Genomic DNA, 144,179 nt, shown 5'->3' on the forward strand with positions numbered 1-144,179 from the left:
CCTCAACCCTAAACCCCAAACCCTAAACCCCAAAACCTAAGCCCTACGTGTTAAACCCCAAACCCTAAACCCTAAACCGTAAATTCTAAGCATTTTATAACATTTTAAAAAGCATTTTGTAAATTTTATTTAAATGTTTATTAAAAGCTTTTACGAAAGTGTTATAAAACCTAAATTCAAAACCCTAAACCCTAAACCCCAAACAATAAACATCAAACCCTTACTAAACCATAAACACTAAGCATTTTATAACATTTCAAAAATCATTTTGTAAATTCTATTTAGGTGTTTATTAAAAGCATTTACTCAAGTGTTATAAACCCTAAATCCTAAGCATTTTATAACATTTTAAATACCATTTTGTAACTTTTATTTAATTTTTTATTATAAACCCTCAAACCTTAATCCTGAACCTTAAACCTAAAACCCAAAATGAAAAACCAAAACCCTAAACCCTAAGCATTTTAGAGTAGTTTAAAAAGAGCTTCGGAAAATTTATTTAAGTCTTTATTAAAATCATTTACTAAGGTCTTATAAATCCTAAACCCTAAATCCCAAAGGCCAAACTGTAAACACTAAACACTAAGCATTTTATATCATTTTAAATAATTTTGTAACTTTTATTTAAGCCTTTATTAAAACCATTTACTAAAGTCTTATAAACCATAAACCTTAAATGCTAAACCATCCTAAACCCTAAACCCCAAACCCTAAACACTAAACCCTAAACCCTAATCATTTTATAACATTTTAAAAATCATTTTGTAACTTTTATTACAATGTTGATTAAAATAATTTACTTAATCGTTATAAACCCTAAACATTAAACCCCAAACCTGAAACCCTAAACCCTAAACCTTAAATCCTAAACTCTAAGCATTTTAAAAAGTTTTTTGTAACTTTTATTTAAGTGTTTATTAAAATCATTTACTGAACCCTTATAAACCTTAAACCTTAAACCCTAAACCCCAAACCCTAAACCATAAGCATTTTATAACATTTTAAGGAAGATATTTTTAACTTTTATTTAAGTGTTTATTAAAAGAATTTACTAAATCCTTATAAACCCTAATCCTAAAACATGAACCCTAAACCCGAAACCCGAAACCCGAAACCCCAAATCCTCAATACTAATCATTTTATAGCATTTTAAAAAGAGTTTTGTAACTTTCATCTAAGTGTTTATTAAAAGCATTTTCTAAAGTGTTATAAAACCTAAACCCAAAACCCTAAGTATTTTATAACATTTTGAAGAGTGTTTTGTAACTTTTATTTAACATTTTATTAAAATAATTTACTAAATTGTTATAAACCCTAAAACCTAAGCCCTGAACCATAAACCCCAAACCCTAAACCTTATATCCTAAACCTTAATAATTTTATAACATTTTAAAATTTATTTTGTAGCTTTTATTTAATTGTTTATTAAAATAAATTACTAAAGTGTTATAAAACGTAAACCATAAGCCCCAAACACTACACGTGAAACCCAAAAACCTAAACCGTATGTAATTTACAACATTTTAAAAAGAGTTTTCTAAATTTTATTTAGATGTCTATTAAAAGAATTTACTAAAGTGTTATAAACCCTAAACCTAAACCGTAAGCATTTTACAACATTTTAAAAAAGTGCTTTGTAACTTTTATTTAAGTGTTTATTAAAATAATTTACTAAAGTGTTATAAATCCTAAACCCTAAACCCTAAACTCTCATTTTTTTAATACTTTAAAAACCGTTTTGTAACTTTAGTGTTATAAATCCTAAACCATAAACCCTAAAACCTAAACCCTAAACCTGAAACCCTAAATCCCAAACCGTAAACTTCAAATGGTAAACCCTAAACACTAAGAATTTTATAACATTTTAGAATGTGTTTTGTAACTTTTACTTAAGTGTTTATTAAAAGAATTTACTAAAGTGTTATAAAACCTAAACCCAAAATCCCAAACCCAAAACCCTATATCCTAATTCTTAAAGTCTAAATGATAAACCCTAAAATCATTTACTAAGGTCTTATAAACCACAAAACCTAAACCCCAAACCCTAAAATCATTTACTAAGGTCTTATAAACTCTAAACCCTAAACTCCAAAACCTAAACCCTAAACCCTAAACCCTAAGCCCTAAACCCTAAACCCTAGGACCTAAACTCCAAACCCTAAAACCTAAGGATTTTATAACATTTTAAAAAGTGTTCTGTAACTTTTATTCAAGTGTTTACTAAAATCATTTACTAAACTGCTATAAACCATGAATCCCTAATCCCTAAACCCCAAACCCTAAACCGTAAAAAACCCCTAAACCCTAAAAAACCATAAACTATAAAAAACTCTAAAGCCTAAAAAATCGTAAACCCTAAAAACCCATAAACCCTAAACCCTAGATCCTAAACCTTAATCATTTTATAACATTTTAAAAATCATTTTGTAGCTTTTATTTAAGTGTTTGTTAAAATAATTTACTAAAGTGTTAGAAAACCTAAACCCTAAGCCCCAAACACTACACCTGAAACCCTAAAACCTAAACCCTATATATTTTATAACATTTTAAAAAGTGTTTTCAAAATTTTATTTAGGTCTTTATTAAAAGAATTTACTAATGCGTTATAAACCTTAAACCATAAACCCGAAACCGTAAACCCCAATAATATATATTATTTTGATTCAATTTTTGATATATATATATATATATATATATATATATATATATATATATATATATATATATATATATATATATATATATAATTCAAACTTGAATCAAAATAATACTATCACAAACACATTTATATTAATATAAATGTGGTTGATAAACCTTCATAAACTTATATAGTATTATATCAACCAATTACAATATTTAATATTATATATTAATAGTATTACATAATAATAAATATATATGAGCTAATTAATAATAATTTAAACTAATTTCATAAATAAATAATAACAAACATTATATAAAAATAAATAATAGTGAAAAAGATATTCATTAAGAGGAATGTGGAAGAAATTATGTAGGTAGGGAAAAAACTTATAATATTTTAAGGTGTGGACCCCTCACAATAAGAAACCTCAAAACTAAAACCATTGTTTTCATCATGCCTTCATTTTTTAGCTTCTTCCACAAACAAAAGACCAAATTTATTTATGGAATCCCAAGATTCAGAGGCAAGGCCTTGATTATAGCTCCTCATTCGAAAGAGGTTTTCACTCCTTGGCACATTCTCACGATGATAGGACAGACCCTGGATTGCAATGGTGGCACTAAATGGAATACAAGAACATGGATGAACCCTAGGTACCATCTTCCCCCTCCACATTATTTCATACATTGAATAATAAAACCAATGAATAAATAATTTTAGATCTAAAGGAAATTAACCTTCATAATATGGAATATAGTATTTTATTAGATGTTTTGTGACAATCTATTCTAGTAAAATATACATGACACTTTCCATATCAAAAGTTGAGGAAACCTATACTCTCTAAATGACCTCCCATTAAACATATTATGGAAACAACTAGATCGAAGGAAATCATGTCTTTTTCATCATTCACTAAATTATTTAGTGTTGTGAAAATGACTCACTTTTAAAAAGATAATTTTACGAATTAATGGTTATTGATAAAATAATCATGCATGTAAAGTAATAAAGGAATCCCCAAGCCAGTTTAGAGATGAGGAACATACTAATGTCTCTTGGAGAAATCATCAATATTTGAATAAAAGATTGCAATTCAAATCCAAAACTAGAACATAGACCAAAACTAGGATTAGGACTAGGAATGGAGATTGGAGAAAAATCATGAGTATTATGATCCTCCATTTGATATTGATGAAAGAAAATGTCCCCTATATATTATGAAAAATATGCATAAGTCTAAATTTATAGAATTTATGGGTACCATTTGACATACACCAAATGATACATCACTGAAATTTCTATTTGACATATAGGTTGTTAGTGATGTATCATTTGGTATTAGAGTACTTTGTTCTTGACTTTTGTAGTGATTCAAGGATATTTAGGGATACATTCCATTTATAATCTTTAGTAATCTCTCACAAATATGAATCCAATCCCTCTACAAGGTTCAATGGTCAATTTACTTCAATCCACTCACTTTGTAGGGTTTCATGGTGAAGCAACAAGGAACCCACTTCTTTCTCTGTCGGGTCCAATAATGTATTTCACAATGGTATTTAGTCCCCCAAATTAAACAAATTTTAAAAGGATAGCATTTTATAGTTAAACGGAATGCATTATACCTTATTAAATTAAACAATGCATCCTTCCATATTTTTCAAAGTATGATTGATTTCATAGTGGCATAACGGTCCTAAAATAGGATGAAATCATCATTATGGAATGCAGCATATTGCACAAAAAAGGACACTACAAATACTTTGATTGGAGCATTTTTTTTATGCCCATCTTGAAGAAATGGATTCCCAAGTTGAAGGAATTTAACTAAATATAATTCAAGGTGTTGCATTAAGTTGAAGGTACTAAAGTTTAGTTAGTTCAAGGACATAGAGTAAGGATTATCCATATATATATTGTTCTCATGTAAATTATTCATTGCCATCTCATGCTAGATCCTTTTGCATTATGATGATAATTAAGGCACCAACTTTGAATACATCATATGGAGAGACCTTGCCAAATATTCGTGTAACCCTCTTTTAAGGCCCAAAGTGCTTAAACATATCATCCACATTGTCTATTTCTATGCGTCCCTGGAAATATAAACATAAGAAATGACCCCAAAAACTAACCCCTAGGCACGCTTTTCATTAACTAACAAAACAACACTTGGGGTTTCCTTTAGTACTTTGGGGGCATGATTATTTTATCCATAATCATTAATTCCTAAAATTATCTCTTTAAAGGTGATCCATTATCACAACACTAGATAATTTATTGAATGACACAAAATATATGATCTCATTATTTCTTTCCTTCAATCTAGTTTTTTGTATAATATGTTTAATCCCAGGTAATTTAGAGAGTATAGGTTTCCTTAATTTTTGATATGGAAACTATCATAGATATTCTTCCAGTATAGATTGTTACAACAAATCTAATAAAATACTATATTCCTTATTATGAAGGTTAATTTCCTAAAATCTAGTGATTACCTAAAATATTATTTATTAAAATTTTTTACTCACTTTAAACTCTTGCATATTGCTTTAAATTGTTAAATTATATAATTGATTAAACATTTGTAAAATTTTATAAAAAAAAAAATGAAATTGAAATTGTAAATTTTATCCATAATAAAATGGAAATTGTAAAATTTATCACTTAAATAATTTTATTCACATTTTTTAATAATAAAAATAAATGCTAATTTTATTAAATGAGAAACAAAATTCTAATTACCAACTTTAAATTATGCTAAAGGAAAAAGAAAGTGGCCTATTGATATTTGGGATATATAATCATCGTTTTAGTCTATTTATCTAATTAGGTGAAGTAATAGTTAATAAATTATTAAGTCGGGTCACATATAAACCAGTTCACATAGAAATTCTAACGGTCAAGGTGGAAACAAAACATAATAATAGAACATTGCTATGCCAAAGAGTCCAGTAAAGAGTGTAGATGAAGGTGATTAACTAAGATTTTTCAAGAAGGAATAATGCTTTAGTAGTTTTATAATTAATTGAAAAAAAACATATGTCATCTAAAAATAAAGAATTATTTTTATAATCAATTCAAACTTAGATGAAAAATAAGCCAAAATCTAATCCATCCATAAATTTGTAAGAATTAATCTAATCCACAAAAAGAAGAATATTCCTAATAATCAGATAAATTATTTCGAACTGCCTCAAAGATTTTATTTAATATTCAGAAATATCCTAAACTTTTTTCCACTTGTGGTAAAAAAAAATGTTTGTACATAATTTATCCATGTACTTTTGATGTAATTTATCACTGAAAAGCTAATCACAACCTATCTTATACTAGCAATAACTTGAAAAGTATTATAACTTCAAATAACATTGTCATTGTCATTGATTTACAAATTACGCAAATAATATCTCACTCTTAATAATTTCAGGTCTTACTCTCAACTTTATCTATGAGAAAATCATATATTTTATATTAATTTAAAATTTACCTCACAATATAACCATGAATGAGTACACCATACCACTATGAATGATACTGTAAATTTTATAATTTTGTTTTGTCAATAAATATAATTTTTAATAAAATTTTAGATAAACTAATGTCTTTGATTTTGTTGTTAAAAACATTCCCTAAATAAAACCAATCCTGTTATTTCCATGGTTGTTGGAAATCACTTAAAAATGTTCATGTTTTAAAGTTTGTAGATGTGCATGGAAGCCGCTGAAGAAGAACGAACGCCTGCATTGGGACCCATTTGGTAATTCAATGTTTAGAAGAGAATTAGTGCATGGTCTATAAGAAGTGCCTTTTTACAGTGGGTTATGATGAAATTTACACCCAACGGGTAGGAGTGAGGACTAGTGGGTCGATTTACTTCAAACCCATGGGATTCCGGCGAATGACTACTTCAGTCAATTTAATAGGCTAGTGGGCAGTTGTACACATGCCAACGTGGCCAACACAGAAAAAGTTCCTAAAAAGATTGATAACCGAAGAAAGCGGCCATAGAATAGAAAATAGGACCGATGATTCTTTCTAAAAATAAAAAATATACTAATAAGGAGATCGGTAGCAAGTGAATCTTTCTAAAACTAAAAATTACATATAAGGATTTAACCACAATAAAGTCGAAAAGCTAAAAGCCTAACCGTTTGTGCGGATTTGAAAATTTTAAGAGATCATTTTTGTGATATGTAGCTACTTAGATGAGCGGCTGGGGGTTGAGTCCACTGGATATTTGATATTTGTGGCATTTGACAGGGGTTGAGTCCGTTGGATATTTGCTATTTGTGGCATTTGACAGTGGCTGAGTCCGCTGGATATTTGATATTTGTGCCAGAGCGGCTGGACATGTGGGGAATAGGAGTGGGTGTATCTATGATTAGATGAACAAACTCGGCATGTATGAAAATGAGCGGCAAGTAGAGTGGAGGAGATTTTTGGGTTTTCAGATTCGAGTGTGCCTTTGTTTTTGTTTTCTCTTTTCAAGAATGGCTATGCTTATGAGTTTTAATAACTGTTGTTTGGTGTGTGCTTTTTTTTTCTTCTTCATTTGTTTTATATTTTGATTTATTTTATTAGCTTCCAGTTTTGAGAGGGTTGGGTAGAAAGTGAAGATAAATATGAAGTAATAACGAATGAGTTTATCAGCATTTTGCAGTAAGAATTAAGAATTTGGCATGGTCATCCACGAGGTATTTGCTGCTATATTTGTTTGATAGTTAAATTTATGGATAGAAATATAAATTATAGATAATTGTATTGCATTTGATGTGTATTCTAGAATGATTAACTGTTTAATGAGAGCAAAAATGTAAAAAAATAAAAATAAATATTACATACTTATCAAAGAATTATTTCACATGTATGCCTTCCCGCGCTTGGGAAGAGAGAATCCTGATGTTGAATAAACCACCTTCCTATGATAAGCCTAATTTGTTTTAGTATAAAAATTTATATGATCATATTGAAATTTGTAAGGAAAACATTGTAAGCAATTATCACTCATGCATTGAATGTAATAGCTGCAGAGTGGTAGAGTAATGTTCAATGCATGTAATGCAGGGACTAGCTATAGAGTAACACTGAATGGATCGATGTAATGTTGCAGAAGTGGGAAGGCCAATGGTGGTGTTTAGGGATCTAAACTTGAATTGAATCAGTTCGTACAATCCATTTATATTTGAGGCATTTAATAGATAGATTTCACTTTAATATTAAAATCCCTGGCTCAAATAGTTTTTTCTACCAGTCATCAGAATAATTTTACACAGTCCTAAATACTTTTGCCATCATTTTAAAAATTCTCATCAGTTACATGTCTGTATTTTTGTTTCTATGCTCAATGTGCAAAGAATCTAATGGTGTTCAATGTTTGGTGAGAATCGTGGAGGGTTCCTTACAGAGGTTCACATGTTTGATTGTATGTTACAGGAGTCTCTCTTTGCCTTTGCTTGGTAGGTCGTAAGAAATGAAGTCGGAAGGGATTAGAATCTGCTATTTCAGAGGATAAATGTTAGGGTTCATTTGATTTTCTGTTCTTCTTTTTACAGTCATTTATAATATCAAGTATTTAGGTTTTTGATATGGGTAGTGTCTCCCGGAAATTTTTCTTCTTAATTTCAATTCTATCATATCTTTTTTTTATAACGTAATGTTTTTTTTATCTATTATCGTGCACGGTTAATAATATATTCAAGACTTTTCTAAATTCTTTGTTTACTCTGATTTGACGAGTGTCTTTTTCTCTTCAATTTCAATTCTATTATAGCCTCTTTTTTTTTTTTTAATATAATGTTTTCTATCTATTATAATCATGTACGATTAATAGTATAACTTTATTTTTTTAAATTTGTTTACGCTGACGTAGATGGAAAATGGAGTAGATACAACAAATAATTTTTTTATTTTATTTTTAATAATATTATTATTTGTAAATGCTCAAACATTACATCAATAAAGTTAGTATTTATTTTTAAAGAAGGGTTTTTCAAACCTTTTCTCAAGTCCTCAAAGTTATCTATGCGGAATGCCTATGATTATGGTTATTTGTGAGAAATACGTTTTTCTGAGTTTCTCTATTTTATTTTTTTAACAAATTTATATATTATAAAAATAATTTTAAATAATAATAATAATTTTTCAAATAAATTGATATTAGTTTTTAAGTTAATATGTATTTGAACAATCTAGATTTATAATTGATTTTAATAAAATTTTATGGTATGGAGTCGTTGAAGTTTATTATTTGTTAATTTTTTTTTAAGTAAAATTAAATTTTCATGAATATTTTTAATCATTATATTTTAAAACTATAAATTTGATGACATCATCACAAATAATTATGATTATGGATTTGTTTGTAAGCACCAACCTTCAATATGCAATTAAAAGAACACATTTTTTGTAGTTTCTTTTAATTAATATTTCAACAATACAAATAATTATAACATCACAAATGATTATGGCTATGATTTGTTTTAAGCACAATAATTCCATACACATTTACAAAATATATCATAAAGATCTTACAATAAAATACAATAGAAATAAATATACCATTTAAAAATTAATTTATAATTAGTTACAAGCAGAATTTTCAATGTTTGTATTTTTTATTTTATGTAATTTGTTCATTGTATTTCTCTTTGTGTGTATAGTGATTTTACACATACATAAAATCACAATTTAAATGAATTGAATGTCCTATATTATCCTGTTTATATTAAAACTATTGTTCAATTTAATGATGTTTTATTGCTTTTGTAAATATTATTAATTTGATAAATGCTTTTAAATTTATTGTTAATGCACTTTTATAATATTGAATTGTTGGATATTATAATTTGGTTAAAAGAATAATATAAATTCTTTTTAATAAATATTTTTAATCTATTATAACATCATAAATAACTATGATTTTTTTGTAAACATCATTATGGAATATATAAATGGAAGTGACAATTTTTCATAATTACGTTAAAGTTTCATATATATATATATATATATATATATATATATATATATATATATATAAACACTATGAGTTTCTTTGTAAGTACTAATGTGGAATGTATATTTTAATATTACAAATTTTCATAAACTATATTTCAACAATAAAAATAATTATAACATCACAACGTACTACCGTGACTTTTTGGCAAGAACAATTATTCAATATATTTAAAAAATATATTACAAACCTCTCATCATAAATCAAAAGAAATATATGTCATAGAAATTAAGTAGTCGACTTGATATTTTATGCCACACTTTTAAATATGTCTTTCAACTATTATTATGTGTTTTTATAAGGACATTACACAATATTCTCAAAAAATTACACAGAAAATAAGTTGGATGAGTAAGTTGTTGTATAATATTTAAATATTATATTACAAAGCTTTGTCATAAATTGAAAGAAATATATATATATATATTTTAGAAAATATTTTTTCCACTTGATTTTTTATGATAAAGTTTTAATTTCTTTTTCAATTATTACTATGTGTATTTATAATGATTTTATACAATATCATTTGCAAAAATTACACATCAAATAAATTGAATAACTAAGTTGTATGAGCTGAAATTTATTGTATATTAACTTTTTTATTCTAAAATTGATGTCAGTTTAGTAAAAATTAATCTCTTTGCAAATATTATTAATCTAATAATTTATTTGTCATATAAATGTGTTTGTAATTTTTAATATTTTCATGTATTTTTTCACGTGAATTTTATAAAATAACTTAATAATTTTTAATTATATTTTTCTTTAAAATATATTTATAATTTAGAGAGGGATGGGGAGTGGGGTGGAGAGGGAGGGGTTAAGAGGATAAGAGAAAGGGCTAGAGATTAAGCTGAAAGAAGATAATTGTAAAGAGGGAATGGCGGGGGATAGTGAGGAAGGGAAAGTCAGAAAACAAAAGAAGAGGGAGAGAAGAGGAGAGAGTGAGTAAGTGTGTACATGTGAGAGAGAGAGAGAGAGAGAGAGAGAGATAGAAGGATATGAGGAATAGGTTGGAAGGGGTAGAAAGAGATAGAAATATGGGGAGAAAGAGGTGAAAAGAGAGAGTGGTGGGGAGAGAAAGAGGGGCAAAGAAGAGAGGCGAAGATGGAGAGAAAGAGCCCAGAGCTACAAGGGGAAAGAGACTGGGGACAATGAAGAAGGGGTAAGGAGAGAAAAAGGGAGTGAGGGGTGAAAAGAGGAGGGGAGAGAGGGAAAGAGATACATTGCATGCGAGGGTTGTTTTGAAGGACAATTCAAGGTAGGCATGGATAGCAGGGGGGAGAGAGAAAGAGAGATTGGAGGCATATGAAGAGAGAGGGAGGGACGGAAAGAGGGAGAGTGAGTGGTAAAGAAGAGAGTGGGGGAAGGGGGGAGAGAGGCAAGGGTGAGAAAGTGGGAGAGTGAAAGATGAGGTAAAGAGAGAAATGAGGAGTGAGTGGGAGAGACAGAAGGGGAGGGACAGAAAGACATACCGAGCTCGAGCGGGTTGTTTTGAAGGACAAATTGGGAAAGATAATTAAGGATAGTAGGAGAGGGATAATGGTAGAGAGAGAGATTGAGTGATTGAGGGAGAGAGGGAGATGGGGGAATGATATAGGGGGAGAGAGAGAGTGGGAGGGAAGGAGAGGGAGAGGGAGTGAGAGACAGGTAGAGAGATAGAGAGAGCGAGGGGGGGATGGGGCGGGAGAGAGAGGGGGGACAACGTGGGAGAGAGAGGTGGGATGGGGCGGGGGGGACGGGACGGGAAGAGGTCGAGGGGTGGAGAGAGAGGAAACAATGAGGTGAAGGGGGAGAGAGAGAGAGAGAGAGAGAGAGGGAAGGAGAGATGGAGAGAGAGAAAGTAGATAGGAGTGAGAGAGAGGGAAGGAGAGATGAAGGGAATGATAGACAGGAGGGAGAGAGGGAAGACGACGAGGGGAGAGAGAGAGAGAGAGAGAGAGAGAGGAGAGGAGGAGGGAGAAAGACAAAGAGAGAGCAAGAGAGAGAGAGAGAGAGCGGGAGTGATACAAGGAGAGAGAGAGACAGTGGCAGAGAATGAAAGAGAGAAGGAGTGGGATGGAGGGAAGGGTAGATAGGTAGAGACAAAGAGAGGGAAGGGGGAGGTAGGGGAGTGAGAAAGAGAGAGTGGAAGGGTGTGAGACCAAGAGAGAGGAGAGAGAGAGGGAAGAGGGTGAGGGGGAGAGAGAGAGAGAGGAAAGGAGGAGGTGAAGGGAGGGAGAGAGAGAGGAAAGGAGGAGGCAAAGGGAGGGCAAGAAAGGCAGAGAGGAAAGGAGTCATCAGAGAGAGAGAGAGAGAGAGAGAGAGAGAGAGCGAGGGGGAGAAATAGAAAGAGATAGAGGGAGGGGGAGAAAGAGGGGTAGAGAGAGAGAGAGAGGGAGAGAGAAAAAGAGAGGGAGAGTGAGATAGAGAGAGATAGAGAGAGAGGGAGAGAGAGAGAGAGGGAGAGAGATAGTGAGGGTGGGAAAGAGGGATGAATAGAGGGAGTGAGGGAGAGAGAGAGAGGAAACGAGGAGGGAGGGAGGGACAGCGGGAGAGATGGAGGGAGGGAGGGTGGGAGATAGAGAGGGAGAAAGGGAGGGAGGGGGTAGGGGAGTGAGAGAGAGATAGTGGTAGGGTGTGAGGCAAAGAGAGAGGAGAGAGAAGGAAGAGGGTGAGGGAGAGAGAGAGAGGGAGAGGAAAGGAGGAGGCAAAGGGAGGGCGAGAGAGAGGGAGGAAAGGAGGAGGCAAAGGGAGGGTGAGAGAGGGAGAGAGGAAAGGAGGAGGAAAATGGAGGGAGGGAGAGGTAGAGGGAGAGGGATATATATATATATATATATATATATATATATAGAGAGAGAGAGAGAGAGAGAGAGAGAGAGAGAGGGAAGGAGAGACAAAGGGAGTAAGAGATAGGAGAGAGAGAGGGAAGAGGGTGATGGGGAGAGAGAGAGGAAAGGAGGAGGCAAAGATAGAGAGAGAGAGACAAAGAGAGAGGGAGGGAGAGACAAAGAGAGGGAGGAGAGACAAAGAAGGATAGATAATGGGGATAGAGAGATATGGAGGGATATAGACAAAGATAGAGAAGGAGAATGATAGAGAGATGAAATGATAGAGAGAGAGGGAAATTAAGAGGGAGGGAGGTGGTGGAGAGAGAGGGAGAGAGACAGAGACAAAGATAGAGAGGAGAGGGAGGAGAGGGTGAGAGATAGGTATGGTAGGAGTGCAATAAGGGGTGATGGAGAGAGGGAGAGAGATAATAGGAATGGGAGAGGGATAGAGGGAGTGAGAGTAGGATTGGGAGAGGAGATAGGGGGAGAGAGAGAGAGAAGGTTTGAAAAACAAATAAAAATTGATAGAGAGATAGAAAGAGAGTGTGAGAAATTGAAGGGAAAAAGTAGAGTGAGAAACTAAAAGAGAGGATAGGAAAGAATAAGGGGGAGAGAGAGAGAATGGCTAGAGGGAGAGGGATAGGGTATAGATAAAGGAAGAGGAGAATATGGAGAGAGGTACTGAAAGAGAGAGAGAGGGAGGAGAGGGAGCCATAGGTCGGGTGAGAGGGAGAGGGAAAGTGAAAAAGGTGAGAGGGAGAAAGATGGTAGATACAGAGAAAGGGAGTGGAATAATATAACATGAGAGATCAAGTGTCAAAGCGATTGAGAGAGAGAGAGGAAAATTTCAAGAGGTAGAAAAGGAGACATGGAAAGAGAGAAGAGAGGGGAGGGGGGAAGATAAAGAACATTGGTGAGGGGTAAAGTGAGGGCAAGAGAGGGAGAGAGAAGGAATTTTAAGAGATAGAGTGTTCTAAGGAGAGGGAGAGAGGGAGAGGTAGATGGGAAAGACATCGATTAGAGGGTGCCATAAGGAACAAGGAAGAGACAAAGAAATTGAATTGGTTTTAGAGATAGTGATATGTGTAGTGATAAAATGAAGTTGTTAGAGAGAGAGAGAGAGAGAAGTGAGTGGAAAATAATGAGTGAGAGGGTGAGGAAGAGGGTGAAGGAGAGGGAGAGGGAGGGAAGGCTTGAGGGAGAAATATAATCAAAGAGACAAAGATAGGGGGAGATGGAGCAAGAGGGAGAGGGAGAGGAAGTGAGCTAGAGGAAGACAGACGGGGACATAGTGAGGAAGTGGAGGAGAGATATAAGGTGGGGAGGGAAGAGAAATAGTGGGAGTAGGGAGAATTAAAGAGCGAGAGGAGAGAGATATGGAAGTGGGAGTGGGGGAGGAAGGGTACTAGGGGATCACCCTCCCTCATCCTCCACTTCCTCCTCCTCCTCCACCTCCAACACCACCTCCTTCGCCTCCACCTCTCCCACCTCCATCTCTGACACCTCCACCTCCTCGTCTTCCTCTTCTACCTCCACCTCCACATCCTCCACAACCTTCGCACCTCTGCCTCCTCCTCCTCCACCCCCTCTCCATCCACCTCAATCTCCACCACCTCCTCTTCCAGCACCATGACCTCCTCCTCCTCCTACACCTTCACCTCCACCTCTTCCTACCCCTCCTCCTATTCCTCCACTCACTCCTCCTCCTCCTCCTCCTCCAACTCCACCTACACCACCAACTCCTCCACCTCCACCTCCCCCACCTTCACCTTCACCTCCGCCTCTACCATTTCGATGTCCACCTCCACCTACTTCACCTCATCCACCTACTCCACCTCCTCTAACTCCACTTCCCCCACCATCTCCTCCACCATCTCCACCTCCACCTATACCTCCACCTCCTCCTCCTCCTCCTCCTCCTCCTCCTCCTCATGTGCACCTTTGCCACCTCCTCAACCTCCCCTTCCTCCTCCACCTCCAACTCCAGCTCCAACTCCTCTGCCATCGCCTGCTCCCACTTCCCCTCCTCCTCCAACAACACCTCATCCTCCTCCACCACCTCCTCAGCCTCCACACCCCCCACCTTTGCCTCTTCCACCTCCACCTCCTCCTCCTCCATCGCCACTTCCTCCCCCTCCTACTCCTCCAACTCCTCCATATTTTCCACCTCCACCTCCTCCTCCTCCTCCGCCATATTTTCTACCACCTCCTCCTCCTCCTCCTCCATCTCCATCTTTGCCTCCACCTCCTCCCCCTCTTCCTCCTCTTCCACCTCCACCTCCACCACCATGACCACCTCCTCCACCTATGCCTCCACCACCACCTCCTCTTCCACCTCCTCCATCTCCACCTCTACCCCGTCCTCCTCCACCTCCTTCATCACCTCCACCTCCTCGACCTCCACCTATACCTCCACCTCTTCAGCATCCTCCACCTCTCCTCCTCTTCCTCCTCCTCCTCCTCCTTTTCCACCTCCACCTCCACCTCTACCACCTCCTCCTCCACCTCCTCCCCTTCTCCCTCCTCCTCCACCTCGACCTCCACCTCTACCACTTCCTCCTCCACCTCCTCCCCTTCCCCCTCCTCCTCCACATCCACCTCCACCTCCTCTGCCATTGCTTGCACCTCCCCCCCTCCTCCTCCACCACCACCTCCTCCTACTCCACCTCTGCCTCCGCTTCCACCACCTCCTCAGCCTCCACCTTCCCGAAATTCGCCTCTGCCACCTCCAGCTCCACTTCCTACCCCTCCGCCTCCTCCTCCACCTCCTCTTCCTCCCCCATCTCTACCACCTCCTCCTCCTCCTCCTCCTCCTCCATCTCCTCTATCTCCTCATCCTCCCCCTCTTCCTCCTCTTCCACCTCCACCACCACCTCATCTTCCACCTCCTCCCCCACCTCCACCGGTACCCCCTCCTCCACCCCCACCTCCTCCGCCATCGCCTGAACCCTCTCCCCCTCCTCCTCCACCACCACCTCCTCCACTTCCACCTCCTCCGCCACCTCGACCTCCACCTCCACCTCTGCCCCCTCCTCCTCTACCTCCTCCCCCTTCACCTTTGTTTTCTCCCCCTCCTCCTCCTCTGCCTCCTCTTCCTCCACCATCTCTGCTAGCTGCGCCTCGTCCCCCTCTTCCTCCACCCCCTCTTCCACCTCCACAACCACCTCCTCTTCCACCTCCACCTCCACGCACTTCACCTCCACCTCCACCTCCACATCCTCTCCCTCAACCTACACCTCCACCACCACCTCCTCCTCCACCACCACCTCCTCTTCCACCTCCCCTTCCACCTTTACCTCCACCCGCTCCACCTCCACCTCCTCCCTATTGCCATCCTCCCCCTCCACCTCCACCTCCACCTCGTGCGTCATCACCTGTACCCCCACCTCCTCCTCCTCCACCTCTGCTTCCTCCTCCACAACCTCCTCCTACTCCACCTACCCCATCTTCTCCTCTGCCACCTCCTCCTTCTCCACCTCCGCTTCCTCCCTCTCCTCCTCCTTCAACTCCTCTTCCTCCCCCATCTCTGCCACCTCGTCATCGTTGTTGTCCTCCTCCTCCTCCATCTGCACCTCCACCTACTCCTCCGCTGCCTCCCCCTCTTCCTCCACCCCCTCTTCCTCTTGTTCCACCTCCACCTCCACCTCTTCTTCAACCACCATGACCAACTCCTCCGCCTACGCCTCCACTGCTATCGCCACTGCCACCTCCTCCTCCACTACCACTACCACCACCTCCTCCATTGCCACCTCCTCCTACACCTCCACCTCTCCTCCTCTTCCACCTCGACCTCGACCTCGACCTCCTCCTCCACCACCACCTCTTCCGCCTCCGCCTCCACCTCCACTGCCTTCTCCTCCTCCACCTACTCCACAAGTCCACCTCCACCTCCCACTCTTCCTCCCCATGCGCTTCTAACTAAACATAAAAAAAAATATCATTTCATTCTCTTTACTTATAATATCCATTGATTTTCACATTTCTTTGCAATAATAATTTTGATATCAATATATACATAATAATCTAAAAAATAATATATATATATATATATATATATATATATATATATATATAATTGTAGTATAAATAATTAATTATGAAAAAAACAATTTAATTAACACAATTTTATACTCAATATTTATTCTTAATGGACATAACTATTTTTAAAATCAACTTATAAAATGATATAAATCATTTAAAAAAGTAAAATAAGAAAAAAGCACAATTACCATTAACAAATTCTGCAAACCCCAAATCTAAGTAACCTACAAACACAATGAAACTTCATAATACATCCATTAGTCATAATCATAAGCATAATCATACATCCTTTAGTCATAAAGGATAAATGTAAGAATAATGGAATACCACCGAGCATGTTCTATAATAATAATAATATGATAATCACGATGGAATACCACCAGGCATATTCTATGGCTTGATGTGGTCTCAAATGGAACGACAAATATCTTCCTCATCATTGGACATTTAGGGTGGCCGAAACACAAGATTACCAAAACAACACTATGCCTTCAATACCTTCGCTACTAGGATGTATCTCTAATGTATTGATGCATTAAGACAATGTACCCATAAGACAATGTACCCACAGCGCTATGTAACCATTCAGGTTTTGCTATTATTTGTGTTTATATTTTAAAAGCAAATTTAATTGGCTGAGTGAACTAATTGTAATTGAGTGTGAGGACAGACGAATCTTGAGGATTAAATTATCCATAAACATAAACCCTATCCATAGTTGCAGAATCGGATCCATAAACGCTATCCATAAACGTGCAAACAAAATTATCCATAAATGATACTCTATACATAGTTGTGGGAAAAAATTATAAACAAGGCTCGAAGAAGAGGAATGGATAAACAACGTTAAGATAATTCGAAAAATTATCCATAAACGCTATACATAATTGCGGAAATTAATTATAAACAAGAATTTATTTAAAACAAGGCTCGAAGACGTAAGAGGCATGGCTAAAGAACGTTAAGATAATTTGAATGGACAGAAATGGATTCCTTACCTCGAAAATAAATGGCGTGGAACACATGACCTTCATGGCCTGGACCCGAGCATGGATCGAACACATGACCTATGTGGACCCGAGCATAGATGGAAAACATGACCTTTAGTCTGACGCTCAGCTTTCGCTTGCCGCTCTCCAAAAGTTGTCTTATGAAAAGATACATAGAGAACCAACAAGATTGGCGTTTCCAATGGAAACCTATTGCTTGCTAAATCCGCATTGAAAAGTGAAGGAAACTGTTATGAAAAAAAATCCCATCACACGAATCCATCTATTAACTAAATTTAACTAAAGAAAAAAAGAAAAAGCTCGAAAAAGCAAAAAGTTAACTAAAGCAAAAAAGCAACAGTTCAAAAAAAAACAAATGGTTAACTAAATTTTAAAAGCTGGATATTAATTCCATTTTTCAAAACTTCAGATACAAACAAAATAAAAGTTAACAATTAAATTTAAAATAACAAAGAAAATTTAACACTTGAATTTGAAAAATCAACGTAAAAAATTGAAAGTTAAATTTAGAAACAACCGTTAATTACTTTTGAAGTAGAAGATTGGCAATTTCAAAGGCCGAAAAGTTATCAGTAAAGTAAAAAACACCAAATAGAATTATTTGGTTTTTGTAAAAAAACCTGTTGGAGCATACAACTAAACCAAAGACAAACAATAGCAGATACACAACATAAAAGAGACACAAGGTTTAACGTGGTTCACCCAACCATTCTAGGCTACATCCACCAAACATAGGCATCGACAATCTTTTATTAATCAAACAGGAGATTACATAATTAATCAAATCCTCACAAACTCTCACACCACCAAACTATCCGTATGGATACCTATTTTATAGCAAGGAGAATCTAACTACCTCTCACATCAAATTTAGGATGCATTAATTCTCTCCCAACAACCTGGAGCTAATCTAGCAACAAATTTCTATTGTTGTCACACACTGGGATTTTTGCCTATTTTATTTAAAACAAAAAATCTCAACAATCTCCACCTTGACAACAATTAGCCTGATGCCCTGTTTGTTTATTATTTTATCTTTTCTGCAAGCCAAGAGAAGCCAAACACCAATGTAGCTTCTCTAACAAAACTGGTTTCATGAACATGTCTGCACAGTTTTCCTTTGTATGCATCTCTTCAAGAGAGACTCCCCTTTCAGTGATAACCTATCTTACAAAATGGTACTTAATTGGAATATGCTTTGATTTACTATGATAGGCCGTATTCTTAGCCAAATGTATTGCACTTTGACTATCACAAAGTAACCTCATGTTGTCCTGTAACCTACCAAACTCACCAAGCAACCCTTTCAACCAAACTACCTCTTTGCAAGCATGTGAAGCAGCAATGTATTTTGCTTCAGTAGTGGATAAAGCAACAATGTTTTGTAGCTTTGACATCCAGCTAATAGCTCCACCTGCAAGAGTAAAGACATACTCTGAAGTTGACCTTCTCTTATCCAAATCACCTGCAAAATTCGAATCAACATATCCGAAAACAGATTCACTACTCTTATTGTAAGTAATACAATAACTACTTGTGCCTCTTAAATACCGAAGCACCCATTTCACTACTAACCAGTGTTCTTTACCCGGATTTGCCATATACCTGCTGACAACCCCAACTGCATGTGAAATATCTGGTCGCGTACACACCATCGCATACATCAAACATCCTACTACATTGGCATATGGAAAATCCTTTTCTTCATCTGTATTAGGACATAAACTGGAAGAAAGCTTAAAATGGGATGCCAAAGGGACTGACACAGGGTTCACATTGTTCATACCAAACCTCACAAGTATTTTCTCAATATACTTTTGTTGTGATAGCCACAGCTTACCATTGCCCCTGTCTCTGAAAATCTCCATGCCCAAAATCTGTCTTGCTGCTCCTAGATCTTTCATATCAAACGTCCTTGCCATCTGAGTCTTCAACCTGTTGATTTCTTCAATGCTTTTGCTTCCTAAAAGCATATCGTCAACATACAACACTAAGATAATGAACATGCCATTACTTAACTTCTTAAAATAAACACAATGATTATATTCACTTCTTACATATTTTTGACTCAACATGAAAGAATCAAACTTCTTATACCACTGCTGAGGCGACTGCTTCAGGCCATATAATGACTTCTTGAGCCTGCAGACAAATTTCTCATTGCGATGCTGAACAAACCCTTCCGGTTGTTCCATATAAATTTCCTCATCTAAGTCTCCATGTAAAAATGCAGTCTTAACATCTAGTTGTTGTAATTCTAAATGAAGCAAAGCAACTAATGCTAACACAATTCTAATTGAAACAATTTTAACAACTAGTGAAAATATCTCATGAATGTCTATGCCAGCTTTCTGAGAAAACCCTTTGGCAACCAACCTTGCTTTATATCTGTCCTCTGAATCATTCACACCCCGTTCCACCTTGAACACCCACTTACATCCCACATTTTTCCGGCCTTTGGGAAGTTCAACTAGATCCCATGTGCCATTCTTACCTAAGGCCATCATTTCTTCCTTCATGGCTGCTTTCCATTTGTCACTCTTTGAACCTTCTACAACTTCGTGATAACAAAAAGGTTCATCATCGTTAGCGGTCAAAGCAACTGAAGTAACATAATCATCATACCTTCTCGGAGGACGTTTGATCCTTGTAGAACTCCTTAAGGATGTTTCTGGTGCTTCCACAATTGGCTGTCTATCATATGTAGGAACTTCTTCATGATCGCCATCTGCGACCTGTTCATGACCTCCATCTGAACCCAGTTCATAATCTGACTCTGAAACCTGTTCATGACTAGAATCTAAACTATGGTCATCATGACTATCATCAGAAGTGCTGTCAAACTGAATGTGCTGAAAATCAGATACATCATCCTGTTTCAATTTATTATCTACATCTAACTGTACAAGAGAGGATTCATCAAACTTTACATCTCTGTTGATGATGATTTTGCGGGTAGTAGGATCCCACAATCTAAATCCCTTTGTTCCATCACCATACCCAACAAAGACATACCTTTTCGATTTCAGATCTAATTTAGTTCGCTGATGTTTAGGCACTAGAGCATATGCATCACAACCAAACACTCTAAGTTTAGAATAGTCACAAGGGTGTCCTTTCCATACCTCTTGCGGAATCTTGCAGCCTATCGCCATTGATGGAGATCGGTTTATCACATAACAAGCTGTTGCCACTGCTTCCATCCAGAACTCCTTTTGCAACCCAACGTTACTCAGCATACTCCTTGCTCTCTCTAGAAGAGTCCTGTTCATGCGTTCAACAACTCCATTTTGCTGACGAGTATAAACCGTGGTCTTATGTCTCTCGATCCCTGCATCCTTGCAATAGCTGTCAAACCCCTTGGAAGTAAACTCACTACCATTGTCAGTTCTTAAACATTTTATTTTTCTACCAGTGGTGTTTTCTACCAATGCTCTAAACTGCTTGAAAACTGAAAACACATCAGACTTCCTTTTCAACATGTAGACCCATACTTTCCTAGAAAATTCATCAATAAATGACACAAAATAAGACGAGCCACCATACGAGGTTGTAGGTGCTGGACCCCAAACATCTGAATGGATATAATCAAGTATTCCTTTACTAGTATGTTTGCCTGTTTTAAACTTTTGTTTACTTTGTTTGCCAAACATACAATGTTTATAGAAATCTAACTTTCCAGATCTTAGATTAGGAAGTAACTTGCGATCAACCAAAATCTTTAACCCTCTTTCGCTCATATGGCCCAACCTCTTATGCCATAGGCGAATGGAACTACTGTCATGTTCAGACATGGTAGACACATGAACTGACCCTGTTCTTCCTTCTAACTGAAATAGGTTTCCTACTTTCTTAGCTTTCATTACTAGTAAAATACCTTTGTAAATTTTCATTACTCAACCTTGAATGACAGTTTTATATCCATTTGTATCAAGTGCCCCTAGTGAAATTAGATTTTTTCTTAAATCTGGTACATGTCTTACATCAGTTAACATTTTGGTTGTCCCATCAAACATTTGCAGCTGTATACTCCCTATTCCGACAATATTAGATGTGACATCATTACCCATGTACACGACTCCATCATTCACTAATCTATATGCCTTAAACCAGTCTCTATGAATACACATGTGGTTTGATGCACCGGAATCTAGTAACCAATGTTGATCATGATTTGACAAATTAACTGATAAGACTTCGTCGCTCATACCTGAACCAGATGTTGAACCTGTATCAGTCGTGTTCACTTCCTTCTTTTCTATCGATGAAGCTTCTTTAGAAGTTTGTTGTCGCTTCCAGCAATCCTTCTTCAAATGCCCTGATTTGCCGCAGAACCAGCACTTGACTTTACTCTTCTTCCCCTTGGACTTTGAACGCGAATCACTGCGCTTGCCAGAGCGTCTTTCTCTAGAACGACCTCTAGCCATCATTGCCTCTTATGTAGAGGTGTCAGCATTCGACGACATCATCAAATTCAATGGTTTCGGATGAACTAAGGCTTATAGACGTCACAAAATGATCCCGCTTTATCCTCGACTTCAATTTTTACTTCTATGCTTTCTAATTGCACCATTAAAGTATTAAAAACATTCAAATGATCAGTAATGGAAGTACCTTCCTTCATTCGCAGACTGTATAGCTGCCGCTTCAGGATAATCCGATTTGTCAAGGATTTCATCATATACAGCTTCTCCAACTTCGTCCACAAACCAGTTGCAGTCTTCTCTGACACGATGTTAAATAAAACATCATCAGCCAGACACAATCGAATTCCGATCAAGGCTCTTCCATCCAATTCATTCCATTCATCATCTGTCATGGGGTGAGGCAGTTTGGATCTGGCCAACAACACCTTTGCCACGCCCTGCTGTACCAAGAGATCATGCATCTTTACCTTCCAGATCTCAAAATTATTTTTGCCGTTAAATTTCTCGATTTCAAATCGGGCACTCTGAGTTTTCGCCATATCGTCTTACAACAAAGAATCTCCAAATTTAAAAAATTTAATAAATGAAACGCTGCCTATGCCTTATTGTACAATTGCCTTTGCTGTTTGAATCTCAGATTTCAATTAAAAAAAAATTGGCACTTGCTAATGACCACAAGAACCGCGCCATTTAAAAAACGCTTTAAGTGTTGACAAAATGGCACGTGTATACCTTGAAAATATGCGTTGATCAGCAAATTAGCGCATTGGCGCACTTAATTGAATAGGATCCGCGCCATTTCAGTTGGTTGGCGCGACTGTTATGGAATAATCCACGCCAAGCAGGAAACTAATAGCAAATGACAAAAAACGCACTCACCAATTTGTTTTACCTGCGTGTTCTGGCATTACACGTATCCGAAGTAGCAGACAAATGGTGCGCAGCAAACAAACGCGTCGTGGATTTGGTAAAGAGCTTGCATGTTGAAAGGTTAAACGATTTGAGTCCTCCCCGCATCCAGATGTTGACGCCAAATCCCAACCTGTTCACCAATCCAGAATATGCATGGAAGTTGTTTTTTTTTCAATCGACGCGCTAATTCTCCGACACAGTAGATGTATATATTTTTACAAAACGAGGACAAAAATGTATTCCCATCATATCCACGCAGTTTTATAACATATCCACATAGGTTTATAACATATCCACTCCACGCAGGTTTATAACATATCCATCTCCACACAGGTTTATTACATATCCATCTCCACGCATGTGTATTACATATCCATCTCCACACAGGTGTATTACATATCCATCTCCACGCAGCACCAGCAATCAATCAAATCAGTAATCAATTAATACTGAATGCACACAACAATATGGTTTTTGTGGGCGCACAATGTTCAACACCAAACCGCACCAAAAAACATACACAAAAAACCAATATACTGTCAGGCCAGGGTAACTCCAGAATGAGCGGGAGAGAAAGTTGATGTATATTATTCATTAGCTAACTCATATTTATATACATAAATACAACGGATCAGTTCATCTTCTTGATGACTGTCTAGTTCACCCATCCGTTTCGGATTAGGTGTCAACATTCCCCCCCTTAATCTGAAGGGATGTTGGTGAGTCCAAGCATCGTTCTGAATATTTCAAGCTTTTCTCTTCCAAGCGCTTTGGTGAAGATGTCTGCAATTTGCTCGTTTGTGGAACAATGACGGAGATGGATTGTTTTGGCCTCAACATGACGTCGGATCAGATGATATTTAGTATTGATGTGCTTAGTACGATCATGGAACTTTGGGTTCTTGGCCAACTTTATTACAGATGTGTTATCAATCATTAGTGGAGTTGATTGTATTTGTTTTACCTGCAAATCTTCAAGAATTTTCCTGAGCCACACAATTTCTTTCGTTGCTTTAGCTGCTGCCACATATTCTGCTTCTGTTGTGGAATCTGCTGGTACTGATTGTTTGCGTGATCTCCAGGAGATAGCTCCTGATCCAAGACTCATAGCATATCCTGAAGTAGATACCCCAGTTTCTTTGTCTCCATCGAAGTCTGAATCAGAGTATCCAATCAAGTTGAAGTCGTCCACCTGTGTATACTTGATTCCAAGGTCTTGAGTTCCCTTCAAGTACCTTAGAACTCTTTTTGCAGCAGACCAATGTCCCTCACAAGGCTTTTGCATAAACCTGGAGAGGATTCCAACAGCAAATGAAATGTCTGGTCTGGTAGTAGTGAGGTAGATGAGACTTCCTACAAGCTGTCTATACTTTGTTGCATCCTCAAATTCCTTTCCTTCAATAGATGTGAGCTTCAAGTTTTGTTCCATTGGAGTACAAAGGGGATTGCACTTTGTCATGCCAAATCTGTTTAACAAATCTCCAATGTATTTCTTTTGAGAAAGAAATATGGACTTTGGATGTTGGGTTACTTCAATGCCAAGATAGTAATGAACATAGCCCAAATCAGTCATTTCAAAAATTTTTCCTAATTCTTTCTTTATGGATGCAATATAGCTTTCATTTTTCCCTGTCATTAAAAGATCATCTACATATACCACAAGATATACAACTGTTTTGCCAACTTTCTTGACAAATAAAGTTGCATCATCAAGATCAAAATGATTGAAGTTGAGTTTCAGAAGATGCTCAGTTAGTTTTTCATACCAGGCTCGTGGTGCTTGTTTGAGGCCATACAAGGACTTCACAAGTTTGCATACTTTATGTTCATGTCCTTTCACATCAAATCCTTCAGGCTGGGACATAAAAACATTCTCTTTTAGATCTCCATTCAAGAATACAGTTTTTACATCCATTTGATGGACTTTCCAACCGTTCTGAGCAGCTAGTGCAAAGAGTGTCCGGATGGTGGCCCATTTTGTTGTGGGAGCAAAAGTTTCCTCATAATTGACCCCTTCCTTTTGTGCAAAACCTTTTGCCACAAGCCTAACTTTGTGGTTGTCAAGTGAGCCATCAGCTTTGTACTTGTTCTTGTAGACCCACTTGCAGCCAATTGGTTTGGTTCCAAATGGAGGATCAACCAGCTTCCAAGTGCCATTTTTTATGAGGGCATCATACTCCTTCTACATCGCTTCTTTCCATTCATCATGAGAAGCAGCTTCTTTGAAGGAAGTTGGTTCAAAATCTGTAGACAAGTTCAATTCACAATCATAAGTAACATCCATATCAACAGGTGAATTAGAGTTATCTACATCACCTCCATCTTGTCGCTTTGTATTTCTGGTTCCTGTTTTTCCAATTTCATCAGGATGAACACTTTCAAGTGTCTTTGTCAGCCACTTTGGGGGACCTTTCTGAGATGGTCCAGGCTGCTCTGTTGATTGAGTTGGGTTTGAATCAAGATTGAGTCTCCCAATTCTATCAATTACGTCACTTAAAGCATCATCCGTTGTTGGAGTGTCATGCAGGGGAGATTGTTCTTCAGAAGAAGATTCCACATGTTGATCTAGTATAGGAACCCCCCTTCAAGATGTGGAATCTGATTATCAAACTCTTGAAATGATTTCGGTTTTGTGAATCTATCCAAGTGATCAAGTTGCCGCTCAACAACACTGTCAGATTTGGATGATTCAAGAAAAATGACATCTCTAGATAAAACAAAATTTTTATTTACTTCATCATAGAGGCGGTATGCTTTAGATGTGTTTGAATACCCCAGGAAGATACACTTACGACTTCTAGCACCAAGTTTGTTTCTATGTACCTTTGGTATTAAAGCATAACAGGTGGAACCAAAGATCCTAAGATGTTTTACCGAAGGAACATGTCCATACCACAATTCATAAGGAGTCTTGTTTCTTATAGCACTAGATGGACATCTATTCTTTATATATGCAGCACATAGAACAGCATCAACCCAAAACATTGTCTTTACATTTTTGAAGAAAAGCATGGATTGTACCATATTCAAAATTGTTCTCTTCATTCTTTCAGCTACACCATTTTGTTGAGGATTATAAGGTACAGTTGTTTGATGTTTAATCCCATGTTGGCGAAGATAGTGTTCAAATTCATTTGATGTATATATTCTTTTCCATTATCAGTGCGAATAGACCCAATATGAGATTGTGCATCATTTTCAACCCACTTATGAAAAATCTTGAATGTTTGAAAAGCATCAGATTTGTTCTTTAATAAATAAACCCAACACATTCTGGTGTAATCATCAATAAATGTCATGATATATTTATTTCCATTTGCAGAAGAAACAGGCATTGGACCACATAAATCTGAATGAATGAGTTCAAGCTTCCTATGTGCTCTTGAATGTGAATCATGAAAAGACTGTTTGCTATGCTTTCCTAGAATGCAAGCATCACATTGCTTATGTTTTCTAGGAATCGTAGGCAAACCAGCAACACCATTTTTCTTCAACAAGAAGAGACTATCATAGTTTAAATGTCCAAATCTAGCATGCCATAAGAAACTTGATGGAAGTGTACCTTCTTCATGAGAAATATATGAAAAATGTTGTGCATGAGCAGAGGTTCCTTGCAGTTTAAGAAGTCTTTCTTCTTCTATACCCCTCATGACAAGTGAATGGTCAGATGCCTTTCCTAACTCAAGCTTTCCATCAAACATATGAATGGAGTGACCTTGCTGGCGGATGTGGACCAGGGACAGCAAGTTTCTCTTGAGCTGTGGGAGATATAGAACATGATCCAGAAGAAAGTCTGGAAGACCAGGCAGTTTAAGCCTGATTGTGCCAAGCCCTGATGGCTTGATTTTTGACTGATCTGCAAAGTATACTACTCCATCAACATTGTCAGTGAAATTTTCAAAAAAATCTTTCCTGTGAGTCATATGACAGGTTGCTCCTGAATCAAGCAACCAGTCATTTTTCGAAGAAGCAAGTGAAGCATTAAACAAATCTTCATTTACTCCAATGTTACATTGTGCCTCAATATAGTGAGCGGATTCAGGTGCTTTACCTTTGTCTGTGTCATCAGCTTTACCTTTCTGCTGATTTCTTCTCTGCTCAACTTTGTCCCATGGTAGCTTGCATGTAGAAGCATCATGTGATCCATTTCGTTTGCAGCGAATGCGATGCAGATCTGCCTTTTCTGCTTGAGGATGTCTGCCCCCCCTGCCTCTGAAGTATCTTCCTCTTCCTCTTCGTCCACCTCTTCCTCTTGTAGAATCTTGAGCAGGATGATTTTCTTTATGAGAAAGGCAAACAGTCCCTTCAGAAGATTTAGGGACTGTTTTCTTTCCAAAGGCTTTCTCTCTTTCAGCAAACTTTTTCACAAGAGAGTCAAAGGTTATATCTTTAAGATTTCCATTTGCTTGTAAAGACTCAAGATAATTGGAGTAGGTAGGATAGAGTGCTTTGAGAAAGGCAATAAGAGAGATATCCAGCTCAACCTTAGTGGATTTAATATCATGCATTATAGACTTTATTTCAGATGCAAGAGCAAGAGGATCATTATTTTTCAGTTCAAGAGTGAAGAGTTTAATCATGAGCTGAACAACTTCAAGTGCAGAATGTGTATCATAGAGTTCTTTCAGCTTTTGTAAAGCTTCAAAGGCAGTGGAATAGGATGAAATATGACGACTTACTTCTTCATTTACAGATGTTGTGATCAATGCATAAGCTTTGTTGTTCTTGTTTTCCCAAATGGCAAGTTCTTTATCTGATGTAGGCTGCACAGGGTCTTTGTCTTCTTCTCCGACACACACTCCTTTCCACAACTCATTGTAGATGAGGGTGTGTTTTACCATCCGAGACCATTCTGAATAGTTCTCCTTGCCAGTGAGAACTATTCCTACCATAGAAATGATTGAATGCATTCTGTAAAAAATATCTCTGCTAAAAAAAAACTTTTGTCGATAAAAGACTTCTAGGTTAGTGGAGGTAAAACCAAAATGTACAGTTATTATTTTTCGGTGAAATGATATCGTGATATGAATCACAAACCAGAAATATCATCATTCTGCCTTATAAAATCTCAAGCAATCCTCTTTCTTGTCCCTAAATATCATAATGTTGACTTATAAAAAAAATCGAACTTCATTTACTGCTGCAATAATATCACTTTGACTTCAAACATTAAAAATCTCGAACTTCATTCCCATTTGTTGTTGCAATAATATCACTTTATGCTTTAAGACAGCATTATAAAAACTGTGCAACTGCCTACAACATCAATGGCAGATCAAAGGTCGGCTGACTACAACATCAACATTGCAATGAACAGACCAGAGAACTGTGCAACAGAATCTACTGAAAAATTGAATGTCTTTAAAAGACTGAACAAAATCCCGACATTGAAGCTAATTTTAAGAAAATTCGCCAAGGAAATTCTGTGGAGGCCGCACCATTTAACTGATCAAAACAAATAAAACGCAGTCGCAGTCATTCTTACACCATTCTTACAATAAAAACGCAGTCAGCTTCAAGATCTCCCATTACTCGCCATGGTTCAGGTGTTTCTGCAATGCACCGTGTGGGCAGTACAGGGAATACTTCAAATTCGTCCCGTCCTCGAAGAGAAAAGCGGTTAACTTATGTGTTAAATGATGCAAATGATTCCAGACAGCAGAGACGGCAGAATCCGATTTTTATAGGAGAGCAGATGCGATTTGCTGAAGAGAAGTTGCCCTAGAAACAAAACGAATTTTGGAGAGAGGAGATAGTGCAAAGAAGTTTGAACATAGGCTACACAGCGCTTTTCAACACAATAATGATATTATTGTTGTGTGTGCTTTGCTACAACGGTTCACGCTTTGCAGTAGAAAGTCTTGAAAGGATTATTTGGAATACAAGCGCAGGAACCCACAGCAAATACATGAGCAGGAAATACATGAGCGGATTCAGGTGAACGTTCATAAAAAAACAATGCGCAGAATAAATGAGCGATTGTTGATGAGTAATAACCGATACATTCAGGTATTGATGCGCAGAGAGGGGCAGCGCAGAGAGGGGCAGCATTTTCAGGCAAGCGTTTATAAAAAACAATGCGCAGACTCCAGGACAGAGGCACGGATGCGCAGAGAAAATAGATGCGCAGTCTCTCAGGACAGAGGTTTCATGAGGCAGCAGAAACCTGGCAGAGGCAGGAGTTACAACTATTTCTGGGACCTGTGCTCTGATACCATGTCAGGCCAGGGTAACTCCAGAATGAGCGGGAGAGAAAACTGATGTATATTATTCATTAGCTAACTCATATTTATATACATAAATACAACAGATCAGTTCATCTTCCTGATGACTGTCCAGTTCACCCATCCGTTTCAGATTAGGTGTCAACATATACTACCGAGCATTAACACACAAGTTCACGAAGGTTTAAAAAATGACCTCCACGCAGGTTCTTCAGTCTGTTGGCCGCCGATTCACTTCCACACACCAGCGCAGTCATATACCGCCACACAAGATCCACAATCACCAGCAAATAGTCAATCTAACGACGCTGCTCCTCCAACTCACTCTGATACCAATTGTTGGAGCATAGAGCTAAACCAAAGACAAACAATAGCAGATACACATCATAAAAGAGACACAAGGTTTAACGTGGTTCACCCAACCATTCTAGGCTACGTCCACCAAACATAGGCATCGGCAATCTTTTATTAATCAAACAGGAGATTACATAATTAATCAAATCCTCACAAACTCTCACACCACCAAACTATCCGTATGGATACCTATTTTATATCAAGGAGAATCTAACTGCCTCTCACATGAAATTTAGGATCCATTAATTCACTCCCAACGACCTGCAGCTAATCTAGCAACAAATTTCTATTGTTGTCAGACACTGGGATTTTTTCCTATTTTATTTAAAATAGAAAATCTCAACAAAACCGAATTAAAAAACTAAAAAGGTAATCGTGACATTTAAAAACACAATTTGTAAATTACTTTAAATTGGCGGAAGAATAAACAAATTTAATAAATTCACAGAATTACCAAAAAAAAATTATTATAATTTTTTTGCGATACCTTCACTTCTGAGCTAAAATGTATTTCTAATGTATTGGTGCATTAAGACAACGTAACCGAACGGCTCTGTAGCCATTCAGGGTTTGCTATTATTTGTGTTTATATTTTAGAAGCAAATTTAATTGGCGGGGGTGGGTACTAATTGTAAGTGTGAGGACACAAGAATTTCGAGGACTGGGTACTCGCCGCTCATTTTCATACATGTCGAGTCTGTTCATCTAATCATAGATACACCCACTCCTATTCCACATATGTCCAGACTGGGTACTCGCCGCTCATTTTCATACATGTCGAGTCTATTCATCTAATCATAGATACACCCACTCCTATTCCACACATGTCCAGCCTCTCTGCCACAAATATCAAATATCCAGCGGACTCGGCCACTGTCAAATGCCACAAATATAAAAAATCCAGCGGACTCAGCCCCTGTCAAATTCCACAAATATCAAATATCCAGTGGACTCAAACACCAACCGCTCATCTAAGTAGCTGCATATCACAAAAATGATCTCTTAAAATTTTCAAATCCACGCAAACGGTTATGCGTTTAGCTTTTCGATTTTATTGTGGTTAAATCCTTATATGTAATTTTTAGTTTTAGAAAGATTCACTGGGTACCAATCTCCTTATTAGTATATTTTTTATTTTTAGAAAGTATCACCGGTCATGTTCTCTATTCTATGGCCACCTTTTTTGGTTATCGATCTTTTTCGGAGCTTTTTTCGTGGTGGCAACATCGGCATGTGTACAACTCCCCATTAGCCTATAATGATCGTGTAATTTGTTATTAGTTCCTGGTTTAATGACGCCTGACATCTTAAATGAGATGGATATCATGACTGACACGCATTCGCCGGAATCCAATGGGTTTGATGTAAATCGATCCACTAGTCCTCACTCCTGCCCGTTGGGTGTAAATTGCATCATAAGCCACTTTAAAAAGGCACTTCTTAGAGACCATGCACTAATTCTCTTCTAAACATTGAATTACCAAATGGGTCCCAATGCAGGCGTTCGTTCTTCTTCAGCGCTTGCATGCGCATCTACAAACTTTAAAACATGAACATTTTTAAGTGCGTACCAATAACCATGGAAATTTATTTAGGGGAATGTTTTTAACAACACAATAAAAGATATTAGTTTACCTAAAATTATATTTATTGACAAACGAAAATTATAAAATTTAAAGTATCATTCATGGTTGTTTGGTGTACTCATTCACGGTTATATGGTGAGGTAAATTTTAAATTAATATAAATTATATGATCTAATTTATAATAAACTTGACAGTCTATGGAAGCAAAGTTCGAGATAAAATTGGCGCTGCTTATCAAACAAGTTACCTCAATGGTCAAGAATCTTGGTTCGAGACATAATTAGCGCTGCTTATCAAACAAGTTATCTTTCCACATCCTGCAATCCCAACCCTCTTCTTTGAACCCTCTCCTTTGAATTAGTAGTTTGTGATAACAACATGTAAAAGACAACTCATAATGCTTATCAGAAAAGAAAACTGACAGGTTGTCCCAACAGTTTGCGGACTCTTTGATTATTTTAATCCGGTTCAATTATTTAATTCTTAAACTAAGATATGTAAATATCATTATAATGACATGAAAAAAGGCTTTGACCCTTCTTTTATATCTACATGTTTTTATTTTAAAATTTACTTTAAGTAACAAGGTAGTGGATTCTATTTTTAGTTTGCTATCTAACTATAGCTTTCTGTTTTTGATTACATCACATTGGATTGTGCTTTGGTTGTCTAGCTGTAAAAGCTGGAGCATCTTTCCACCTTGCGAGCTGGAGCATCTTTCCACATTTTGCAATGTGAGCCCTCCGTTGCAAGCAGCACTGCAATTCCAGCCCTCCGCTCTTAATAAACTTGACAGTATATGAAAGCAAAGTTCGAGATAAAATTCGCGCTGCTTATCAAACAAGTTACCTCAATGGTCAAGAATCTTGGTTCGAGAGATAATTAGCGCTGCTTATCAAACGAGTTATCTCAACGGTCAAGGTTCAACGAGTTATCTCAACGGTCAAGAACTTTGATTGCTTTAATTCGATTCAATCATTGAATTCATATTGGCATTGGCATTGTTGTGCCTCTCCTACTCCTCTCAGAGTTTCTTGCATTGTGTGGTCTAGTCTCGTGTGTCTGTATGTTTGGAGCTCCTTGTTGTGTGTGTATGAATGTGGTCTGGTCTATGTTGTTATGTCCGTGTTTCTATCATCTGTTTGGTGTGTCTGTCTGCCTGGTGTGCTTGCCTGGTGTGCTTGTATTCTCTGAGAGGTGGAGGCAGAGGCTTGTTTGTATTCTTTGAGAGGCAGAGGCAGGGGCAGGGGCAGGTATGGCATGAATTATTGAACCAGGAAAACTCTGCCCAGTTAAATGAGTCATCCGGCTCGATCACAGGTAAATGGGCATTCTAGTGAATTTGTTTTCAAACACTTTGTATGGATGACTCTAATTATGGGTTGCAAATAAGATTAGCTGAATGAGAGAGAGAGGAATCGATTTGATTTTAGAAATTTCATTAGCATAGCTCGATTCCTATAAATTAGATCCTGGAGCCTGCAGTTTCTTGGTTTCTTTAAATTACATCCTCTGCATCCATGGTTAGACGATTTCATGGTTTTTTAAATTAAATCCTCTGAATCCATGTCGAGGCGCTTTCTTGCGTTTTTTAATTAGATCCTCTGCATCCATGGTTAGACGATTTCTTGGTTTTTTAAATTAAATCCTCTGAATCCATGGTGAGACGCTTTCTTGGTTATTTTAATTAGATCCTCTGCAAGGTTAGACGATTTCTTGGTTTTTAAAATCAAATCCTTCTTGGTTTTTCTTAATGAATCCATGCTGAGGCGCTTTCTTGGTTTTTTTTAATTAGATCCTAGACGATTTCTTGGCTTTTTTTAATTAGACCCTCTCCATGGTTAGACGATTTCTTGGTTTTTTAAATTTAATACTCTGGATCCATGAGGAGGCGTTTCTTGGTTTTTTTAATTAGATCATCGCGGTTTCTTAGTTTTTTTAAATTAAATCCTATGAATCCAGGCTGAGGTGGTTTTTGATATCAGATCCTCTGCACCATAGATCCCTCGTTGCACAGAAAGCGAGAGAAACCGAACCTGCCAATAATATCACTGTTGAATATGGCCGGCGAGGAAGGCACTGGGAGCATTTTTGTGGAGGAGAAATTCCCTTAGCGATTTTGAAGGGCGTAATTACATCACCGTATACGGCCGGTGTTTGCTCCAAAATCAGTTGCACAATCGGTTCTGTCTCATTTCCTTGCCCTGATCCTTACAGAACATTTTCTTCAAACTCATTTCCTTGCCCTGATCCTCACAGAACATTTCCTTCAAACTCATTTCCTTTCCCTGATCCTTACAGATAGATATATGTGCATGCAAACTGTTGAGTGGACGTACGGGCAGCTTTTCCATTTTCCCGGCTTGAGATATTGTTTTTCATCATGCTCAATCGTGATATATTATAAAATACTCATAAAAAACATGCAAGAGAAATATATCTATATGTAATTCTGTACAGCGAGATAGGTAATTGTGATGCTGAGAGAGAAATATGAGTGAATTCTGTAAAGCAAGATAATTGTGATGCTGAGAGAGAAATATGAATGAATTCTATACAGCTAGCTAGATAGATAATTGAGACTATATACAGCTTATATTGTATAATGCCTGTGAGTATACACTATTCTGGTATACACTATTCAGCCCTAGCTTTTCATTCATTTTTGTTAATGCTTGCCTTTTCTTTACCAGTTTGGAAGGCGTAATTACACCTCCGTATAATGTTGTTGGGATGCATGACGGATAGCCTGGGGCTCGCTGGAGAAAAGGGCAACTGGTTTAATAGTAGATACATCCGTGAGAGGTAAGCATTGCTACTTGTTATAAAGTCATCCTCAACTGATTGCATTGCGGGAAATAAGGGTTTTTATCAGAATTACATATTTAATGGAAAAAACTTCAGATTCTTTGAATTCCTTTATTTTTTTGTACCACACTTTATTTATAATTTGTAGTGATAGTTGTGATTACTATGATAATAAACTTCCGTATTGCTGTATTTTCACTTTCTTTTATCAGTGAGAAAAAATAACTATTTTATTCCTCCAAACTTTCAAAATGGTCAAACTCCAGTTCACATTTAATTGATTATATATTATATTTTAATTGGATGAATATGTGCAATGGGTTCTAGGTTATATGGGACTATGATGACTTGTATTGCATGGGCATATCACTATTGCAGAAAAAGATCCAGACAACCTAGTGTAAATGGTGCAAAGGTAAATTCAAAGCTTCATATTTATTACCATGTTTTTTTTGGTTTTACTGAAAGTGTGGCTCCAACTTTGGCTTTAGCTCTCTCATTATGGAGTATATTACATCTTCCATAATCTTCCAATTATCAAATTAGGTTAGTTACTTTATTAAATTTAATTCAAAAAGTCTTTGCTACTTGTATAGATGACCACTAAATTTTAACAATTTTTGTTTTTTTTACAGATCATAAGAAGGACATGAAGAATATCCAAACATGCTCGGATAGATGAAATATCAATATCTACATGGCATGATGGAATATTTGAATTCATTATGTTATTATGACCCAAATTAAATTAACCTTCATTTATTTTTCTTATTATGTAATTACTTTAAAAACATCATAATAATAATTTTTTTTTTTTTGAAGGGGCTAAAAGCCCTTTCCCATTGCTCTTGAGGATGGACCATGGCTATCCTCAAGGGTATGTGTCCCTCTCTGCACCTTACTTTTTCATTTGCTTTTATTTATTTATTTTAGAATTAGATATCTTTAGTTTAAAAGTATGAAATAATACATCAATATAAATTAGAACATGTTAATTAAAATTTTAAAATATTGAATGAACTTGAAGTTATGTGAATGCATTTGATTTAATCAATATACTATTTTTCCAACCATGAGTTTTTGTGATAACTACACAATCTTTGTATGCTTGTTTAGTGGTTCAAGTTGTGTATGATCAAATCGTATGTCTTTATTGTATAAATTGATTGGTGTGTGGTAATTGCAAAATTATTGTATGCATATTGAGTGGTTGATTTTTCGTGTGATGTTTTTATTGTCTACATTGATTGATGCGTTTTTCTATTACTTTGTGATGTAATGATGAATTTAAATGCAGATTTTTGTGCAATGATTGTTGTTTGAGGTTCTTTTATATGATTGTGTTTACAATGCATGTGTGACATGTTCATCTATACTTGCAAATGTGTAAGAATTTTCTTTGTTAATGCTTGGTCTTTATATTATGTTTTTGTATTTATTGTATGCTTGTATTGTTTATGTATTTAGAATATTCTTTGTGATGTTTAAAACTTGAAATGTACTCTTGATTGTGTGTGTCCATGTATTCACAATATTGTTTGTAATGTTTAAAACTCGAAATGTACTCTTGATTGTGTGTGTCTATGTATTCACAATAATGTTTGTAATGTTTAAAACTTGAAACGTGCTCTTGACTGTGTGTCTATGCATTCACAATATTGTATGCAATGTTTAAAACTTGAAATGTACTCTTGATTGTGTGTGTCTATGTATTCACAATATTGTTTGTAATATTTAAAACTTGAAATGTACTCTTGATCGTGTGTGTCTATGTATTCACAATATTGTTTGTAATGTTTAAAACTTGCAATGCTCTCTTGATTGTGTGTGTCTATGTATTCACAATATTGTTTGTAATGTTTAAAACTTGAAATGTACTCTGGATTGTGTGTGTCTATGTATTCATAATATTGTTTGTAATGTTTAAAACTTGAAATGTACTCTTGATTGTGTGTGTATGTACTCTTAATTTTATGCATCTTTGATTGTGTTTGTATGCTTGATTGTATGCATTTTTTATTGTGTGTTTGTATTCTTGATTGTATGTGTTTTTCATTGTGTGTTTGTGTTCTTGATTGTATTCATTTCTAATTGTGTGTTTAATATATTCTTGATCATGTTGTGTGTGCATTTACAATCTTGTATTTATATGCTTGTGTACTTACAATGTTTTTTAATGTAATGGTGAATATATCATATAATGTTTGTGTACTTGTGTATCTATGTGTTTTCAAATGGAATAACGAAAATTTGATGTGATGCTTGTATATCTATAATTTTTTTAATGTAATGACGATTGTTGTTTGATTGGGTTTTTCATTTATTTGTTGTTTGTTGATCGTTGATTATGATTGTGTATATGCTTGGAATGTGAGAATGAGAAAATGTTGATTTGGAATCTTTTTGTATTTGCAATTATATTTTTTATAATGATCAAAATTTGATTTTATTTTCAATTTAAATTTATTTTGAATTAATTAAAGCTAGGGAATTTTTAATGTAATCATAATTCTTGTTTAATTGGGTTGTTGTTTATTTGTCATTCGTTGATTGTTGATTGTGATTCTGTATATTCTTGGAATGTGAGAATTTGTGTGAAAATGAACTAAATTTGACATGAGATCTTTTTGTATTTACAATAATGTATTTGTAATAATCAAAATTTTGATGTCTATTTTCAATTTAAATTTATTGCACTAGAAATTAAATGGGGGGATTGGGAGAGTGTTGAGTGAAATAATAATATTCTAGAATCTATAAGTGAGGGGTAGCTCAAATGAAATTTAATCTATTGAGTAGGGAAATCACATAGGAGGCGGGGTTGGGGGAGTGATGAGTGAAATAGTAGTATAACCATAAATTAGGAGTGAGGGGGAGGGGCCAGATGAGCTTCCACGTTCATGTGGTTGGCCTCGTCAGTAGAGAATTTATATCACAAAATTCTCGAAGCCAAGTGAAGTTCCTTTTAAATATAAAAACATTATTATTTTTATATTTTTATTTATATATTTTTAGATAATAATAAATCACCAATTTTAAATAATCAATATTATTTCCCTTAAATCTATAATTAACTTTGTCATTTATTTAAAAATAAGTAAAATAATTTTATTATCCTAACATACCAATAAATAAAATAAAATTTATTATATATTAAAATTAATTAAATATATATATATATATATATATATATATATATATATATATAATATTAACACTAAAAAAATATTATTATCAATATTTATTCTATTATTATTCTACTAAATTATAAAATATTATTATAAAAATATATGTAATTACAAATATTTATTTATATTTTAATCTAAAAATAGCATTATTATATATTATTATTATTTAAAGAATTAATTAATTTTTAATTTCATAAATATATAATACTACCATATCTGTGATATTATTATATTACTAATGTGGTAGTTGAAAATTTAATTTTAATTTAATATTTTTAAATAAATTTTTATATTATTAATGTGGTAGTTTCAAATTTTTATTTAAATTTAATATTTTTAAATAATTTTTCATAGTATATTATACTCATATTTAATATATTAAAAATGGTTTATAACTATTTTTACATATAAAATAATTTTTAGAATATTAAAAAAAATAATATAATAATTAAAAATAAAATAAAATAATATATATAAATAATTTCCCTATCACATTTTTATTAACTAAATAAATATATTCTTTTATATTGAATTAATATTTTTTCCCTTTTTTAATTTATTTAAAAAAATAACAATTTTAATTATATTAATAAATTTTAGTAATTTCAATTTAATTTTTATTTTATATAAATAATAAATATATAAATATTTATTTAAATAGTAATATTAGTATCATCTATTTAATCAATGCTAAAAATAATATTTTAAAAAATTCATAATTTTTTTATTTCATAGAAAATAATAATATTTTTTTTTACGTTATGTTTTAGAAAATTATGTATATTATTTATTATATATATTCATTACTTTTATGTGTATGATCGTTTGTTTTGATATCTCATTTAAATATAAATTTATGTATTAATTAATTTTAATGTTAATAATATATATATAAATATTTTTTTTATGATTTTTTATTTATAATTAAGGTATACATTTTATTTTAAACATTTTTTTATATTTCCATATTTTATTAATATATCGTTTTAATAATTATTATATTAAAATTTAAATTAATTAATTTTAATATCAATAATTTATATAAATATTTTATATTTTATATTATTTTTATTAAGTAAATAAATATATAATTTTTTTATTTTGAATTAATTAATTTTAATTTTATTATTTATTTATTATTAAAAAAGATAATTGATTTTATTTATAAGTTATTAACTATTAAAAAAATTAATAATTTTAATAATGTTTAAAAATATTAATTTCCTGAATCAGGATGGCCGCGTGATCATAGCTTCAGTCCAAGACGCTCAACGTGCAACTCTCACCTGGCTCACCCTCCACACCATGTGTCATGTACTTCAACTCACATAAACTAGGTGCCAAGTACGGGATCCCCTATCCTCATGCCCTGGCCTCATGCTCACCCCCCTAGCCAGTCTGCATTCTCCCTCCAACATTCTCTTTCAACGGATTTTTTGGCATCATGTCTTCAACCTTACTTTACATAACAATGAACCAGGAAAGGGTCAAGGAAGATATCCTCGCAGAGGGAGAGGTCATGGATGCCTTCCCACTAACTTCAATGATGCTACTATCACCACCCTGTTTGATAGTGGGATTCCTGACTCCATACACAGGGAAGTCCTAGCTATGGAGAAAGTTGAACTGCGTTGGGGTCACCCAATGCTTTAGGTACTCAAGAATCTCCTCTCGTGTCAGTTAAAGGAGTGTTCCCAAGAGAAAACGAAAGCGACTACCTGGATTGCTTAGCTCTCCGCTCACCAGAGTCGTGTTGTCTCCTCTCTCGGGTGTCTTACTAGATTTCTGTGGTTGGATTTTTCACCCAATATCCTCTCATATTCTTCCCCTGTGCTTGGATGTGGCTCATCCCCCTCCTTCCTAAGCTCTCATCCCTTCAGTGGCAAATGTGTCCTTATCTCCTCCTCGCCCTAGCCCTTGGACAACTACATCCTCGAGGCGAACCCGATGGATACAAGCAATATGTAGGCTCGTGGCACTGCCCAAGTGTAATGCGGTTCTAGCATGGTTATAAGGTAGTTTTAATGCAACAAAATTTAACTCTTAGTGACATGGCAACTCATAAGTTGACTCTCTCTCCTCTTTTTGATTTCTCTATAGGTCACTTCTATTCCACCACCTCAAAAGCAAACAACCCAAAGCCCGATGGCTCATCGACATACTATTTTGGCACACTACACATCAGATCCCTATGGCTCGACTATGCACCTTTTCTATGGCACAACATGTTTCATTTTGCACATTCATGCATATTCTAAATTAGCTCAATTCTCAAATGTGTGATTTTGATCAATATATGTTTTGTAATGCAAACAACGAAGCTGCAAGGTTCTTTTTTCTCCCAACTGGGGCAGATTCCTTTCGCTCTTTATCTTTAGTTTCCTCTTTCTCTCACATCTTAATATAATGTGAGCATATTTACTTACAAAACAAAAATTGTAGTTCTGAGGGATATTTTAGTTTGTTGAGTTCGTGTCATTGAAGAACCTCTACCATTCAGAGGTCGCGGGTTCGATTCTCTCAACACTCTTGGTGTTTGGATCCTTAGTTTAGTCAACAAGAGGTGATCCTTTTAGGTAGATCTGCCTAGTATAATATTTCATGGATGTAGCAATCATTGATATGTGGGTTTTGTGAATCAAATAACCAAAAAAAATCTAGTAATCTCAACTTAATATTTATTTCACATAAATGATAATTCGAACTAGAAAAAATATGATAATTTCAATTTAATATTTATTTGACATAAATGATAATATTGTTGATTGAAATTGAAATTTAATTTTTAATTTCATAATAAAATTTTTATTTGTTTTTTTTATTTCTTACAAATTTAATTTTTAAAATTTTTAAAATGTAAGTGGTGGCAAGAGGGGAGGGGTGCTTTATGGCCTCTAGTAAGTTAAAGTTGTGGAGCATTAATGGGCCTTAGGATGCATTACAAACAACCAAGCTGAAGCTTATTATCTTTATGAGTAGAGTTAGTTAGCCAAAGAAATTAGGTAGCTTCTCTCACTATTTTGAGAGAATCCCTCCTTATTTAGCATTTGGTGGAGGGCTCCTGTCTCAGGGAAAACCATTAGAAAGTATTATTAAAATAATTAGAAATGATTCTCTTCAATAACATATTTCCATATTCACTGTGATCTCAATAAAGATGTGGACTTATGTGCAAATGAAGAGTGTAAATTAAGAATGGAAGATTTAAAAATCAATGGCCAAATAAAACCCCCTCTTATTCCTTAGAGCTAAATGGATTGACATTGTACAATTATGAAGGATTGTATTATCAATCAGTGATAGTATGACATGAATTTTGTTTTTTGGTGGGTTAGTTTTGTAGGATATATATGCCTACAAAACACCATTTTTTATTTTTCATTTTGGGGCCCCTTTGAAAAAAATCATACTTCTGCTAGATAAGATGGCTCAAGCAAAAGTTTTGAAGATATAATTCTTTACTACCTAATGTATTTATCATGGTCTAAGTGAGATATAAGAGAAAATTGCATATAAATACAAAATTCTCATTTTGGTTTAAAAAAATATTGTATAATAATAATAATAATAATAATAATGTTCATGTAATTTATGTATGAGATCCCTCTTTAAAAAAACAAACCATTTTAATTATTTTAATAAATTTTAGTAATTTCAATATTATTTTATTTTATATGAATCATAAAATTATAAATATTTATTTAAATATTATTATTATTTATTTATTTAATCAATACTAAAAATAAGATTTTTAAAAAATAATATTTTTAAAAAATAATAATTTTTTTATTTCATAGAAAAATAATAATAATTTTTCTAACATTATGTTTTAGAAATTTATGTATATTATTTATTATATATATTCATTATTTTTGTGTATGATGATTTGTTTCGATATCTCATTTAAATTTAAATTTATTTATTCTTTTAATATATTAGATTGAAGATTAATATTTGAAAAATTAATATTAATATGATTAATTTTAATATTAATAATATATATAAATATTTCTTAGACAATTATATATACATATATAAATTAAAATTTTAATTGCATAATTTATTAAAAGAATAAATCATTTTTATTATATTTATTTTTATGACTTTGAATTTATTTTAAATAATTTTTAATATTTCCATATTTTATTAATATTTTGTATTAACAATCATTATATTAAATTTAAATTAATTAATTTTAATGGTTTAATGTGTTTATTATTAAAAATAATAATTAAATTTATTTATAAATTATGAACTACTAAAAAATTAATAATTTTAATAATATTTAACAATCTTGATTTCCTGAATTAGGGTGGCCCTGTGATCATAAGCTTTCATTCCAAGATGCCCAACACACAACTCCCACCTGACTCACCATCCACACTATGTGTCATGTACTCACACGAAGCAACTGCCCGATTATGGAATCCCTCTGCTCTTGTGCCCCACCCTCATGCTGCCCCACCCTCATGCTCAACCCCCTAGCTAATCTGTATTCTCCCTCCAACATTCTCTTTAGTGGATTTTCGGGCATCATGTATGCAACCTTACACTACACGACCATGAACCAGAAAAAGGGACAAGGAAGATGCTCCGACAGAGGGAGAGTTCATGGGATCCCCCCCATCGCCAACCTGTTTGACAATGGGGTTCTTGACTCCATGCATAGGGACATCCTACCTATGGAGTAATTTGAACTACATTGGGGCTGCCCAACACTTTAGGTACTCAAGAATCTCCTCATGTGCCAGGTAAAGGAGTGTGCCCAAAATAAAATGAAATTGACTACGTGGATTGCTTAGCTCTCCGCTCATCAAAGCCACAGTGTCTCACTAGAGTTCTGTGCTTCGATTTTCTGCCCAATATCCCCTCTTATTCTTCCCCTGCCCCTTCCCCGTCCGACTCGCCTTCGGTTAGGTCCTCCTCCCTGCCCTTTCCTTGTGCCCCTATGGCTCATCCCCCTCCTCCCTAGGCTCTCATCCCTTTGGTGGCTAATGTTCCCGTGTCTCCTCCTCACCCTAGCCCCTAGGCTTCTAAAACCTAGAGGAGAAACCGATGGATACAAGCAGTATGTGGGCTCATGGAACTATTGTAGTGCAATGCGGTTCCAATGTGGTTATAAGGTATTTTTAGTGCAGCAGAATTTAACTCTTAGTGACATGGAAACTCATAGGTTGCCTCTCTCTCCTCATTTTTATTTCTTTGCAAGTCACTTTCGCTCCAACACCTCGAAAGCAAACAACCCAGATCTGAGTGGCTCATTGGCACATTATTTTGGCACACTACGCATTAGAGCCCTATGGCTCGACTACGCACTGTTTCTATGACACAACATGTTTCATTTTGCATGCTCATGCATCAACTACTTTAGCTCAATTCCCAAATCTATGATTTTGATAAATATATGTTTTGTAATGCAAACAACGAAGTTGCAAGGCTCTGGTTTCTCCCAAATAGGGTGGAAACCTTCAACCCTTTATCTTTGGTTTCTTCTTTCTGCCATGTTAATATAATGTGATCATATTTGCTTACAAAAAAAATAAATCTTAATTGTAGTTTTGAGGATTAGTTTAGTTCGTTGGGTCCCTGTCATTTAAGCACCTATACCATTGAGAGGTTGCACATTCAATTCTCTCAACACTCTTGGAGTCTAGATCCTTGGTTGAGTCGATAAGAGGTGATCAGTTTAGGTAGATCTTCCGAGTATAATATTTCTTGGATGTAGCAATCATTGATCTTTGGGGGTCCTGATTAATATGTATTTCACTTAAATGATAATTGTGAACTAAAAAAAAATCTGATCATTTCAATTTAATATTTATTTGACATAAATGATAATATTGTTGATTGAAAATTTAAATTTAATTTTTAATTTTTGATTTCATAATAAAATATTTATTTGTTTTTTATTTATTATGAAATTAATTTTTAAAATTTAAAAATTGTAAGTGGTGGAAAGAGGGGATGGTCTCTAGGTAGTTAAGGTTGTGGAGTATTAATGGGGCTTATGATGCATTAAAAATAACCAAGCTTAAGCTTATGCTCTCTACGAGGAGATTTAGTTAGCCAAAGAAAATCACGTAGCTTCTCTCACTATTTTTAGAGAATGCCTCCTTATTTAGCATTTTGTGGAGGGATTTATCAACAAAAAACATTAGAAGGCATTATTAAAATAGTTAGAAAGGATACTCTTCAATAACGTATTTCCATATTCTTTGTTATCTCAATAAAGATGTAGACTTATGTGAAAATGAAGAGTGCAAATTGAGATTGGAAGATTTAAAATCAATGGCCAAATCAAACCCTCTCCTATTCCTTAGAGATAAATGGATTGACATTGTACAATTATGAAGGGTTGTATTATCAATCAGTTATAGTATGATATGAATTTTTCTTTTTGGTGCGTCAGTTTTGTAAGGTAGATATTCCTACAAAACCACATTTTTTTTATCCATTTTGGAGTCCCTTTGGAACTATTTGTACTTCTATTAGATAAGATGGCCGAAGAAAAAGTTTTGAAGATATAATTATGTACCACCTAATGTATTAATTTTGGTTTAAGTGAGACTTGCATATAAATACAAAATTCTCATTTAAATAGATTCATGAACATTTAAACACACAGATGCATACGCTCTAAGATTCATGAACATCTAAACCCACAGATGCATACGCGCTAAGGCCTTTAAGAATGCGTTGAACCCATACAAGCTATTGTAATGGCTCCGTGATAGTCTAATGTTTCAAAATCCTTCCTTCTTCTCTTTTCTTTTCTGTCAAGCTCATTAACTTAAATCCTTGCTTTTTCTGAGTTTTTTGCTTTCTTGATTTTGTGCTTACAATATTTTCTAGTGTTTTTGCTTTATTTCATCCGCTTTTTTGTGCTTTTCTTTTTTTCTTTTTGTGACTTTTTCTTTTTGCTTTCTTGATTTTGTGTTTAGAATCTTTCTCCAGGTTTTTATGGAGCTTTTTAGCTTTACTACAACTGCAGGCTTATCGACTTTTTTACGTTTTTTTCATTTTCTTCATTACTTTTTTTTGTTCTTTCTTGATTTTCCGTTTTTCCTTTGCTTTATGTTGGATTGTTGTTGTTTTGTTGTTCTATTTCTTTTATTTTTTATTTTTAACGTGTTTTTTGTTTTTATCTATTTATATAATAAATATAATTAATGTAATTTTTATTTATTTTTAATGTTATTTATTGATTAAACATTTCCTTTTCTTTTTAGGGTTTTTTAAAATTGATTTTAATTTCAATTTGTCAAATACAAAAAAAAATATAAATTATATTTTTCAAATATATAAAAAAAACTATAATTTAGCATAGAAATTATTATTTTTTAACTAACACACTAATCATTATTATTATTTGATTTATGTTATTCTATGTTAATATTTTTATTTTTTTGTATTGAAATTTCAAAATCTTAATTTTTATACCAATAGGCGTCCCCTTTGGAATTGGCCATGTAAATTATTTTTTTAATTAATCATTTTGATATTATGGTTTAAATTGAAAGATGCCAACATATTCTCATCATCCCCACTACATGAACGAATGAAATTGTAACAACTAACTATATCTAAATAAGGTGTATAAGGTGTTTAAACTTTGTTTAAAATTGTTTTTTACCAAATGATGATTAAAAATTAGCATGCCTATTACTTATCACCACATACAAGAATTAGAGAAAAATAAAAACCCATATCAAGATTAGAGAATAGTGAATTTCAAAATGAAGAAAAATATTAAAACTTGGCTACCCCATTACATTCTAATTCACTTGACTTTCTATTTAAATGCTATCAAACCTGGCTTCATTCTAAACCAAAAAATGATGAAACGTGGTTGCATTCCTTTTGAACTGTATAGTAGTGGCTTACATTATATTCTTTGAAATGTGTTAGACTTTCAATTGATGTGGTTGCATTATTTTTGAATCATATAGTAGTGGCTTACATTATATTTTTTGAAATGTGTTTTGCTTTCAATTTAAATGGTGAATTATTTTTCAACCATATAGTATTATGTTTTTGGAAATGTGTTTGAATTTCAATTTATATGGCTACATCTCTTTTTAACCATTTAGTAGTGGCTTATATTATATTTTTTGAAATGTGTTTGACTATCAATTTAAATGGTGCCAAACCTAACTTCATTCTAAACCAAAAAATGATGAAGCGTGACAACATTTTTTTAACCATATATATAGTAGTGGGTTACATTATATTTAAAAAAAAAATAAAATTAGAACTTCCAAATCAAATGGTTTCAAATGTGGCTTCATTTTCAACCAAAAAAAAAAATTAAAAAAGTGAAACGTGGTTACTTTCTTTATAAAACGAAACGAGTAGAAAATCTAGATATAATAAAATAGATGAAGTTAAACAAAACTAAACTTAATGAAACTAATAATAGAGAAACTATTTAATCTTATAAATATGTAGTCCATTTGTAAAAATGATTTAGCAAAGTTTAGGGAGGGTATTTGTAGTTTGGGCCATAGTGCGATCTCATTTGGCCTGGTTTGAGACTTGTCTACAATTTGAAATGAAAATTTCTCATCCCTAGGATTTCTTCAATGAGGAACGATGACATTTTCTTTGATTCTTGTTGTGATAATAAAGGGTGATATGAGCCCAAAATGAAATACTTCGTGAAAATGCTGAATAAATTAACAGTAATGAACGACATTGTAGAAATGAAAGAACTAGGGTTGTTTTGAAGGACAAATTGAGAAAGATAATTAAGGATAGTAGGAGAGGGATAATGGTAGAGAGAGAGACATAGAGAGAGATTGAGTGATGGAGGGAGAGAGGGAGACGGGGGAATGATATAGGGGGAGAGAGAGAGTGGGAGGGAAGGAGAGGGAGAGGGAGTGAGAGACAGGTAGAGAGATAGAGAGAGAGGGGGGGGGGGGGTGGGGAGGGAGAGAGAGGGGGGACAGCGTGGGAGAGAGAGGTGGGATGGGGTGGGAGGGGGGGGGGATGGGGCGGGAAGAGGGCGAGGGGTGGAGAGAGAGGAAAGGATGAGGTGAAGGGGGAGAGAGAGAGAGAGAGAGAGATGGAAGGAGAGATGGAGAGAGAGAAAGCAGAGAGGAGTGAGAGAGAGGGAAGGAGAGATGAAGGGAATGATAGACAGGAGGGAGAGAGGGAAGACGACGAGGGGGAGAGAGAGAGAGAGAGGAGAAGAGGAGGGAGAAAGACAAAGAGAGAGCAAGAGAGAGAGAGAGAGCGGGAGTGATACAAGGAGAGAGAGAGAGAGTGGGAGAGAAGGAGAGAGAGAAGGAGTGGGATGGAGGGAAGGGTAGATAGATAGAGACAAAGAGAGGGAGGGAGGAGGTAGGGGAGCGAGAAAGAGAGAGTGGAAGGGTGTGAGACCAAGAGAGAGGAGAGAGAGAGGGAAGAGGGTGAGGGGGAGAGATAGAGAGAGGAAAGGAGGAGGTGAAGGGAGGGAGAGAGAGAGAGGAAAGGAGGAGGAAAAGGGAGGGCGAGGAAGGCAGAGAGGAAAGGAGTCATCGAAGAGAGAGAGAGAGAGAGAGAGAGAGAGAGAGAGAGAGAGAGAGAGAGAGAGAGAGAGAGAGAGAGAGAGAGAGGGAAGAGGGCGAGGGGGAGAAATAGAAAGAGATAGAGGGAAGGGGAGAAGGAGGGGTAGAGAGAGAGAGAGGGAGAGAGAAAAAGAGAGGGAAGGAGAGTGAGATAGAGAGAGATAGAGAGAGAGAGACAGAGAGAGAGAGGGAGAGAGATAGTGAGGGTGGGAAAGAGGGATGAATAGAGGGAGTGAGAGAGAGAGAGACGAAAGGAGGAGGGGGGGAGGGACAGCGGGAGAGATGGAGGGAGGGAGGGTGGGAGATAGAGAGAGAGAAAGGGAGGGAGGGGGTAGGGGAGCGAGAGAGAGATAGTGGAAGAGTGTGAGGCAAAGAGAGAGGAGAGAGAAGGAAGAGGGTGAGGGAGAGAGAGAGAGAGGGAGAGGAAAGGAGGAGGCGAAGGGAGGGCGAGAGAGAGGGAGGAAAGGTGGAGGCAAAGGGAGGGTGAGAGAGGGAGAGAGGAAAGGAGGAGGAAAAGTGAGGGAGGGAGAGGCAGAGGGAGAGGTATAGAGAGAGAGAGGAGAGAGAGAGAGAGAGAGAGAGAGAGAGAGAGAGAGGGAGGGAAGGAGAGACAAAGGGAATGAGAGATGGGAGAGAGAGAGGGAAGAGGGTGAGGGGGAGAGAGAGAGGAAAGGAGGAGGCAAAGAGAGAGAGAGAGAGAGAGAGAGAGAGAGAGAGAGAGAGAGAGAGAGATAGAGAGAGAGGGACGGAGAGAGAGAGAGAAGGTTTGAAAAACAAATAAACATTGATAGAGAGATAGAAAGAGAGTGTGAGAAATTGAAGGGAAAAAGTAGAGTGAGAAACTGAAAGAGAGGATAGGAAAGAATAAGGGGGAGAAAGAGAGAATGGCTAGAGGGAGAGGGATAGGGTATAGATAAAGGAAGAGGAGAATATGGAGAGAGGTACTGAAAGAGAGAGAGAGGGAGGAGAGGGAGCCATAGGTCGGGTGAGAGGGAGAGGGAAAGTGAAAAGGGTGAGAGGGAGAAAGATGGTAGATACAGAGAAAGGGAGTGGAATAATATAACATGAGAGATCGAGTGTCAAAGGGATTGAGAGAGAGAGAGAGGAAAATTTCAAGAGGTAGAAAAGGAGACGTGGAAAGAGAGAAGAAAGGGGAGGGGGGAAGATAAAGAACATTGGTGAGGGGTAAAGTGAGAGCGAGAGAGGGAGAGAGAAGGAATTTTAAGAGATAGAGTGTTCGAAAGAGAGGGAGAGAGGGAGAGGTAGATGCGAAAGACATCGATTAGAGGGTGCCATAAGGAACAAGGAAGAGACAAAGAAATCGAATTGGTTTTAGAGATAGTGATATGTGTAGTGATAAAATGAAGTTGTCAGATAGAGAGAGAGAGAATTGGGTGAAAAATAATGAGTGAGAGGGTGAGGAAGAGGGTTAAGGAGAGGGAGAGGGAGGGAGGGCTCAAGGGAGAAATATAGACAAAGAGACAAAGATAGGGGGAGATGGAGCGAGAGGGAGAGGGAGAGGAAGGGAGCTAGAGGAAGAAAGACGGGGACATAGTGAGGAAGTGGAGGAGAGATATAAGGTGGGGAGGGAAGAGAAATAGAGGGATTAGGGAGAATTAAAGAGTGAGAGGAGAGAGATATGGAAGTGGGAGTGGGGGAGGAAGGGTACTAGGGTATCACCCTCCCTCATCCTCCACTTCCTCCTCCTCCTCCACCTCCAACACCACCTCCTTCGCCTCCACCTCTCCCACCTCCATCTCTGACACCTCCACCTCCTCGTCTTCCTCTTCTACCTCCGCCTCCACATCCTCCACCACCTTCGCACCTCTGCCTCCTCCTCCTCCACCCCCTCTCCATCCACCTCAATCTCCACCACCTCCTCTTCCAGCACCATGACCTCCTCCTCCTCCTACACCTTCACCTCCACCTCTTCCTACCCCTCCTCCTATTCCTCCACTCACTCCTCCTCCTCCTCCTCCTCCAACTCCACCTACACCACCAACTCCTCCAGCTCCACCTCCCCCACCTTCACCTTCACCTCCACCTCTATCATTTTGATGTCCACCTCCACCTACTTCACCTCATCCACCTACTCCACCTCCTCTAACTCCACTTCCCCCACCATCTCCTCCACCATCTCCACCTCCACCTCTACCTCCACCTCCTCCTCCTCCTCCTTCTCCTCATGTGCACCTTTGCCACCTCCTCACCCTCCCCTTCCTCCTCCACCTCAAACTCCAGCTCCAACTCCTCTGCCATCGCCTGCACCCACTTCCCCTCCTCCTCCAACAACACCTCATCCTCCTCCACCACCTCCTCAGCCTCCACATCCCCCACCTTTGCCTCTTCCACCTCCACCTCCTCCTCCTACATCGCCACTTCCTCCCCCTCCTACTCCTCCACCTACTCCATATTTTCCACCACCACCTCCTCCTCCTCCTCCGCCATATTTTCTACCACGTCCTCCTCCTCCTCCTCCATCTCCATCTCTGCCTCCACCTCCTCCCCCTCTTCCTCCTCTTCCACCTCCACCTCCACCACCATGACCACCTCCTCCACCTATGCCTCCACCACCACCTCCTCCTCCAACACCACCTCCTCTTCCACCTCCTCCATCTCCACCTCTGCCCCGTCCTCCTCCACCTCCTTCATCACCTCCGCCTCCTCGACCTCCACCTATACCTCCACCTCTTCAGCATCCTCCACCTCTCCTCCTCTTCCTCCTCCTCCTCCTCTTCCACCTCCACCTCTACCTCTACCACCTCCTCCTCCAACTCCTCCCCTTCTCCCTCCTCCTCCACCTCTCCTCCTCTTCCTCCTCCTCCTCCTCTTCCACCTCCACCTCCACCTCCACCACCTCCTCCTCCAACTCCTCCCCTTCTCCCTCCTCCTCCACCTCGACCTCCACCTCCACGACTTCCTCCTCCACCTCCTCCCCTTACCCCTCCTCCTCCACATCCACCTCCACCTCCTCTGCCATCGCTTGCACCTCCTCCCCCTCCTCCTCCACCACCACCTCCTCCTACTCCACCTCTGCCTCCGCTTCCACCACCTCCTCAGCCTCCACCTTCCCCACATTCGCCTCTGCCACCTCCAGCTCCACTTCCTACCCCTCTGCCTCCTCCTCCACCTCCTCTTCCTCCGCCATCTCTACCACCTCCTCCTCCTCCTCCTCCTCCATCTCCTCCTCCTCCCCCTCTTCCTCCTCTTCCACCTCCACCACCACCTCATCTTCCACCTCCTCCTCCACCTCCACCGCTACCCCCTCCTCCACCTCCACCTCCTCCGCCATCGCCTGAACCCTCTCCCCCTCCTCCTCCACCACCACGTCCTCCTCTTCCACCTCCTCCGCCACCTCCACCTCCACCTCCACCTCTTCCCCCTCCTCCCCCTCCACCTTTGTTTTCTCCCCCTCCTCCTCCTCTGCCTCCTCTTCCTCCACCATCTCTGCTAGCTCCTCCTCCTCCCCCTCTTCCTCCACCCCCTCTTCCACCTCCACAGCCACCTCCTCTTCCACCTCCACCTCCACGCACTTCACCTCCACCTCCTCTGGCATCGCCTACACCCCCTCCTCCTCCTTCACCACCACCTCCTCCTCCACCACCACCTCCTCCTCCACCACCACCTCCTCTTCCACCTCCCCTTCCACCTTTACCTCCACCCGCTCCACCTCCACCTCCTCCCCCTCGCCATCCTCCCCCTCCACCTCCACCTCCACCTCCTCCGTCATCGCCTGTACCCCCACCTCCTCCTCCTCCACCTCTGCTTCCTCCTCCACAACCTCCTCCAACTACACCTACCCCATTTTCTCCTCTGCCACCTCCTCCTTCTCCACCTCCGCTTCCTCCCTCTCCTCCTCCTTCACCTCCTCTTCCTCCCCCATCTCTGCCACCTCGTCATCGTCGTTGTCCTCCTACTCCTACATCTGCACCTCCACCTACTCCTCCTCTGCCTCCCCCTCTTCATCCACCCCCTCTTCCTCTTGTTCCACCTCCACCTCCACCTCTTCCTCCACCACCATGACCAACTCCTCCGCCTACGCCTCCACTGCTATCCCCACTTCCACCTCCTCCTCCACTACCACTACCACCTCCTCCTCCATTGCCACCCCCTCCTCCATTGCCACCTCCTCCTGCACCTCCACCTCTCCTCCTCTTCCTCTTGCTCCTCCTCTTCCACCTCAACCTCGACCTCGACCTCCTCCTCCACCACCACCTCTTCCGCCTCCTCCACCTCCACCGCCTTCTCCTCCTCCACCTACTCCACAAGTCCACCTCCACCTCCCACTCTTCCACCCCATGCCCTCCTAAATAAACATAAAAAAAAAATATCATTTCATTCTCTTTACTTATAATATCCATTGATTTTCACATTTATTTGCAATAATAATTTCGATATCAATATATATATATATATATAATTGTAGTATAAATAATTAATTATGAAAAAAACAATTTAATTAACACAATTTTATACTCAATATTTATTCCTAATGGACATAACTATTTTTAAAATCAACTTATAAAATTATATAAATCATTTAAAAAAATAAAATAAGAAAAAAGCACAATTACCATTAACAAATTCTGCAAACCCCAAATGTAAGTAACCTACAAACACAACGAAACGTCATAATACATCCATTAGTCATAAGAATAAGCATAATCATACATCCTTTAGTCATAAAGGATAAATGTAAGAACAATGGAATACCACCAAGCATGTTCTATAATAATAATAATATGATAATCATGATGGAATACCACCAGGCATATTCTATGGCTTGATGTGGTCTCAAATGGAACGACAAATATCTTCCTCGTCATTGGACCTTTAGGGTGGCCGAAACACAAGATTACCAAAACAACACTATGCCTTCAATACCTTCGCTACTAGGATGTATTTCTAATGTATTGATGCATTAAGACAATGTACCCACAACGCTATGTAACCATTCAGGTTTTGCTATTATTTGTGTTTATATTTTAAAAGAAAATTTAATTGGCTGAGTGAACTAATTGTAATTGAGTGTGAGGACAGATGAATCTTGAGGATTAAATTATCCATAAACATAAACCCTATCCATAGTTGCAGAATCGGATCCATAAACGCTATCCATAAACGTGCAAACAAAATTATCCATAAATGATACTCTATACATATTTGTGGGAAAAAATTATAAACAAGGCTCGAAGAAGAGGAATGGCTAAACAACATTAAGATAATTTGAAAAAATATCCATAAACACTATACATAATTGTGGAAATTAATTATAAACAAGACTTTATTTAAGACAAGGCTCGAAGAAGTAAGAGGCATGGCTAAAGAACGTTAAGATAATTCGAATGGACAGAAATGGATTCCTTACCTCGAAAATAAATGGCGTGGAACACATGACCTTCATGGCCTGGACCCGAGCATGGATCGAACACATGACGTATGCGGACCCGAGCATAGATGGAAAACATGACCTTCAGCCTGACGCTCAGCTTTCGCTTGCCGCTCTCCAAAAGTTGTCTTATGAAAAGATACATACAGAACCAACAAGATTAGCGTTTCCAATGGAAACCTATTGCTTGCTAAATCCGCATTGAAAAATGAAGGAAACTGCTATGAAAAAAAATCCCATCACACGAATCCATCTATTAACTAAATTTAACTAAAGAAAAAAAGAAAAAGCTCGAAAAAGCAAAAAGTTAACTAAAGCAAAAAAGCAACAGTTCAAAAAAAAAACAAAAGGTTAACTAAATTTTAAAAGCCGAATATTAATTCCATTTTTCAAAACTTCAGATACAAACAAAATAAAAGTTAACAATTAAATTTAAAATAACAAAGAAAATTTAACACTTGAATTTGAAAAATCAACGTAAAAAATTGAAAGTTAAATTTAGAAACAACCGTTAATTACTTTTGAAGTAGAAGATTGGAAATTTCAAAGGCCGAAAAGTTATCAATAAAGTAAAAAAAACCAAATAGAATTATTTGGTTTTTGTAAAAAAACCTGTTGGATCATACAGCTAAACCAAAAACAAACAATAGCAGATACACATCATAAAAGAGACACAAGGTTTAACGTGGTTCACCCAACCATTCTAGGCTATGTCCACCAAACATAGGCATCGACAATCTTTTATTAATCAAACAAGAGATTACATAATTAATCAAATCCTCACAAACTCTCACACCACCAAACTATCCGTATGGATACCTATTTTATAGCAAGGAGAATCTAACTACCTCTCACATCAAATTTAGGATGCATTAATTCTCTCCCAACAACCTGGAGCTAATCTAGCAACAAATTTCTATTGTTGTCACACACTGGGATTTTTGCCTATTTTATTTAAAACAGAAAATCTCAACAATCTCCACCTTGACAACAATTAGCCTGATGCCCTGTTTGTTTATTATTTTATCTTTTCTTCAAGCCAAGAGAAGCCAAACACCAACGTAGCTTCTCTAACAAAACTGGTTTCATGAACATGTCTGCATAGTTTTCCTTTGTCTGCACCTCTTCAAGAGAGACTCCCCTTTCAGTGATAACCTATCTTACAAAATGGTACTTAATTGGAATATGCTTTGATTTACTATGATAGGCCGGATTCTTAGCCAAATGTATTGCACTTTGACTATCACAAAGTAACCTCATGTTGTCCTGTAACCTACCAAACTCACCAAGCAAACCTTTCAACCAAATTGCCTCTTTGCAAGCATGTGAAGCAACAATGTATTTTGCTTCAGTTGTGGATAAAGCAACAATGTTTTGTAGCTTTGACATCCAGCTAATAGCTCCACCTGCAAGAGTAAAGACATACTCTGAAGTTGACCTTCTCTTATCCAAATCACCTGCAAAATCCGAATCAACATATCCGCAAACAGATTCACTACTCTTATTGTAAGTAATACAATAACTACTTGTGCCTCTTAAATACCGAAGTACCCATTTCACTGCTAACGAGTGTTCTTTACCTAGATTTGCCATATACCTGCTGACAACCCCAACTGCATGTGAAATATCTGGTCGCGTACACACCATCGCATACATCAAACATCCTACTACATTGGCATATGGAAAATCCTTTTCTTCATCTGTATTAGGACATAAACTTGAAGAAAGCTTAAAATGGGAAGCCAAAGGGACTGACACAGGGTTCACATTGTTCATACCAAACCTCACAAGTATTTCCTCAATATACTTTTGTTGTGATAACCACAGCTTACCATTGCCCCTGTCTCTGAAAATATCCATGCCCAAAATCTGTCTTGCTGCTCCTAGATCTTTCATATCAAACGTCCTTTCCATCTGAGTCTTCAACCTGTTGATTTCTTCAATGCTTTTGCTTCCTAAAAGCATATCGTCAACATACAACACTAAGATAATGAACATGCCATTACTTAACTGCTTAAAGTAAACACAATGATTATATTCACTTCTTACATATTTCTGACTCAACATGAAAGAATCAAACTTCTTATACCAGTGCTGAGGCGACTGCTTCAGGCCATATAATGACTTCTTGAGCCTGCAGACAAATTTCTCATTGCGATGCTGAACAAACCCTTCCGGTTGTTCCATATAAATTTCCTCATCTAAGTCTCCATGTAAAAATGCAGTCTTAACATCTAGTTGCTATAATTCTAAATCAAGCAAAGCAACTAACGCTAACACAATTCTAATTGAAACAATTTTAACAACTGGTGAAAATATCTCATGAAATTCTATGCCAGCTTTCTGAGAAAACCCTTTGGCAACCAACCTTGCTTTGTATCTGTCCTCTGAATCATTCACACCTCGTTTCACCTTGAACACCCACTTACATCCCACAGTTTTCTGGCCTTTGGGAAGTTCAACCAGATCCCATGTGCCATTCTTATCTAAGGCCGTCATTTCTTCCTTCATGGCTTCTTTCCATTTGTCACTCTTTGAACCTTCTACAACTTCCTGATAACACAAAGGTTAATCATCGTTAGCGGTCAAAGCAAATGAAGTAACATAATCATCATACCTTCTCGGAGGACGTTTGATCCTTGTAGACCTCCTTAAGGATGTTTCTGGTGCTTCCACAATTGGCTGTCTATCATATGTAGGAAATTCTTCATGATCGCCATCTGTGACCTGTTCATGACCTCCATCTGAACCCGGTTCATAATCTGACTCTGAAACCTGTTCATGACTAGAATCTGAACTATCGTCATGATGACTATCATCAGAAGTGCTGTCAAACTGAATGTGCTGAAAATCAGATACATCATCCTGTTTCAATTTATTATCTACATCTAACTATACAAGAGAGGATTCATCAAACTTTACATCTTTGTTGATGATGATTTTGCAGGTAGTAGGATCCCACAATCTAAATCCCTTTGTTCCATCACCATACCCAACAAATACATACCTTTTCGATTTCAGATCTAATTTAGTTCGTTGATGTTTAGGCACTAGAGCATATGCATCACAACCAAACACTCTGAGTTTAGAATAGTCACAAGGGTGTCCTTTCAATACCTCTTGCAGAATCTTGCAGCCTATCACCGTTGATGGAGATCGGTTTATCACATAACAAGCTGTTGCCACTGCTTCCATCCATAACTCCTTTTGCAACCCAACGTTACTCAGCATACTCCTTGCTCTCTCTAGAAGAGTCCTGTTCATGCGTTCAACAACTCCAATTTGCTGAGGAGTATAAACCGTGGTCTTATGTCTCTCGATCCCTGCATCCTTGCAATAGCTGTCAAACTCCTTGGAAGTAAACTCACCACCATTGTCAGTTCTTAAACATTTTATTGTTCTACCAGTGGTGTTTTCTACCAATGCTCTAAACTGCTTGAAAACTAAAAACACATCAGACTTCCTTTTCAACATGTAGACCCATACTTTCCTAGAAAAGTCATCAATAAATGACACAAGATAAGACGAGCCACCATACGAGGTTGTAGGTGCTGGACCCCAAACATCTGAATGGATATAATCAAGTATTCCTTTACTAGTATGTTTGCCTGTTTTAAACTTTTGTTTACTTTGTTTGCCAAACAGACAATGTTTACAAAAATCTAACTTTCTAGATCTTAGATTAGGAAGTAACTTGCGATCAACCAAAATCTTTAACCCTCTTTTGCTCATATGGCCCAACCTCTTATGCCATAGGCGAATGGAACTACTATCATGTTCAGACATGGTAGACACATGAAATGACCCTGTTCTTCCTTCTAACTGAAACGGATTTCCTACTTTCTTAGCTTTCATTTCTAGTAAAATACCTTTGTAAATTTTCATTACTCAACCTTGAATGACAGTTTTATATCCATTTGTATCAAGTGCCTCCAGTGAAATTAGATTTTTTCTTAAATCTGGTACATGTCTTACATCAGTTAACATTTTGGTTGTCCCATCAAACATTTGCAGCTGTATACTCCCTATTCCCACAATATTAGATGTGACATCATTACCCATGTACACAGCTCCATCATTCACTGATCTATATGTCTTAAACCAGTCTCTATGAATACACATGTGGTTTGATGCACCAGAATCTAGCAACTAGTGTTGATCATGATTTGACAAATTAACTGATAAGACATCGTCGCTCATACCTGAACCAGATGCTGAACCTGTATCAGTCGTGTTCACTTCCTTCTTTTCTGTCGATGAAGCTTCTTTAGAAGTTTGTTGTCGCTTCCAGCAATCCTTCTTCAAATGCCCTGATTTGCCGCAGAACCAACACTTGACTTTACTCTTCTTCCCCTTAGACTTTGAACGCGAATCACTGCGCTTACTAGAGCGTCTTTCTCTAGAACGACCTCTAGCCATCATTGCCTCTTATGTAGAGGTGTTAGCATTCGACCGCTTCCTGGTCTCCTCGAGCAACAAAGCTCCGATGACATCATCAAATTCAATGGTTTCGGATGAACTAAGGCTTATAGACGTCAAAAAATGATCCCGCTTTATCCTCGGCTTCAATTTTTACTTCTATTCTTTCTAATTGCACCATTAAAGTATTAAAAACATTCAAATGATCAGTAATGGAAGTACCTTCCTTCATTCGCAGACTGTATAGCTGCCGCTCCAGGAGAATCTGATTTGTAAAGGATTTCATCATATACAGCTTCTCCAACTTCGTCCACAAACCAGCTGCCGTCTTCTCTCACACGATGTTAAATAAAACATCATCAGCCAGACACAATCGAATTCCGCTCAAGGCTCTTCCATCCAATTCATTCCACTCATCATCTATCACGGCGTGAGGCAGTTTGGATCTACCCAACAACACCTTTGCCATACCCTGCTGTACCAGGAGATCATGCATCTTTACCTTCCAGATCTCGAAATTATTTTTGCCGTTAAATTTCTCGATTTCAAATCGGGCACTCTGAGTTTTCGCCATCTCGTCTTACAACAAAGAATCTCCAAATTTAAAAAAGTTAATAAATGAAACACTGCCTATGCCTTATTGTACAATTGCCTTTGCTGTTTGAATCTCAGATTTCAATTAAAAAAAATTTGGCGCTTGCTGATGACCACAAGAACCGCTCCATTTAGAAAACGCCTTAAGTGTTGACAAAATGGCACATGTATACCTTGAAAATACGCATTGATCAGCAAATTAGCGTATTGGTGCACTTAATTGAATAGGATCCGCGCCATTTCAGTTGGTTGGCGCGACTGTTATGGAATAATCTGTGCCAAGCAAGAAACTAATAGCAAACGACAAAAAACACACTCACCAATTTGTTTTACCTGCGTGTTCTGGCATTACACGTATCCGAAGTAGTAGACAAATGGTGTGCAACAAACAAACGCGTCATGGATTTGGTAAAGAGCTTGCAGGTTGAAAGGTTAAACGATTTGAGTCCTCCCCGCATCCAGATGTTGACGCCAAATACCAACCTGTTCACCAATCCAGAATACGCATGGAAGTTGTTTTTTTTTTCAATCATTTTCGCTCATTCGACGAAATATGCTAACTAAGAGAAATCAGATACTATATCATTCTTTGGTCATAATCAGCATAATTATGAGAGGGGATAAGATTGGGTTTTGGCGATTCCGATGCTCAATTCAATCTTTAGGATCCGGATCGCATGTTAGATCCTTCATTGGACCATGCATCATACACACAAATTTCCCTATGTACAGAAATGTGTATTAGGGCCCACACTTCAAGCTTAGAGCCATATAAAAAGTCTTCCCCATCAATGAGAAATAATCATACTTCTGATCTACTAATTCTTCGGCACAGTAGATGTATATATTTTTACAAAACGAGGACAAAACTGTATTCCCAACATATCCACGCAGTTTTATAACATATCCACACAAGTTTATAACATATCCACTCCACGCAGGTTTATAACATATCCATCTCCACGCAGGTTTATTACATATCCATCTCCACGCAGGTGTATTACATATCCATCTCCACACAGGTGTATTACATATCCATCTCCACGCAGCACCAGCAATCAATCGAATCAGCAATCAATTAATACTGAATGCACACAACAATATGGTTTTTGTGGGTGCACAGTGTTCAATACCAAACCGCACCAAAAAACATACACAAAAAACCAATATACTACCGAGCATTAACACACAAGTTCACGCAGGTTCTTCGGTCTATTGGCCGCCGATTCACTTCCACGCACCAGCGCTGTCATATACCGCCACACAAGCTCCACAATCACCAGCAAATAGTCAATCTAACGGCGCCGCTCCTCTAACTCGCTCTGATACCAATTGTTGGAGCATACAGCTAAACCAAAGACAAACTATAGCAGATACACATCATAAAAGAGACACAAGGTTTAACATGGTTCACCCAACCATTCTGGGCTACGTCCACCAAACATAGGCATTAGCAATCTTTTATTAATCAAACAAGAGATTACATAATTAATCAAATCCTCACAAACTCTCACACCACCAAACTATCCGTATGGATAACTATTTTATATCAAGGAGAATCTAACTGCCTCTCACATCAAATTTAGGATGCATTAATTCACTCCCAACAACCTGGAGCTAATATAGCAACAAATTTCTATTGTTGTCACACACTGGGATTTTTGCCTATTTTATTTAAAATAGAAAATCTCAACAAAACCGAATTAAAAAACTAAAAAGGTAATCGTGACATTTAAAAACACAATTTTTAAATTACTTTAAATTGGCGGAAGAATAAACAAATTTAATAAATTCACAGAATTACCAAAAAAAAAAATTATTATAATTTTTTTGCGATACCTTCACTTCTCAGCTAAAATGTATTTCTAATGTATTGGTGCATTAAGACAAAGTAACCGAACGACTCTGTAGCCATTCAGGGTTTGCTATTATTTGTGTTTATATTTTAGAAGCAAATTTAATTGGCAGGGGTGGGTACTAATTGTAAGTGTGAGGACAGAAGAATTTCGAGGACTGGGTGCTCGCCGCTCATTTTCATACATGTCGAGTCTGTTCATCTAATCATAGATACACCCACTCCTATTCCACACATGTCCAGCCTCTCTGCCACAAATATCAAATATCCAACGGACTCGACCACTGTCAAATGCCACAAATATAAAACATCCAGCGGACTCAGCCCCTGTCAAATTCCACAAATATCAAATATCCAGTGGACTCAACCCTCAGCCGCTCATCTAAGTAGCTGCATATCACAAAAATGATCTCTTAAAATTTTCAAATCCACGCAAACGGTTAGGTGTTTAGCTTTTCAATTTTATTGTGGTTAAATCCTTATATGTAATTTTTAGTTTTAGAAAGATTCACTGGGTACCAATCTCCTTATTAGTATATTTTTTATTTTTAGAAAGTATCACCGGTCCTTTTCTCTATTCTATGGCCACCTTTTTTGGTTATCGATCTTTTTCGGAGCTTTTTTCGTCGTGGCCACATCGGCATGTGTACAACTCCCCATTAGCCTATAATGATCGTGTAATGTGTTATTAGTTCCTGGTTTAATGACACCTGACATCTTAAATGAGATTGATATCATGACTGACACACGTTCGCTGGAATCCCATGGGTTTGATGTAAATCGATCCACTAGTCCTCACTCCTGCCCGTTGGGTGTAAATTGCATCATAAGCCACTTTAAAAAGTCACTTCTTAGAGACCATGCGCTAATTCTCTTCTAAACATTGAATTACCAAATGGGTCCCAATGCAGGCGTTCGTTCTTCTTCAGCACTTGCATGCGCATCTACAAACTTTAAAACATGAACATTTTTAAGTGCGTACCAATAACCATGGAAATTTATTTAGGGGAATGTTTTTAACAACACAATAAAAGATATTAGTTTACCTAAAATTATATTTATTGACAAACGAAAATTATAAAATTTAAAGTATCATTCATGGTTGTTTGGTGTACTCATTCACGGTTATATGGTGAGGTAAATTTTAAATTAATATAAATTATATGATCTAATTTATAATAAACTTGACAGTCTATGGAAGCAAAGTTCGAGATAAAATTGGCACTCCTTATCAAACAAGTTACCTCAATGGTCAAGAATCTTGGTTCGAGACATAATTAGCGCTGCTTATCAAACAAGTTATCTTTCCACATCCTGCAATCCCAACCCTCTCCTTTGAACCCTCTCCTTTAAATTAGTAGTTTGTGATAACAGCATGTAAAAGACAACTCATAATGCTAAAGTGACAGGTTGTCCCAACAGTTTGCGGACTCTTTGATTATTTTAATCCGATTCAATTATTTAATTCTTAAACTAAGATATGTAAATATCATTATAATGACATGAAAAAAGGCTTTGACCCTTCTTTATATCTACATGTTTTTATTTTAAAATTTACTTTAAGTAACAAAATAGTGGATTCTATTTTTAGTTTGCTATCTAACTATAGCTTTCTGTTTTTTATTACATCACATGGATTGTGCTTTTGTTGTCTAGCTGTAAAAGTTGGAGCATCTTTCCACCTTGCGAGCTGGAGCATATTTCCACATTTTGCAATGTGAGCCCTCCGTTGCAAGCAGCACTGCAATCCCAGCCCTCCGCTCTTAATAAACTTGACAGTCTATGAAAGCAAAGTTCGAGATAAAATTGGCGCTGCTTATCAAACAAGTTACCTCAATGGTCAAGAATCTTGGTTCGAGAGATAATTAGCGCTGCTTATCAAACGAGTCAAGAACCTTGGTTGCTTTAATTCGATTCAATCATTGAATTCATATTGGCATTGGCATTGTTGTGCCTCTCCTACTCCTCTCAGAGTTTCCTGCATTGTGTGGTCTAGTCTCGTGTGTCTGTATGTTTGGAGCTCCATGTTGTGTGTGTATGAATGTGGTCTGGTCTATGTTGTTATGTCCGTACTTCTATCATCTGTTTGGTGTGTCTGTCTGTTGTGCTTGCCTGGTGTGCTTGTATTCTCTGAGAGGTGGAGGCAGAGGCTTGTTTGTATTCTTTGAGAGGCAGAGGCAGAGGCAGGTATGGCATGAATTATTGAAGAAGGAAAACTCTGCCCATGAATTATTGAACAAGGAAAACTCTGCCCAGTTAAATGAGGCATCCGGCTCGATTACTGGTAAATGGGGTATTCTATTGAATTTATTTTCAAACTCTTTGTATGGATGACTCTAATTATGGGTTGCAAATAAGATTAGCTGAATGAGAGAGAGAGGAATCGATTTGATTTTAGAAATTTCATTGGCATAGCTCGATTCCTATAAATTAGATCCTGGATCCTGCAGTTTCTTGGTTTCTTTAAATTACATCCTCTGCATCCATGGTTAGACAATTTCATGGTTTTTTAAATTAAATCCTCTGAATCCATGTCGAGGCGCTTTCTTGCGTTTTTTAATTAGATCCTCTGCATCCATGGTTAGACGATTTATTGGTTTTTTAAATTAAATCCTCTGAATCCATGGTGAGGCGCTTTCTTGGTTATTTTAATTAGATCCTCTGCAAGGTTAGACGATTTCTTGGTTTTTAAAATTAAATCCTTCTTGGTTTTTTTTAATGAATCCATGCTGAGGCGCTTTCTTGGTTTTTTTAATTAGATCCTAGACGATTTCTTGGTTTTTTTAATTAGACCCTCTCCATGGTTAGACGATTTCTTGGTTTTTTAAATTTAATACTCTCAATCCATGAGGAGGCGTTTCTTGGTTTTTTTAATTAGACCATCGCGGTTTCTTAGTTTTTTAAATTAAATCCTATGAATCCAGGCTGAGGTGGTTTTTTAAATCAGATCCTCTGCACCATAGATCCCTCGTTGCAGAAACCGATCCTGCCAATAATATCATTGTTGAATATGGCCGGCGAGGAAGGCACTGGGAGCATTTTTGTGGAGGAGAAATTCCCTTAGCGATTTTGAAGGGCGTAATTACATCACCGTATACGGCCGGTGTTTGCTCCAGAATCAGTTGCACAATGAGAGGCCGGTGTTTGCTCCAGAATCAGTTGCTGAATGAGTAGTGAACCTATGGTCGGTTGCCCGATCCGATCATTTTTTCACACATCGTCTCCCAATGCAGCGGCCATTATTCCTTGAATCTAAGGTCAGGGGCAGGGAAAAAGGGATTGAGCAACGCCGTAAGCCTTGCAAATATGTGATATCTATCTATCAATGTGATTCATCCCTGGGAGGTAAGCATTTTCATTTTCTTGACTATGTAAATTTCGGTGGGTGTTATAAAGTCACTCTGGAGAACAGGGGATTTTATTTTTATCAGAAAGAAAGAAATGCATGTGTGATGAAGAGAATGTTGAGATTTTTTTTATTCAGAAAACTGTGTCATGTCATCTCCAGAAAACATAATTTATTGGATATGGGTGGATAATTTGTCAAACTCCCTGTCTAATTTGATGAATATGCCGAATGAGTTGTATGATGACTTAGATTGGTTCTGTCTCATTTCCTTGCCCTGATCCTTACAGAACATTTTCTTCAAACTCATTTCCTTGCCCTGATCCTCACAGAACATTTCCTTCAAACTCATTTCCTTGTCCTGATCCTTACAGATAGATATATGTGCATGCAAACTGCTGAGTGGACATACGGACAGCTTTTCCATTTTCCCGGCTTGAGATATTGTTTTTCATCATGCTCAATCGTGATATATTATAAAATACTCATAAAAAACATGCAAGAGAAATATATATATATGTGATGCTGAAAGAGAGATAAGAATTCTGTACAGCGAGATAGGTAACTGTGATGCTGAGAGAGAAATATGAGTGAATTCTGTACAGCAAGATAATTATGATGCTGAGAGAGAAATATGAATGAATTCTATACAGCTAGCTAGATAGATAATTGAGACTATATACAGCTTATATTGTATAATGCCTGTGAGTATACACTATTCTGGTATACACGATTCAGCCCTAGCTTTTCATTAATTTTTTTTAATGCTTGCCTTTTCTTTACCAGTTTGGAGGGCGTAATTACACCTCCGTATAATGTTGTTGGAACGCATGACGGATAGCCTGGGGCTCGCTGGAGAAAAGGGCAACCGGTTTAACCGTAGATACAACCGTGAGAGGTAAGCATTGCTACTTGTTATAAAGTCATCCTCAACTGATTGCATTGCGGAAAATAAGGGATTTTATCAGAATTACATATTGGAAAAAACTTCAGATTCTTTGAATTCCTTTATTTTTTTGTACCACCATTTATTTATAATTTGTAGTGATAGTTGTGATTACTGTGATAATAAACTTCCGTATTGCTGTATTTTCACTTTCTTTTATCAGTGAGAAAAAATAACTATTTTATTCCTCCAAACTTCCAAAATAGTCAAACTCCAGTTCACATTTAATTGATTATATATTATATTTTAATTTGATGAATATGTGCAATGGGTTGTAGGCTATATGGGACTATGATGACTTGTATTGCATGGGCATATCATTATTGCAGAAAAAGATCCAGACAACCTAATGTAAATGGTGCAAAAGTAAATTCAAAGCTTCATATTCATTACCATGTTTCTTTTGGTTTTACTGAAAGTGTGGGCTCCAACTTTGGCTTTAGCTCTCTCATTATGGAGTATATTACATCTTCCATAATCTTCCAATTATCAAATTAGATTAGTTACTTTATTAAATTTAATTCAAAAAGTCTTTGCTACTTGTATAGATGACCACTAAATTTTAACAATTTTTGTTTTTTTGCAGATCATAAGGACATGAAGAATATACAAACATGCTCGGATAGATGAAATATCAATATCTACATGTCATGATGGAATATTTGAATTCATTATGTTATTATGACCCAAATTAAATTAACCTTCATTTATTTTTCTTATTATGTAATTACTTTAAAAACATCATAATAATAAAAAGTTTTTTTTTTTGAAGGGGCTAAAAGCCCTTTCTCATTGCTCTTGAGGATGGACCATGGCTATCCTCAAAGGTATGTGTCCCTCTCTGCATCTTACTTTTTCATTTGCTTTTATTTATTTATTTTAGAATTAGATATCTTTAGTTTAAAAGTATGAAATAATACATCAATATAAATTAGAACATGTTAATTAAAATTTTAAAATATTGAATGAAATTGAAGTTATGTAAATGCATTTGATTTAATCAATATAATATTTGTCCAACCATGAGTTTTTGTGATAACTGCACAATTTTTGTATGCTTGTTTAGTGGTTCAAGTTGTGTATGATCAAATCATATGTCTTTATTGTATAAATTGATTGGCGTGTGGTAATTGCAAAATTATTGTATGCATATTGAGTGATTGATTTTTCGTGTGATGTTTTTATTGTCTACATTGATTGATGCGTTTTTCTATTACTTTGTGATGTAATGATGAATTTAAATGCAGATTTTTGTGCAATGATTGTTGTTTGAGGTTCTTTTATATGATTGTGTTTACAATGCATGTGTGACATGTTCATCTATACTTGCAAATGTGTAAGAATTTTCTTTGTTAATGCTTGGTCTTTATATTATGTTTGTGTATTTATTGTATGCTTGTATTGTTTATGTATTTAGAATATTGTTTGTAATGTTTAAAACTTGAAATGTACTCTTCATTGTGTGTGTCTATGTATTCACAACATTGTTTGTAATGTTTAAAACTTGAAATGTACTCTTGCTTGTGTGTGTCGATGTATTCACAATAATGTTTGTAATGTTTAAAACTTGAAACGTGCTCTTGACTGTGTGTGTCTATGCATTCACAATATTGTATGCAATGTCTAAAACTTGAAATGTACTCTTCATTGTGTGTGTCTATGTATTCACAATATTGTTTGTAATGTTTAAAACTTGAAATGTACTCTTGATTGTGTGTGTCTATGTATTCACAATATTGTTTGTAATGTTTAAAACTTGCAATGTACTCTTGATTGTGTGTGTCTATGTATTCACAATATTGTTTGTAATGTTTAAAACTTGAAATGTACTCTTGATTGTGTGTGTCTATGTATTCATAATATTGTTTGTAATGTTTAAAACTTGAAATGTACTCTTGATTGTGTGTGTCTGTACTCTTAATTTTATGCATCTTTGATTGTGTTTGTATTCTTGATTGTATGCATTTTTTATTGTGTGTTTGTATTCTTGATTGTATGTGTTTTTTATTGTGTGTTTGTGTTCTTGGTTGTATGCATTTCTAATTGTGTGTTTAATATATTCTTGATCATGTTGTGTGTGTATTTACAATCTTGTATTTATATGCTTGTGTACTTACAATATTTTTTAATGTAATGGTGAATATACCATATAATGTTTGTGTACTTGTGTATCTATGTGTTTTCAAATGGAATAACGAAAATTTGATGTGATGCTTGTATATCTATAATTTTTTTTAATGTAATGACGATTGTTGTTTGATTGGGTTTTTCATTTATTTGTTGTTTGTTGATCGTTGATTATGATTGTGTATATGCTTGCAATGTGAGAACGAGAAAATGTTGATTTGGAATCTTTTTGTATTTGCAATTATATTTTTTATAATGATCAAAATTTGATTTTATTTTCAATTTAAATTTATTTTGAATTAATTAAAGCTAGGGAATTTTTAATGTAATCATAATTCTTGTTTAATTGGGTTGTTGTTTATTTGTCATTCGTTGATTGTAGATTGTGATTCTGTATATTCTTGGAATGTGAGAATTTGTGTGAAAATGAACTAAATTTGACATGAGTTCTTTTTGAATTTACAATAATGTTTTTGTAATAATCAAAATTTTGATGTCTATTTTCAATTTAAATTTATTGCACTAGAAATTAAATGGGGGGATTGGGAGAGTGTTGAGTGAAATAATAATATTATAGAATCTATAAGTGAGGGGTAGCTCAAATGAAATTTAATCTATTGAGTAGGGAAATCAAATAGGAGGCGGGGTTGGGGGAGTGATGAGTGAAATAGTAGTATAACCATAAATTAGGAGTGAGGGGGAGGGGCCAAATGAGCTTCCACCTTCACGTGGTTGGCCTCGTTAGTAGAGAATTTATATCACAAAATTCTCGAAGCCAAGTTCCTTTTAAATATAAAAACATTATTATTTTTATATTTTTATTTATATATTTTTAAATAATAATAAATCACCAATTTTAAATAATCAATATTATTTCCCTTAAATCTATAATTAACTTTGTCATTTATTTAAAAATAACTAAAATAATTTTATTATCCTAACATACCAATATATAAAATAAAATTTATTATATATTAAAATTAATTAAATTATATATATATAATATTAACACTAATAAAATATTATTATCAATATTTATTCTATTATTATTCTACTAAATTATAAAATATTATTATAAAAATATATGTAATTACAAATATTTATTTAAATATTAATGTAAAAAATAGCATATTATATATTATTATTATTTAAAGAATTAATTAATTTTTAATTTCATAAATATATATAATACTACCATATCTTTGATATTATTATATTACTAATGTGGTAGTTGAAATTTTAATTTTAATTTGATATTTTTAAATAAATTTTTATATTATTAATGTGGCAGTTTCAAATTTTTATTTAAATTTAATATTTTTAAATAATTTTTCATAGTATATTATACTCATATTTAATATATTAAAAATGGTTTATAACTATTTTTACATATAAAATAATTTTTAGAATTTTTAGAATATTAAAAAAAATAGTATAATAATTAAAAATAAAATAAAATAATATATATAAATAATTTTCCTATCACATTTTTATTAACTAAATAAATATATCCTTTTATATTGAATTAATATTTTTTCCCTCTTATAGTTTATTTAAAAAAAACAATTTTAATTATATTAATAAATTTTAGTAATTTCAATTTAATTTTTATTTTATATAAATAATAAATATATAAATATTTATTTAAATAGTAATATTAGTATCATCTATTTAATCAATGCTAAAAATAATATTTTAAAAAATTCATAATTTTTTTATTTCATAGAAAATAATAATATTTTTTCTTACCTTATGTTTTAGAAACTTATGTATATTATTTATTATATATATTCATTACTTTTATGTGTATGATCGTTTGTTTTGATATCTCATTTAAATATAAATTTATGTATTTTTTTAATTAATTAAATATATATGAAAAATTAATTTAATTAATTTTAATGTTAATAATATATATATAAATATTTTTTTATGATTTTTTATTTATAATTAAGGTATACATTTTATTTTATTTTATTTTTATATTTCCATATTTTATTAATATATCGTTTTAATAATTATTATATTAAAATTTAAATTAATTAATTTTAATATCAATAATTTATATAAATATTTTATATTTTATATTATTTTTATTAAGTAAATAAATATATAATTTTTTATTTTGAATTAATTAATTTTAATTCTATTATTTGTTTATTATTAAAAAAGATAATTGATTTTATTTATAAGTTATTAACTATTAAAATAATTAATAATTTTAATAATGTTTAAAAATATTAATTTCCTGAATCAGGATGGCCCCGTGATCATAGCTTCAGTCCAAGACGCTCAACGTGAAACTCTCACCTGGCTCACCCTCCACACCATGTGTCATGTACTTCAACTCACATAAACTAGGTGCCAAGTACGGGATCCCCTATCCTCACGCCCTGGCCTCATGCTCACCCCCCTAGCCAGTCTGCATTCTCCCTCCAACATTCTCTTTCAATGGATTTTTTGGCATCATGTCTTCAACCTTACTTTACATAACAATGAACCAGGAAAGGGTGAAGGAAGATACCCTGGCAGAGGGAGAGGTCATGGGTGCCTTCCCACTAACTTCAATGATGCTACTATCACCACCATGTTTGATAGTGGGATTCTTGACTCCATACACAGGGCAGTCCTAGCTATGGAGGAAGTTGAACTGCGTTGGGGTCACCCAATGCTTTAGGTACTCAAGAATCTCCTCTCGTGTCAGTTAAGGGAGTGTTCCCAAGAGAAAATGAAAGCGACTGCCTGGATTGCTTAGCTCTCCGCTCACCAGAGTCATGGTGTCTCCTCTCTCGGGTGTCTTACTAGATTTCTGTGGTTGGATTTTTCACCCAATATCCTCTCATATTCTTCCCCTGTGCTTGGATGTGGCTCATCCCCCTCCTTCCTAAGCTCTCATCCCTTCAGTGGCTAATGTGTCCTTATCTCCTCCTTGCCCTAGCCCTTGGACAACTACATCCTCGAGGCGTACCCGATGGATACAAGCAATATGTAGGCTCGTGGCACTGCCCAAGTGTAATGCGGTTCTAGCATGGTTATAAGGTAGTTTTAATGCAACAAAATTTAACTCTTAGTGATATGGCAACTCATAAGTTGACTCTCTCTCCTCTTTTTGATTTCTCTATAGGTCACTTCTATTCCACCACCTCGAAAGCAAACAACCCAAAGCCCGATGGCTCATCGACATACTATTTTGACACACTGCACATCAGATCTCTATGGCTCGACTATGCACCTTTTCTATGGCACAACATGTTTCATTTTGCACATTCATGCATCTTCTAAATTAGCTCAATTCTCAAATGTGTGATTTTGATCAATATATGTTTTGTAATGCAAACGACGAAGCTGCAAAGCTCTTTTTTCTCCCAACTGGGGCAGATTCCTTCCGCTCTTTATCTTTAGTTTCCTCTTTCTCTCACATTTTAATATAATGTGAGCATATTTACTTACAAAACAAAAATTGTAGTTCTGAGGGATATTTTAGTTTGTTGAGTTCGTGTCGTTGAAGAACCTCTACCATTCAGAGGTCGCGGGTTCGATTCTCTCATCACTCTTGGTGCTTGGATCCTTAGTTTAGTCAACAAGAGGTGATCCTTTTAGGTAGATCTGCCTAGTATAATATTTCATCGATGTAGCAATCATTGATATGTGGGTTTTGTGAATCACATAACCAAAAAAAATCTAGTAATCTCAACTTAATATTTATTTCACATAAATGATAATTCGAACTAGAAAAAATATGATAATTTCAATTTAATATTTATTTGACATAAATGATAATATTGTTGATTGAAATTGAAATTTAATTTTTAATTTCGTAATAAAATTTCTATATGTTTTTTTATTTATTATAAAATTAATTTTTAAATTTTTTAAAATGTAAGTGGTGGCAAGAGGAGAGGGGTGCTTTATGGCCTCTAGTAAGTTAAAGTTGTGGAGTATTAATGGGGCTTAGGATGCATTACAAACAACCAAGCTGAAGCTTATTCTCTTTATGAGGAGAGTTAGTTAGCCAAAGAAATTAGGTAGCTTCTCTCACTATTTTGAGAGAATCCCTCCTTATTTAGCATTTGGTGGAGGGCTCCTCTCTCAGGGAAAACCATTAAAAAATATTATTAAAATAATTAGAAAGGATTCTCTTCAATAACATATTTCCATATTCACTGTGATCTCAATAAAGATGTGGACTTATGTGCAAATGAAGAGTGTAAATTAAGAATGGAATATTTAAAAATCAATGGCCAAATAAAACCCTCTCTTATTCCTTAGAGCTAAATGGATTGACATTGTACAATTATGAAGGATTGTATTATCAATCAGTGATAGTATGACATGAATTTTGTTTTTTGGTGGGTTAGTTTTGTAAGATATATATGCCTACAAAACACCATTTTTTATTTTTCATTTTGGGGCCCCTTTGAAAAAATCATACTTCTGCTAGATAAGATGGCTCAAGCAAAAGTTTTGAAGATATAATTCTGTACTACCTAATGTATTTATCATGGTCTAAGTGAGATATGAGAGAAACTTGCATATAAATACAAAATTCTCATTTTGGTTTAAAAAATTATTGTATAATAATAATAATAATAATAATGATGTTCATGTAATTTATGTATGAGATCCCTCTTTAAAGAAACAAACAATTTTAATTATTTTAATAAATTTTAGTAATTTCAATATTATTTTATTTTATATGAATCATAAAATTATAAATATTTATTTAAATATTATTATTATTTATTTATTTAATCAATACTAAAAATAATATTTTAAAAAAATAATAATTTTTTTATTTCATAGAAAAATAATAATAATTTTTCTAACATTATGTTTTAAAAATTTATGTATATTATTTATTATATATATTCATTATTTTTGTGTATGATGATTTGTTTCGATATCTCATTTAAATTTAAATTTATTTATTCTTTTAATATATTAGATTAAACATTAATATTTGAAAAATTAATATTAATATGATTAATTTTAATATTAATAATATATATAAATATTTTTTAGACAATTATATATACATATATAAATTAAATTTTTAATTCCATAATTTATTAAAAGAATAAATCATTTTTATTATATTTATTTTTATGACTTTGAATTTATTTTAAATAATTTTTTATATTTCCATATTTTATTAATATTTTGTATTAACAATTATTATATTAAATTTAAATTAATTAATTTTAGTTGTTTAATGTGTTTATTATTAAAAATGTTAATTAAATTTATTTATAAATTATGAACTACTAAAAATTAATAATTTTAATAATATTTAACAATCTTGATTTCCTGAATTAGGGTGGCCCTGTGATCATAAGCTTTCATTCCAAGGTGCCCAACACACAACTCCCACCTGACTCACCATCCACACTATGTGTCATGTACTCACATGAAACAACTGCCCGATTATGGAATCCCTCCGCTCTTGTGCCCCACCCTCATGCTCAATCCCCTAGCTAATCTGTATTCTCCCTCCAACATTCTCTTTAGTGGATTTTCGGGCATCATGTATGCAACCTTACACTACATGACCATGAACCAGAAAAAGGGACAAGGAAGATGCTCCGACAGAGGGAGAATTCATGGGATTCCCCCCATCGCCAACCTGTTTGACAATGGGGTTCTTGACTCCATACATAGGGACATCCTACCTATGGAGGAATTTGAACTACATTGGGGCTGCCCAACACTTTAGGCACTCAAGAATCTCCTCACATGCCAGGTAAAGGAGCGTGTCCAAAAGAAAATGAAAGTGACTATGTGGATTGCTTAGCTCTCCGCTCATCAAAGCCACAGTGTCTCACTAGAGTTCTGTGCTTCGATTTTCTGCTCAATATCCCCTCTTATTCTTCCCCTGCCCCTTCCCCGTCCGACTCGCCTTCGGTTAGGTCCTCCTCCCTGCCCTTTCCTTGTGCCCCTATGGCTCATCCCCCTCCTCCCTAGGCTCTCATCCCTTTGGTGGCTAATGTTCCCGTGTCTCCTCCTCGCCCTAGCCCCTAGGCTTCTAAATCCTAGAGGAGAAACCGATTGATACAAGCAGTATGCGGGCTCATGGAACTATTGTACTGCAATGCGGTTCCAATGTGGTTATAAGGTATTTTTAGTGCAGCAGAATTTAACTCTTAGTGACATGGAAACTCATAGGTTGCCTCTCTCTCCTCATTTTTATTTCTTTGCAAGTCACTTTCGCTCCACCACCTCGAAAGAAAACAACCCAGATCTGAGTGGCTCATTGGCACACTATTTTGGCACACTACGCATTAGAGCCCTATGGCTCAACTACGCACTGTTTCTATGACACAACATGTTTCATTTTTCATGCTCATGCATCAACTACTTTAGCTCAATTCCCAAATCCATGATTTTGATCAATATATGTTTTGTAATGCAAACAACGAAGTTGCAAGGCTCTGGTTTCTCCCAAATAGGGTGGAGACCTTCCACCCTTTATCTTTGGTTTCTTCTTTCTGGCATGTTAATATAATGTGATCATATTTGATTGCAAAAAAAAAAAAATATTAATTGTAGTTTTGAGGATTAGTTTAGTTCGTTGGGTCCCTGTCATTTAAGCACCTATACCATTGAGAGGTTGCACATTCAATTCACTCAACACTCTTGGAGTCTAGATCCTTGGTTGAGTCGATAAGAGGTGATCAGTTTAGGTAGATCTCCCGAGTATAATATTTCTTGGATGTAGCAATCATTGATCTTTGGGGGTCCTGATTAATATGTATTTCGCATAAATGATAATTGTGAACTAAAAAAAAAATTTGATCATTTCAATTTAATATTTATTTGACATAAATGATAATATTGTTGATTGAAAATTTAAATTTAATTTTTAATTTTTGATTTCATAATAAAATATCTATTTGTTTTTTATTTATTATGAAATTAATTTTTAAAATTTAAAAATTGTAAGTGGTGGCAAGAGGGGATGGTCTCTAGGTAGTTAAGGTTGTGGAGTATTAATGGGGCTTAGGATGCATTAAAAATAACCAAGCTTAAGCTTATGCACTCTACGAGGAGATTTTGTTAGTCAAAGAAAATCAGGTAGCTTCTCTCACTATTTTTAGAGAATCACTCCTTATTTAGCATTTTGTGGAGGGATTTATCAGTAAAAAACATTAGAAGGTATTATTAAAATAATTAGAAAGGATACTCTTCAATAACATATTTCCATATTCTTTGTTATCTCAATAAAAATGTGGACTTACATGAAAATGAAGAGTGCAAATTGAGATTGGAAGATTTAAAATCAATGGCCAAATCAAACCCTCTCCTATTCCTTAGAGATAAATGGATTGACATTGTACAATTATGAAGGATTGTATTATCAATCAGTTATAGTATGATATGAATTTTGCTTTTTGGTGCGTCAGTTTTGTAAGGTAGTATTCCTACAAAACCACATTTTTTTTATCCATTTTGGAGTCCCTTTGGAACAATTTGTACTTCTATTAGATAAGATGGCCGAAGAAAAAGTTTTGAAGATATAATTATGTACCACCTAATGTATTAATTGTGGTTTAAGTGAGACTTGCATATAAATACAAAATTCTCATTTAAATAGATTCATGAACATCTAAACACATAGATGCATACGCTCTAAGATTCATGAACATCTAAACCCACAGATGCATACGTGCTAAGGCCTTTAAGAATGCGTTGAACCCATACAAGCTATTGTAATGGCTCCGTGATAGTCTATGTTTCAGAATCCTTCCTTCTTCTCTTTTATTTTCTGTCAAGCTCATTAACTTAAATCCTTGCTTTTTCTGAGTTTTTTGCTTTCTTGATTTTGTGCTTATAATATTTTCTAGTGTTTTTGCTTTATTATAAACGCACAGTCATCCGCTTTTTTGTGCTTTTCTCTTTTTGTTTTTGTGACTTTTTATTTTTGCTTTCTTGATTTTGTGTTTAGAATCTTTCTCCAGGTTTTTATGGAGCTTTTTAGCTTTACTACAACTGCAGGCTTATCGACTTTTTTACGTTTTTTTCATTTTCCTCATTAATTTTTTTTGTTCTTTCTTAATTTTCCGTTTTTCCTTTGCTTTATGTTGGATTGTTGTTGTTTTGTTCTATTTTTTGTATTTTTTATTTTTAACCTGTTTTTTGTTTTTATCTATTTATATCATAAATATAATTAATGTAATTTTTATTTATTTAAATATATATTTATTTATTTTTAATGTAGATATAACATATATAAAATTTATTTATTGATTAAACATTTTCTTTTCTTTTTTAGGGTTTTTTAAAATTAATTTTAATTTCAATTTGTCAAATATAAAAAAAATATAAAATATATTTTTCAAATATATAAAAAAAACTATAATTTAGCATAGAAATTATTATTTTTTAACTAACACACTAATCATTATTATTATTTAATTTATGTTATTCTATGTTAATAATTTTATTTTTTTTGTATTGAAATTTCAAAATCTTAATTTTTATACCAATAGGCGTCCCCTTTGGAATTGGCCATGTAAATTATTTTTTTAATTAATCATTCTGATATTATGGTTTAAATTGAAAGATGCCAACATATTCTCATCATCCCCACTACGTGAACGAATGAAATTGTAACAACTAACTTTCTTTTATATCTAAATAAGGTGTATAAGGTGTTTAAACTTTGTTTAAAATTGTTTTTTACCAAATGATGATTAAAAATTAGCATGCCTATTACTTATCACCACATACAAGAATTAGAGAAAAATAAAAACCCATATCAAGATTAGAGAAAAGTGAATTTCAAAATGAAGAAAAATATTAAAACTTGGCTACCCCATTACATTCTAATTCACTTGACTTTCTATTTAAATGCTACCAAACCTGGCTTCATTCTAAACCAAAAAATGATGAAACGTGGTTGCATTCCTTTTGAACTGTATAGTAGTGGCTTACATTATATTCTTTGAAATGTGTTAGACTTTCAATTGATGTGGTTGCATTATTTTTGAATCATATAGTAGTGGCTTACATTATATTTTTTGAAATGTGTTTGGCTTTCAATTTAAATGGTGAATTATTTTTCAACCATATAGTATTATGTTTTTGGAAATGTGTTTGAATTTCAATTTATGTGGCTACATCTCTTTTTAACCATTTAGTAGTGGCTTATATTATATTTTTTGAAATGTGTTTGACTTTAAATTTAAATGGTGCCAACCTAGCTTCATTCTAAACCAAAAAATGATGAAGCGTGACAACATTTTTTTAACCATATATATAGTAGTGGGTTACATTATATTTTTTAAATTGTTTTTTTTTAGAACTTCCAAATCAAATGGTTTCAAATGTGGCTTCATTTTCAACCAAAAAAAAAATTAAAAAAATGAAACGTGGTTACTTTCTTTATAAAACGAAACGAGTAGAAAATCTAGATATAATAAAATAGATGAAGTTAAACAAAACTAAACTTAATGAAACATATAATAGAGAAACTATTTAATCTTATAAATATGTAGTCCATTTGTAAAAATGATTTAGCAAAGTTTAGGGAGGGTATTTGCAGTTTGGGCCATAGTGCGATCTCATTTGGCCTGGTTCGAGACTTGTCTACAATTTGAAATGACAATTTCTCATCCCTAGGATTTCTTCAATGAGGAACGATGAAATTTTCTTTGATTCTTGTTGTGATAATAAAGGGTGATACGAGCCCAAAATGAAATACTTCGCGAAAATGTTGAATAAATTAACAGTAATGAACGACATTGTAGAAATGAAAGAACTAGGGTTATGGTGGATTCAGAGATTGGAGAAGAGCAAGGGATGAGTAATAATAAAATTTACCTCGAACTAAATGGGTTTCATGGTGAAAAAGGCATGTTTAAATATAATAACATAGATAAATTTGGTTGAAATATAATCAACATATATAATCAACATATAAATATTGATAATTGTAATTCCCCTAGTAAATCGATAATGTTTTAAGTAAGGCAGTAAAATTTAACTGTTGACTAAGGTTATGTTTGGTGAAATTAAAATAACTATGTTGCTACTATTGTTAATTAATTATGTTAATTAAGTGTTGCTACTACTGTTTAATTAAGTATGTTGATTAATTGTTGTTAGTAGCTAATGAGGTGGTTGGAAAGAGAAAACCTAACTACCTTCATGAGACGGTTGAGACCCCATAGGAAAAGGGGGAAAGTTATGCCAAGTCTGGTAGAGACCAGATGGCAGAAAGGGGATAAAAAAAAAGAAAGAGAGTTGCCCTTTTGGGGAAGAGGAAAAAATGCTATGTCTCGTAAAGGTCAGATGGCATGTGCTTGGAAGGTGGAAGCCTCCTAAACCGCTACGTCTGGAAGGACCAGATAGCATGACTTTGGTATAGCCAAAGAGTTTGCAGATAGTGAGGATCTGCAGAAGTGCTTGGGGGTGGAAGATCGAGGAGGATCTTCCTAAGGTCGGGTGGTTGACAAGCGTAATAAAGAGGTTTGCCTCTGTTTAGGTATGGATTAACTAAGAAATTTAATAGTTATTAAGGGTTTATGTATACTAAGGAATTAATTAAGGTCTATGACAGGCTTAAAACTGTGTATGGCATTGGGAAGAATTTCTGTAATTATGCAGGCATTGGTAGAGATAGAAAATGTAAATACATTGATGAATTGAAAACCATATAAATATTTGCTTTCAAAGGTCCCAAGAATACTACTGAGGAAATAAAGAAAATTGTAACCGGTCAAAAACTGAGTCAATACGTGTACTCTCTAGACCAAACAACCAATGGAAGATCGCAGGATCACCATCTTAATAGTGTGGTTTAAGAATGAATAATTCGGTAACGAAAAACACTCCAGTGCTTGAAAAACAAAGGAAGGGCAGCGCCCACATCATAAACATAAATAAATGATAACAGACATTCCAAAAAATCAAGAATGAGCCTGTAAAAAGAAAACGGCCGTAACCTGTATGAGTATGATCGGGCAGCCAGCGAGGGCTTCCGAAGTCGAAGCCGGCAACCCATATTCTTGAAACAGGAAATAGTAACAGTAAACAAAACCATATAGATATGTTCCTCTTAATTGAAAATTACAGGAAAGACCTCTGAAGAGATAAGCGTATCCAGTGTACACAGCAAATAATAAAAACTTCAAACTCAGACGAGATTCTGTTCATGATAAACCAACAATCTTTAAAAATATTGAACCGTAAAACGATTCTATGGAGAAGCACACAATACATTATCCAGACAAAGTTCGATTAACAATAATAACTAAAACTTTATAGAATTATTCGCCGTAGGGTGTAACCCTGGGCTCTGAAACAAATTATACAGTAAAGGATAGGTATTAAACTGAAACCCAACTAGGATTTCTGCCTGATCTGCTTGGCACAGAACCCAGATAGTTTACAAAGCAACCGAGGCGGGGAAAACCATTAATTTTCCACATTGAAAGAAAACCGATGAAACAGTGATAAACTCCCATGCTCAAGCACAGTTCAGATAGCCTGCCAAGAAGGACAACGGCTCAGTCCGTTACCCAGGGTCTTTTCCTCAATTGTTAAACCACGGGAGTAAATTTCTCTTACCCGGAACATGGAGTGAGTAAGGAAGACAGAACAGGTCCTCCATCGAGCACTAGCCACGACAACGAGATTTCGCACCTGAGACAAAGGCGTCATTCAAAGAAAACAATATAAGATTCAAATATGTGAAAAGAAATAAAAAAAAAAAAAGAAATCGAACTTTAAAACAAGGTGAAATTCACCAGGGTGAGGGAGCACTGGCTTACCATGACCGAGGACGGGAGGTAGAGTTCCTTTCGCACCATGGACCGCTTGATGGAGAGGTCTCCTATACAAAAATGCAAAAGCGTAGAGACCTGTGAACAACAGATGATTACACTAACAATGAACTGCTAAAGAATTTCCGAACGCATTGAAAGGCTTTCAAGTCATACCACCCACACCTGGATCGACTTCGACCGTCGATCTGGAGGGTCTCATCTCCACCATAGGAATGGGCATAGAAACCCGGGAAGGAGCCATCGTATGGTAATTTTGATATATGTATCAGACAACATTAACTCTTGGAGTCCTGAGCACGCTATATCACATGGTGTCGAGAGGCTGATCGTTCATCGTGCCAGATGGACGATGTGGGGAAGGCCAGTTGGACAAGCGCTAGTTGCCCGAGCGATTCTCGGCAGCACTCATTTCCAGGCCAGACTTTTAGGCGTAAAACATTAACTCAATTAAGAAATTACTAATAGTTATTCATTGTCGTGGTACCAACGACCAATATTATATAATTTCCATTGTACCGTATAGATTATCATTGTCAGCTGAATGTTGGTTCTCGAGAATGAATCAGAGTTACATTATTAATCTTATGTGCTATGGTTAGCATAGATATAACTTAGCAATAATACGTTTCCCATGATATGTAAATAAATTAAAAATCCATTATTGCATTTGAATTCTTAATGTTAAGTTCTATTATTATTAAGGTAAAAAGAAAAACTTTTACTCCTGTACTGTAGTGTTACAATAATAATATTTTATTAGTGTTATATATATATATATATATATATATATATATATATATATATATATATATATATATATATATATATATATATATATATATATATATATATATATATATATTTATTATATATATATATATATATAGGATAGGAAAATTATTTTAGTTATTTTTAAATAGCTGACAAAGTTATAGATTTAAGGGAAATAATATATTGATTATTTAAAATTGGTGATTTATTATTATTTAAAATTTGATAAATAAAAATATAAAAATAATAATTTTTTTATATTTAAAAGGAACTTCACTTGGCTTCGAGAATTTTGTGATATAAATTCTTTACTGACGAGACCAACGATGTGAAAGTGGAAGCTCATTTGGCCCCTTCCCCTCACTCCTAATTTATGGTTATTCTACTATTTCACTCATCAGTCCCCGAACCCCACCTCCTATGTGATTTCCCTAATCAATAGATTAAATTTCATTTGAGCTACCCCTCACTTATAGCCTCTATAATATTATTATTTCACTCAATACTCTCCCAATCCCCCCCATTTAATTTCTAGTGCAATAAATTTAAATTGAAAATAGACATCAAAATTTTGATCATTACAAAAATATTATTGTAAATACAAAAAGATCCCATGTCAAATTTAGTTCATTTTCACACAAATTCTCACATTCCAAGAATATAAACAATCATAATCAACAATCAATGAACGACAAATAAACAACAACCAAATTAAACAAGAATTATGATTACATTAAAAAATCCCTAGCTTTAATTAATTGAAAATAAATTTAAATTGAAAATAAAATCAAATTTTGATCATTATAAAAAATATTATTGCAAATAAAAAAAGATTCCATATCAACTTTTGTTCATTCTCACATTCCAAGCATATACACAATCATAATCAACGATCAACAAACAACAAATAAATGAAAAACCCAATCAAACAACAATCGTCATTACATTAAAAAATATTAGAGATATACAAGCATCACATCAAATTTTCATTATTCCATTTGAAAACACATAGATACACAAGTACACAAACATTTTATGATATATTCACCATTACATTAAAAAACATTGTAAGTACACAAGAATATAAATACAAGATTGTAAATACACACACAACATGATAAAGAATATAAACACACAATTAGAGATGCATACAATCAAGAATACAAACACATAATAAAAAACATATACAATCAAGAATACAAACTCATGATAAAAAATGCATAAAATCAAGAGTACAAACACAATCAAATATGCATAAAATTAAGAGTACGGACACACACAATCAAGAGTACATTTCAAGTTTTAAACATTACAGACAATATTGTGAATACATAGACACACACAATCAAGAGTACATTTCAAGTTTTAAAAATTACAAACAATATTGTGAATACATAGACACACACAATCAAGAGTACATTTCATGTTTTAAACATTGCAAACAATATTGTGAATACATAGACACACACAATCAAGAGTACATTACAAGTTTTAAACATTGCAAACAATATTGTGAATACATAGACAAACACAATCAAGAGTACATTTCAAGTTTTAAACATTACAAACAATATTGTGAATACAAAGACACACACAATCAAGAGTAGATTTCAAGTTTTAAGCATTGCAATCAATATTGTGAATACATATACACACACAATCAAGAGTACATTTCAAGTTTTAAACATTACAAACAATATTGTGAATACATAGACACACACAATCAAGAGTACATTTCAAGTTTTAAACATTACAATCAATATTCTGAATACATAGACACACACAATCAAGAGTACATTTCAAGTTTTAAACATTACAAACAATATTCTGAATACATAGACACACACAATCAAGAGTACATTTCAAGTTTTAAACATTACAAACAATATTCTAAATACATAGACACACACAATCAAGAGTACATTTCAAGTTTTAAACATTACAAACAATATTCTGAATACATAGACAATACAACCATACAATAAATACACAAACATAACTAGCATTACAAATACACAAATATCCAAACATTAAAAGCATCACAAATAGACAAGCATACACACATGGCATCAGATTTTCTTATTACAAACACAAAATTATAAATACATACAAGCATTGCATCATCGCATCAAATTTTCTTATCACACACACAAAATTAGAAATAGATACAAACATTGCATATCAAATTTTTTATCATCATACATAGAAAATTGTATATATCCAAACATACAAAATTAATGTAGCACTAAATCAAAGAATATGCTAAATAAAATTCACACACATTTTATACATGTCATCGACATTCAATGTAAATGCTAAATATGTAAGTGAAGCCCAACAACAAATACCGTCATACAAAATCACTACACAACCATACAATAAATACACAAACATAACTAGCATTACAAATACAAAAATATCCAAACATCAAAAGCATCGCAAATAGACAAGCATACACACATGGCATCAGATTTTCTTATTACAAACACAAAATTATAAATACATACAAGCATTGCATCATCGCATCAAATTTTCTTATCACACACACAAAATTAGAAATAGATACAAACATTGCATATCAAATTTTTTATCATCATACATAGAAAATTGTATATATCCAAACATACAAAATTAATGTAGCACTAAATCAAAGAATATGATAAAGAAAATTCACACACATTTTAGACATGTCATCCACATTCAATGTAAATGCTAAATATGTAAGTGAAGCCCAACAACAAATATCGTCATACAAAATCACTACACATCAAATAATGAACTTCACAAAAAGCATCGTAAACACACAAAGATACAAACATTACATATCAAATTTTGGTCACCACCCACAAAAATGTTTTGAATACACAAACATAACATAAAGACGAAGCATTAACAAAGAAAATTCTTACACATTTTAAAGTATAGATGAACATGTCACACATTCATTGTAAACACAATCATATAAATGAACCTCAAACAACAATCATCGCATAAAACTCTGCATTTAAATTCATCATCACATCACAAAGTAATAGAAAAACACATCAATCAATGTATACAATAAAAACATCACACAACAAATCAATCACTTAATATGCATACAATAATTTTGCAATTACCACACACCAATCAATTTATACAATAAATACATACAATCTGATCATACACAACTTGAACCACTAAACAAGCATACAAAAATTGTGCAGTTATCACAAAAACTCATGGTTGGAAAAATATTATATTGATTAAATCAAATGCATTTACATAACTTCAAGCTCATTCTATATTTTAAACTTTTAATTAACATGTTCTAATTTATATTGATGTATTATTTCATACTTTTAAACTAAAGATATCTAATTCAAAAATAAATAAATGAAAGCAAATGAAAAGTAAGGTGCAAGAGGGACACATACCCTTGAGGATAGCCATGGTCCATCCTCAAGAGCAATGAGAAAGGGCTTTTCGCCCCTTCAAAAAAATAATATTTTTTATTATTATGATGTTTTTAAAGTAATGACATAATAAGAAAAATAAATGAAGGTTAGTTTAATTTGGGTCATAATAACATAATGAATTCAAATATTCTATAATGACTTGTAGATATTGATATTTTATCTATCCGAGCATGTTTTTATATTCTTCATGTCCTTCTTATGATCTGCAAAAAAAAAATTGTTAAAATTTAGTGGTCATCTATACAAGTAACAAAATTTTTTTGAATTAAATTTAATAAAGTAACTAATCTAACTTGATAATTGGAAGATTATGGAAGATGTAATATACTCCATAATGAGAGAGGTAAAGCTAAGTTGGAGCCCACACTTTCACTAAAACCAAAAGAAGCACGATAATAAATATGAAGCTTTGAATTTACCTTTGCACCATTTACACTAGGTTGTCTGGATCTTTTTCTGCAATAGTAATATGCCCATGCAATATAAGTCATCATAGTCCCATATAGTCTACAACCCATTGAACATATTCATCAAATTAAAATGTAATATATAATCAATTAAATGTGAACTGGAATTTGACCATGATTCCATTTTGGAAATTTGAAGGAAAAAAATAGTTATTTTTTCTCACTGATAAAAGAAAGTGAAAATACAGCAATACATAAGTGTATTATCACAGTAATCACAACTATCACCAAAAATAATAAATAAATGGTGGTACAAAAAAATAAAGAAATTCAAAGAATCTGAAATTTTTTCCATTAAATATGTAATTCTGATCAAATCCCTTATTTTCCGCAATGCAATCTGTTGAGGATGACTTTATCACAAGTAGCAATGCTTACCTCTCACGGATGTATCTACGGTCAAACCGGTTACCCTTTTCTCCAGCGAGCCCCAGGCTATCCGTCGCGCGTTCCAACAACTTTATACGGAGGTGTAATTACGCCCTCCAAACTGGTAAGGAAAAGGCAAGCATTAACAAAAATTAATGAAAAGCTAGGGATGAATAGTGTATACTCATAGGCATTATACAATTCATGTCACGTACCCACAACTTTAAACATATACATAAAAAAAATATTTCTAAATGGTATACAACTAACACACATATACTTATGGTTACCCGCTGCTTATATTGAAATGTGTTTAAGTTTATGGCCACCACCGAATATATGTGCCTAACCAAGGCATCGTATATATGTGACAGGCACTGTATCTAAGACCAGCTATGTTTGATATCACCTTGCTTATTCGGCAACCCAATGCATAAACATGTTTATTCGTTAACCATATGGTTTGAGTCTCTTATGTTAAATCTTTGAGTTGATAGTAGCTGTACTAAGCCATCTGTTGGCGCCTCCTGCGCGGGACATCTGGCAAGAGCATTGAATCTTGCCGGACGATTCACGTGAACAAGGCTTGGTTACTGTGCCTGGACTCTTCCCGCGCCGGCGTTTGGGTAAAGGTGCCTTCATCTACGGTGCTCATTTGTTTGAAGAGATCAAGGGCTGGAAGGGTTCCACGTTTCTCCACTGGCAGCCCGGTTTATATTTGGCGCTCCCCGGATATTTCGAGATTTCCTTTGTCACTCTTTCGTTCCTTGTTCCTTGCTGCATGGACTGGTTCACTGCTCCGCGCCACGACCTCCGCGATTCTGGACTCTGGCGCCATCCGGAAGAGTTCCAGCTCCAGAGACTTCATGCCCGAAGCCATCAGGTATACTACTCCTTGACAGAAGTTCTGAAGTTTCATTTATTTTAATGTTTCTGCACAAAGGTCTAACATCTCGTCATTGGCTTGACAGGTTGTAGGTGAAGGGGTTCCGGCTTCAACAACTTGGAGAAGAGATAAACCTGTTGAAGCCCGCCGAGCTCACCCACAGGTATTTATTCGGTTGCTGGCTTAGTTAACGGTTGTTTTCCCCTCTGTCATGGCTTTCAGATTTTACCAGGGGTTTTCCTCTGTATTGGCGAAGAGACCCCAACCCTTCTGTCTTTGGTTGGTCGCAGGTCTTGATGAACCTACGCTTTTAACTCTTCAAGAGTTCTGGAACTTGTTCTTTTTGTTTATAGAAGTTTGGTTCTTACCCATGTATTACCGAGGCTGGAAACTAATATACAGCTCTCTGTATTTGCATTTGGTGTATATGATCTGACTATGGACTTGTTTAAAACTATCCATAACCCTGGTTAGAACCAACGGATTGTTTAATTGTATATACATATGGCTCGAGGCTTTTTGGTTTAATGCATATATCTTCTTCAGTTATAATGTCTTGATTCTCTGTCATGGATACGAATGTCTGTTCTATAACGCAGCGTAGGGTCTCGTTTGATTCCATATACATGATGTTTCCTCGTTTCCAATTTTTACGATGGTTAAGTTCCGTATCCGAGCAAATGTATGGAATAATTTACAGTTTCTTTGTTTCGCCAATATTTTTGTTTGATTTATGTATGGAATACCCCCTGCCATGCCAACATCTGAATCCTGTAGATGTATGGCCGGCTGGGTAAAGGGTTTGAACGAATAGATTCAGGGTCATCTCGTCGTAGCATCCTCTATCTCCATATAGGATTGGTCGACGGTTCAAGACTCGTCAGTTCGAACCCTGAGCTCTGTAATATGTATTTATGTAACCTTATCAATTCGGTCAATCATATGTTTTGAGGTTCTGGTTTATTATGGGCAGCCGTTACATTCGCGGCCTTACGGGATGCATATTTCCCTATTTTCTTAATGCATGCAAATGGTTACAGTTCTTAAAGAAATATTGTTTGATTCTGATGCATTGTTTATGCCCGTCTTTGTATGGTTTACACCGTGGTTATAATACTCCTTGGTTATCCGCGGCATGGGTCTTTAATCTGTTATTAACTTCTTTCTTTTTGTTACTTGGACTTGTGAAAGTCTCATCTGCCACGGCTATATCGCGTTAGCTCCACGCTAATATACCTTTGTTTTCTTGTTGACATTCTGCTGGTATAGCATTTACAGGTGTTATAATTTCTGTATGACTACTTGCGACCGTGAGGGTCTTGGTTGTCATCTCGACTCAGTTTTATTGATGGCATGAGGGTTACAGTTCTTTTGTGATTCGTCTTTCTCCAGACTTGTAATCTTTTAATGGATAAACAGACTTATTTTAATAATAGTCCGCTTGTTAATTTAAAGGGGTTCAGCTGTCCTCAGCTCTTGAAATTTTAACTACTCTGGTTACATTTCTTTCCTACACAGAATGTTATAGCCTAACAGTTTTGGCCTTATGATTGTACGGTTGGGTTCCATCTTCTGGTTTACGTTGAGGTAGACTGTTCCTATTCCGACACCTCTGAGTTACACAGTTTCATTATCCTTAATTCTGACAGTTAAACTGTGTATAGTTATACTCAGACATGCTAGCTCTTACTTCTACAGCTAGGTTGTTTTACTAATGCAATTTACTTCCTTAAGCTATTTATAATCAATTGCTCAGATAATCACAGCTGTACTATAGATAACCAGGCATATGAGGGTTCCGGTACTTACCTGATTTCCTCTGGTAAGTTGAATCTGGAACACTTCTCCTGCCAAAATAGCTGTGTATCACTTGTTTTCCACCCAACCGTGAGATCAGTCTCTCAAGACCTGAGTCTCCCCCCAAGCTTCTGCTTACCAGATCACTATCCTCAGTAAGCCAACACTATGACTATCTGGTCCTTACCAGACTTAGTCCAAAACAAAGTTCTTTCTTTTCTGTTTTCCTCCTCTATCTGTCTCTACAGCACAGAGAGAAACTATCCACCCCTTTTTCCTTTTTTCTGGAGACCTTTCCAGTTAAGGAAGGTGGTTATTTTCAGTTCCATTAACTGTTTTCCCTTTTGGGAAACTCAATGCTCTTGGAGTAATTCTTTAAACATTACTTTAATGCATAATTCAAATCAACAGATTACTCTTTAAAAGAAAATAGTTCTCAATGTCATTCAGTTTTTACTGCAGTAAACTTTTAAATAATTACATTTACGGGGTCATCACATCTCCCCCTCCTGAGATTGGACATCGTCCCGATGTCTAGTGTCTCCAAACAGTTCTGGATAGGCTTTCCAAAACAGCTCTTCGTCCTCCCAAGTGGCCTCTTCAGGCCCATAGTGCTGCCATTGCACTTTAATTTGGGTAATAACCCGCTTCCGCAACTGCACTTCTCTCCGGTCGAGAATGCTCAGCGGCTCGACCCGAACTTCTCCTTCCGGTTCGACCTGCAATCAATAACAGTATCAGTCTTTTGTTACAGATACATTTTCAACTAGTTTTAGAGAAACAATCCTTACCCTTATATCCTGCCACTTGATCACATGCTTAGGATCATAGATATATTTCTTAAGCATGGATACATGAAAGACATTATGTATTCTAATGTGGCTTGGTAGGGCTAGCTGATAAGCTACTGGCCCAACCCTTGCTAAGACCTGAAAAGGTCCGAAGTATCGGGGTGCAATTTTAGCACAGCTGCTCCACTGCAGAGTACTTTTCCTTGCCTGAATTCTGATATAAACATGATCGCCCACATGATACTCTTTAAACCTTCTTTTTCGATCTGCAAAGTTTTTCTGCCTATCCTGAGCGGCCTTTAGGTTGGCTCACACCTTTTTGACCATATCCTCCATCTCCCTGAGCATTTCTGGTCCCAACCTTAACTTGTCCTCCGGGCCACTCCAATTTGAAGGTGTCCGACATTTCCGTCCATACAAGACTTCAAATGGAGACATCTGAATTGATGTATGATATCCATTGTTGTAAGCAAATTCCACTAAGTGTAAATAGTCCTCCCATTGCGTCGGTTTTTGCATAACACATGCTCTCAACATGTCTTCCACCATCTGATTTACTCTCTTCGTCTGCCCATCAGTCTGGGGATGGTAAGCAGTGCTAAAATTCAGCTGTGTACCCAATTCTGCAAATAATGCTCTCCAGAAGGCGGATGTAAACTTCACATCCCGATCTGATATTATGGTCTTTGGGAGTCCATGAAGTCGGAATATATTTTGCATAAAGACGTGTGCAATTTGCACTGCTCGGTAGGTGGATTGTACCGGAATGAAGTGTGCTGCCTTACTTAGCTTGTCCACTACTACCATGATAGAATCATTGTTCCTCTTTGTTTTAGGCAGCCCAGTTATAAAGTCCATTGATATAATTTCCCATTTCCATTCAGGAATGGGCAGGGGTTGCAACAATCCAGCCGGGTGCTGGTGTTCCGTCTTGATTTGCTGACATTCCAAACATCTTGCTAAATATTCAGCCACATGCTTTTTCATACCTGGCCAGTAATATTCCTTCCGAAGTGCAGTCAGCATTTTCTGGTACCCAGGATGACCAGCGTAGTGACTGGTATGAAACTCATTCAATATTAAATTTTTGAGGCTGTTGTCATTTGGTACAAACAATCTCTTTTTGTAAAACAACATTCCATCCTTGTTAACCTCATAGTCTTGTGGACTTTCCTCACTGGAAAGTGACATATGCTGCTTCATCTGTTGGTATTCAGCATCTTGGCTTGCTGCTGTTTTCATCATTTCCAGCAAGGAATTTTCCCATCTACTGAATGTAACTTCATACAAGCATTGCACCTTTTGACTCAATGCGTCAGCTACCCGATTTTCCTTACCCTTCAGATGTCGAATGTCAAAGTCGAACCCACTTAGGAAATCTGCCCAACGAGCTTGTCTTGCATTTAGTGTGGGCTGGCTAAAATAATTTGTTAAGCTGTGATGATCTGTGAGTAGCAAAAATTTCCTTCCCAGAAGGTAGTGTCGCCACATCTTAATTTCATGTATAACAGCTGCTAATTCCAGATCATAGGCAGAATACTTCTGCTCATGTTCCTTCAATTTTCTTGATTCATAGGCGATCACTTTTCCTTCTTGCATTAGCACACCTCCAACGCCTTCTCCACTAGCATCGATACATACCACATAGTCCTTGTTCGGATCAGCTTTACTTAAAACAAGAGCAGATGTGAGTAATTTCTTAAGCTTCTCAAAACTTTGTTGACATTCAGAACTCCATCTGAATGTCCTTCCTTTATTTTGCAAATATGTGATAGGGTATGCCACCCTTGAAAAACCTTCCACGAATCTTCTGTAATATCCCGCCAATCCCATGAAGGATCTGATATCCGCTACGTCTTTTGGCACCGGCCAATCCAGTATGGTTTTTATTTTCTCAGGATCAACAACAATTCCTTCCTTTGAAATTACATGACCCAAATACTGGATTTCCTCTTTATAGAAATCACATTTACTGAGTTTGGCATACAACTGATGTTCTCGCAAAGTCTGTAGTACTATCCGAAGATGTTCCTCATGCTCCTCCTTAGAAAGAGAATACATCAAAATATCATCAATAAATATTAACACAAATTTGTCTAGAAATTGATGGAATACACTATTCATCAAACACATGAACGTGGTAGGTGCATTAGTCAATCCAAAAGGCAGCACTACAAACTCGTAGTGCCCATACCGAGTTCGGAAGGCTGTCTTAGCGATATCTTCTTCTTTAATCCGGATTTGATGGTATCCAGATCGCAGATCGATTTTAGAAAATACTGTCGCTCCCTTGACTTGATCAAATAGTTCATCGATCCGCGGTAATGGGTATTTATTTTTAATGGTAAGCTTGTTTAATTGCCGGTAATCAATACACATTCTAAGAGTTCCATCCTTCTTTCTGACGAATAGCACCGGAGCTCCCCATGGAGATACACTGGGGCGGATATAATTTTTATCCAGCAATTCTTGTAGTTGCATCTTCAATTCAGTCAACTCTGGCACACTCATTCTATAAGGTGTCCGCGAAACTGGAGCAGCTCCTGGTATTAACTCAATGGTGAAGTCTATGTCCCTCTTTGGAGGTAATCCAGGAATTTCTTCTGGAAATACATCCGCAAACTCTTTTATAACTGGAAGGTGTTCCAGTGGATTCTCCTTATTCTTGGTTTCTGCATAACCCACCTGAATTGCATACACTTGGCATCTATTCCGGATGCATTTCGCCAGCTGAGATGCAGTGATTGGTCGGACCTGAACTGGTCGTTTAATTCCCTGCATTTCTTGTTCTATTCCAGCATCGTCCTTGTATCGTATAGCTTTTGTTTTGCAGTTTACTAAAGCCCAATGCTTTTCCAGCCAGTCCATCCCAATTAGGACATCATAGGATCCGAGGGGAAGTATATTCAGGTCTGCCACTACCGGCTGTCCTGCTACCACTATAGGGCAGCTTTTTACCTTTGCCATTACTCGTCTTTTGGTTCCTGTAGCTAGCTGTACCAGCCAAGGATTCCTGAATTTCTCAGGCTGGAATTTGCATTGTTCAACTATCTTTGGACTAATGTAACTTAAAGTAGCTCCAGGATCTATTAAAACAGAGATGGAAAGGTTTAAAATTTTACCTTCAAATTCTATCATAGTGGGCTGGTATTCCGCCTGGCGATCGTCCAAGGCTGCGTTAATTCTTGGCATACTTCGTCCCACATCACCCACGGTGGATGCCTCATGAATCTGGGATATCTGGTCAGTTCCTTTCCTTTGCGGACAATTCTTGACATAGTGCGGTCCACCACAACCCCAGCACTGCACTGGAGGTCTGGTTACTCCCTCAGTGTCCATCTTAGCGGGTTGTTCACTCATTCTGGTTTCACCGATTGACTTGGACCTGAATGCACTTCTTGGTGCTGCTCTACTATTCTGATTCATGCTGCTTCCTTTGATCCCGCCGCTTCGATTCCCCTTATTATTTCCAACAGTTTTATTATTCTTTTTCTCATTCCATTTTCTGTTGGAACTGTCCCCTTTCTATTTGCTCTGTTGATAGCAGATTCTGGCCTTACGAATTGCCTCATCCATGGTTCTAGGATTGTCAAATTCAATCCTTTCCCTCATATCCATAGGTAGACTACTGACAAACCGCTGTACCTTGGCTTTTTCTTCTTTAAGATAGGGTACATAGCGGAGCAAGGATGTGAAACGATTGATGAACTCATCCATAGTCTGCTGCCCCAACCGCAGATCATGGAATTCCTTCGCCTTTTCATCATAAAACCGTTCCGTCAAGTATCTCTCTTTAAAATATCTCTGGAACTTTTCCCATGTTATGGTTCATTCAGTTACACCTTTAACGATTTTTACTTCCTCCCACCACAACGTCGCCTTCCCTTGTAACTGGAAGATGGCCAACCGTGCCTTCAAGTTATGGTCATATTCATATAACTGAAAATATTTATTCATGTTGATTAGCCATGCCTCTGCTGCTTCTTCTTGTTCCCCATCGTAATGCGGGGGTTTAATCTTTCGGAATTCTCCTTGCAGTTCCACCTTTTGACGCTTTGAGGTCTGCTGTTCTTATGCATTATCAGATTGGTCCTCTCCTTCTTCAGGAATTTCAGATTCTGCATGATATTGTTCCTCCTCCGTCATTTTCTGTTGTTCTGCGCTGGGATGAGCTAATGGCGGGTTCTGTCTATCAGACAAACTCTTCAAAATCCTTTCCTGTTCCATTGTCAGTCGTGTATTATCCTCTCGGAGTCGGGCCATCTCCCTTTTCAGCTCTTGGACGGTTTCTAGTATGGCCAGATTCGTGCTGCGGGTCTCCTCACCCAGCTGCACCCACAATTCTGCATTATCTCCAAAATTTGTTGCAGGCCCCCAATTAGCTGCAGGCCTATGCGATGCGCTACCCGAACCTTGCATATTACTTGTCATGGTCTAATCATGCAACATATAACTTTGTGAGCTACCTGCACAATTCTGTCATTTTAACAAGATTATTATTGTCATAATGATCTTCTCAACTTTTAACACTTATCCATTTCCCAGAGGCCACAGTATGGGTAATCTGGGCTCTGATACCAATTTGTCACGTACCCACAACTTTAAACATATCCATAAAAAAAAAAATTCTAAATGGTATACAACTAACACACATATACTTATGGTTAGTCGCTGCTTATATTGAAATGTGTTTAAGTTTATGGCCACCACCGAATATACGTGCCTAACCAAGGCATCGTATATATGTGCCAGGCACTGTATCTAAGACCAGCTATGTTTGATATCACCTTGCTTATTCGGCAGCCCAATGCATAAACATGTTTATTCGTTAACCATATGGTTTGAGTCTCTTATGTTAAATTTTCGAGTTGATAGTAGCTGTACTAAGCCATCTGTGGCGCCTCCTGCGCGAGACATCTGGAAAGAGCATTGAATCTTGCCGGACGATTCACGTGAACAAGGCTTGGTTACTGTGCCTGGACTCTTCCCGCGCTGGCGTTTGGGTAAAGGTGCCTTCATCTACGGTGCTCATTTGTTTGAAGAGATCAAGGGCTGGAAGGGTTTCACGTTTCTCCACTGGCAGCCCGGTTTATATTTGGCGCTCCCCGGATATTTCGATATTTCCTTTGTCACTCTTTCGTTCCTTGTTCCTTGCTGCATGGACTGGTTCACTGCTCCGTGCCACGACCTCCGCGATTCTGGACTCTGGCGCCATCCGGAAGAGTTCCAGCTCCAGAGACTTCATGCCCGAATCCCTCAGGTATACTACTCCTTGACAGAAGTTCTGAAGTTTCATTTATTTTAATGTTTCTGCACAAAGGTCTAACATCTCGTCATTGGCTTGACAGGTTGTAGGTGAAGGGGTTTCGGCTTCAACAACTTGGAGAAGAGATAAACCTGTTGAAGCCCGCCGAGCTCACCCACAGGTATTTATTCGGTTGCTGGCTTAGTTAACGGTTGTTTTCCCCTCTGTCATGGCTTTCAGATTTTACCAGGGGTTTTCCTCTGTATTGGTGAAGAGACCCCAACCCTTCTGTCTTTGGTTGGTCGCAGGTCTTGATGAACCTACGCTTTTAACTCTTCAAGAGTTCTGGAAGTTGTTCTTTTTGTTTATAGAATTTTGGTTCTTACCCATGTATTACCGAGGCTGGAAACTAATATACAGCTCTCTGTATTTGCATTTGGTGTATATGATCTGACTATGGACTTGTTTAAGACTATCCATAACCCTGGTTAGAACCAGCGGATTGTTTAATTGTATATACATATGGCTCGAGGCTTTTTGGTTTAATGCATATATCTTCTTCAGTTATAACGTCTTGATTCTTTGTCATGGATACGAATGTCTGTTCTATAACGCAGCGTAGGGTCTCGTTTGATTCCATATACATGATGTTTCCTCGTTTCCAATTTTTACGATGGTTAAGTTCCATATCCGAGCAAATGTATGGAATAATTTACAGTTTCTTTGTTTCGCCAATATTTTTGTTTGATTTATGTATGGAATACCCCCTGCCGTGCCAACATCTGAATCCTGTAGATGTATGGCCGGCTGGGTAAAGGGTTTGAACGAATAGATTCAGGGTCATCTCGTCGTAGCATCCTCTGTCTCCATAGAGGATTGGTCGACGGTTCAAGACTCGTCAGTTCGAACCCTGAGCTCTGTAATATGTATTTATGTAACCTTATCAATTCGGTCAATCATATGTTTTGAGGTTCTGGTTTATTATGGGCAGCCGTTACATTCGCGGCCTTACGGGATGCATATTTCCCTATTTTCTTAATGCATGCAAATGGTTACAGTTCTTAAAGAAATATTATTTGATTCTGATGCATTGTTTATGCCCGTATTTGTATGGTTTACACCGTGGTTATAATACTCCTTGGTTATCCGCGGCATGGGTCATTAATATGTTATTAACTTCTTTCTTTTTGTTACTTGGACTTGTGAAAGTCTCATCCGCCACGGCTATACCGAGTTAGCTCCACGCTACTATACCTTTGTTTTCTTGTTGACATTCTGCTGGTATAGCATTTACAGGTGTTATAATTTCTGTATGACTACTTGCGACCGTGAGGGTCTTGGTTGTCATCTCGACTCAGTTTTATTGATGGCATGAGGGTTACAGTTCTTTTGTGATTCGTCTTTCTCCAGACTTGTAATCTTTTAATGGATAAACAGACTTATTTTAATAATAGTCCGCTTGTTAATTTAAAGGGGTTCAGCTGTCCTCAGCTCTTGAAATTTTAACTACTCTGGTTACATTTCTTTCCTGCACAGAATGTTATAGCCTAACAGTTTTGGCCTTATGATTGTATGGTTGGGTTCCATCTTCTGGTTTACGTTGAGGTAGACTGTTCCTATTCCGACACCTCTGAGTTACACAGTTTCATTATCCTTAATTCTGACAGTTAAACTGTGTATAGTTATACTCAGACATGCTAGCTCTTACTTCTACAGCTAGGTTGTTTTACTAATGCAATTTACTTCCTTAAGCTATTTATGATCAATTGCTCAGATAATCACAGCTGTACTATAGATAACCAGGCATATGAGGGTTCCGGTACTTACCTGATTTCCTCTGGTAAGTTGAATCTGGAACACTTCTCCTGCCAAAATAGCTGTGTATCGCTTGTTTTCCACCCAACCGTGAGATCAGTCTCTCAAGACCTGAGTCTCCCCCCAAGCTTCTGCTTACCGGATCACTATCCTCAGTAAGCCAACACTGTGACTATCTGGTCCTTACCAGACTTAGTCCAAAACAAAGTTCTTTCTTTTCTGTTTTCCTCCTCTGTCTGTCTCTACAGCACAGAGAGAAACTATCCACCCCTTTTTCCTTTTTCCTGGAGACCTTTCCAGTTAAGGAAGGTGGTTATTTTCAGTTCCATTAACTGTTTTCCCTTTTGGGAAACTCAATGCTCTTTGAGTAATTCTTTAAACATTACTTTAATGCATAATTCAAATCAACATATTACTCTTTAAAAGAAAATAGTTCTCAATGTCATTCAGTTTTTTACTGCAGTAAACTTTTAAATAATTACATTTACGGGGTCATCACAATTCATTCATATTTCTCTCTCACCATCACAATTATCTTGCTGTATAGAATTCACTCATATTTCTCTCTCAGCATCACAATTATCTATCTCGCTGTACAGAATTCATATTCATATTTCTCTCAGCGTCACAATTATCTATCTAGCTTTACATAATTCAGTCAGTCAAGAAAATGAAAATGCTTACCTCCCAGGGATGAATCACATTGATAGATAGATATCACATATTTGCAAGGCTTACGGCGTTGCTCAATCCCTTTTTCCCTGCCCCTGCCCTTAGATTCAAGGAATAATGGCCGCTGCATTGGGAGACGATGTGTGAAAAAATGATCAGATCGGGCAACCGACCATAAGTTCACTTCTCGATACCGGCCTCTCACTATGCACCGTACACGGTGATGTAATTACGCCCTTCAAAATCGCTAAGGGAATTAGGGTCGTTGTTAACTCCATCTTCACAAAAATGCTCCTAGTGCCTTCGACGCCGGCTATATTCAACAGTGATATTATTGGTAGGTTCGGTTTCCCTCGCTTTCTGTGCAACGAGGGATCTATGGTGCCACCTCAACATGGGTGCAGAGGATCTGATTTAAAAAACCACCTCATCCTGGATTCATAGGATTTAACTTAAAAACTAAGAAACCGCGATGATCTAATTAAAAAAACCAAGAAAGCGCCTCAGCATGGATTCAGAGTATTAAATTTAAAAAACCAAGAAATCGTCTAACCATGGAGAGGGTCTAATTAAAAAAACCAAGAAATCGTCTAGGATCTAATTAAAAAAACCAAGAAAGCGCCTCAGCATGGATTCATTAAAAAAACCAAGAAGGATTTCATTTAAAAACCAAGAAACCGTCTAACCAAGAAATCGTCTAACCAAGAAAGCGCGCATGGATTCAGAGGATTTAATTTTAAAAACCAAGAAATCGTCTAACCATGGATGCACAGGATCTAATTAAAAAACCCAAGAAAGCGCCTCGACATGGATTCAGAGGATTTAATTTAAAAAACCAAGAAATCGTCTAACCATGGATGCAGAGGATCTAATTTAAAGAAACTAAGAAACTGTAGGCTCCAGGATCTAATTTATAGGAATCGAGCTATGCTAATGAAATTTCTAATATCAAATCGATTCCTCTCTCTCATTCAGCTAATCTTATTTGCAATCTCTCATTCAGCTAATCTTATTTGCAACCCATAATTAGAGTCATCCATACAAATTGTTTGAAAATAAATTCACTAGAATGCCCCCATTATTTACCTGTGATCGAGCCGGATGCCTCATTTAAGTGGGCAGAGTTTTCCTGATTCAATAATTCATGCCATACCTGCCTCTGCCTCTGCCTCTCAAAAAATACAAGCTCGGCCTCTCAAAGAATACAGGCAATACAAGCTCTGCCTCCACGTCTCAGAAAATACAAGCACACGAGGCAGACAGACACACCAAACAGATGACAGAAACACAGACATAACAACATAGACCAGACCACATTCATAAACACAACATGGAGCTCCAAACATACAGACACACGAGACTAGACCACACAATGCAGGAAACTCTGAGAGGAGTAGGAGAGGCACAACAATGCCAATGCCAATATGAATTCAAAGATTGAATCGAATTTAAGCAACCAAGGTTCTTGACCGTTGAGATAACTCGTTTGATAAGCAGCGCTAATTATCTCTCGAACCAAGATTCTTGACCATTTAGGTAACTTGTTTGATAAGGAGCGCTAATTATGTGTCGAACCAAGATTCTTGACCATTGAGGTAACTTGTTTGATAAGCAGCGCCAATTTTATCTCGAACTTTGTTTCCATAGACTGTCAAGTTTATTAATAGCGGAGGGCTGGGATTGCAGCGCTGCTTATTTTTTAGATGTTGATGTCAATTCTGCTAGCAACCCAGGGCTCACATTGCAAAATGTGGAAAGATGCTCCAACTTTTACAGCTAGACAACAAAAGCACAATCCATGTGATGTAATCAAAAACAGAAAGCTATTCCTAGATAGCAAACCAAAAATAGAATCCATTACCTTGTTACTTAAAATAAATTTCAAAATAAAAACATGTAGATATAAAAGAAGGCTCAAAGCGCTTTTTCAATGTCATTATAATGACATTTACACATCTTAGTTTATGTGTAATATTCAAAGATAAGTAAGTATTTGATTAATGGTTTTGTTTTAAACGTAGATTTTATTTATTATCACTGTAATGATTAAATGTTCTATATATCATATTCAAAGATAAATAGGTATACTAGTTTATTAAATTATTTTCAGTAAATCTATATACTAAGACTTGGTTATTTGCGATATTCTAGTGATTACCTAAAATCTTATTCATTAAACTTTTTTAATCGCTTTAAACTCTTGCATATTGCTTTAAATTGTTAAATTATATAATTGATTAAACATTTGTAAAATTTTATAAGAAAAAAATGAAATTGAAATTGTAAAATTTATCACTTAAATAATCTTATTCACATTTTTTAATAATATAAATAAATGTTAATTTTATTAAGTGACAACCAAAATTCTAATTACCAACTTTAAATGATGCTAAAGGAAAAAGAAAGTGGCTATATTGATATTTGGAATATATAATCATCATTTTAGTCTGTTTATCTAATTAGGTGAAGTAATAGATAATAAATAATTAAGCCAGGTCACATATAAACCAGCTCACATAGAAATTCTAAGGGTCAAGGTGGAACAAAACATAATAACAGAACATTACTATGCCAAAGAGTCCAGTAGAGAGTGTAGATGAAGGTGATTAACTAAGATTTTTTGAGAATGAATAATTCTTTAGTAGTTTTATAATTAATTGAAAGAAAACATATGTCATCTAAAATAAAGAATTATTTTTATAATCAATCCAAAATTAGACGACAAATAAGCCAAAATATAATCCGTCCATAAAATTCTAAGAATTAATCCAATCCGCAAAAAAAAAAAAATATTCTTAATAATCAGAAAACTTATTTCGAGCTGCCTCAAAGATTTTATTTAATTTTCAAAAATATCCTAAACTTTTTTCCACTTGTGCTAAAAAAAAATATTTGTACATAATTTATCCATGTACTTTTGATGTAATTTATCACTCCAAAGATGAGAACAATCTATCTTATACTAGCAGTAACTTGTAAAGAATTATAACTTCAAATAGTCATTGATTTACAAATTAACCAAATGATTTCTCACTCTTAACCATTCCAGGCCTTACTCTCAACTTTATCTATAAGAAGATCATATAATTTATATTAATTTAAAATTTACCTCACAATATAACCGCGAATGAGTACACCAAACAACCATGAATGATACTTTAAATTTTATAATTTTCGTTTGTCAATAATAGAATTTTAAATAGAATTTTAGGTAAACTAATATGTTTGTCAATAAATATAATTTTAAATAGAATTTTAGGTAAATTAATATATTTTATTGTGTTGTTAAAAACATTCCCCTAAATAAAACCAATCATGTTATTTCCATGGTTATTGGTACGCACTTAAAAATGTTCATGTTTTAAAGTTTGTAAATGCCCATACAAGCCCGGAAGAAGAACGAACGCCTGCATTAGGACTCATTTGGTAATTCAATGTTTAGAAGAGAATTAGTGCATGGTCTCTAAGACATTTGTGGCATTTCACAGTGGCTGAGTCTCCTGGATATTTGATATTTGTGGCAGAGAGGCTGGACATGTGTGGAATAGGAGTGGGTGTATTTATGATTAGATAAATAGACTCGACATGTATGAAAATGAGCGGCAAGTACCCAGTCCTCGAAATTCTTCTGTCTTCACACTTACAATTAGTACCCGCCCCCACCAATTAAATTTGCTTCTAACATATAAACACAAATAATAGCAAACCCTGAATGGCTACAGAGCCATTCGGTTACATTGTCTTAATGCACCAATACATTAGAAATACATTTTAGTAGAGAAGTGAAGGTATCGCAAAAAATTTATAATAATTTTTTTTGGTAATTCTGTGAATTTATTAAATTTGTTTATTCTTCCGCCAATGTAAAGAACTTTACAAATTGTGTTTTTCACGATTACTTTTTAGTTTTTTAATTCGGTTTTTTTACAAAAACCAAATAATTCTATTTGGTTTTTTTTACTTTACTGATAACTTTTCGGCCTTTGAAATTGCCAATCTTCTACTTCAAAAGTAATTAACGGTTGTTTTTAAATTTAACTTTCAATTTTTTACATTGCTTTTTCAAATTCAAGTGTTATATTTTCTTTGTTATTTTAAATTTAATTGTTAACTTTTATTTTTATTTTTGTATCTGAAGCTTTCAAAAATGGAATTAATATTCAGCTTTTAAAATTTAGTTAACCTTTCGTTTTTTTTTAACTGTTTTCTTTTTTGCTTTAGTTAACTTTTTGCTTTTTCGAGCTTTTTCTTTTTTTCTTTAGTTAAATTTAGTTAATAGATTGATTCGTGTGATGGGATTTTTTTCACAGCAGTTTCCTTCATTTTTCAATGCAGATTTAGCAAGCAATAGGTTTCCATTGGAAATGCTAATCTTGTTGCTTCTGTATGTATCTTTTCATAAGACAACTTTGGGAGAGCAGCAAGCAAAAGCTGAGCCACTGAAGGTCATGTGTTCGATCTATGCTCGGGTCCACACAGGTCATGTGTTCGATCCATGCTCGGGTCCAGGCCATGAAGGTCATGTGCTCGATCCACGCTCCGGTCCACGTCATTTATTTTCGAGGTAAGGAATCCATTTCTGTCCATTCGAATTGTCTTAACGTTCTTTAGCCGTTTCTCTTACTTCTTCGAGCCTTGTTTTAAATAAAGTTTTGTTTATAATTAATTTCCACAACTATGGATAGCGTTTATGGATAATTTTTCAAATTATCTTAACATTCTTTAGCCATTCCTCTTCTTAGAGCCTTGTTTAAAAACTTTTCCCGCAACTATGGACAGAGTACCGTTTATGGATAGCGTTTCGATCCTGTAACTATGGATAGGGTTTATGTTTATGGATAATTTAATCCTCAAGATTCGTGTGTCCTCACACTCAATTACAATTAGTTCACTCAGCCAATTAAATTTGCTTTTAAAATATAAACACAAATAATAGCAAAACCTCAATGGTTACATAGCGCTGTGGGTACATTGTCTTAATGCATCAATGCATTAGAAATACATCCTAGTAGCGAAGGTATTGAAAGCATAGTGCTGTTTTGGTAATCTTGTGTTTCGGCCACCCTAAAGGTCCAATGAGGAGGAAGATATTTGTCGTTCCATTTGAGACCACATCAAGCCATAGAATATGCCTGGTGGTATTCCATCGTGATTATCATGTTATTATTATTATAGAATATGCTTCGTGGTATTCCATTGTTCTTACATTCATCCTTTATAACTAAAGGATGTATGATTATGCTTATGCTTATGACTAATGGAAGTATTATGAAGTTTCGTTGTGTTTGTAGGTTACTTATATTTGGTGTTTGCAGAATTTGTTAATGGTGTTTGTGCTTTTTGTTTATTTTATTTTTTTAAATCATTTATATAATTTTATAAGTTGATTTTAAAAAGAGTTATGTCCATTAAGAATAAATATTTTGTATAAAATTGTGTTAATTAAATTGTTTTTTTCATAATTAATTATTTATATTACAATTATATATATATATATATATATATATATATATATATATATAGATTATTAGATATATATATATATAATATATATTATTATTATTAGATTATATATATATATATTGCATGGGGAGGAAGAGTGGGAGGAGAGTGGGAGGTGGAGCTGGACTTGTGGAGTAGGTGGAGGAGGAGAAGGCGGTGGAGGCGGAGGCGTAAGAGGTGGTGGTGGAGGAGGAGGTCGAGGTCGAGGTCAAGGTTAGGAAGAGGAGGAGAGATGGAGGTGCAGGAGGAGGTGGCAATGGAGGAGGAGGTGGTAGTGGCAGTGGAGGAGGAGGTGGCGGTGGCGATAGTAGTGGAGGCATAGGCGGAGGAGTTTGTCATGGTGGTGGAAGAAGAGGTGGAGGTGGAGCTGGAATAGGAGGAAGAGGGGGTAGAGGAAGAGGGGGAGGCAGAGGAGGAGTAGGTGGAGGTGCAGATGGAGGAGGAGGAGGACAACGATGATGACGAGGTGGTAGAGATGGGGGAGGAAGAGGAGGCGAAGGAGGAGAGGGAGGAAGTGGAGGTGGAGAAGGAGGAGGTGGCAGAGGAGAAGGTGGGCTAGGTGGAGGAGGAGGAGGTTGTGGAGGAGGAATCAGAGGTGGAGGAGGAGGAGGTGGGGGTACAAGCGATGACGGACGAGGTGGAGGTGGAGGTGGAGGGGGAGGATGGTGAGGGAGAGGAGGTGGAGGTGGAGCGGGTGGAGGTAGAGGTGGAAGGGGAGGTGGAAGAGGAGGTGGTGGTGAACGAGGAGAAGGAGGGAGTGTAGGCGATACCGGAGGAGGTGGAGGTGGAGGTGCAGGTGGAGAGGGAGGATGTGGAGGTGGAGGTGGAGGCGAAGTGTGTGGAGGTGGAGGTGGAAGAGAACGTGGCTGTGGAGGTGGAAGAGTGGGTGGAGGAAGAGGGGGAGGAGGAGGAGGAGGAGATGGCAGAGATGGTGGAGGAAGAGGAGGCAGAGGAGGAGGAGGGGGAGAAAACAAAGGTGGAGGGGGAGGAGGTAGAGGAGGAGGGGGCAGAGGTGGAGGTGGAGGTGGCGAAGGAGGTGGAAGAGGAGGAGGTGGTGGTGGAGGAGGAGGGGGAGAGGGTTTAGGAAATGGTGGAGGTGGAGGAGGGGGCAGCGGTGGAGGTGGAGGAGGAGGTGGAAAATGAGGTGGTGGTGGAGGTGGAAGAGGAGGAAGAGGGGGAGGAGGAGGAGATGGAGGAGAAGGAGGAGGAGGAGGTGCTAGAGATGGGGGAGGAAGGGGAGGTGGAGGAGGAGGCGAAGGGGTAGGAAATGGAGGTGGAGGTGGCAGAGGCGAATGTGGGGAAGGTGGAGGCTGAGGAGGTGGTGGAAGCGGAGGCAGAGGTGGAGGAGGAGAAGGTGGTGGTGGAGGAGGAGGGGGAGGAGGTGCAGGCAATGGCAGAGGAGGTGGAGGTGGATGTGGAGGAGGAGGGGAAAGGGGAGGAGGTGGAGGAGGAAGTGCTAGAGGTGGAGGTCGAGGTGGAGGAGGAGGGAGAAGGGGAGGAGGTGGAGGAGGTGGTGGTAGAGGTGGAGGTGGAGGTGGAAGAGGAGGAGGAGGAGGAAGAGGAGGAGAGGTGGAGGATGCAGAAGCGGTGGAGGTCGAGGAGGCGGAGGTGATGAAGGAGGTGGAGGAGGACGGGGTAGAGGTGGAGGTGTAGGAGGTGGAAGAGGAGGTGGTGGTGGAGGCATAGGTGGAGGAGGTGGTCATGGTGGTGGAGGTGGAGGAGGAAGAGGAGGAAGAGGGGGAGTAGGTGGAGGCAGAGATGGAGATGGAGGAGGAAGAGGAGGAGGTGGAGGAGTAGGAGGGGGAGGAAGTGGCGATGGAGGAGGAGGAGGTGGAGGTGGAAGAGGTGAAGGTGGGGGAGGTGGAGGCTGAGGAGTTGGTGGAGGAGGAGGGGGAGTGGGTGCAGGCGATGGCAGAGGAGTTGGAGCTGGAGTTGGAGGTGGAGGAGGAAGGAGAGGGTGAGGAGGTGGAAGAGGTGCACATGAGGAGGAAGAGGAGGAAGAGGAGGAGGAGGAGGAGGAGGTGGAGGTAGAGGTGGAGGTGGAGATGGTGGGGGAAGTAGAGTTAGAGGAGGTGGAGTAGGTGTATGGGGTGAAGTAGGTGGAGGTGGAGGAGTTGGTGGTGTAAGTGGAGTTGGAGGAGGAGGAGGAGGAGGAGTGAGTGGAGGAATTAGGAAGAGGTGGAGGTGGAGGTGTAGGAGGAGGAGGAGGTCATGGTGGTGGAAGAGGAGGTGGTGGAGATTGAGGTTGATGGAGAGGGGGTGGAGGAGGAGGAGGCAAAGGTGCGAAGGTGGTGGAGGATGTGGAGGTGGAGGTAGAGGAGGAAGACGAGGAGGTGGAGGTGTCAGAGATGGAGGTGGGAGAGGTGGAGGCGAAGGAGGTGGTGTTGGAGGTGGAGGAGGAGTAGGAAGTGGAGGATGAGGGAGGGTGATCCCCTAGTACCCTTCCTCCCCAACTCCCACTCCCATATCTCTCTCCTCTCGCTCTTTAATTCTCCCTACTCCCTCTATTTCTCTTCCCTCCCACCTTATATCTCTCCTCCACTTCCTCACTATGCCCCTGTCTGTCTTCCTCTAGCTCCATTCCTCTCCCTCTCCCTCTTGCTCCATCTCCCCCTATCTTTATCTCTTTGTCTATATTTCTCCCTCAGGCCCTCCCTCCCTCTCCCTCTCATTCACCCTCTTCCTCACCCTCTCACTCATTATTTTCCACCCACTTCTCTCTCTCTCTCTGACAACTTCATTTTATCACTACACATATCACTATCTCTAAAACCAATTCAATTTCTTTGTCTCTTCCTTGTTCCTTATGGTACCCTCTACTCGATGTCTTTCCCATATACCTCTCCCGCTCTCCCTCTCTTTAGAACACTCTATCTCTTAAAATTCCTTCTCTCTCCCTCTCTTGCTCTCACTTTACCCCTCACCGATGTTGTTTATCTTCCCCCCTTCCCCTCTCTTCTCTCTTTCCATGTCTCCTTTTCTACCTCTTGAAATTTTCCTCTCTCTCTCTCTCAATCTCTTTGACACTTGATCTCTCATGTTATATTATTCCACTCCCTTTCTTTGTATCTACCATCTTTCTCCCTTTCACCCTTTTCACTCTCCCTCTCCCTCTCACCCGACCTATGGCTCCCTCTCCTCCCTCTCTCTCTTTCAGTACCTCTCTCCATATTCTCCTCTTCCTTTATCTATACCCTATCCCTCTCCCTCTAGCCATTCTCTCTCTCTCCCCCTTATTCTTTCCGATCCTCTCTTTCAGTTTCTCACTCTACTTTTTCCCTTCAATTTCTCACACTCTCTTTCTATCTCTCTATCAATGTTTATTTGTTTTTCAAACTCTCTCTCTCTCTCTCTCTCTCTCTCTCTCTCTCTCCCTATCTCCTCTCCCACTCCTACTCTCACTCCCTCTATCCCTCTCTCCATCACCCCTTATTGCACTCCTACCCTACCTATCTCCCACCCTCTCCTCCCTCTCCTCACTATCTTTGTCTCTGTCTCTCTCCCTCTCTCTCCACCACCTCCCTCCCTCTTAATTTCCCTCTCTCTCTATCATTTCATCTCTCTATCATTCTCCCTCTCTATCCTTGTATCTATCCCTCCATATCTCTCTATCCCCATTATCTATCCTTCTTTGTCTCTCCTCCCTCTCTTTCTCTCTCCATCTCTCTCTCTCTCTCTCTCTCTCTCTCTCTCTCTCTCTCTCTCTCTCTTCGCCTCCTCCTTTCCTCTCTCTCTCCCCCTTACCCTCTCCCCTCTCTCTCTCTCCTATCTCTCACTCCCTTTGTCTCTCCTCCCCCCCCTCTCTCTCTCTCTCTCTCTCTCTCTCTCTCTCTCTCTCTCCCTATCCCTCTCCCTCTACCTCTCCGTCCCTCCCTTTTCCTCCTCCTTTCCTCTCTCCCTCTCTTGCCCTCCCTTTGCCTCCTCCTTTCCTCTCTCTCTCTCACCCTCCCTTCGCCTCCTCCTTTCCTCTCCCTCTCTCTCCCTCCCTCACCCTCTTCCTTCTCTCTCCTCTCTCTTTGCCTCACACCGTATCACTATCTCTCTCTCGCTCCCCTACCCCCTCCCTCCCTTTCTCTCTCTCTCTATCTCCCACCCTCCCTCCCTCCATCTCTCCCGTTGTCCTTCCCTCCCTCCTCCTTTCCTCTCTCTCTCTCTCACTCCCTCTATTCATCCCTCTTTCCCACCCTCACTATCTCTCTCCCTCTCTCTCTCTATCCCTCTCTCTCTATCGCTCTCTCCTTCGCTCTCTTTTTCTCTCTCCCACTCTCTCTCTCTCTCTCTACCCCTCTTTCTCCCCCTCCCTCTCTCTCTTTCTATTTCTCCCCCTCGCCCTCTTCCCTCTCTCTCCTCTCTCTCACTCCCTCTGTCTCTCCTTCCCTCTCTCTCTCTCTCTCTCTCTCTCTCTCTCTCTCTCTCTCTCTTCGATGACTCCTTTCCTCTCTGCCTTTCTCGCCCTCCCTTTGCCTCCTCCTTTCCTCTCTCTCTCCCTCCCTTCACCTCCTCCTTTCCTCTCTCTCTCTCTCCCCCTCACCCTCTTCCCTCTCTCTCTCCTCTCTCTTGGTCTCACACCCTTCCACTCTCTCTTTCTCACTCCCCTACCTCCTCCCTCCCTCTCTTTGTCTCTATCTATCTACCCTTCCCTCCCTCCCATTCCTTCTCTCTCTCCTCTCCCACTCTCTCTCTCTCCTTGTATCACTCCCGCTATCTCTCTCTCTTGCTCTCTCTTTGTCTTTCTCCCTCCTCCTCTCCTCTCTCTCTCTCTCTTTCTCCCCTCCTCGTTGTCTTCCCTCTCTCCCTCCTGTCTATCATTCCCTTCATCTCTCCTTCCCTCTCTCTCACTCCTCTCTCCTCTCTCTCTCTCCATCTCTCCTTCCCTCTCTCTCTCTCTCTCTCTCTCTCTCTCTCTCTCTCTCCCCTTCGCCTCATCCTTTCCTCTCTCTCTACCCCTCGCCCTCTTCCCGACCCGTCCCCCCCTCCCTCCCGCCCCGTCCCACCTCTCTCTCTCCCATGCCATCCCCCCTCTCTCTCCCTCCCCATCCCCCCCTCGCTCTCTCTATCTCTCTACCCGTCTCTCACTCCCTCTCCCTCTTCTTCCCTCCCACTCTCTGTCTCCCCCTATATCATTCCCCCATCTCCCTCTCTCCCTCCATCACTCAATCTCTCTCTGTGTCTCTCTCTCTCTACCATTATCCCTCTCCTACTATCCTTAACTATCTTTCTCAATTTGTCCTTCAAAACAACCCGCTCGAGCTCGGCATGTCTTTCCATCCCTCCCCTTCTGTCTCTCCCCCTCACTCCCCATTTCTCTCTTTACCTCATCTTTCACTCTCCCGCTTTCTCACCCTTGCCTCTCTCCCCCCTTCTCCCACTCTCTTCTTTACCACTCCCTCTCCCTCTTTCTGTCCCTCCCTCTCTCTTCATATGTCTCCAATCTCTCTTTCTCTCTCCCCCTGCTATCCATGCCTACCTTGAATTGTCCTTCAAAACAACCCTCCCAAGCAATGTATCTCTTTCCCTCTCTCCCCTTCTCTTTTCCCCCCTCGCTCCCTTTTTCTCTCCTTACCCCTTCTTCATTGTCCCCGGTCTCCTTCCCCTTGTAGCTCTGGGCTCTTTCTCTCCATCTTCGCCTCTCTTCTTCACCCCTCTTTCTCCCCATATTTCTATCTCTTTCTACCCCTCCTAACCTATTCCTCATCTCCTTCTATCTCTCTCTCTCTCTCTCACATGTACACATTTACTCTCTCCTCTTCTCTCCCTCTTATTTTGTTTTCTGACTTTCCCTTCCTCACTATGCCCTGCCATTCCCTCTTTACATTTATCTTCTTTCATCTTAATCTCTAGCCCTTTCTCTTATCCTCTTAACCCCTCTTTCTCCACCCCACTCCCCATCCCTGTCTAAATTATAAATATATTTTAAACAAAAATATAATTAAAAATTATTAAGTTATTTTATAAAATTCACGTGAAAAAATACATGAAAATATTAAAAATTACAAATGCATTTATATGACAAATAAATTTGTAAATTTAAAATTTATGTGAATATTCATGTTAGAATTTATATTTTCAATCAAAATATATTGTTTTTCTTAATCATTTTGTATATATTAAATATGTTTTACTTTAAATAAATTTCAATTTTCTTTTTAGATCCCAAAATGTAGTGCATATATCAAATATAATTAAACTTTAAAAAACCCACAAATAATATATTCTATATTCAAAACAATACAATGAAATATCTTAAAAATAGTGTTTCTCCTAAATAAACAAAATATGAATGAAATATATTAATATTAGATATTATTTAAAATTAAATTTAATTACATTACACTAAACCAATAAATTAATTATAAGAGAAAAAAAATTATAATAACAATAATCCATAGAGATCCTGAATAACCATTTACATGTAGTGAGTCACCATAAAATCTCAGATTCGTGATTTGTGAATAAAGGGATTACAAATAAAAATAAATACGGTGAAGCAAAGTTGTTTCTTCCTTTAATAAAAAAAAGTACTTTGCTAAGAGGAGTTTCTTGATCTTTAAATAAAAAGACACGTATAAATAACTAAAAAATCACTTTGCTCAGAGCAATTTCTTGATTTTTAAATAAAAAAGAATTTATAAATAACTATTGACTTTTAAAGATTGTAATACATCTACATAATGTATAAATAACTCTTTTACTTTTGAAGATTCAAATAGATTGAAACAATTTTGAATAAGATGAAAAAATTGTAAGTGGAAGGAAAGATATTGTAGTTAACCAGATGCCATAGAATTTTTATCCTTCTACTTCGGAATGTGTTCCATGTTGTTTATGTGAATTTGTTTATATAACAACAATGAACAACTAAAAATGATGATGGTGTTGTCTTGATTTAATTTTTTTGTTAAATAGTTTGGATTTTTGAATGCTTGTTTCAGCTAATAGTTGCCTTAAAAGATGGTGGACCATAGTTTTAGTCTGTCCACTGTGCCCACATGCCATAGCCATAGTTTTATGCTATCCACTTCACCCACATGCAAGTATCAGTAGTACAAGATATCAAGCCGCAAAGGTAGGATGCTTAGCATCTCCATGCACTCTAAGGTTTTCATGAAAAATAAAAATGAAACCTGAACTTCTTAAGAGAAGGGATCATGTCAAGTAGTGGGTTGTATAGAATATTTTCTGGAAAGGTGAGGAAATAGATCTTAAGAGAGGGGATCATGTCAAGTAGTGGGTTGTGTAGAATAGCCTGTATAGAATATTGTCAAGAAACGTGAGGAAATAGCCTATACTACTATCACGAAAGGTGAGGAAAGGGCGATTTAAAATCCCTAAAGAGTGAGGGAAGGTCACTTAAAGATTTGGTTTTAAGATTGATGTAGTCAGTGGAATAGAGTAAAAAGTCTTTCGAAAGAGAATATGATAAAGCAAAAGAAAGATGAGTTTACATCATTTATTTTATTTAGCGATTATATTTTTTTTACAAAATAAAACATGAAGACTTTTTTGTGGCAACAAAAAAATACAACATAAATATTGGTTTAATTTAGAATTCGATATTATTGTTTCATTTCTAAATATATTGGTTCCTTTGAGCATGGAGAATTCATGTAGCACATGGCCCTCATATTGAAAACATTGTAATTTTGTGGGTATGCCCCATTTCTTTTCAATATTCATTTTAACAAATAAAACCAAGTCTATGGTCTTTGTTGATACAATAAAATTTTTACCTCCTGATTAAAATATGAAATTTTATTTCCCTATCCTGTTGAGTCTGTAGAGAGGTGGAAACATTTGAAAGGGGCAGATTATAGATGATTCGCTGCCGTAGAAATTGTTGAGACTACACAGACTCATGGGGATGTAGAACTACAAATGAAAGAATTTTATAGGGTTTGGTTGACCCCAATAATGACATAGGCCTCATATATCCAAGGGCTAAGAACACAGTCCTTTCCAAATTATAGTTATTGCATTTAAAAAAGAAACAAGAGAGAAACAAAAGAGCTTATCCAAGAAACCTAACCATGGTTTGACCCATATCCAAAATGAAAACTACATATCTCCTTCCACGCTTATGGTTATGTGCCTCACATCATATTTTAAGAAAAATAGTGCCCACAAAAAAGACTCCTCACAATAAGAAACCTCAAAACTAAAACCATTGTTTTCATCATGCCTTTGTCTTTTAGCTTCTTCCACAAACAAAAGAACAAATGTGTTTATGGAAGCCCAAGTTTCAGAGGAAATTCCTTGATTATAGCTCCTCATTCGTAAGAGGTTTTCACTCCACGGCACATTCTCACATTGACAGCACAGACCCTGAATTACAACGGTGGCACTAAATGGAAGACGAGAACATGGAGTAACCCTAGGCACCATATTCCCCTCCAGATTATTTCATACATTTAAAAATAAAACCAATGATTAAATAATTTTAGGTGTAAAGGAAATTAACCTTCATAATATGGAATATAGTATTTTATTAGATGTTTTGTGACAATCTGTTCTAGTAGAATATACATGACACTTTCCATATCAAAATTTGATGAAACCTATGCTCTCTAAATGACCTCCCACTAAAATTATTATATAAACCACTAGATCGAAGGAAATCAATAAGGAAATCGTGTCTTTTTCATCATTCACTAAATTATTTAGTGTTGTGAAAATGACTCACTTTTAAAGAGATACTTTAGGAATTAATGGTTATCAATAAAATAATCATGCATGTAAAGTACTAAAAGAAACCACAAGCTAGTTTAGAGATGAGGAACATACTAATGTCTCTTGGAGAAATCATCAATATTTGAATAATAGATTACAATTCAAATCCAAAGCTAGAACATAGACCAAAACTAGGATTAGGACTAGGAATGGAGGTTGGAGAAAAATCATGAGTATTATGATCCTCCATTTGATATTGATGAAAGAAGAGGTCCTCTATATATTATGAAAAATATGCATAAGTCTAAATTTATAGAATTCATGGGTACCATTTGACATACACCAAATGATGCATCACTGACATTTCTATTTGACATATCGGTTGTTAGTGATGTATCATTTGGTATTAGAGTACTGTTTTCTTGACTTTTGTAGTGAGTCAAGGATATTTAGGGATACATTCCCTTTATAATCTTTAGTAATCTCTAACAAATATGAATCCAATCCCTCTACAAGGTTCAATGGTCAATTTACTTCAATCCAGTCACTTTGTAGGGTTTCATGGTGAAGCAACAAGGAACCTACTTCTTTCTCTGTCAGGTCCAATAATGTATTTCACAATGGTATTCAGTCCCCCAACCTAAACAAATTTTAAAAGGATAGAATTTTATAGTGAAACAGAATGAATTATACCTTATTAAATTAAACAATGCATCCTTCCATATTTTTCAATGTATGATTGATTTTATAGTGGCATAACGATCCTAAAATTGGATGAAATCATCATTATGGAATGCAACATATTGCACAAAAAGGGACACTACAAATAATTTGATTGGAGCATTTTTTTGATGCCCATCTTGAAGAAATGGATTCCCAAGTTGAAGGAATTTAAGTAAATATAATTCAAGGTGTTGTATTAAGTTCAAGGTACTAAAGTTTAGTTAGTTCAAGGACGTAGAGTAAGGATTATCCATATATATGTTGTTCTCATGTAAATTATTCATTGCCATCTCACCCTAGATCATTTTGCATTATGATGATAATTAAGGCACCGACTCTGAATACATTAACAATGAATAAGGGGAAAATACTAAAAACCAACAAACTAGCTGCATGAAGTGATATAATTCAGAAGCATGCAAGAGACCAAGGAAGAGACCGATTTGCATATATAAAAAATTATGCATACATAGAAGATGGATTATGTATATGCGTGACTTCTATATATGCACTTATGTATACAAGCATGCATATATAGAACATGAATTTTGTATATGAACAACCTCTATATATATATGCAACAATGCATATACAAAAGATGAATTCCATATATGCACATAGATATGGAAGCCATCTTTGGTATACAAAAGCTGCGCATATACGGAAACCATCTTTCGTATATGGACTCTTCTATATATGTGTGTGTGTGCATATACAAAATATTTACATATACGAAAGCCATATTCTTTACATGCAAAACTTTTGTATATGTACATAGATATTGAAGCATGCATATAGGGAAGATGGTTTCTATATTTATATACATATATAGAAGTTGTGCATATATGGATGTCACATGTTTTTTATATGGATGCTTCCATATCTATGTGCATATATCGATTCGATCTTCCATATATGCACACTTTTATACATATGTGCACATATAAAAACCACACATATAAGGAAACCATCTTCCGTATATGTGCATATATATATATATATATATATATATATATATATATATATGGAAGTGGGCATATACGGAAGATAACTTCTATATATGCATAGCTTCAATATATGGCTTATTTTCATGTGCATATTCTATAACAGAGATATGGAATTTTGCATATATGGAAGCCATTTTCCGTATATGTACAATTCCATATATATTAATATATATGAAAAAAAATGCACATATAAAAGTTGGCTTTTGTCTATGTGAAACTTCAGTATATGCACATAATGTGGAAGTGTGCATTTATGAAATATGGCTTTCGTATATTCTCAACCTCTGTATATGCAAAAATTCTCTTCATGCACATAGATAAGGAGTTTTACACATAGAAAATGGCTTCCATATATATGTATATATAGAGAAGTTGTGCATATTCAAAAGTTATCTTTCGGATATGCATAATTCCATACTTATTTTATGACAGGGGTTATGTATGGCTCTCATCATGTTTTTACTTGTAAATGAATGAAAAATGTATCTATGAGCTACTATATGATTATGCAACAAATTATATAAGGGAACAATGCTTCATAGTAACTTTCAGATAAGTATGACACCCGTATGCTTAAATATGTTGTTTACGCATGTAGATTACATATTTGTGACATGTTTGATGAACTGTCTATCATGGCTAATAGGGGTCTTGTTAAGGACTTGTTCAAGTATTTTCATTTGCATGAATATTTCCATGTTATCTCTCTGTTACGAAGGTGTCATTCAATTATGGGAAGCGACCTCGGCTCTGGGCCTGAAAAACTAGCTCAAATCTAGGGGGCGGTGGCACAACACTGAGAAAAATAGTCCTTGGATGATGGCATGCCTTGCCATGAGAGAGTCTAGAGCCTCTTGGACATTGTCAGGCCCATAGCATGGGAGAATCTAAAGGTCAAGTGGCCTAAAAGCTTAGTGGGACCCAGGGGTTATCTACCTGCGTGTTTAGGATGGTTATTAGGAGTCATGTAGCTGATGTTGAAGGTATGTATGTTGTTTTTATGCTTATTCCAACTTCCTTAACATCAAATAGGAGGTTGAATCCAATCATAGTAGCCTCTCATCACACATTTACCCCAGTTGGCTCGTTACTTGGGTAGATGCGGGAGGAGGGTGTTACATCATTTTGTGTATTTATATGTTGAAGGGTGCATAGGAATATACAACACAGATGATTTGGTTACGTACTTCAGGCGTAAAAATGGGGTTTCATGCATATTTAGAAAATCTCCTCCATAGGATGTAACTAGATTTTGTTCCTTTATTATCATCATAATACAAAATGATCTAGGGCAAGATAGAAATGAATGGTTTACATGAGAAAAACATATATATGGAAAAACATTTCTCTAGGTCCTTGAACTAACAAAAATCTAATATCTTCAACTCAATGCAACACCTTGAATTATATTTAGTTAAATTCATTCATCTTGGAAATCCATTTCTTCAAGATGGACATCAAAATAATGCTTCAATGAAATTATTTGTAGTGTCCCTTTTCTTGTAATATGTTGCATTCCATAATGATTAATTCATCCTAATTTAGGACCTTTATGTCACTATGCAATCAATCATACATTGCAAAAATGAAAGCATGCCATTATTTAGTTTAATAAGGTATAATGCATTCTATTTCACCAGAAAATTCTATCCTTTTATGAAAAATTTAAGTTGGGGGAATGAATTCCATTGAGAAATATATTATTGGACTTGACAGAGCAAGAACCATATTCCTTGTTGCTTCATGATAAAACCCTACATAGGGAGTTTATCCATGTAAATTGACCATGGAACCTTGTAGAGGCAGTGGATTCATATTTGTGAGAGATTACTAAATATTATAAACGGAGTGTATCCGTACATATTATTGAATCGCTACAAAATTGAAGAACACACTACTCTAATACCAAATGATATATCACTAACAAGCTATATGTCGAATAGAAATCCTAGTGATGTATCATTTGGTGTATGTCAAATGCTACCCATAAATTATATAAATTTAGACTTGTGCATCTTTTTCATAATGTATATGGGACCTTTTATTTCATCAATATGAAATGGAGGATCATAATAGTCTTTATGATTCGTCTCCAACCTTCGTTCCTAGTCCTAATCCTAGTTTTAGTCTATGTTCTAGTTTTGGCTTTGAATTGCAATATATTCTTAAAATATTGGTCATTTATCCAAGAGATGTTAGTATTCTCCTCATCTCTAAACTAGCTTGGGGTTTCCTTTAGTACTTTGGGGGCACGATTATTTTATCCATAACCATTAATTCCTAAAATTATCTCTTTAAAGGTGATCCACTATCACAACACTAAATAATTTATAGAATGATGCAAAATATATGATTTCATTATTTCGTTCCTTCGATCTAGTATTTTGTATAATATGTTTAATGGTAGGTAATTTAGAGAGTATAGGTTTCCTTAATTTTTGATACGGAAACTGTCATGAATATTCTGCCAGTATAGATTGTTACAACAAATCTAATAAAATACTATATTCCTTATTCTGAAGGTTAATTTCCTTTAGATCTAAAATTATTTAATCATTCGTTTTATTCTTAAATGTATGAAATAATTTGGAGGAGGAAGATGGTGCCTAGGGTTCCTCCATGTGTTGGTCTTCCATCTAGTGCCACCATTGCGATTTAGGGTCTGTCCCGGCATCCAGAGAATTTCCATGGAGTGATAAACTCTTTCAACTGAGATATTATAATCAAGGCCTTTCCTTTGAAATCTTGTGCTTCCATGAACAAATTTGGTCATTTTTTTGCAGAAGAAGCTAAAAGGTGAAGGCTTGATGAAAACAAAGGTTTCAGTTTTGAGGTTTCTTTTTGTGAGGGGTGTTTGCTGTGGGATTTTTTTTCTTAAAATATGATGTTAGGCACCTCACCATAGGCATGGAAGGAGATATGTAGTTTTGAATTTGGTTATGGGTCAAACAAAGGTCAAGTTCCTTGTATATGCTCCCATGTTATTATGTTTTTTTTATATGCAATAATTATAATTTGGACAACATTGTTTTCTTAGACCTTGGGGATATGAGGCCCGTGTGATTGCTGGTGTCAATGAACCCCTATACAATGCCTTCATTTGTAGTTTTTCCTACCCATGAGTCTCTGCAATCTCGACATTTTCTAGAGTAGGGAATCTTCTATACTCTAACCCTTTCAAATGTTTCCACCTCTCTCTAGACTCAAAGGAAATGGAAATAAGTTTTCATATTTTCATCACGAGGTAAATATTTTATTGTATGGACAAAATCCACATACTTGGTTTTATCCATTAAAATTAGCATTGAAGAGAAATGGGGCATACCCATAAAATTTAAATGGCCCAATGACTTCTGCATACTCAAAGGGACCAATATATCCATAAATGAAAGAATAGTATTGAAGTTTAGATTAAACCAAGATTAAACTATCCCTCCAAACATAGGAATAATGGAATATTTATATATCTCACATTAGTACATGGAAATTTTCCATGTGGCTAAAATGCTTCAAATTCTATAAATATTCAACCTTGTTATAATGAATCCTCTCTATATATCTATTTGTGAAGGGCTTAATTTGTTTATTAATAGACCTATTTAAAAGTTCACGTAGATAAGGTGACTTTATTTATTAAGGGTTTTAAATTTTTTTGAACTCATGTGTAGCTCTACCTATAAATAGGCTATTTAAAATGTGTCTATTTCTATTTTTATTTTAATGGTGATTTTATTTTGTGGAGGAGTGAGAGTTTTAGTATTTTTTTAAAGAATATTTTTAAAAGAGTTAATATTTTATAAATTAGAAAAATTGAAAATAAAAATTAGTAATTATTAGATTTGAAAATAATAATAATAATAAATAAAAGATAGAATTGGTCAATTTGTTTATTTTTTTATCAATAATTATTATTAAAAAAGCAAATAAAAGTCTTCTCAATAAATATATTTAGTAAATTTATTATATGATTTTTAATGTCTAGCTTATTTTATGATAGAATCTATAATTGAAAATAATAATAATAAATAAATAAAAAGAATTGGTCAATTTGTTTATTTTATTATCAGTGATTATTATTAAAAAAAGCAAATAAAAGTATTCTCAATAAGTCTATTTATTAATTTTATTAGATGATTTTTAAGGTTGAGCTTATTTTATGATAGAATTTATCCCATTATAAATATTTTATTTTATGATAGAATTTATTTCATTATAAGCACTTATAAATATTTATAATAGAGGAAATTCATTAAAATAATTCACAATAAATATATTCATCATGACTAATTTATTTTATATATTGAATTGATCCATATCTATTTATTTTAAAACATCAATACATGTAATTTTTATTTTTAACACTGACTTTATTTTATAGAAAGAGAAAAGATTTGGGATTTTTGAATTTAAATTTTTTGAATTAAATGTTTATCATTTAAAAAAATATCTTAAAATCAATTTGTTTATTATTAAATTTGGAAAAAAAATTAACAAATCAATAACAATTAACAAATCAATAACATAATCTATCCATTTTTAATTTGGTTCATTCTATCCAAAACATAACTACATTCTATACATTGACATCTAAGATATACAATAAAATGCTATAAAAGATTTGCATCAATGATTTCGTTATAAATCTCATATATTATCATTGTGATAATCAAATGTTTTATGTGTCATTCATAGATAAATATGTACACAAATTAGCTTACTTCCAAGGTTATGAACGAGTGACAATTTTTGTAATGTTTTATGTGTAATATTCAAAGATAAGTAAGTATCTGATTAATGGTTTTATTTTAAATGTAGATTTTATTTATTATCACTGTAATGATTAAATGTTTTACCTATCATATTCAAAGATAAATAGGTATACTAGTTTATTAAATTATTTTGAGTAAATCTATATACTAAGACTTGGTTATTTGCGATATTCTATTGATTACCTAAAATCTTATTCATTAAACTTTTTTAATCACTTTAAACACTTGCATATTGCTTTAAATTGTTAAATTATATAATTGATTAAACATTTGTAAAATTTTATAAGAAACAAATCAAACCAAAATTGTAAATTTTATCCGTACTAAAATGGAAATTGTAAAATTTATCACTTAAATAATTTTATTCACATTTTTTAATAATATAAATAAATGTTAATTTCATTAAATGATAAACAAAATTCTAATTACCAACTTTAAATGACGCTAAAGGAAAAAGAAAGTGGCCTATTGATATTTGGGATATATAATCATCATTTTAGTCTGTTTATCTAATTAGGTGAAGTAATAGATAATAAATTATTAAGCCAGGTCACATATAAACCAGCTCACATAGAAATTCTAACGGTCAAGGTGGAACAAAACATAATAACAGAACATTACTATGCCAAAGAGTCCAGTAGAGAGTGTAGATGAAGGTGATTAACTAAGATTTTTTGAGAATGAATAATTCTTTAGTAGTTTTATAATTAATTGAAAGAAAAAATATCTCATATAAAATAAAGAATTATTTTTATAATCAATCCAAAATTAGATGACAAATAAGCCAAAATATAAGCCATCCATAAAATTGTAAGATTTAATCCAATCACATATATATATATATATATATTCTTAATAATCAAAAAAATTATTTCAAGCTGCCTCAAAGATTTTATTTAATATTCAAAAATATCCTAAACTTTTTTCCACTTGTGCTAAAAAAAATGTTTGTACATAATTTATTCATGTACTTTTGATATAATTTATCACTGCAAAGATGAGAACAATCTATCTTATACTAGCAGTAACTTGAAAAGAATTATAACTTCAAATAACATTGTGATTGTCATTGATTTAATTACCCAAATGATTTCTCACTCTTAACCATTCCAGGTCTTACTCTCAACTTTATCTATAAGAAAATCATATAATTTATATTAATTTAAAATTTACCTCACAATGTAACCGAACCGTGGATGAGTACAACAGACAACCATGAATACTACTTTAAATTTTATAATTTTCTTTTGTCAATAAATATAATTTTAGGTAAACTAATATCTTTTATTTTGTTGTTAAAAACATTCCCCTAAATAAAACCAATCATGTTATTTCCATGGTTATTGGTATGCACTTAAAAATTTTCATGTTTTAAAGTTTGTAGATGCGCATGCAAGCGTTGAAGAAGAGCGAACGCCTGCATTGGGACCCATTTGGTAATTCAATGTTTAGAAGAGAATTAGTGCATGGTCTCTAAGAAGTGCCTTTTTACAGTGGCTTATGATGCAATTTACACCTAACGGGCAGGAGTGAGGACTAGTGCATCGATTTACATCAAACCCATGGGATTCCGGCGAACGCGTGTTAGTCATGATACCCATCTCATTTAAAATGTCAGACGTCATTAAACCAGGCACTAATAACACATAACACGATCATTATAGGCTAATGGGGAGTTGTACACATGCTGATGTGGCCACCACGGAGAAAGTTCTGAAAAAGATTGATAACCAAAAAAAGCGGCCATAGAATAGAGAACAAGATCGGTGATACTTTCTAAAAATAAAAAATATACTAATAAGGAGATCGGTAGCAGTTGAATCTTTATAAAACTAAAAATTACATATAAGGATTTAACGACAATAAAATCGAAAAGCTAAAAGCCTAACCGTTTGCGTGGATTTGAAAATTTTAAGAGATCATTTTTGTGATATGCAGCTACTTAGATGAGCGGCTGGGGGTTGAGTCCGCTGGATATTTGATATTTGTGGAATTTGACAGAGGCTGAGTCCGCTGGATATTTTATATTTGTGGCATTTGACAGTGGCCGAGTCCGCTGGATATTTGATATTTGTCGTAGAGAGGCTGGACATGTGTGGAATAAGAGTGGGTGTATCTATGATTAGATGAACAGACTCGACAGGTATGAAAATGAGCGGCGAGTAGAGTAGACGAGATTTTTGGGTTTTCAGATCTGAGTGTGCTTTTGTTTTTATTTTCTCTTTTCTTGCGTCAAGAATGGCTATGCTTTTGTTTTTGTTTTCTCTTTTCTTGTGTCAAGAATGGCTATGCTTACTAGTTTTAATAACTGTTGTCTGGTGTGTGCTTGTTTTTTCTTCTTCATTTCTTTGTCTGGTGTGTGCTTGTTTTTTCTTCTTCATTTCTTTTATACTTTGATTTGTTGTCTGGTGTGTTCTTGTTTTTTCTTCTTCATTTTTTTTATATTTTGATTTATTTTATTAGCTTTCAGTTTTGAGAAAGTGGGTTAGAAAGTGAAGATAAATATGAAGTAATAAGGAATGGGTTTATCAGCATTTTGCAGTAAGAATTAACAATTCGGCATGGTCATCCATGAGGTATTTCCTGTTATATTTGTTTCATACTTAAATGTAAATAAAAAAAAGTAAATATTACATACTTATCAAAGAATTATTTCACATGTATACCTTCCCAGGCTTGGGAAGATGGAATCCTGATGTTGAATAAACCACCTCCCTGTGATAAGCCTAATTTCTTTTAGTATAAAAATTTATATGATCATGTTGAACTTTGTAAGGAAAACATTGTAAGCAAGTATGACTCATGCATTGAAGGTAATAGTTGCAGAGTCGTAGAGTAACGTTCAATGCATGTAATGCAGGGACTAGCTGTAAAGTAACGCTGAATGGATGGATCCAATGTTGCTAAAGTGGGAAGGCCAATGGTGGTGTTGAGGGATCCAGACTTGAATTGGATCAGCTCGTACAATCCATTTATATTTGAGGCATTTAATAAATAGATTTCACTTTAATCTTAAATTCCCTGGCTCAAATAATTTTTTCTATCAGTCATCTGAATAATATTACACAATCCTAAATACTTTTGCCATCATTTTAGAAATGCTCATTAGTTACATCTCTGTATTTTTGTTTTTATGCTCAATGTGCAAAGAATCTAATGGCGTTCAATGTTTGGTGAGAATGGTGGAGGGTTCCTTACACATGTTCACATGCTTGATTGTATGTTATAGGAGTCTTTGTTCGCCTTTGCTTGATAGGTTATAAGAAATGAATTCGGAAGGGATTGGAATCTGCTATTTCAGGGAGAAAGGTTAGGGTTATTTGATTTTGTGTTCTTCTTTTACAGTGATTTATAATATCAAGTATTTAGGTTTTCAATATTGGTAGTGCCTCCAACAAATTTTTATTCTTAATTTCAATTCTATCATAATCTCTTTTTTTATTTTATAACATATTGTTTTTTTTTATCTATTATCATGCACGGTTAATAATATATGGTATCACATATTTATGTTTTTGATAAATGTAGTGTATTCAAGACTTTTTTGAATTCTTTGTGGACAAATTTTTCTCTTCAATTTCAATTCTATTATATCCTCTTTCTTTTTTTAATATAATGTTTTCTATCTAGTCATGTACAATTAATAGTATAACTTTATGTTTTTAAATTTGTTTACACGGACGAAGATGGAAAATGGAGTCGTATAACTTTATGTTTTTAAATTTGTTTACATGATTGAGATGGAAAATGGAGTAGATGCAAAATGCATTTTTTTATTTTTTTATTATTTTTAAATGCTCAAACATTACATCAATAAGTTAGTATTTATTTTTAAAGAAGGGTTTTGCAAACATTTTCTTGAGTCCTCAAAGTTATCTATGAGGAATGCCTATGATTATGGTTATTTGCGAGAAATAATTTTTTCCAGTTACGTTTCTCTATTTTATTTTTTTAACAAATTTATATATTATAAAAATAATTTTAAAATAATAATATTTTCTTTAAATAAATTGATATTAATTATTAAGTTAATTTGTATTTGAACAATCAAGATTTAATAATTGATGTTAATAAAATTTTATGGTATTGAGTTGTTGAAGTTTATTATTTGTTAATTTTTTTTAAGTAAAATTATATTTTCATGAATATTTTTAATCATTATATTTTAAAACTATAAATTTGATGACATCAACACAAATAATTATGATTATGGATTTGTTTGTAAGCACCACCCTTCAATATACAATTAAAAAATCACATGTTTTTGTAGTTGCTTTTAATTAATATTTCAACAATACAAATAATTATAACATCACAAATGATTATGACTATGATTTGTTTTAAGCACAATAATTCCATACACATTTACAAAACATATCGCAAAACTCTTACAATAAAACACAATAGAAAGAAATATACCATTTAAAAATTAATTTATAATTAGTTACAAGCAGAATTTTCAATGTTTGTATTTTTTATTTTATTTTTTATGTTATGTAATTTGTTCATTGTATTTCTCTTTGTGTGTATAGTGATTTTACACATACATAACATCAAAATTTAAATGAGATGAATGTCCTATATTATCTTGTTTATATTAAAACTATTGTTCAATTTGATGATGTTTTATGGTTTTTGTAAATATTATTAATTTAATAAATGCTTTTAAATTTATTGTTAATGTACTTTTATAATATTGAATTGTTGGATATTATAATTTGGTTAAAAGAATAATATAAATTCTTTTTAATAAACATTTTTAATCTATCATAACATTATAAATAACTATGATTTTTTTGTAAACATCATTATGGAATATATAAATGGAAGTGACAATTTTTCATAATTACTTTAAAGTATATATATATATATATATATATATATATATATATATATATATATAATGATTCTTTTTGTAAGCAATAATGTCGAATGTATATTTTAATATCACAATTTTTCATAAACTATATTTCAACAATAAAAATAATTATAACATCACAACATACTATCCTGATTTTTTTGCAAGAACAATTATTCAATATATTTAAAAAATATATTACAAACCTTTCATCATAAATCAAAAAAAATATATGTGATAGAAATTAAGTAATCGACTTGATATTTTATGCCACACTTTTAAATATGTTTTTCAATTATTATTATGTGTTTTTACAAGGACTTTACACAATATTCTCAAAAAATTACACTTAAAATAAGTTGGATGAGTAAGTTTTGTATAATATCTAAAAATTATACTACAAAGCTTTGTCATAAATTGAAGGAAATATATCTTTTAGAAAATATTTTTTCCATTGGATTTTTTACCATAAAGTTTTAAATATTTTTTTCAATTATTACTATGTGTTTTTATAATGATTTTATACAATATCATTTGCAAAAATTACACATAAAATAAATTGAATAACTAAGTTGTATGAGCTGAAATTTATTCGGTATTAACTTTTTTATTCTAAAATTGATCTCAGTTTAGTAAAAATTAATCTCTTTGCAAATACTATTGATATAATAAGTGTTTTTAAATCTATTTTAATGTATGAGCTAATTGATATTTTTTAATATAGTATTGTTGGAATTTGATGTTTTTAAACAAAATAATTTAAAATCATTAGGATTAGGAATATTTTTAATCAACATAACGTGATGAATAAGTATAAAAAAATTGTAAGAATTATTATTGAATGTATATTTGAAAGTTATAAATTTTAACAATTTCTTTTTAAATTTATATAATTCAACAATACAAATTAGTATGATAAATGAATGTGATCATAAATTTTTTTTTCGTATATATTTAGGACAATATCACAAAACTCTCCTCCAAATTGAAGAAATCTGTGTTTTAGAAATTAACTAGTCAAATCTATATTTTATGATAGAATTTTAAATATTTGTATTTTTATATAGTATTATGTTTGTACCATGACTTTACGCAATACCATTTGTAAAAATCAGACTTCAAGTAAATTGAATATTACATTTTTATCCCTTGTAGATTTAATATAGAAAAAAAATATTACAAATAGTATCCATTAAGATATATTTCAAAAATACTAAATTGAATATTTATCTTTTATTTTACATTTATGTTAAATTTAATAAAATTATTTTTTGAAAGGATATCTTAGTATTTGTAGTATATAATTATAGTTTCTTATTGACATTTTAATTTACATCTATGGTTTTTAACAAGTGTTATCAAACAATATACACCTTCTAAATATAAATAAATATGACACAATCATGCCATTTTAAATATATATCACAAATAATTATCCAGATGACCATGACAAGATCACAAATAAATTTTGGAAATCACCATCATCTAAGGTACATTTTAGAATAAAAAGTTTTCACATTTGCATTTAATATATATTTAAATAATACAAATAATAAAAAAATCACTAGCAACTATAATCATGTCCCGGATTAAGATGACTCTACAAACAACATGCAACCAACCATGTCGGCATGACTTCATGCCTTAATGGCTTGAGCACGGGGGCGATCCCATTCAGGTTCTCATGATGAGTACATTCAATGTACAAGTGAAGGTGGAAATCATGTGACCCCTAAGCACTCTCATCAGGCTCAAGACATGATATCTTGTCTCGCTCTCTAGGAAAACAATCATTCATATATTAACTATGCTCTACAAGTTGTATATATATTCCATATCTATTGGTCTCCAACGCATAGCTCTGTCATCCTTATCAGCCTCAAAAAATGGTATTTTGATTCCTTGCTAGCCTCAATTAGAGGTTGTGATCACCTCGATCTATTTCTCAACATTGCCAGTGTTTATCTTTGTTATATTTGCTCTTGGCCTAACTTCGCTAGTTGTTATTTTCAGTCCTCGTGGACATTTTAGGTCTCTATTGTCCACCTTTGCTACATTTGTTGGGCAGCAGAGGCCAAGGAACATAGTGCAATCCTCTCTCTAGTGCATCCATTGTTCATGCAAGAGCACATATTCAACATGGAAGACATGGACGTGATGTGCTCAACATCCCCAATGTGGAATGCTCTAAGCATGGAGTAATATGATGTGGACATGCCTTAATAAATCTTGCTCTAAATTTCTACCATGTAAGCCTAGGAACTCATAAATACTAGTAATGGGCGCCGGGATATAAGGAATATTCTAGGTCATCATTTGAGTGACAATGAAGCAACTCTATATCTTGTTGAAGTAAGAATATATGGACTCCTATCTTATTTAGGATAAATTTCCTCTTATGCCTTCACGAAGGACTTGGGAATTCAATTGTCGCCTCCTCCTCCTCCTCAAGCATCACCCGATCTGCGAGTTCAATCATAAAATCCAAAATATTATGTTCGGGGCTCTAAATCTACCATCCATAATATTCTTTGACATCTGAAATACAAGGAGAAATAACTAGGTGGCTCCAAGTAGCATGATAAAAATTTTGTTTGGGTGGAGAATGACCAAGTTATTACCAATGAAAGCATTGTGATATAAACAGAAAGGGAAAAGTTCACAGGGAGAGACCACTACTAATTCGTTTGGTGTGTTCATAGTGGAGTGTTACACAACATTTTGTCAATGTCCTTATACTCCCCATTCCACTATCCTAGAGGACCTCTACAGTGAACCCTACATTCCTTCCCATCATGAAGAAACTCCCATTATGTCCCTCTTCATGAGCAAAACAATTCCATTTTGCATAATTTCCCCAAAATCTTCCTTTTACCCCAGTTTACAAGATCAACGCTAATGACCTATGTCCTTCTCTCATCGATTTGCAAAGATTAAAACCAGCACTAGTGCCGATCATAGTGACTGAGCTCTTTTTTAGTCACGTTGATCCTCTTTTGGAAAGATTTTTTAAATATGGAGTCGAAGCTTCTAGGTCTAGAAGGTTCATAATGAAAGTCTGGTAAATGGTTGGGTCAGATGGAGGTGAGGAAGTCTGTTTGGGCTCCTTTCCCCTATTAGGATGGAAAAACCCAAGACATAATGCCCTCTCCCATGGTAAGAGGAACCATCTCCCCTCCATCCAAGCTATATAAACCTCTATTTTTCCCAAGCCAAAACTTGTTCTAGTTGGAGTTTTGAGGCAAGTGTGAATAACCAGCAATTCATCTATAGCTTATAGATTTCTAGTGTACGTTTGAGGGAGAATAATGTGATTTTGGTTTGGTTTGAGACTAGAGCGAAAGAGGCCTTAAAACTTCCATTTTTTTGGGTTATCCATGAAGTGCTAGTAGAAGTGTGGCAACCCGGATATGTCCGAGGAGACTGACAATGTCAAGGCACCAGTTGTAATCTCTTTCTGATTTATATTAATGCAACTATCAATTGATTTCCTACATGAAGTGTCATTTTACATCTTTATGGCTTAATTTTTACTTGACCTATTAAGTAGGCTGAATACAACATTGTATGTTGTCACTTTTGTTGTTGTTGTTGTTTGCTTGTTTCAGGTATTCAAAGGAAGGAAACAAAAGGTAGCTGGAGTGAGGAAGCATGACCATCACCAAGCAGAATATCGTTCTAAGAGGTAGGCCCTCTTAATTGATTCTAGCTTAAGGAGATTTTCCATGGATTGTTTGTTTGTTGCTAAACCTGCTCTCTTGGGGTAGAGGAATTGTTTGCATCTGCACTTAGAATTTACCTACACCATAGGGAGCACCTTCCTTGGCTTCTAGAAGGCCATTGTGATCCCTTTTAGTACCTTTCCAAGGATGACCACGTTCACCAACAAGTCTGAGGAAAATGCTTCTAAATTTGTGCTATGTCAGTAATTTTCATATTTTCTATTAATATCTCTATTATTCTTGTCCCTATATTATATACTCAAAAACTATCCTTAGACCTATCAGGATAACCACCTAGTTTCCCTTTTAATGGTTTTAGTGTTTAAAGTGCATTTCTTTATGCATAATTGGACTTGAAACCCTTATGAAACTATTATAAAATATTAAAAATACATCACAAATAACTAAAATTATACTAATGGCCATGATAATATCATACATAATCTTTCGGAAGAACCATTATTCAAGGTAGATTTAAAAACGAGATGTTTTGGCAACTTCCTTTAATTAATATATATTTCAACAAAATAATTTATTATTATTCTTATTATTATCCAATTTCAATGTATGAGACCCCTTTGTTTGTGGGACAAGGGACCCAACTCTGTGCAGCAATTTGACTGCTAAGTATATGGAAGCATACATACTTTACCCCCCTCTAGTTTTGAACATGTGACCTCTTAGGAGGAAACACATGCTCTTAACCATTAGGCCCACTCAAGTTGTATGCTTCACAAAATAATAATAGATAATAACATCACAAGTATTTGTAGCTATGTTATACCAAGAACGAGTCATGCAAACAAGGCATACAATACCTATAATATGTATCAATGCTTGATATGTGGAATCATATATGTTAGATGGAATGTGATATATATATATATATATATATATATATATATATATATATATATATAATTTACCATGGATGATTTCAAAGGTTATATGTATCAAATGGATAAGAGAAAAATAACACCATTCTTTAATGAAGACATAGTGAATGTGACATATACTAAGGACCTCTAATTAATTTCTTGACGATTAAATAGATACGTGACACTTTCTTTCCTTATATATGTGAGAAAAAGAGATGAAAGTTAAGAGATATTTAATCCTTAAAGAGTTAATAGCAAGATGAGAAAGAAAAATAATTTTTGTGCACTTTTGGATGTGAACATGGGTATGATCAACCTCTCATAACTTGGAATTCTCTATGAATGGAACAATACGATGAGGATATGCCTCAACACATTAGGCTCCAAATTTCTACCATGGAAGCTTAGGATGTCATAAATACTAGCTATGGGCATTGGATTGTAAGGAATATGATGGGTGATAATTTGATGGACCATGAAGTCGTCCTACAACTTATCGAAGGAAGAGTAGTGAATATGGAGTCCCATTGAGCTCACGATCTTTTTATATTTTAGAGCCCTCACTAGAGACATGGTAATTAAATTCCAACCTCATCCTCCTCCTCTAGTCTCACCCATTGTGTCATTGCTATCAAATCAGTTAGAATCTTGTGTTTTGGGCTCTAAACCTCCCATCACTTAGATTTATGGACCTCAGAAATCAAAGGAGTAAGAACCAGGTGATCCAGGGGAGAAAGAAAACACATTAGTTTAAGTGGAGGAAATTTGAATTGTGACCAACGAAACCACTTCCATATCCACCAAGAAAGTGAAGAATTCATAAAAAGGACTGACACCAGCCTGTATGATGTGTTCATAAGGTGGGTGTTCCCTCCTTGGATTCCAAAAATCCATGATGACCCTTTTAAGTGTGTTGTCAAGGATGACCAAGATCACAACTAAGTCATAGGGGATGATCGGGCTCACCAAAAAGACCTAGGGAAGGCTTTCTAAGTTTTTACTCTATCAATATTTTCATATTATCTATTGATATCTATGTTTTTCTTCTCAAAATATTCTAGACTCAAAAACTATCCTCAAACCTATGAGGAGGACCATCTAGTTTCACCCTCAAGGTTCGATGGTCTCTCCTTAGTTTGTGCCATGCTAGTATGGTTTTAGCGTCTCGAATGTACTCTCCTCAAACATAGTTTGTACATGTTCACTTCTGCTTGTATTCTATGTAAGTTTGTGGAAATATAATGAAAATTGTGCTTACTTACAAAAATAAATTATAATTTGCTTGTATTTTATGTAAGTTTATGAAAATATAATGAAAATTTTGCTTACTTACAAAAATAAATTATAATCATGAATTGTTTGTAACTGCAATTATTCATTGTATATATTTGTTTAACTAGTATTATAATCCAATATATATTTTAAAAATATAAATATGACACTATCGTAACACCTGAAACTAGTATTTTTCTAAATTTGTAACTTATTTTGATAGGTGGTTGGGAGTCTAGTTGTGTTCCCTATATGTGCCAAAAAAATTGATGTAAGCAGAGTGATCTTTAATCCATAAAGTGTCATGAGTAAGAGGAGTAAGAAGAAACCTTTTACACACATAAGTATTGTCAGGCCAACTAATTATCAACATAGAATCCCCATAAACTTGTAATTGTTTACTTTCTTTATCCATGCCATGTAGTAATAAATGTTTGCAAGAAATATGTTCCACTTATTTGTTTGTCCCTAGTGCAAACCATATTTTGACATGGAATAAATCAGATTCTGACAGGAAGAGGATGAATTTGCCTCCTCTCCTTTGTCCAAATTCACAAGAAGCTCCACCAATGTAGACCCATGGACAGGATCGATCAAGTGATTCTTCTACAATAGCTCTTTAGGTAGCGACACCTTTATCCTAGGGAAAGTGACTAAGAATAGTAAGTGATTTTGCTACTACATGATCAAGAGATGATGGGTTGCCTTGAAAAATGGACTTGTCTCATGTCAACCACACCCCCTAACAAAATCTCAAACGGGGTGCCTTGAAAGAACAAAAACTGGGATTTGAAAGTCACCAGCTCCAAGATTCTTCCAATGATGATCCTTTTCATGGACTAAACCCCACACCCCCTGCAAAATATCAAAGGGGGTGCCTTGAAAGAACAAAAACTGGGATTTGAAAGCTACCACGTCCAAGATTCATCCAATGATGCTCCTTTGCATTGACTAAATCGACCAACTAACGCCGGGAAGATTGCCCATATTTATTTGGTGAAGGGCATTCTTGGAAAACATGTATGCTCATTTCCTCACTACATTAGGTTCTTGCCCTAGAGTGGGGTAGCATTAAATCTATGCATTTTCAAGTTTTGGAATTTGAGTTAAGATTAATTTAAGTTGTCATAGTTTGACTTTCTAGATGAGAGAGTAGATGACAAAAATAATATTTAAAATATAAATTTCTAATATTTTAGATGCAAAATCCTATAAATAAATAGAAAAGCAAAAAAACAAAAACACAAAAAACAAAAAAAAAATAAGCCATTAATTTTTTTTTGATAACCACATTTTCAATTATTGTAAACTAAAAATAAAGCAAACAACCAATAAATCGTCATTTAAATTTAACATCATTTAATTAATAAACTTGGATGTGAAATTGGAAAAACCAACACGTTGTCGCACAATATGCCTGCTGGTGTTTTGCAATGGCTTACAATGCAATTTACACCCCAATGGGCAGGAGTGAGGACTACTGGAATCGACTTACTTCAAACCTAGTTTAGTTTTTCTTACTGCTGGAATCGATTTACTTCAAACCCATGGGATTTCGGCGAACGACTTCTGCAATCCATTTAATTCAGACGAATGGGATTCCGGCGAACGCCTGTCGGTCATGATATCCATCTCATTTAAGCTATCACGCGTCATTAAAGCAGCAAATGACAACCACAATGCGATCATTATACGCTAATGGGCAGTTGTACACATGCGGACGTGGTCACGACAAAAAGAGCTGAGAAAAAGATTGATAACAGAAAAAAGCGACATAGAATAGAGAACAACTGACAACCCACAATGTGATCATTATACGCTAATGGGTAGTTGTACACATGCGGACGTGGTCACGACAAAAAAAGCTGAGAAAAAGATTGATAACAGAAAAAGCGACGATAGAATAGAAAACAGGTAGGTGATCCTTTCTACAAATAAAAAAATATACTAAAAATATACTAAAAAGGAGATCATTAGTAGTAGGTGACTCTTTCTAAAAATAAAAATTACTAACAAAGGTTCAACCACAATAAAATCGAAAAGCTAAAAGCCTAACGGTTTCAAGCGGATTTGAAAAATTTAAGAAACCTCCATATAATCTCGTTGTTAAATATGGCAAGAGGAGGCACATACATTTTGGTTCGGAGATCAATTTTGTTGTATGCAGCTACTTAGATGAGGGGGGTGAATATTTGATCTTTCACAAGGGCTGAGTTCGCTGGATATTAAATATTTGTGGTAGAGCGATTGGAATAGGAATTTATTAGATATTTGATATTTGTGGCAGAGGGGGTAAAAATAGGAGTGGTTGTATCTATTTTATATTTCATATTTGTTGCAGAGCAGCTGGACATGTGTGGAATAGGAGTGGTTGTATGTATGATTAAATGAACAAACTTGAGATGTGTGAAAGATGAGCGGCCAGTAGGGTGGAGGAGATTTTTGGGTTTTCAGATCCTAGTATGCATTTGTTTTTGTTTTTTCTTTTGTTTTGTTAAGCATGGCCATGCTTACCTGTTTTAATAATTATTGCGTGGTGTGTGCTTGTTTTTTCTTTTTCATTTATTTTATATTTTGATTTAATTTATTAACCTCTGGTTCTGAGAGGGTGGGGGCAGGAAGTGAAGATAAATTTGAAGTAATAATAGAACGGAGGAATGGGTTTATCACCATTTCATAATAAGAATTAAGAATTCGGCACAGGAGGTATTTCGGTTTTCGGTATTTCCTGTTGTATTTATTAGAAACTTAAATTTATGGATAGAAATATAAATAATAGATAATTGTATTACAATTAATGTGTATTTTAGAATTATTTAGTGGTTAACCGGGAGAAAAAAAGTAAACAAAAACCACTCATGCCACCAGCGCTGAGTTGCTGTTGTCAAATATCGAGCCGCCCATCCAAAATAATATCTCATCGCCTCTGCTTCACCTCTCACCAGCGGCTCACCAAAAAATGCAGTCCCTCTACATAGATGTCATATTTAATGATAGTGATATTAATGCAGGTTTGTTAAATTTTTGAGATCCGCCGCCTGACAAACTGTCATAATACGGCTAGCCATAGGCGCGTTGTCCAATTTCATGTTTTGAATTTTATTGTGCTTCTAAATGGTCCATTTAATTTTTTACAAGCACCTTTACACTGATATGTAATTATGATTGTTATCAATATTTTTGAATTTTACAAGTGTCTTTTCTGCATTATGGCCACGCATCCATCCACCTCAATTTCCTTTCCTGGGCTATTTCGGTGAACGTTATGGAGCTCATCGTTTCTCTTGTCTTTCCTGCATTATGGCCACGCATCCATCCACCTCAATTTCCTTTCCTGGGCTATTTCGGTGAACATTATGGAGCTCATCATTTCTCTTTTGTCGGTGGCTGCTTTAATGAGACCTACGAGAGCAGACGACAGGGAGGTGTAGGGTGATTAAGGATGGTGGAAGCCTATGGGTTTCGAGTACTTCACTTCTTGCAGTTGGAGTGCGAGGATTTTTGGAATCTATGATCACATGGTGGTTCCGTAAAAGCCCACCTAAGCCCAACTTATGGCCACTTCCTCCTTTTAGCAATTTAAATTTAAACCACCGTAGATTTGTTTCCAAAGTTTATTTTTTTAAAAGCAACACCACAATAATTTAGCTTTCAAGACATTTTCGAGGATCTTTGGGTCTTTCAATCTTAATCCCTTAGCTAGTTTAGGGATACAAAAATTTTCACACGAAATTAGTGACCATTTTTTTTCTTTTTCTCTGAGAGAAAATATCTATAGAAAGAAGTAATATTTAGGAAATAACTCTAAGAGTAACCATGACTCATGGATAATACATAGGAAGAGCTTGGAGGATAGATCTAAGAGAAAATATCTATAAAGTGAAGTAATGAATTTGGGAATAACTTTAAGAGTAGTTATAACTCATGGTGAATACATACAAGATCTTGCATGATAGACTTGAGTAGGCTTAGAATACTTCCCATATTGAGATATTGAAATGCCTAATTATCAATATTATTAGATATTCTTTGTAAAATTCCTTGCCAATAGGAAAATCCTAAGGATATCTCCACCTAAAGCACTCCAGGTGTTTAGCATTGAGATTACGTAGAATAGTCAAACTAAATGTATTGGAACTGCACTCCAGGTGTTTAGCATTGAGATTAAGTAGAATAGTCAAACTAAATGTATTGGAACTGTTCCATTGGGATCAAAGAAGCACACAATAGATTTTTATACATTTATCAACGTACTTGAGGCCTCCATAAAAAGTTTGACCATAGATTTCACTCCCCCGTCTATCTCACCATGGGCACTATCCCATTGGTATTAAAAAATCATAACTTGGATATTTCCACATTTATCAACATACTTGAGGCCTCCATAAAAACATTGAGGATATATTCTAGGTTCCAGTGTCTCTCAAGATGGGCAAGAAAAGGAGAAATGTCACCTAAGTTCGTGATTTACAAATCATTACCATAAATAGAGAGACCTTTAATGATATCTTGATACCCATATTTCTTGATACAATGTCGCCTAAGTTCCCTATTTACAAATCATTACCATAAACTAACGGACATTCAATGATATCTTGATAACCATATTTCTTGAGATATCTTTATTTTGCTAAGATAAATAAAATGGGGGAGATATCATCCTTTATACATAATTCATTTTATATGACATGTATACATATCACATTTAAAAAAAAAAAAATTAATTTAATTAAAACCCCACAAATGCTATAACTACTATTTTTAAGAGAAATTTCAATTTTTCATATGTAAAAACTATCAAGTATATTCTAGAATATTTATAATGGATAATTAAATTAAAATTCTAGAAGCCATATTCCAAAATATGAAAATAACATTAAAAAAACCGTAGGTTACCAAAAATGGAAGCCGTCAACAACACTATGACTAAGTCAAATTTATGATACCTATTGTAACTATCCTTATCCACAACAATATTTAAATAAATAAAATATTATTATTTTCATTCAATTTTTAATTATATATATATATAATTAATTCAAACTTGAATTAAAATAATACTATCACAAACACATTTATATTAATATAATTGTGGTTGATAAACCCACATAAGATTATATAGACTTATATCAACCCATTACAATATTTAATATTATATATTAATAGTATTATATAATAATAAATAAATATAAACTATTTAATAATAATTTAAATTAATTTTATAAATAAATAGTAGAAAACATTATAAAAAAAACAATAGAGAAAAAGATGTGCATCAAGAAGAATGTGGAAGACACTATTTAGCCAGGGAAAAAACTTATAGGGTTTTAAGGTGTTAAAACTATGGTCTATCTCTTTTCTCTAATGTCCATAAGTACTTTAGGATCTGCCACCAATGTCAATTCTTCACTGATAAAGAGAAAACTTCTACCTTAATCAGAAAATTTCTACCTTACTCACAAAGCATAGCAAAGTTAAGCACCTTTTCAGCAATAAGGCCTTTATTTTATAGGAGAGATCCACCCATCATCCAATTTCTACCTTACTCACAAAGCATAGCCAAGTTTCAGCACCTTTCCAGCAATAACCACTTTATTTTATAAGAGAGATCCACCCATCGTCCAATGGATGACACAAATGGATCTTAACTACTACATGATAATTTACCAAATGGTAGATTTCATGCCAACCAAGCAAGCCATTCACCTAGTTGTCACCATAGAAGACAATATCTGGGCTAGATTTAGTTTCCCCATAAAATTCTCATTTATAATGTGAAAGCATTCAGTTCTTTAAGATTGGTTGCTTTAAAAAAAAATATATATATTATTTATAAATTAGTAATATAAATACAATTTAATTAATAATGTAAATTAATAATAAAAATTAATAACCTAAAAATATAATATTATTGATCTAAAGTAATCATATAAATAGAAATATATTAATAATGTTAATTGAAGATATTAACTAAATAATAATGGTTTAAATATTAGTAGGAATATTAATTTAATAATAATTATTCAAAATAGAAATAGAAATAGAAAGTAATTAATAACCTAAACAAATAATATTATTAATCATAAACTATTTATATAAATAGAAATATATTAATAATGTTCAGTGAAAATATTAATTGAGTAATAATTATTTAAATATTCATAGCAATATTAATTTAATAACAATGGTTTAAAATAGAAATAGAAATAGAAATTCATTAATAAAGTAAATTAATAATATTATTAACAAGAGAATAACAACAGCAATAAAAAAAACAAAAAACATTAATAATAATAATAATTGAAGATTATTATTAGTAATAATAAATAATAAGATTAATTACTAACATCAATAATAATATAGTATTGATGATAAAAGGAAAACTATGTCAAATGTTACTAATTAAGAATGTAAATTAAAAAAAATATATTATTGTCATTAACCATGGCTGCTATTAATAATAGTACAAATTGTTAGTATAGAGATTATTATTATTGATAATGTTATTAATATAATAGTACAAAAATATTAATATTATATTTTCAATACTCAGTAAATATAACCATATCTATTACGCCACAAATAAATTAAAGAAAAAACAATATGAATATAAAAATATAAAAATTAATATAATTATGGGAAAAATAATTTTACAGAAATTTAAATAAAAAATATAAATAAAAATATTGTAGATTAAGTATAATTATAGGGAAAAGTAAATCTAGTAAAGCAAACATATATTTTTGCATGATCTCACTAACAATCATTGAGGATGATTAACGATTCTAAAAATCTCTCTCACAATGTGACAAAAAAATGATAACAAATTTTAAACATTACAAGACCTATGTCAAGAACGTGCAATTTACTAACATTGAAAGAATATGAATATATATATATATATAACAATAAAAACACATTCCACGAAAAATTCCAACTTTCAAGACAACCAGAACACAGTTACTTCATACCAACCTCTTCCAAAACACACCCAGAGTGGTGGAAAAAACTGTTAGGATATTCCGACACATAGGAATAGTTAAGTACAACTTGTTATAGTATAGAGTTAGTTATAGAGTTAGGTAAAATGTCTTTCTTTACTATGTACATTTTCTAACTTACAATCCGATGGTCACGATATGTAGTGATCTGACGGTTCATTCTCTCCTCGGTATTACCGACACTTGATCCGTGGCTTAACACTCGATTGGTCCATGATTTCTATTTAAAGAGCATGGAGGGTCATTTGTAGGTTAACCCTTCATGAGAGAAGCTTATGTAAATTTTCATTCTTTTATTAATAAATTTCCTGAAGTGGCCGCGTTGGCTCAGGCCGTGGACTGTTTCCCTCTTCGAGGGTTTTAACCACGTCAAAAGTACTGGTGTATTGATCTGTGATCTGTTTGTGAGCGGTTTCCTTTGGTGTTCTGTCTGAGGAACTTACCCTGTAAATTCATACATTGTATCAGAGCTATTTGAGGGCCGCGTCCATTGATGATCCAAATCTGAAGCCGGTAGAACTACATTCGACGACTTTTTCCTAGATCTATTGTTTCTGACTGCTTGCGGGCTGAGAGGACTACTCTGTTGTGTTGGGAGCATCTGTTCCAGTGAGGAACCCCTTTCGTTTCACGTGAAAAGGTTTCTGGTAGCCCTAACTGCGTCATTTTTAAGATCTGGAGGTATATAGTGTTTATTTGTAGTTTACAATTATTTTCTCTCTGTTTTTTACGGTTTTCAACTTATTTAGCATTTTTTATTTTCGGATCTATACCTTTCATTTCTGCGTATTCTCTTTGCTCTGCGACTCTGTGCGATCTGGCCAAATCAGAAACAGAAAGGAAGGATTTTTCTCATGCGTATGCTCTTTTCCGCTGCGCCCTAGTGTGATCTCGGAAAATAAGGAACATAGAGGAAAATATTTAGTTTCCGGCTAAAGCTAAGTTCAAGAGAGATTTCTCAAAGCAAGCACGCAACCCAAAGCATCAACCTCTCTCTCTCTCTCTCTCTCTCTCTCTCTCTCTCTCTCTCTCTCAAATTGGTGCAAAGCTAATTTATGAGAGTAGAGGTCTTGGGTTCAAGTCTTCATTTTGTGGGGGTGGATTTTTCATTTCCGCACATTCCCACACTTCGTTGGTGACTTCATCAAATTTTCTTCAAAAAGACATAACTTCTTCATTCGGAAGCTGTTTTCAGAACCGTTTTTTTTAAACAACCTAATTTTTCGAGATCTTTCCATTGCAACACTTAGTTTTAGCATCTATAGCTTCATTTTTTTTTCTAAATGGAAAGTCCATGCCAAGTTATTCTTGACAGCACCAACTACTTTCAATGGTGGTCCTACATTGTGGATTTACTTAGAAGTAAAGGACTTTACAGAATAGCCACAGGCCAAGAGACCAAACCGAAAGATGAAGACAAGGCAGCTAAATGGGAAAATAGACAAGACCAAGCACGTGGGTTGATAGGGATGTCTATTTCTCAAGATCTTAGATTCCATATTTCAAAACTTGACACTCCCGATGAAGCAATGAAACAGATTACTAAAGTATTTGGAATTTAAAATGAACTTAAAGCCCATCAACTTGAAAATGAATTGCTTACATTGGACCCCAATATTTTTTCTTGCATTGAATATTTTTTGTCCAAGTTCAAGACCCATAGACTTCTCTTGGAAGGTGTTAAGGTTAAGAAAGAAGATAGTAGCCTTATCTACTCCATTATTACTAAGTTGGGACCAGCCTATTCTATGTTTGTTTCCACCTTCCATTCTACAAGAGAAGGCTTCATTTCTCAAGCACAAACCCACAAGTCCCCTTCCTTTGATTCCTTTTGTGATTCTTTAATAAGAGAACAAGAAAAACTCTACACCTTGGTCTTCTTCATCATGGAAACTCTTCTAAGAATGCGTTAGCTGCCTAGTAGCAACCAAATCCAAAGAATCCTAAGAACTTGTGTCCTAAAAAGAATGGTCCCAAACCAAACAAGGGTCCTAAGCAATTTCAACCTCAAAATGAAAAATCATTTCAACAAAATGATAAGACAAATAAAAACAAAGGGAAGAAGACTGATAGACATTGCAAATTTTGTAATCGAGATGGCCACTTAGAATCCAAATGCTTTAAGAAGATGGAAGCCTTGGAAGCAACAATGAAGAAGCATAACATCCATTTGGAGCACTCTTCAACTTCAACTTCATCTTCAGGAATGGCACTTTCTGCATGTGGTTTTCAAGCATCTCGGTCTGGCTATGCACTAAATGTATCTTCTTCTTCTCATTCTCATGAGTGGCTCATTGATTCTGGAGCTTCTTATCACATGGCCAAAAACAAAGCCATGTTTTCTTCTTTAAATGATTGTAACACCAAAAATATATATGTTGGTGATGATAGATCTCTTAGTGTTGTAGGGACTGGAACTGTTCATATAGACAATGGTCAGTTTAATGATGTATTATGTGTTCCAACCTTATCCTGCAACCTTCTATCTGTATATCAGATAACTCATTCAGGTGAAGGTAAAATCGTTGAATTTTCACCTCACGATGTTGTAATTAAGGACCTAAGAGATCCTATATAGATATTAGCTACTGGCATTGCTGATGATTCTACAAGGTTGTATAAGTTTCACAACTTTGGGTCATCAAATCTTCCCTCAGTATTTGTTACTCATAATGATGAAGTGAGCAAACTTTGGCATGAGCGATTTGGTCACTTAAACTATCACTCTCTTCAGAATCTATGTAAAGAAAATATGGTGACAGGTCTTCCAATGGTATCTTGTAGAGATGGTGTTTGTTTTGGATGTGTACTCGGAAAACATCATCGGGACAGTTTTGAAAAACGTGCCTCTTGGCACGCCTCAGCCCCTTTACATCTCGCGCATAGTGATTTATGTGGTCCACTTCCAGTTACTTCATTCTCTGGCTACAAGTATTTCTTAACTTTTATTGATGATTTCCCCAGACGCACTTGGGTATACTTCTTAAAACTCAAGAGTGAAGTATTTAACATGTTCTTGGCCTTTAAGGCCTTTGTTGAAAAACAATCTGGACATTAAATTCTTAAGCTAAGATCTGATAATGGCGGAGAATATGTTAAAAACACATTCATCAACTTTTGCACTGAGAATGGAATTCAAATGCAACATACTGTTCCATATACTCCGCAGCAAAATGGTGTAGCTGAAAGGAAGAATCGCAGCTTAAAGGGAATGGCTAATTGTATGCTTCAATCTAAAGGACTTAGTCTTAATTATTGGGCAGAAGCAATTAACTGTGCAAATTACATAATAAATCGCACTCCTACTAAGGTTTTAAAGAATGTCACTTCAGAAGAAGCATGGAGCTCAATCAAACCAGATGTAAGTCACTTTCATGTTTTTGGAAGTGAAGCATGGGCCCATATTCCAGATGAGAAACATAAAGCTTTAGAACCTAAGAGTGAAAAATGTATTTTTGTTGGATATTCTGTAGATGTCAAAGGATATAGACTTATTCCACTTAAGTCCAAAAATGTTATCATTAGAAGAGATGTAAAGTTTGCTGAAAATATATCGGCCTGCGAGCCTAGTTCGGCGGATGTGCCACCTCTCCCTATCTCTTCTACTTTTGAAAATATTTCTTCTTCAGATGATGAAAGCGAGGATGAAACTCCTCCCCCACCTTCTCAAGATCCTCCTTCATCTCCTCAGCTTCCAAAATGGGTCCGTGCTACTCGGGATGCAGCAGGTGATCTTGTCGGTGATCCTACAGATCAGCGACGTACACGTTCTCAGTTCGAGAGAGCCTCTTCTTTACTGGCTCAAGCTTCAGTGAATTATGATCCTGACACCTTTGCAGAAGCTTCAGGCCATCCAAATTGGGAAGCAGCTATGAATGAAGAATATCATTCATTATTGGCAAATGATAAATGGGATCTTGTTCCTCTACCAAAGGGACGAAAACTTGTTAGATGCAAATGGGTTTACAGAACCAAGTATGGACCAGATGGGAAAGTTGATAAACATAAAGCTCGTCTTGTTGCTAAGGGTTTTTCACAAGTTGAAGGCATTGACTATACTGAAACCTTCTCCCCTGTTGCCAAAATGAACTCTATCCGCCTTGTTCTTTCCCTTGCTGCCTCTTTCAAATGGGAAGTCCATCAGATGGATGTTAAATCCGCCTTCTTGCATGGGGACTTGCATGAAGAAATCTATGGAACAACCTATTGGCTTTATACAAACAGACTCCAGCCTTGTAGGTCGGCTTAAGAAATCCCTTATGGTCTCAAGCAAGCTCCTCGAGCTTGGTATGCCAAAATGGATAACTTTCTTTTAGAAAATGGCTTTTCTAGGTGTCATTCTGACAATACTGTCTACACCAAGAAAGTGGGCAAGTCTCTTATCATTCTTGTTCTTTATGTTGATGATCTTATCCTGACTGGTAGTGATCCCAACCTTATAAACCATGTGAAGTCTAGCCTTAAAAGGAAGTTTGAAATGACAGACTTAGGACACTTACATTATTTTCTCGGTCTTCAAGTCTTGCAATCCAAGGAAGGTATTTCCCTTTCTCAGTCCAAGTATGCCTGTGATATTCTACACCATTTTCACATGGAAGACTGTAAGCCAGCCCCTTCTCCCTTTCATTCTGGAGTCAAACTTTCAGTCACTTGTACTTCTCCTAAAGTTGATGCTACCTTATACCGTCAACTTGTAGGAAAACTTTTGTATCTAACCCATACTCGTCCTGACCTTTCCTTTGCCGTTGGCCTTGTTGCTCGGTTTATGCAAAACCCACATGAAAGTCATTGGAAAGCAGCTAAAAGAATACTTCGTTATGTTCGAGGTACAGTTCAGTTTGGGATTCATTACAGTGCCGAAGCAGCTCCTCTATTGGTTGGTTTCATTGATTCCGATTGGGCTGGTTGACCCTAATGATCGGAAGTCTACTGCAGGTTATGTGTTCACTCTTGGTTCAGGACCTATTACATGGGCTTGCAAGAAACAAGGTTCCATTTCTCTTTCTTCAGCAGAAGCAAAGTATCGTGGTGCCGTAGAAGCTAGTAAGGAAGCCTTGTGGCTTCGTCAGATCCTGTCAGAGTTTGGCTTTTAGCAGCAACATCCGACTACACTTTGGTGTGATAATCAAAGTGCCATTCAGCTATGCAAAGATCCAGTCCAACATCAGCGCAGCAAACACATTGAACTGCACATGCACTTCATCAGAAAGCTCATTCACGACCATGTTCTTGAAGTTCAATATTGTTCAACAGATGATCAAGTTGCAGACATCTTTACAAAGGCTCTCACAGAGGCGAAGTTCACTAAACTTCGATTTATGGTTGGAGTTCAGGAAGTTGTCACTAAGGGGGGATAGGCTCTAGTGCCTCCTTCCTTCTCCTATTGTGTCATATTTGTAAATCCTTCAATCCTATCCCAAGTTGTTCTTAAGGGGGGATGTTAGGATATTCCGACACATAGGAAATAGTTAAGTACAACTTGGTCTAGTATAGAGTTAGGTATAGAGTTAGGTAAAGTGTGTTTCTTTACTATGTATATTTTGTAACTTACAATCCGACGGTCACGATATGTAGTGATCTGACGGTTCATTCTCTCCTTGGTATTACCGACACTTGATCTGTGGCTTAACACCCGATTGGTCCATGATCTCTATTTAAAAAGCATGGAGGGTCATTTGTAGGTTAACCGTTCATGAGAGAAGCTTATGTAAATTTTCATTCTTTTATTAATAAATTGCCTGAAGTGGCCGCGTTGGCTTAGGCCGTGGACTGTTTTCCTCTTTGAGGGTTTTAACCACGTCAAAAGTACTAGTGTGTATTGATATGTGATCTGTTTGTGAGCAGTGTCCTTTTGTGTTCTGTCTGAGGAACACCAATTTTAATCAACACGATAATGATCACGATACTTCATGCTTTTAAGCCAATCCCTTCTTGTTTCCATCCTTAACTCTCTTTGGTGCAAATGATATAAAAATTTTAACATATGATTTCATTCCATTCAGAAAACACATATGCTCATGTACAAAATCATGATGGAAGTCATGTCTTCTATAAATATTGGGTGAATAAAGGTAACAAAACTATAATGGTTTTTGTAATAGATTTAATCACTTTGATAATAGAATAAACAAATAATGGATCAATTCTATTTATTATTTTGAAATTTAATAACTAATCATTTTTATTTTCAATTTTTCTAATTAATAAAATCTTAACTCTTTTAAAAATCTTCTTTAAAAAAAATATTAAAAATCTCACTCCACAAAATAAATTCACCGTTAAAAAAAAGATATTTTGAATAGCCTATTAATAATTAGAGCTACAGGTGAGTTTAATTAAACTTAAAAGATATTAATAAAGAAACTCACCTTATCTACTTGACTTTTCAATTGGGTCTATTAATAAACAAAATAAGCCCTTCATAAATATATATAGAGAGATCACTCATTATAACAAGGTTGAGGATTTATAGAAGTTGAAGCAATTTAGCCACATGGAAAATTTCAATGTTCTAATGTGAGATATAATGATGTTGCATTATTTATGTGTTTAGAGGCATACTTTAATATTGGTTTAATTTAGAGTTCAATATTATTGTTCCATTTCTAGATATATGGGTTCCTTTGAGCATGGAGAAGTCATGGAACACATGGCCCTCATATTGCAAACATTCAAATTTTGTGGGTATGCCCCATTTCTCTTCAATGTTCATTTTAAGAGATTAAACCAAGTTTATGGTCTTTGTCCATACAATAAAATGTTTACCTCTTGATGAAAATATGAAAGTTTATTTCCCTTTCCTGTTGAGTCTATAGAGAGATGGCAACATTTGAAAGGGGTAGATTATAGATGATTACCTACTCTAGAAATTGTTGAGATTGCATAGACTCCTGGGGAGGTAGAACTACAAGTGAAAGCATTGTATAGGGGTTGGTTGACCCAATAATGAAATAGGACTCATATCTCTAAGGGCTAAGAACACAATTATTTCCAAATTATAGGTATTGCATTTAAAAAAGAAAAAGAGAGGAACAAGGGAGCTTATCCAAGAAAGCTAACCATTGTTTGACCTACACTAAAAATGAAATCTATAGATGTCCTTCCATGCTTATGGCGATGAGCATGACATCATATTTGAAGAAAAATAATGCCCACAAAAAAGACCTCTCGCAATAAGAAACCTCAAAACTGAAACCTTTGTTTTCATCATGCATTCGTCTTTTAGCTTCTTCCACAAACAAAAGACCAAAGTTGTTTATGGAAGCCGAAGATTCATAGGAAACGCCTTGATTATAGCTCCTCATTCAAAAGAGGTTGTCCCTCCATGACACATTCTCAGGAAGATAGGAAAAACCCTGAATTGCAACAATGGCACTCAATGGAAGACCAAAACAGGGAGGAACCCTAGGTACCATCTTCCTCCTCCAAATTATTTCATACATTTAAGAATAAAACCAATGATTAAATAATTTTAGATCTAAAGGAAATTAATCTTCATAATATGGAATATAGTATTTTATTAGATTTGTTGTGACAATCTATTCTAGCAGAATATCCATGACACATTCCATATCAAAAGTAGAGGAAACCTATACTCTCTAAATGACCTCTCATTAAACATATTCTAGAAACCACTAGGTCGAAGGAAAACAATAAGGAAATCATGTCTTTTTCATCATTCACTAAATTCTTTAGTGTTGTGATAATGACTCACTTTTAAAGAGATAATTTTAGGAATTAATGGTTATGGATAAAATAATCGTGCATGTAAAGTACTAAAGGAAACACCAAGCTAGTTTAGAGATGAGGAGAATACTAATGTCTCTTTCAGAAATGATCAATATTTGAATAATAGTTTGTAATTCAAAGCCAAAACTAGAACATAGACAAAACTAGGATTAGGACTAGGAATGGAGGTTAAGAAAAATCATGAGTATTATTATACTCCATTTGATATTGATGAAATAAAAGGTCCCCTATATGTTATGAAAATGATGCATAAGTCTAAATTTATAGAATTTATGGGTACCATTTGACATACACCAAATGATGCATCACTGACATTTCTATTTGACATATAGGTTGTTAGTGATGTTTCATTTGGTATTAGAGTAGTGTGTTCTTGACTTTTGTAGTGAGTCAATGATATTTAGGGATACATTCCCTTTATAAGCTTTATTAATCTCTCACAAATATGAATCCACTCCCTCTATAAGGTTCAATGGTCAATTTCAATGGATCCACTCCCTCTGTAGGGTTTCATGGTGAAGTAACAAGGAACCCACTTATTTCTCTATCAGATCCAATAATATATTTCAAAATGATATTCAGTCCCCCAACTTAAACAAATTATAAAAGGATAGCACTTTCTAGTGAAACATAATGCATTATACCTTATTAAATTAAAAAATTACATTCTCCCATATTTTTCAATGTATGATTGATTTCATAGTGGCATAATGGTCCTAAAATTTGATGAAGTCATAATTATGGAATGGAACATATTGCACAAAAAGGGGCACTACAAATAATTTGATTGGAGAATTTTCAATGCCCATCTTGAAGAAATGGATTCCCAAGTAGAAGGAATTTAACTAAAGATAATTCATGGTGTTGCATTAAGTTGAAGGTATTAAAGTTTAGTTAGTTCAAGGACTTAGAGTAAGGATTGTCGATATATATGTTGTTATCATGTAAATTATTCATTGCCATCTCACCCTAGATCATTTTTGTATTATGATGATAATCAAGGCACCAACTCTGAATACATCATATGGAGAGACCTTGCCAATATGTGTGAAACCCCCTTTTCAGGCCCAAAGTGCTTAAACATATCATCCACGTTGTTTGTTCCTATGTGCCCCTAGATATATATACACACAAAATGACGAAAAAACTGACCCCTAGGCATGCTTTTCATTAACTAACAAAATAGAACTTGTCATGAAATTTCAGACCCTAGTCCCATCTCCTAGGAGATTTCTAATGGAGCCCATCTGAAAATCCAAAGAAATAAATACCACATGTACCAACTACCAAGAATCAAGATTTGTATACCAGCTCTCACCTGTACCAACTACCACTTATACTAACTAACACATGTCAAGCTTCAAGTGGTCCCACCTGTTAACTACTCCTCCTAGTGCCAATAATGTTGAAAACATTGGATAATCCGTCAACACTAGGGGGTCTCCCTAGTATGAAGTCTCAATAAGACCTTACACCATTTAGGATAGGACCCCCATCTAGGATATCAACTTAGCTTCCATTTGATTTCTTTTCTCTTGGAAATCGAATGCAGAGATAAGTATGTGATTTAGTGTACTATTGAGATGAATGGGGATGAAATCAATGCTTCATTGATGACCTGCAAAACATGATACAAGAACATAACAATAGCATAATGAGCGAGAGAATGACTTGAGGAATGATCAAATACTTGAGACTAACTAAGACATACATAAGCAAGAGAGTGTTATAGACCAAATGCGAATTAGTTCACAATTACTCACTAACATTAACAATGAATAAGGGGGAAAAGACTAAAAACAAACACACTAGCTGCATGAAATGATATAGTTCATAAGCATGTAAGAGACTAAGGAAGGGACCAATTTGTGCATATAATAAAATTATGCATATAAAGAATATGGCTCAGGTATATGCATGGCTTTTGTATATGCACATATGTATACAAACATGCATAGATAGAAGATGAATTTGTATATGAACAACCTCTATATATGCAACCATGCATATATAGAAGATGAATTCCATATATGCACATAGATATGGAAGCCATATTTGGTATACAAAATCTGTTCATATACGGAAACCATCCTTCATATATGGACTCTTCTATATATGTGTGTGTGTGTGTGTGCATATACAAAATATGTACATATACGAAAGCCATATTCTGTACATGCACAACTTTTGTATATGTACATAAGTATTGAAGCATGCATATATGGAAGATGGTTTCTATATCTATATTCATATATAGAAGTTGTGCTAATATGTTGATGTCATATGTTTTTTATAAGCATGCTTCCATATCTATGTGCATATATATATAGGTTTTGAATATATGGATTCCATCTTCCATATATGCACACTTTCATACAAATGTGCACATACAAAGCCACACATATAAGGAAACCATCTTCCATATATGTGCATATTTTGTATATATATATATATATTATATAGAAGTGGTCATATATGGAAGATAACTTCCATATATGCATAGCTTCAGTATATGGCTTCTTTTTATGTGCATATTCTATAACAGAGATATCGAACTATGCATATATGGAAGATTGCTTTTGTATATGCGCAACTTCTGTATATGAACATATATGGAATCCATATTTTGTATATGTACAATTCCATATATATGAATGTATATGAAAAAAAGTTGCATATATAAAAGTTGGCTTTTGTCTATGTGAAACTTCAGTATATACCCATATATATGGAACTGTTCATTTATGAAATATGGCTTTCATATATTGTCAACCTCTATATATGCAAAACTTCTCTACATGCACATAGATAAGGAGTTGTGCACATATAGAAGATGTCTTCCATATATATGTATATATAGAGAATTTGTGCATATACAAAATTTATCTTTCGTATATGCATAGTTCCATATTTATTTTATAGAAGATGCATGTATACATAAGCCATATACTGAAGTTGTACATATAAAAAATAAATCTTCTGTATATGCACGCTTCCACATATGTGTGTGTGTGTGTGTGTGTGTGTGTAAATTTGCGCATATATGGAATATGGCTTATTTATATGCATGGATTTTGTATATGCACATAGATATGGAAACCATCTTATGTATATTCACGCTTCCATATCTATTTGCATATATAAAAGTTTTGCATATGCAAAATATGACTTCTGCATATATTCATATTTTGTATATGCAAACATGCGCGCATACACAGATATGGAAGAGTGCATATATAAAAGATGGATTCTATATATGTGCAACTTCTATATATGAACTTAGATATGGAAGCATGAATATATGGAAGAAGGTTTTCATATCTTCGTGGATATATAAAATTTGCGCATATACATAATATTTCTTCTGCATATATGTATATTCTATATATGCACATATATATATTGATCACCACGTCGGTATTGTGAATATGAAGTTACAAATAATTTCGCCAAAGTGATAGGAATCAGACTTAACACAATTCTAGATGGAAAAGTCTCAATCATTTCAATTCAATGAAATAAGTAGGGATAATATCTATACTTGATAGTACCCTGAATTTTCTGTGAATCTTAATGATAAAAAATTGATATAAAGAGAATAAACAAAATTATTGAAATTGAAATAGTGAACTGAGAGAGTTTCCCCTTCCTTCATTTTTAATAAGTTGTATCTTTCTTGAGCTAATGTCTAGGACACCATGTGGGAACATGAATAGCTACAAACATATTGGAATGATTTGATTATTTGATTTACTAGGGGAAATTATTTATCATTCATATCATCTCTTCCTCTCAACTATGGAATCCTGGCTAACTATCATAGAGAAAATTACTCAAATTTTTCATTCTGACTAAAAAATATATCCATTTTAGATCCACAGTGAGTATGATGGAATTACTCACTGAACCACTCAAAATGAAGTTTTGACTATGGAAAAATGTTATATTAGGAGGTTTTGGATGTCCCAACCAAAATCTGACCAAAGTCGCCTCTTCCTTCTCTTTTTTCTCCAAGGTATGGTGGAACGAGTGGGTATAATTGTTGAACGGGTCCTTCTCTCATCTTGTTGACATCGTCTTCTCCCATATATTTGGAATGATAGGGAATATATATTTATCATCTATTTTTAAGTTGTGGGACACATCTTTCTTCTCTCGTCTATCACTAGTACCTAGTATCTTGTTGTTCTAGTAGGACTTCACCGACGATATGCCTTGAGAAACCAAAAGGGGAATAAAGGTTGGGACCAATGAAATAACAAATTGGTAATTTGAATGTTATGTTAGTCACTTAAATACATTCAAATATATTAGTGAAACAAATTATTGAAACATCATTGTATATATTCCTCTTCCTGCTTTTCTTTCCAAGTGCACTATAGCTCTAGGGGGTCACAAGTATTTTCCTGTCAATTGAGGCTTTTCCTTTCCCACCTCCATGAGGATGGTCTACAAGGTTCATAGCTACTCCTCTTATGTTATAATTCTTACCCATCCAACGTTTATGAGGGAGAAACTTACATATTTGGAAGGGATTTTGATCCTATAAGAAACCTCCATAACCCATATTTTTCAATTCTTTGACCACTACCTTCTATTAACAACAAATTGGGAAATCCAATTTAGAATTTGACCTGAATCAAATTGATCTTTCTACGAATCTCCATACATGGAATTCCTTCATAATTCAAGGAGCTCCTTATATGAGTTCGTACATAGTTTTCAATG

The 144,179-nt window shown here is 35.4% G+C and overlaps 1 long non-coding RNA gene across 1 annotated transcript; it reads left to right on the plus strand.

The window, feature by feature from the left end:
• The first annotated feature begins 82,815 nt into the window (after nucleotides 1–82,815).
• LOC149166554 (uncharacterized) lies at nucleotides 82,816–83,454 on the plus strand. The gene is made up of 3 exons (XR_016260445.1): nucleotides 82,816–82,980; nucleotides 83,069–83,146; nucleotides 83,274–83,454. It is a non-coding gene; the product is annotated as an uncharacterized LOC149166554 (long non-coding RNA).
• Nucleotides 83,455–144,179: the final 60,725 nt, after the last annotated feature.

The sequence above is a fragment of the Pinus tabuliformis genome, chromosome 5_1 (genome assembly GCF_031772625.1).
Source record: "Pinus tabuliformis cultivar Carrire ecotype Pingquan chromosome 5_1, CPIR1, whole genome shotgun sequence".
Taxonomy (NCBI): domain Eukaryota; kingdom Viridiplantae; phylum Streptophyta; class Pinopsida; order Pinales; family Pinaceae; genus Pinus; species Pinus tabuliformis.